The sequence below is a fragment of the Ciconia boyciana genome, chromosome 4 (assembly GCF_034638445.1).
Source record: "Ciconia boyciana chromosome 4, ASM3463844v1, whole genome shotgun sequence".
In the NCBI taxonomy this organism is placed as follows: domain Eukaryota; kingdom Metazoa; phylum Chordata; class Aves; order Ciconiiformes; family Ciconiidae; genus Ciconia; species Ciconia boyciana.
The window spans coordinates 23,575,847-23,706,893 of NC_132937.1; the positions used below are offsets into that span (position 1 = coordinate 23,575,847).

The 131,047-nt window shown below is 56.9% G+C and overlaps 6 protein-coding genes and 1 long non-coding RNA gene across 24 annotated transcripts; 2 read left to right on the forward strand and 5 right to left on the reverse strand.

Moving 5' to 3' along the window:
• Positions 1-2,953: 2,953 nt before the first annotated feature.
• On the forward strand, positions 2,954-19,060 carry DNAJB5 (DnaJ heat shock protein family (Hsp40) member B5). 3 transcript variants are annotated; one of them, XM_072860195.1, is made up of 4 exons: positions 2,954-2,991; positions 9,700-9,944; positions 12,066-12,664; positions 17,051-19,060. In XM_072860195.1, exons 2-4 carry the CDS (start codon positions 9,734-9,736, stop codon positions 17,282-17,284), a joined length of 1,044 nt encoding a protein of 347 aa, XP_072716296.1. In that variant the 5' UTR covers positions 2,954-2,991; positions 9,700-9,733; the 3' UTR covers positions 17,285-19,060. The 3 variants fall into 3 exon arrangements, with proteins under 3 accessions (XP_072716296.1, XP_072716294.1, XP_072716295.1); XM_072860193.1 differs by lacking the exon at positions 2,954-2,991 and adding an exon at positions 5,280-5,405; XM_072860194.1 differs by lacking the exon at positions 2,954-2,991 and adding an exon at positions 7,193-7,291.
• A 3,592-nt stretch (positions 19,061-22,652) lies between these two features.
• Positions 22,653-44,399, reverse strand: VCP (valosin containing protein). Its single transcript, XM_072859582.1, has 17 exons — positions 44,241-44,399; positions 39,117-39,228; positions 38,537-38,709; positions 36,131-36,273; positions 35,059-35,189; positions 33,071-33,202; positions 32,560-32,662; positions 30,594-30,727; positions 30,203-30,338; positions 29,034-29,146; positions 28,215-28,379; positions 27,982-28,104; positions 26,664-26,876; positions 25,113-25,421; positions 24,038-24,193; positions 23,504-23,658; positions 22,653-23,104 (listed from the first exon to the last, which is right to left on the reverse strand). The coding sequence occupies exons 1-17, from the start codon at positions 44,255-44,257 to the stop codon at positions 22,999-23,001; spliced, it is 2,421 nt and encodes an 806-aa protein (XP_072715683.1). The 5' UTR covers positions 44,258-44,399; the 3' UTR covers positions 22,653-22,998.
• On the forward strand, positions 44,078-48,702 carry LOC140650809 (uncharacterized). The gene is made up of 3 exons (XR_012042172.1): positions 44,078-44,156; positions 46,454-46,633; positions 47,359-48,702. It is a non-coding gene; the product is annotated as an uncharacterized lncRNA (long non-coding RNA).
• FANCG (FA complementation group G) lies at positions 45,902-55,956 on the reverse strand. 3 transcript variants are annotated; one of them, XM_072859583.1, is made up of 14 exons: positions 55,823-55,956; positions 55,511-55,601; positions 54,645-54,776; positions 53,808-54,001; positions 52,960-53,113; positions 51,075-51,205; positions 50,545-50,691; positions 49,580-49,740; positions 49,272-49,338; positions 48,480-48,817; positions 48,262-48,317; positions 47,538-47,675; positions 46,524-46,656; positions 45,902-46,180 (listed from the first exon to the last, which is right to left on the reverse strand). In XM_072859583.1, exons 1-14 carry the CDS (start codon positions 55,907-55,909, stop codon positions 46,063-46,065), a joined length of 1,947 nt encoding a protein of 648 aa, XP_072715684.1. In that variant the 5' UTR covers positions 55,910-55,956; the 3' UTR covers positions 45,902-46,062. The 3 variants fall into 3 exon arrangements, with proteins under 3 accessions (XP_072715684.1, XP_072715685.1, XP_072715686.1); XM_072859584.1 differs by lacking the exon at positions 50,545-50,691; XM_072859585.1 differs by lacking the exons at positions 51,075-51,205; positions 52,960-53,113.
• Positions 55,957-56,183: 227 nt separating this feature from the next.
• PIGO (phosphatidylinositol glycan anchor biosynthesis class O) lies at positions 56,184-73,116 on the reverse strand. 3 transcript variants are annotated; one of them, XM_072859581.1, is made up of 12 exons: positions 72,978-73,116; positions 71,917-72,410; positions 70,400-70,543; positions 69,186-69,309; positions 68,015-68,174; positions 67,355-67,528; positions 63,176-64,748; positions 62,452-62,655; positions 61,940-62,142; positions 61,065-61,135; positions 60,350-60,466; positions 56,184-60,141 (listed from the first exon to the last, which is right to left on the reverse strand). In XM_072859581.1, exons 2-12 carry the CDS (start codon positions 72,407-72,409, stop codon positions 60,060-60,062), a joined length of 3,345 nt encoding a protein of 1,114 aa, XP_072715682.1. In that variant the 5' UTR covers position 72,410; positions 72,978-73,116; the 3' UTR covers positions 56,184-60,059. The 3 variants fall into 3 exon arrangements, with proteins under 3 accessions (XP_072715682.1, XP_072715681.1, XP_072715680.1); XM_072859580.1 differs by lacking the exon at positions 56,184-60,141 and having other exon boundaries at positions 60,158-60,466; XM_072859579.1 differs by lacking the exons at positions 56,184-60,141; positions 72,978-73,116 and adding an exon at positions 72,724-72,753 and having other exon boundaries at positions 60,158-60,466.
• Positions 73,117-73,188: 72 nt separating this feature from the next.
• Positions 73,189-78,318, reverse strand: STOML2 (stomatin like 2). The gene is made up of 10 exons (XM_072859600.1): positions 78,159-78,318; positions 77,097-77,249; positions 76,672-76,771; positions 75,938-75,996; positions 75,473-75,574; positions 75,051-75,185; positions 74,360-74,504; positions 73,949-74,028; positions 73,588-73,716; positions 73,189-73,474 (listed from the first exon to the last, which is right to left on the reverse strand). Exons 1-10 carry the CDS (start codon positions 78,207-78,209, stop codon positions 73,343-73,345), a joined length of 1,086 nt encoding a protein of 361 aa, XP_072715701.1. The 5' UTR covers positions 78,210-78,318; the 3' UTR covers positions 73,189-73,342.
• Positions 78,319-78,456: 138 nt separating this feature from the next.
• ATOSB (atos homolog B) lies at positions 78,457-120,512 on the reverse strand. Of its 12 annotated transcripts, none has more exons than XM_072859592.1 (14): positions 120,439-120,512; positions 115,007-115,103; positions 103,661-103,819; positions 97,360-97,505; positions 88,116-88,208; positions 87,750-87,956; positions 87,306-87,507; positions 84,286-85,540; positions 82,686-82,744; positions 82,313-82,409; positions 81,631-81,825; positions 81,173-81,241; positions 80,497-80,702; positions 78,457-80,181 (listed from the first exon to the last, which is right to left on the reverse strand). In XM_072859592.1, the coding sequence occupies exons 8-14, from the start codon at positions 85,357-85,359 to the stop codon at positions 80,028-80,030; spliced, it is 1,854 nt and encodes a 617-aa protein (XP_072715693.1). In that variant the 5' UTR covers positions 85,360-85,540; positions 87,306-87,507; positions 87,750-87,956; positions 88,116-88,208; positions 97,360-97,505; positions 103,661-103,819; positions 115,007-115,103; positions 120,439-120,512; the 3' UTR covers positions 78,457-80,027. The 12 variants fall into 12 exon arrangements, with proteins under 12 accessions (XP_072715693.1, XP_072715690.1, XP_072715691.1 ...); XM_072859589.1 differs by lacking the exon at positions 87,750-87,956 and adding an exon at positions 90,453-90,601; XM_072859590.1 differs by lacking the exons at positions 87,750-87,956; positions 97,360-97,505 and adding an exon at positions 90,453-90,601.
• Positions 120,513-131,047: the final 10,535 nt, after the last annotated feature.

Consider the following 131,047-nt stretch of genomic DNA (forward strand, 5'->3'; position numbering starts at 1 on the left):
ATTAAATCCAATTAAAAAAAAAACCAACCCAGGCACGGATTTTTTTTCTTGCAGCCCTTTCCTCATCCTGCAGCTCAGGGTGCTGGAAAAGGCAGGCGGCATCTCCACGAGGATGGGAAGAGGCAGGAAGGAGAGACAGCACCGAATGCGTGGGCGCTGCTCTCGCCGCGGAGAACAGAGTACGCAGCCCAGTGTCCTCAGATGCATCTCCCCAGCTCGCCCAGCCACAGCCGCCGGAGACTTCCCCACGCCGCGCCGAGCGGGGCAGCCCGAGGGGGCCGGGGGAGCACGGCAGCGAGGAGCCAGCGCTCTCCTGCCCCATCCGCTCGGCCGCGGGGAGACCCAGACCCAGCTTGGAGGAGGTGGCAGCGGGGGGAATGGTCTCCTCCGCAATGCCACGGTGCCCGCCGGGAACAGGCTTCGCAGCCGGCGCTTGGGCAGGAGCTTGCAGAGCTCGGTGGCCTCGTCCACTGCTCCGACCTTCAGACACCAAAGAATGACGCTTTAACAGAAAAACAGGCCGGGCTGCCGTCCCCCACCTCCCCATCCTCTCCGGGACAGAGACCCACAGCCAAAGCCTCGGGAAGAGCTGAAGCTCCAGGGGAACACACCGTGCTCCGCACTCCCGCAGCCGAGGATTTCCCACACCAGAAGCACCATCGCTGGGCTCACCGGCCCTCGGTGGATTTCTCTTTTCAGGAATTTGTTTAATCGCCTTTTGACCCCACATGAGTTTCTCACATCTCCCCTCCATCCCTCCACCCAGGGCCACCATTTCCACAGCTTAACCCCAAACTGGGGGGCCGCTGCCCCTTCCCGCACCGCTGCCCCGTCACGGGAACTCGAGCACCCTTCCCCGCTCACCTTCCCCCTGCCACGCTGCATCTTAGTATTCCCCGTCATGCCTCCCTCAGTCATCTCTTCCCCCAGATGGAGGAGAGCCAGTTTATGTAATTGTTCCTTCTATGGAAACGGCTTCGTACCTTTAATTATGCCTGCCACCCCTCCCCGCGCTTTCCCGGCGTGTCTTTAAAAGGGTGCGGATGCGTGGCAGGCAGACGGGCCGCGAAGGAGGAGCAGTTTTGGTTAAGACACCCAAACTGCGCCCCGGGAAGGCGGCCGTGCTCTGCCCCGGCCCCGCTCCCGCTCCCCCCCAGCCCTCGGCGGCAGAGGGGCCGCAGCCAGCCCCCGGGCCAAAGCCCTCGTTTGAGGGCAGGCAGGCTGCACACCAAGCAGATCATTTGTGAGCAGGCGGACGGCGATGAAAGGCCGATGAAAGGGAACAAAAAGCGTTCGCAGGGCCGGGACATCGGCGCGGCACGGGACGGGCCCCCCCGCCGGCAGTACACGGCCGGCCGAACACAGAGAGCGAACTAGACGGGGAATAGCAAGTGCTGGTTAATATCGGGGGACGCGGCCGCTGTGTGGGGAGCACAGCGACAGCCCCCGCTCGCCCGGCTCGGGGGGGATCCACGAACAGTTCAAGGGGGGCGGGGGGGGAAGGAGGAGCCCGGCTGGCTGCTCGCACCGTGCCCCAGAGAGCCAGGCCAGGAACGGACGGGAGACCGATGCTGTGACCAAACCGCAGGGCAGGGACAGGCGGTCAACCCAGAAGTTACCCCAAAACGCCCCGTTCAAACACCCGCGCCGTCCGGGGCAGCGCGCAGAGGTTACGGAAGCACGCTCTAACTGTGACAAACATGGCGTTAACAGCCGCAGCCGTCCGCATCACCGCTCAGCTTCACCCCCAGGACCAGCCGCTTCTCCGCCGGTCTCGGGACGGGGCTGCAGGCAGGACGCCGTCCCCAGAGGGACGATGGCCCCGCACCAGCGTGGCACCTCCACGGGGGCGAGAGATGGGCTCGTTCCTTGGGGCGGGCAGGCTTCCTAGGACAAAGCCCAGGGCGCCGGCTCAGACCGGAGCTCCTCCGGCCAGCAGCCGCCTCGCTCCAGGTCCAACCCTGGCCAGGACGCTGGAAAGATCAAGGCGGGGGAAGGCTCAGGCGGCGGAGCCCAAACCCACTGCCCTCGGAAGGGGACGCGTGACGGGGCTTTGCAGAGCGACGGCGCTGGAAGGCGTCGAGCTCCGCGTCCCTGCTGGCTGGCCACGGCTGCGGAGCTGGGACGCCCCGGGGCGAGCAGAGCAGCAGCTGTGTTAGGCACGGCCCCTGAGCCCGCACGGGGCCCGGCCTGGGGCAGCCGACGGCTTCTCCCTGATGAGAAAGCACCTGCCGGGGCCGAGCCCCGACGGGGAACCCCGGCTGCTGCAGCACCACGGGCCCCGCCGCCCCGGCCAGAGGCCCTCAGACCGCCCGGGGATGGCTCTGCTCCGTCCCCACGCCAAGCGGGGTCCCGCCCCGCCGCCGGCACCGGCACCGGCAGAGCTCCCGGCCGGCCCGCAGGGCCCTGCCCCGGGCAGGGGACAGCTCCGGGGCCTCCCTCCCCGGGGGCCGCTCCCGCCACCCCGGCCCCCCGCTCCAGGCCCTGCCCGGCCCGGAGCCCCCCCAGCACCGCCCCAGCCCTCCCCGCCGCCCCGGGCTCACGGGCCCCGGCGCCCGCGGCCCCCGCGTGGCGGCCGAGCCCGCGCCCCTCCCCCGCGGACGGGGGGTGGGGGAGGGGGAGGGCTGAGCGCGCCGCGGTGACGTCACAGCCTTCCAGAAGATTCCCCCCGGGATCCCGCCGCCACAAACGCGCGCCCGGCCAATGACAGCGCGCGGAGGGGGCGGTGCCGGCTTGAACTAGCCAATGGGAGGCGGAGGGAGGGAGGCGGGGCGAGGGCGGGCGGGCCTCGCCGTCACCCGCCCGCCTGGCCCCGCCTCGCCCCGCCTCCCCCGCAGGGAGAGCCAATGAGCGCGGCGCGGCGCGGCGACGGACACCCTGCCGGCCCAACGGGGCGGGGCGCGCGCGGGCGGGACTCCCCTGACGTGGCGGCCGGGGGGCGGGAGCGGGGGCGGCTCAGCGAGCGCGCGGCGCCCCGGGACAGCGCGAGCGGTGAGTGCCGGGGGCGGCGGCGGCCCTGTCCCACTGCGCTGCCCCACACCGCCGCCCCACAGACCCCCACGGCGCCGGTGCCGGCCTCCGGTGGGGACGGGGGCGCGGTCTCCCCGCCCCTGCGGTGACAGCGTGTCCCCGTGGGGCTGGGGGTCAGTGTCCCTGCCCCGTGGGACGACAGGGTGCCACTGTGGGGGTCAGTCCCCCTGCCCTGTGGGGTGACAGGGTGTGTCCGTGGGGCTGGGGGGTCAGTCCCCCTGCCCTGCGGGGCGACAGGGTGTGTCCGTGGGGCTGGGGGTCAATGTCCCTGCCCCGTGGGGCGACAGGGTGCCACTGTGGGGGTCAGTCCCCCTGCCCTGTGGGGCGACAGGGTGTGTCCGTGGGGCTGGGGGTCAATGTCCCTGCCCCGTGGGGCGACAGGGTGCCACTGTGGGGTCAGCCCCCCTGCCCTTGGGGTGACAGGGTATTGCTATGGGACTGTGGGGGTCAGTCCCCCTGCCCTTGGGGTGACAGGGTATTGCTATGGGGCTGTGGGGGTCAGTCCCCCTGCCCTTGGGGTGACAGGGTATTGCTATGGGGCTGTGGGGGTCAGTCCCCCTGCCCTGTGAGGTGACAGGTATTGCTATGGGGCTGTGGGGGCCAGTCCCCCTGCCCTCTGGGGTGACAGGGTATTGCTATGGGGCTGGGGGATCAGTCCCCCTGTCCTGTGGGGTGACAGGGTATCACTGTGGGGCTGTGGGGGTCAGTCCCCCTGTCCTGTGGGGTGACAGGGTGTTGCTGTGGGGCTGGAGGGTCAGTCCCTCTGCATCCATGGGGTGACAGGCTGTCCTAATGGGGGTTAAACCTCTGCCTTATGAAGTGACAGGGTGTCCCTGTGGGGCTGGAGGAATTGGCCCCTCTGTCCATGGCGTGACAGGGTTTCACTGTGGGGCTGGGAAGCGGAGGTTAACCCCTCTGCCCCTTCATGGGTGGGGAACGGAGGCTAGCCGCTAGCTCCATTGCCCCCGTGGGGTGACAGGGTGTCCCTGTGGGGCTGAAGGCGGGGGAGGAAGGGGTTGGTGCCTCTGCCCCCAGTGGGGTGACAGGGTTTCCTGGTGGGGCTGGGGGACAGCGTTAACTGCTCTGCCCTACTTAGTGATGGGGTGTCCCCATGGGTCTGAAGGGGCTGGGAGGAAGGAGTTAATCCCCCTGCCCCATAACAGTAACAGTGCATCCAAGTGGGGCTGGGAGGAAGGGGTTATCCCCCCTCCCCCCCCCCCATGGGGCTGTTGTACATCTCTGTGGGGCTGGAGAGGGTGGTGAGGTGAGGGTTAACCCCTTCCTCCCCTCCTGCTTTGGAGGGAATAATGTGTCCCGTTGGAGCTGTGTCGTGTGGGGCCAGGAAGGGGTTAAATATCCCCCCTGCCCCCCCGTTGGGGGCCCCAGTGTATCCCAGTGGGGCTGAACTGGGTGGTGAGGAAATGGGTGACCCCCCCCCAGGTAGCAGTAATGGGGGCGGAGGGGCCAGCGAGGAAGGGGTTAACCCCTGTCCCCAACCGAGGTGACAGTGTCCCTCCAGGAGGAAGGGGTTAACCCACTTCCCCCTTGGGGCAGACGGTGGGTCCCAGTGGGGCTGGAGGGGCGTCGAGGGGTCACCCCAGGCAGGGGCCAGCACCCCCGTGGGGCCGTGCAGTGGGGCACAGCGGGGAGGGGGGGTGCTTCACCCCATCCCCATGCCAGTGTGAGCACCCTGGTGGGGCTGGAAAGGGGGGACCCTACATGGGGAGACATTGGGGGCGGCTTGACCCCGTCCCCACACCAGTGTGAGCTCCCCAGTGGGGCTGGAAGGGGGACTCCTATATGGGGAGACGTGCTGGGGGGGCTTGACCCGTCCCCACGCGGGAGCCAGCACCCGATAGGGCTGGAAATGGGGGACCCTGTCTGGGGGGACGTTAAGCAGAGCGGGGCTTGGCCCCGTCCCCAGGCAGGAGGCAGCACCCCGCGAGCACGGGAGTGTGGGACCCTGCGTGGGGAGACATCGAGGGGGTCTCGCCTGCGTGGGGAGACATCGAGGGGGTCTCGCCCTGTCCCCACGGTCCCCACGCAGGAGGCAGCAGCCGGCGGGGCTGGCAGCGGGGGCCGTGCCGGCAGAGGCAGCGAGGGGAGGGTTAACCCCGTCCCCACGCAGGTGCCGGCACCCCAGTGGGGCTGTCGGTGGGGAGGGGGAGGCGGGCGGTGCGTGTGGGGGCCCGGGGAGGGGATGATTCATTGCGGGTAGTCATGACATTGCTGCCTGGTTGCCTGCGGCTGCCAGCCAGCACGGGCACGGGTGGCTCTGCCTGCCCCGGCGCGCAGACGTCCCCTCCGGCTCCCTGACCAGACCCGGGATACGCTGCCATGCCGGCCATCCTGCTCTTCTGGAGCCGCGCCGAGAGGTACGCACCCAGCCCGGCTACCCCCGGCTCACCCACCCCGCCGCTCGGTGCCCGGCGAGCCACCGGACCCCCAAACCCCTGGGGACGCAGCGTGCCGGGGCCGTCACCCGCCTGGCGTTTCGCTCGCCGAGGGTGGGATGCAGGATGCGGGAGCCGGCTGGTACGGCTGCCCAATTTCGGTGTGGGGCATCCGGAGAGGATGCTCTCCGTGGACCACGAGTGACGGTGACGGACGGGGGGGGGGGGACGCGGTGGCATTGGATTTCCTTGGCGCGCCTGAAGGTGACTTCTCAGAAGTAGGTTTGGCACCGCCGGCTCGGAGGAGGCACCGTCCCGGTGCCCCGCTGCGGCAGGGGAGCCCGGGTCGCTGGGTGGGAGCGCGGCAGTCGGACCCCTTCTGCTGGGGGACCGGTGCCGGTGCCCGGCACGGGGGATACAGGGACCCCCGAGCGTCCGAAGGGGAAAGCTGGGGAGGTGCAAATTGGTTTAACGTGACTTTTTTCCGCGTCGCCGCCGCCCTACTTTTCTCCCTCCCCGATTCGCCTGGCGGGTGCACAGCCCTGGGCGTCAGCAAAGTCGTTTTTGGGGAGGCCGGGGGGCTCCTGGCTGCGCTCCCGGCTCCTCGGCGGGGGCTGCGTGGGGGACGTGACGGTAACGGGGCGGCCGGGGGCCTTGCGGCAGCGGGGAGGGAGGATGCTGGAGCTGACGGCAGAAGTGTCTTAATCCGGCGGCTTAGCGAGAAAGCGTCAAGAAACCAATTAGAACGAAAATTACGGCTCAGCGAGTGCCTCCGTTGAAGGGTCCCCCCCACGCGCGGCTGGGAAGCGCACAAAGGACGGCAGCTCCCCGGCAGCTCCCCGGCAGCACCGCGTTGACGCCCGCTCGCCCGCCGCCGAAGCCCTTTCGGAGCCGTTCTGGGAGCGGAGGTCAGAGCCAACCGTGGCCGCCGGGCTGGCGAGGAGCTGCCTTTTTGGGGTGCCGGAGGAGCTGGAGGGGGAGGCTTCCCACCAGAGCATCCCTTGGTGGCGGCGGCATCCCCGGCACGAGCCGGCACCGTTCTCTCCGCCATCCTCCTGCCACCCTCCGGTGCTTCCCGGCCGGGCACACAGCACCTGCCGGCGCCTGCGGACAACGGCGATGTTTAAAATAAAACTAGAGCCTTTAAAAGTGACAGCTTGGACTCTGAATGTGTTCGTAAAGTTTCGGTAAGTGGGCTTCCGCATCCCAGCCTTGCGTCCTCGTTAAACCGTCGGTGCCTGTTCCCGGCGTCCCGCGGTGACCTCGCACCCCGGGATGGAAAAAAATAAAATATCTCCCCGGTGCCGCTGCCGGGGTGGGTTTGTTCCCTTAGATGACTGCCGAGCAGAGGGATTATGTCAAACGATCGCTATTCAGCTGGCGCGCTCATCCAGCGGTTGCACGGGCTGATGTCATGTGTGGGGCTGGAACAAAGATTTAATTTTTTATTTTTTTTTTGGTCGTTTTGGAGTGGTTGCAAGAGGAGGATGGAGGCCAGGTCTGGCTCAGCGGGGGCCGGGGGATGCTTGTGGTTTTTTCCAAGGCCGGGTGGCCGTGGCTTGTCTGAAGGCGCCCGGGGTGGGAGGGCGATGCAGGAATGGCCTTGCCCGCCCGAAACCCGCCCTGCAGTGCCTTCCCCCCCTCCCCGCTCCCGAGGGGGTTAAATGGGAAGGCAGGAGAGGATGACTGAGCAGAAGGGGGAGAGGAGCGGTGGCAAGGCACAGCTGATCCCCGGGAGGTGGGAGGGAGGGAGGGAGGCTCTGCGGGGACAGAGTCGTGTTTTACCATCATCGCGCATGTGAGTGTCGTCTCCGGAGCGTGCCTTAACCCACCGGGTCACCCACCGGCGGCTGGTCCTCACCGGCACGGTAAACCGCGGCACGGGGATGCGTTTCGGTACAGGAATTCCCCCCTCTCTGAGCCCAGCCGAGGAGGGGGTCCCCAGCCGGGAGAGCATCCCGGGTGGGCATCCCCACGCTGGCCAAAGACCCCTTGGCAGTCAAGACCAGAGATATTGCGGGGGGCGACAGCGTTTTGTGGGACGGGATGTATTTCCATGGGAAGCGCCGTGGGGTTTCGGCCGGGCGAGGGGGTCCCGGTGATGCTACCGGACTGGGCTGCGCGGGGTCGGAGCCGGGCACTGTGGTCCCTGGGGGGGACAACTGAAGGTTTGCCACCTCCGCGTCTCTCGAGCCGGGGTGCGACGGGGTTGCCTTCCATGCTGCCCGGCTTGCCGTCGCTGCGGGAGGGTTGTCATCATCCAGACAGGGGCCAAATCCTGGTCCAGGTCCTGGTGCCGCTCGTGGGGAACCCCTGCCCCACACCGGGGGCTGCCGTGGGGAAGGGAGGCGTTGGGGTGACCTTTTGCGGGGCGGATTGGCAGGTCATGTCTCACGTCGCTTGCCTGGGGTCTCCTGCAGCCCCCCGGGAGGGCAGATGGGGAGGCGGAGGTGGGCAGGGGGCAGAGCATCCCCCAACGCCGCGTGGGCTGGGTGCCGGCGGCAGCTCTGCGCGCAGGAGCTGGTACGGAAACGTGCTGGCATCCAGGAGCTGCCGCGGGAGACGCTGTCGGATGCTCTTTACGCCCCCAGGGACCTTCTCCCCCCTCTTCTGTGCCCCCCCCCGGGCTGCCTCGCGTGTCCGTGGGTGTCCCCATCTTCCCTTGCTGCGTCGGTCAGAGGTCCGTGCCTTGGGTGCCTTAGCCCCGCTCCCTGCCTACAGCAAAGGACCGGCTCTGTAGCTGGGGCAAAAAAGAGCAGAAGTTGGTGGTTTGAATCAAGGTGGCCCATTTCCAAGCCCCCGTAGCAGCCGCCCAGCTGCAGAGGGATTATTGCCTGAGGCAAGACCCGAGGCGAGCCTTGGATGCTTGGGATGGAGCCGGGGGCTCGGTGCAGGGCCGTGCATGTGCACCCCGGCATGCCCGGCCACCCTCATCTGAGCTGCTCCCGTTTGGGGGGGGTCTCTCCGTGACCTGCAGTGGGAGCTTATGGATAGAGCTTATGGGAACATCTGGCAACTTGTACGTTGGCGAAGGAAAGGGCCAAGGCTCACACCCCATGCAGAAATCCGTCTGCTGGAGGGGCACGATGGGCTGGGGCTGCCCAGGGGCATTGGGAGCAAGGATGGGGTGAAACCTGGACTGTAGCGGGGCGCAGGACATGAGCAGGAGGGCTTAACGGAGAGCAGGGGATCTGCTGGGGCAACACCGTAGCAAGCACCGAGCTGCGCTGTGCGAGGCTCGGGGCAAACGGGACTTGACTGTCGGATAACCGAAGGTCGAGAAGCAGCGGGAAGCGTCCTCGGAGGAGCCTGGGGCTTGCTCAGCCTCTGCCCAGAGGAGCTGCCCTCCCGGCCGCTCCGCCTGGTCCCTGGGTCTCTGCGTCTGCAGCAGCGTGACTGGGGGATGAACTAATCGCCCGTCCTTTTCCTCCCTTGGGTTACGGCCACCAGGTTTTCCATGCCTTAGTATAGGCATGGCCCCGGCCTCGGCCCCCGCGCGATGGAGGGAGCGAATTCTGGGTTTCTGGCTTGCTGCAAGATGTAGTCGAAGGCTCTTGGGGAGTGCAAGTCAGGCTAGAAAGCGGTTTGGTGTTGTTTTTTTTTTTTTAAACAAAAAAATTAAAAAGCCCTCCCACCACCACAAGATGTTTCTGTCTAACGGCTTCGTTCTCTCTTCGCTAAATACAAATTACGGCTCTGACACGCTGGAGGCGCTTATCTCTAGCTGAATGCCAATTGCTTTCGGGAACAAAATGTTTCAAGTTCCTTTAAGGTGAGGGTGGCAGCACGGTCCCTGCCGCCGCTTTCAGCCTCCAAAAACCTGCTGCCATCACCCCGACTCCCGTCCCAGGTCCCCGGCCGGGAGAGAGCCGGGGGGGGACAGGCACGGGCTGACAGCTACATTTAGACACGGCTCAGCCCTCCTGGCGCGGGGCGGGGGGGACGGGACGGGGACGTGGTCCCGGCCTGACGTTAGCAGTGGCATGGCCCCTATAATAACGCCGTGCCCCGGCTCGGGCTCTCCCTCTCCCCGTCAGCCTCAGACATGAGTCTCCCCATCCCCACCGTGGGGCTCGGGGGGGTAAAACTGGAGCCGGGGCACGTCCTGGCACCGGGGCTCTGACCTCCGGTGGGAAGCGTGGACTTGAGCCGGCTCTGGTGCTGCTGGCCGGTGGGACACGGGGAGCATCGGCTCCGTGATAAGTGCGTGCCCGTCCCGTCCCCGGCTGCCCCAGTGCGATATTAGCCTTACGGAGAGCTGTCTTTCTGCTTTCAGGAATAAATACTCGGCTCCCGGCAGCGTCGCCGTCATGGGGAAGGACTATTACAAGATTTTGGGCATCCAGTCTGGTGCCAACGAGGATGAAATCAAGAAAGCCTACCGGAAAATGGCCCTGAAGTATCACCCCGATAAGAATAAAGACCCCAACGCCGAAGAGAAGTTCAAGGAGATTGCGGAGGCTTACGACGTCCTGAGCGACCCCAAGAAACGAGCCGTTTACGACCAGTACGGGGAGGAAGGTAAGGGGATAAGCACTGCCTGCTCGGAGGCGGGGGTGCGGGGTCAAATAGTTTTTACAGGCGAGGGAGCGTTTTCACACAGAGTTGTCCCCGTGGTTCGTGCCTGCCCCCAAAACGGAGCTGGTAGCTGCCGAACTTCTGGGGGGGCGAAGGCTCCACGGGTGCCAGAAATCGCCTCTCATCCCGCTCCTCCCCAGGCTGCTCCGCTTCTCCAACCCACCACCCTGCTTCCCGGGATGGCCAGGCTCTCCCTGCCCTCCACCCCAAAACCCCAGCAGCCGGCTGAGACGATGGAAGTGGTAGGAGCTCACCTCCTGGGTCACACCTGGGGTAATTCGTTAGCAACCCTTTAATTGACCTAAATATCCCAGCGGAGGAGTATTGCTTTTGCCCACATTCCCCCCGCATTTGGGCGCTGGTCCCGCTGTCCTGCCTGGTACAGGCTGACCTACAGGATTCGAAGCTTTTCCCAATTTAAGTAATAGGTCCGTGTTTTGAAACCCAGCGGTTGCTGTTGGCTGGTGGTTGGCACGGAGGAGGAGGAGGAGGAGGAGAGCCGCTCCACCGCAGGCAGCCTTATTAGTCGAAGATGGAAGAGCGCAACCCCATTCGAGGAGAGCACCGAATAGCATCTGCATTAATCAGCCCAGGGCTTGGGTGCTTAAAAGAGCAGGAGGTCTGGCAGGAACAGGCTGCTGGGTGGAAGAGGCAGCCCTTCTCGTGGGGCCAGCGGGCAGGTGCATCCCCTAACGAGCCACCGGCAGAATTAACTGGTGGTGGGTTAATTCTCGACCCGTTAGTTATGTCCGGGCTGATGGACGCACCGAGGCAGGGTGGTGTGCTGTGGTGTAAAATGAGAAGAGGCTGTCTCAAGCGGGAAACCAGCCTTTCCCCGCAGGCACCCGAAATCAGACCCCCCCCTCGGGCTGGCGTCACGGCGTTAAAGGTGAACCCTCTGGCTGTACGGTCTGGTAGGGATGGGGGCTCGCCGGCATGTGGCGAAATCACCCCCTCGTCGCAGCGGGACGGGGGGTCCCGGCAAAGCCAAACTCCGTCGGACCAGTTACGGTCTGTGGTCCCCCACACCTTTCGTTTCCCATCAGATGCCTTTTTTTGGAGCAACGTATCTGGGGGATCGGCATGTCAAGGGGTTTCTGGGTCCCGCACGCCGGAGTGAGCGCGGTGAGGCGAAAGCCCCCCACCCACACAAAGTATTAACTTCATCGATCAGAACGGACCCCCAGACTTGCCCGCTCTGTGCTCGTCCCCCTCCTGTGTCCCGCTGCGAGAGGCTGGCACAAAGGACAGCCGTCAGAAATAGCCCTTCACTGTCACTGGTGTGTCCTGAAAATAGTCCTTGAGCTAGGCTCGGCTTAACCCTTCCTGGCCCCTCCTGGTCAAAAATAGCCTTGCAGAGCGCGTGTGACCTCTCTGGGGGGCCGCTTGTCGTGTGCCTTGGCTGCTCGGGACTTCGGGGGTGTTGGAGTGACGTAAGGCTCGGCCTGGGACCTGGCAGGGGAGTTTCCCATGGGAACGGTTGCCAAAAGACCCAAACCTCGAGCTTACCTGGCATTCTGTGCAGTGCGTACACAGGCAGAGCTGTGTGCCGACCTGGAGGTCTGCTGACCCCCACGTGCTCTGCCACCCCGAGTCACAGCCGCTCGCTGAGCTCAAAGCCTGTTCTCACCTGCTGGGCGTGATGCTCCTGGACCGCGGCCGTCGGTGCAGCCCCAGGGACAGGGCTATTTGGGCAGAAGGGAGCCTGCCCATGGGGAAACACGGAGATGGGCTGGTCAGGACATGTTTTAAATGAAAAGGCCTGGGTGGAGAGAACCAAAGAAGCGCTTCAGTAGGGGTAGCGGGGACAAAGCTTGAAGAGCTTTTGAGATGGAGCTTGCTGGGTGTAGGGGCAGGACTGTGTGTCATGGGTTGAGGTGGTGCCTTCCTGGTCCATGCTCTCTGCAGGTGGCTGGGCTGGAGAGGGTGACCTGCACGCCCAGGAGATGCTGGAAGGGCTGCCTGGAGCCAGCAGAGACCACGCTCCCGCCTGGAAAGTGCTGTCCCAGCACGGCGTCCACTGGCGGCCAGCGTTCATGTCTCATCTTCCCCCTTCTCTTCCAGGTCTCAAAACTGGAGGTGGCTCTTCAGGTGGCTCAGGGAACACTTTCCACTACACCTTCCATGGAGACCCCCACGCCACCTTCGCGTCCTTCTTTGGAGGCTCCAACCCTTTCGACATCTTCTTCGCTAGCAGCCGCTCCCGGATGTTCAATGGCTTTGACCAGGAAGACATGGATATCGATGACGATGATGACCCTTTCAGTGCCTTCGGCCGGTTTGGCTTCAACGGCATTAACGGGGTTCACCGGCGGCACCAAGAGTCCCTGCACACGCGGAGGAAGGTCCAAGACCCACCCGTCATCCATGAGCTCAAGGTGTCCCTGGAAGAGATCTACCACGGCTCCACCAAGAGGATGAAGATCACCCGCAGAAGGCTCAACGCTGATGGCCGGACCATGCGGACTGAGGACAAGATCCTAAACATTGTCATCAAACGGGGTTGGAAGGAGGGAACCAAAATCACATTCCCCAAAGAAGGGGATGCCACCCCGGACAACATCCCTGCCGACATTGTCTTCATCCTCAAGGACAAGCCTCACTCGCACTTCAAGAGGGACGGGACAAACGTGGTCTACACGGCAAACATCAGTCTTAAAGAGGTGGGTATGGGTGGGAAATCCCGTGGGGTGGGAGGTGGCTCTGGGTCGTGGCATGTCCAAGATGGGAGTCAGACCTTGTCCTGCGCCGATGAGGAAGGACCATGAGAGACATGAGCAAAGACCTCTGCAGAGAGGAGCACAGAGGCCAACTCGTGCTTGGTTTTGGAGATGCTCAGCCTCCGTGCCAGTTGTAGGACACGGGTGCTGTGGTCCCTGCTGAACGCACCTTGCTTCTTGAGCCAATACAGGTGGTATTTACCCATTTTCTCTCTTCCCCATATGTCTTGTCCTTCTATTTTAGCATAGGGTATTCGCATGTGGAAGAGAGCCCAGATCCTCCGTAGGAACAAGGGGAAACCCCAGTTTGCTGGCATGAGTCTGGTCTCTGCTTGTTCTTGTAGCCAAGCCCGCTGTGGCTTAGGTACTGTCCGGGACAGCGCCGGGTGCTTCTCCCCACGGACAAAGAGCAGGGTCACACGGAGAAGGGTGATACCTCGCCCTCGCCGAGCAATGCTTTGGCTGCTTTCCTTGGTTCTGGCTTGCCTAGATGAAGAACCAAATAAATGAAATATTCAGATGGTGAGCAGAACCCAGCACATCCAGGCTGCCAGTCCTGGAGGTCGCAGCGGGGCTGGATGCTTCAGAGGCAGCAAGCTGCGCGAAGGTGGGAGAGGAAGGGGAGATTACCCCAGTACAAGCTGTGCCGTTTGCCGCCGCTGCTGTATAACTGCCTTTTAATAACTCCCAGCTGGCAGCTGCATTTAACATTGAGGTTTTTGGCAGCTGCCATTTGCTGTTCCTTTCAGACTGTAGACGCTGTCTGTCTTCTTAATGAGCTGATCTTTTTTTTCCTGAAGACAGATTTATGTTCTCAAATGCATTTAATAGAAATAAGCTCAATGGGCCAGACCTGAGGTAGGGAAACGTGAGCTCATTAGTGTGCCAGCGAGTCGGGAGAGCTTTGCGATGGCTCTGCGTCCCAGCTGGGGCTGTGACCGGGTGTACGGGGGCAAGGGGCAGCCACGTGGGTCAGGCGGAGCCGGCTGCTCCTGGAGCAAACTCAGCTCAAGTTAACCTGCAGACTCAGGAGTTTAATTTCCTTCGCAGTGCAAAGTGAAGAGGTTTGTTCCTGCTGTGGTTGGCTCCCCTGGCTGCTCCAGAAATACTTGGGAGAGGCTGCCTTATTTATGGAGCCATGCATGCCATATCTCAGATGTTTCCTTCTGTGCATTCCCTTATCTGTAAAATTAACGCCAAGCTGGCTGTGCCGATGTCCAGACCACGTTAGCCCAAGTTCACACGTTGCTCAGGCTGGAGGACTCTCACCTGGAGTTGCCCTTTGAGCAGCGAGTGGAGAAACCTGCTCCGGCCCCACATGCTGTTGCACCAGAAGTGCTGGTGCTGGGTGCCTCTGGTCTGCGTGAGCAAGGCACGCGTGCTGGCATTTGGTTTGCACGATGCAGTCACAAAGGGGAAAACTGCTGGTTCGGGCAAATTCCTCGTCTCTTTGAGCTGGAATTTCTGGTCTCTGTCCTCCCCCATTGCGAACTCAACATGCTGGGCATCCTCGGGGAGCTGCCAGCCTGGCTGCCATCCCCAGCCTGCTGCTTGCCAGGGCAGGGTGATACTTTGCTGCTTTTATCTATCTTCCATGAGAAGAAGTACCTTAAGTGCTCTGGAGCACGAGCAGATGCCGGGAGCTCCCTGACTCCATATGCCACCGCCTCAGCATGTGACGGAGCACAACCTCTTCATCACCCGTGCCTACAGCGGTAGCCTTGGGTGCTCTCCTTGCCCCCTTCCTCCTTGCGCGGCTGCCTTTTTTAGCCTGAGCTTCCGTCTTTTCCGCTGCCACGAGGGCAGCACAGCACAGTGCCAGCAGCAGGTAGAGCTGGCAGGCGGTGGGTGCCGAGCCAGAGACCCCTCGCCAGCACCTTGCTGCCAAGGCACCTGGTGCTCGGGCTGGGGGCACTCAGGAGAGCTTCCTCCTCCTCCTCCTCCTCCTCCTCCATCCCACAGACCCCTCCGCAGAGCAACCCGGGGAGGCGATGCCCTCCCAGCCCTCGTGTCCTGGCCCCACTGGGTGCCACATCCCGCCGGCCAGGGCGGTGCGGGGTGTTTGCCACCCGGCTGCTGCGGAAGCCGGAGGTGTATGAGGGCTTCCCCAGGGACTCGTGGGCTGCGGGGAAGTGTCCCTTCCTAAAATTACAGGCGCGCGTCGCAGTGGGAGGCCGAGGGAGGGAGGATTGACACCGCTCCACCAGCAGCTGCCTCTCCTGGGAGGCAGATCTTCAGGCAGCGCTGCCGGCAGGGGCTTGTGCCCGCCCGGCTGCCTGCCTAACGCCTGCCCTCGGCAGCCGCCCGCTTCCCAGCCTTTACCTGGCGTCACCTTCCTCGAAGCATCCCGTGCGTCAGCGCCCGGCTGAGACGCGACCGGTGGCGACGTCCCCCCCCGCGGCTTTGCTGCGAGCGATGGAGGACCCAACGCTGACCTAGATAAAGCTCAGCTCTCACAGCACAGCGCTCAGCTATCACACCCAGGGTGATTTCATCCCTAGGGATAAACCGAGCCTCTTTCTAGGATGCGGGGCAGCTCCCGCGGTTACTGGTGTTACTTCAGCAACCGGTTTCCCAAATGCCAATGAAGTTGAGCGAGAAAAATGAAAAACAGGGACATACGGCGGGGAGCGATTGCCTCGGATTCTTGCATCTTGGCTCTAGGAAGGAAACATTAAGATCCCGTCTGCCTTCGCTGGTACCGCCTGCTCCTGCTCGCATCCCTCTGCTTACCCTGTCCACGTGCTCCCATAGGCAGTTCCTGTTCTCTTTCCCATTTTGTGGCTGGAGATGTCCTTTCCCCGGCACACGTGGACCGTGCACCCCTCCACGGCGCGTGGCAGTGGGCACCAGCGAGCAGGAGGGCTCCGGCATCCTTGGGCAAGCGTGGGGCAGAAATGCATTGGTGGGGGGAGATCGTCCTTCAGTTCCCCCCCCACCTGCTGGAGATCCAGCCCAGCACCCGCTGCTCCCATGGAGCTGGCGATGGGCATCCTCCTGCAGGCAGAAAAGCTCATCCCTGGAGGACACCCTTCCCAGGAGGAGACCCTGTGCGGAGGAGCTGTGGAAGGAGATGGCCCCATCTCTCCTGTTCTCCGCTCACCGGAGCCCCCCAGCCAGCTCTGGCACAGGTCCCTCCACGATCGCCCTGGTGCAAAGCCCTGGCTCAGCCACAGAAGCCACAGATGTCGGCCATGAGCCAGTGGCCAGCATGAGAAGAAGAGATGTTTCTCCTGGTGCCTGTTGCTGCTCTGCCACCGGAGGCTTTTCCTGGGGAGGGGAATGCAGAACGTCACCCCATCTACCCCAGAAACAGCAATTGCATCTTCCTCCCCTCCCTTTGCAGGGTGTTTTGGGAGGGGTGGGACCCCCAGGACCCGGCTTGGAGGGGTGGACCTGTGCCAGCCCCCCACCTGGAAGCTCGAGGCTGTACCCCAGCAAACCCCCCCCGTCTTCCAGAAGCATCGCTCCGCAGTCCTCTCCCTCAGCCCTTGCTGAAAGCCTGGAGACGATCCTGCCCACGTGTACGCCAGAGCTGTCTGAGTTATTTAAGGACACAAGGATTTTCTTGCTGCATTCCCGCATCACGTGGCTTGCTAATGCAGGCTGGCTTGTGGCTGCTGCGGCACCCACCGCCCCGGCCGCTGCCGGCTGCTGCCAGGGGCTGGGGTACAACGGGGTGGCACCCACAAAACCGGCCCTTGGCTTTGTAATGAGGACTGGCGACGGGGACCAGTCCCTCCGTGACCCCGGCTTCTAGGAAAGCTCGGTGCCGTGTGGCGGCTGCTCGGCCGTCCCACGCCGGTGTAACCTTTTGGGGGCTGTCGGGGGGGGACACGGGACGCGGGACGTGCTATAGATAACCCCCAGCGCCGGGCAGAGCTGCTGGGCTCCGGAGGGTGACAGCTGATGGACCGCGGCGGCATCCGATGATCTCAGCTGGATTTTCGGCTGCCTGAGGCTGGGAAGGGGCTAAATTTAGCCTGTCCTGTTGCTGCGAGTGGCCGGGTGCTTGCTGGTGGTGCCTCCTGGGGAGCCCAGGAGGAGGGGAGGGGGTGTCCTTCCCCCCGTGAGGCTGGGGCACCCCTCGCCTGGGGCACCCCTCGCCTGCACGGGTCCTGCAGCCCCGTTCGTGGTGGTTAGACTGGGCTGGCACCAGCAGAGACCTGGGCTCGCACTGGTGAGCATCAGCCGATGCTCTTGGGCATCGTCCGAACAGAGCTGGGCGGTTTGGCCCAGGGAGCAGCGGGTGGGGGGACGGAGCGTGGCTGTCGGGATGCTTTGGGGTGTCAGCCCCATCTGACGGTGTGTCCCCTCTTCTCCCCCCAGGCCTTGTGCGGCTGCACCGTGAACATTCCCACCATCGACGGGCGGGTGATCCCGCTGCCCTGCAACGACATCATCAAGCCGGGGACAGTGAAGAGACTGCGCGGGGAGGGGCTGCCCTTCCCCAAGGCCCCCAGCCAGCGAGGAGACTTGATCGTGGAATTCAAAATCCGCTTCCCGGACAGAATAGCTCCCCAGACGAGACAGATCCTCAAGCAGCACCTCCCGTGCTCCTAGAGCCCGGGAACTCTCCTCCAAGCAGCAATACTCCAAACGCACGTGCCGCAGCACTCGGCCCGCACGGAGCAGAGGTGCCACAGCACTTTCAAATGCAAAAAAAAAACCCCTCGCACCCCTTTCCTTCCCCCAAAATCCCTCCCAACCTACCCCCGTCCATCCCTCTCCCCACCCATCCCTCTTGGCCCATTTTTCTACTCCGGCAGCGGGGAGGCTCCTGCCCATCACAGCTCTCCCGGCTGCCAGACTTTTTATTTTTTCCCCAGAGGTCCAGCTTTTCTGCCTCGCACAAGCGAGCGGCGTGGGCCCTTTGCCCGGGGAGGTGCATCACGTTGTGGGGTTTTGTACGTCACCTGCTTTTCAGGCCACTTTTCCCACAAGAGGCTGGACTTGCCGGGGTCCGGCGCAGTGTAAATAGGACTCCGCAGGATCTGGCATCCCCGCTGTTAGTTTTTCTCTTCCCCTCTTTGATACTTGCTGCTGTTTGGGGTCCCGGCTGTACCGCGGTGCCGATCGTTCCCGCCCGCGGTGGCCTTTCCAACCCCTCCGTAGCCGGACTGTTTCTCACCTGGGACCACGGTACCGAGTCCGACCGTGGTCCGCTCTCCTGTGCCAAGCCTACAACCGAGCCTTGGCTGTGCCAAATGACGGAGCACATGGGGATGGTCCTGTCAGCCTCCTGCCCCTGCCCGGGGCTGTCCCCGGTGCCGTGGGCAGCCCCTGCCTGCACCCGCTGCCCGCAGAGCCCCAGCCAGCAGGAGGAAGGGGGGAAGCCCAGGGTGGAGCTTTCTTGTTCAGATGTGTTGAGTTTGCATTGCTGCTTTTTTTTTTTAATACATATATATAGAGCTCATTAGATAAACTCTGTAAGGGTTTTTCTCTGCCCATTTTGGGGTTCCTGGCGTGGTGCACCCTGACTTTTTTTTGGGGGGGGAATGGTTCAGCCACACGAACATCAAGCCCGTCACAGGGGGGTGTGTGTGTGTAGCACAAGTCTGGGTGCAAAAGCAGAGCCAAGCGTGAGCAGAGCTGTGGGGTTTCACTAGCGTTTGAGTTCAACCTTAGGGTTTTTCATAAGAAGAGAGGCGCGTGTATATATTTTTCTACAGGGACGATTCATTCAGGAGGTATTTCTGGGCGTCGGGGTGGAGCTGGGAGGCGCATGAGGCAGTCTGCTTGGTGGCTTTGTTTTCAAATGCTGTATTTTTTTAAAACCTTTGGATTTCCATCAGGAGAATTTTTATATTTCTTACCTTTCTCGGCCCACTCTGCCTCGTGCCAGTTTTATTTCCCGGGAAAGGGCTCCTACAGAGCGGGAGGCGCGTTCGACCTGGCTTTGTACAGCTCCTCTTCTACCACAGCACCGCCGAGAAAACCCCTGCCAAAATACACCCCCCGCCCCGGGAATCCTTTTTTTTTTTTAAAGAGAAATCACTGACTTGAAACGAGGGGTCTTTTGGGGCGGGGGGCGAGCGCAGGGCATCCGTCGGGGCTGGGTGTATAGCTGTACAGTGTATCATACAGGGGGAGGAGAGCCATTAGGCACTGCTTAATTAATTGCCCGGTTTGGCCGGCAAGGGGATGCTGCCGGTTCCCTCCCCTGGTCCCTGTGGAGTTTGATGTAGAGAAACCTGATGGACACCGCGAGCGAGAAGACAGGCCAGCGCGCAGATGCAAGCTGCTTTGTTTTTCTCGGTTTCAATGAGACCCGAATGTTTTATAGTGGGTTTTTTTGTAATTTTTTTCCTTTTTTTTTTTCTTTTTTTAAATGTCAGTATTGAGAGAAAAAAGAAATAAAGTATTTTAAAAAAATATACTTCCTCGGGGTGAGTTGTGGTGGGAGATGCTGGGCTGTGCTCGCGCAGGCAGCGGGAACGGGGCTCTGTGCCAGGGTCGTGCCCACCTGGCCGGGTGCCTGGGACCTTCAAGGCCGGTAGGGAAGGGAGTAAGCGGCCTGGCGCCCAGGAACCTTGAGGCTGGTCGGGAGGGGACGAAGAAATCTGTTTGGTTTGTCTACTTGGTGCACAGGGCCTTCAGGGCCTGATAACGAGGGGATGGGAACGAATACGTGACCTGCTCGGTCACAGAAAATGGCTGCTCGCCTCATAAAATGGCATTAGTTGTGCTGACCGCATTGCTAGGGGTCGGGAGCAGCGGTTACCGGTCAGGGGCTCTGTGTCCCCTCGGGGCTCCCGGGACACGGCAGACCGGGAGTGGGGCTGGCCGAGGTGGGGCTGCGGGCGCTGGGTGCTGCGGCTGGGGATGGGACAGCAAAGGAGGCTCCTTGCTGGGGGCTGGAGGGAGGCTGGTGCCCGGCTCTTCTCGGAGGGGCCCTGGCGCAGGGCGAGAGGCTGTGGCACAAGTTGCACCCAGGGGAAATCCTGCTGGTAGCCAGAAAGTTTGCCCAAAAATTCTGAGCAGGAGCAGCACACCAAAGCAGGTGATGAGAGTGAAACCCATGGTCGTTGTTCCTTGGGAGGGGCCTGGGCAGAGGCTGCCGAGCCCCACATGGGGGCCGTGGCTCATTGCCCCCACCGGCGAGAGCTCGAGGCCGTGAAATTACCCTGCAACAAGGAACCCTGAAGCCCACACAGCAGACGGGGCTGGAAGCAGCTGTTGGGCTGGGCAGACTCTGGGGGCAGAGCCGGCACAGCCCCCTGGCCATGGGGGCCGACAGTGCTGCCAGGGATGCCCATGGGGCAGGGGATGCCCTTGGAGCAGGAACCCCCATGGGGAAGGGATGCCATGGGGCAGGAGATGTCAGTAGGGAGGGCACATCCATGGGGCAGGGGATGCCGGTGGAGGAGGGATGCCTGCGGCGGGGGGGGGATGCTCTCGGGGCAGGGATAGCCATGGGGAGTGGACGCTCATGGGACAGGGGATGCCCAAGGTGGGGGGATGGCCCTGGGGCCAGGGATGGCCATGGGGCCGGGATGCCCACAGGGCACCCGTGCCTGGCCCAGAGGGATGCGGGACCGGCTGAGCGTGGCCGCTGCCTGCCCTCTGCTGGCAGAGCCCCTGCTGGGCCCGGAGAGGTTGGGGGGCTGCAGGGGGGCCCCAATCCCTTGGGTCAGGGACCAGCCTCTCACCCCGATGCCTTGGCCGGGGAGGGGTCCCGCATCCTGCACCCACCGTGGCTGGGCTGCAGCCCCTACAAGGTCGCACGGCCTCGGTGGGACCAGGCTGTAGGGCTGGGGCAGGGGGGACGTGGCTCTGGGGCCACGCGGGGAACCCCGGGGGGGGCACAGGGAGATGCCGACCATGGTGGCGATGAAAGGGCTGCCCTCAGCTGCCCCCCTCGCTAATCCCACATCATCCAGGGCCAGCCCTGGCTGCCAGCACCTTCCTCCCCCCAGCAACTTTGGGGGTGCCCAGTGCCCCCAGCAGGGAGCTGGGCAGGGGAGGAGGGTGCTGGGGGAAGGTTCTGGCCCCTGCAGCTACCAGGGGTCTCTGCTGCGGGGGTGGCCCCTGGGAAGGGACATAGGCTGGGGCCAAGCCCAGTCTCTGGTGCCAACTGCTCTCCTGGGGCTGCTGTGGGTTCACGGGGATGGGGGGGGCCTACCCAAGCTCCCCAGCTGCTGCAAGTGCTGATTTGGGGGACACCCTCAGCCCCCCAGCAGGTTTACACTGCTCCGGGGCAGGGGCAGATGCTCTCAGAGCTCCCACAGTTGCTGTCCCCACCAGGAGCCATGTCCCACAGGTGTCAAGGAAAGAAAGATGAGGTTTTGCAGCCCTCCTGCTGGATTTAATCAGCATTTGCAGTTAGGACAGGCAGCAGGGAAGGCTTGGGCTCCTGGGACCCCACCATCCCATGCCCTGCTTGCCCCGGCCTCCACAGCAGACAGAGGTGCCAGGATGGATCTTCTCCCAGCGCTGGCTGGGTGGTGACGGTTCCAAACTGTCAGGGAGGGGAAGGCTTTTGGGAGAGCCCTGGAGAGCTCCTGGAGCGGGTGGGGAGCAGCCCTTTCGCCCTTCCCAGGTGGCTGAAAGCAGCTGGTTCCCCCCCGGGAACAGAAAGCAAAGCCAGAGTCTGTGTCCCTGCAGAGCAGGGGGGAGAAGTGGGGGCAGGGAAGCAGCACTGGAGCAGAAGTTTCCAGGTGCCAGTTAACCCCGAAAAGGGCAGGTGAGGGGCAGGGGGAGCACCAGCCCTCCCTTCCTCCCACCAGCGTCCCCCCAGGAGCGAGCAGCAGCGCTTTCGCCAACAGAGGTGGCATGAGGACAGGGCAAGAGCGCTGAAGTAGGACAGAGCACTGAGCTGCTCCCCTCCCCGGGGGCCGACGTGGCCTCCTACCCCAGCAGGAGGCTGTGCTATTTAAAAAACACAGCGTTCCCAATTTCAGTGCATTTTCCCCACTGCTACACACAAGCCCCCTCTCATGGATACTCCCTGCCGTTTTGAGACTCCCCTCTCCCCTTAAATCTCCCTGGTTTGATGGAGCCCAAGATCTGCCAGGCTCTGGGGCAGAAGCTCCCACCACCCGGGCCCCGGCTCAGCCCCAAAGGCCTGGGGCACCCTTCTGCCACACAATCTGCACTTAACCCTCTTTGCAGAAACCCTCAGTTCCTGCACACCCCTAAAAGCCAACAGGTCGTGGCCGATCTGCGTGTCCTCCAGCCATCGCCTCAAACCTGCTCACCCCTTGGGCTCAGGGCTCCAGCCTCCTGCCTGGCTGCGGTGTGCAGGATGGGACCAGGCCCAGGGCCTCTCTCACATAAAACACAAACAAGTACAGCAGTAGCACATTTTTCAGTTCAGAGAAGGGAAAATAAGCCAGGGAGCAAGGCAGCAAGCTAGCAGAAGCAGAAAGGAAAGACAAAGAACCGTGAACAGAACCCAGCTACTGAATACGGGGCACAATACAGGGCAGGCTGGCACCAAGAGCCAAGACCACTGTCAGAAGCCCAAGGGGACGCATAAAATGTTGTGCTGAAGCTCCCCTCTTCCCTAACCATAGCGGGGTCACGCTGCACCACAAACCCCAGAGACAGCCCAAGAGCCCCCTCGTGCCTGCCTTCAGGCAGGGCTGGCGAGACAGACAGTGCTGGAGAAGTCCTTCGCTGCCGAGGAGCCGAAGCAGCAGGAGACCCGACAGCTCATGGCTAGCATCGGAGAAGCAATACCAGATACCTGCTGCCAGGCTCTTACACTCGGTGCTTCCTGCCGAGCCAGGGCAGAGGAGGCACTGCCAAACCAATTTATTCCGTTAACGTGAGCTAAGAGGTGCTAAGAAGGAAGAGCAACCCCGTACACAGCAGGGAAGCGCACATCCAGATGGACTCCACCAGAGCGAGGAGTGCTCGGACAGCACCCGAGACACGGGTTTACAGACCACGCCAGCACCACACAAAGGAACCACCGGGGCCTGGCTAGAGTTTTGTGGGATTTTTATTAATTTTTTTTAATATTTTTTTAAAATTTTTTTTAATACAGGCTACCGTTGTACCCTTTGCTAAAGCTGCTGATTCTGCCACATAAACTAGAATGGAAATTTCTCAGAAATTAAGTTGTTTCCCCTCCTTGTTAATTCGTTGTCTGCCTCCCAACTGAACACCGGTCTGGGTTTGCGTTTGCAGAAGACATTCCCTGTACAAAGTCTGACGTGCAGCTACACTGTTCTGACTGAGGAATGAAGAAGACAAGAGTCCACTGAACATTGGATTTTTCCCTGTACAACGTGGCCTGATTTGGAGTTTGGTCCACCAAGGACAGCGAGTTAACCGTAGAGATCATCGTCATTGTCTTCACTGTACACGTTGCCGCCGCTGCCACCTCCTGTGCCTTGGCTCGGACCGGCGCCGCCCTGGTTACCCGACGGGAACCTGCATGCAGCGGCGCAGAAGGGGAGAGAAGAGACGCTGTTCAAAAGCCTCCTCACAGCTCAACACCATCCCCTCCCTCCACACCAGCACCCCGGTGCCAAGTAGGACAGGCAGGAGAAATGGGATGACGCCTTAGGGCAGGTCACGTGAAAGGCTCACATGGCTGCTGCTTGTGTTAAAGGAAAAGGGCTGATGGACTTCAGGAGCGCTAACGGAGCAGCTACAACCAACCTGCAGCACAGCCTACACCCGCCACGCTGTGTACTGGCTGCTGTATGTGCTGGGGAGAATGGGAAAGCGCGGTGGCAGAGGGGTTTGTTAACCAGAATCCATCAGAAAGCTGCCTCGGTGCTCTGCTCTGGGGCTGGCTGAGCCACGCTGCCCACTCCCCACGGTTACCTGAAGCTGCCAAAGCCACGGCTCTGCTGTAGAGTCTGTGCAAACATCTCGTATTTCCTGATGTCGTTGTCACTGACAGAGCGGCGAGCAAAGCGCATGGCCTCCTCAAAGTGATCCCTGCGTATCTCGGGAACCGGGTCGTCCTCTTCCACTTCCTGCAGCGGGACAGAGGGCCCAGGTGAGCTGCATGCCCGAGCTCCGCGGCCCAACGGCCACCCACAGCCTCCCTCCAGGCCAGGATGCTCCAACACCTGCCAAGGCAGAGGCTGGAGAGGGACACCACGGCAGACCGTGAGCCAGGGCTGCAGCAGGGACCTTCTGAGCAATGCTGACAACGAGGCGCCCCAGGAGGGCCTCGCCCCCCGCAAGATGAAAACAAAGCGCTCCAGCTCCGTGCCCTGTGCCGAAAGGATTACATCCGAGTTCCCTCGTCCCCATCCAAGGATTACAGAGAGGAACACGTCACACCTCACCCACGGGGAGGGGCGGGCTGCCCTTCTCACAAGCGCGGAAAGCTCAGAGTGCCCCACTCACCATGGCGGAAGGGTTGGTCTGCCTCTCGCGCTCTCGCCTGATCTCACTCTCGATGGACTCGCGGATGGCCAGTTTGCAGGCACGCTGGCAAATTTCTGTCAGGTCAGCCCCCGAAAAGCCATTGGTCATCTTAGCTAGGAAATCCAGGTCAACATCCTAGCAAAGAAAAAAAAAAAAAAAAAAAAAAGAGGCTTCTCCTTAGCACCTTACAACCTCAGGTGACAGAGAGGTGTCTTCAGATCCCATGGTACCAAGGTGCTGCCTTAACCTTGTCCAATTTTGAAAAGACCAGCTGTTAAGGTTCTTGTTTCTGGGAAAAGTTAACCACACATGAAGGCAGACCACGCTCCCCACACACCCACCAAGAATCCACAAAGTGGCTGTAAATGCCTCTGCACTTGTGGATTTAGGGTATGATTTGCTCAGGTCTCGGCATTAGGAGTCAAACAAAACACTGTCAGACTGGAGATGGGGTACCAGCAGACCAAGACAACCGACCTCCTCCTCCTTCCCCCTAGCTGAGGGGGTAGTACTGCAACCTCCTTTGAAGCTTTCCTTTCCAACAGCACCTAAAAAGGTAAGCTTGGCATAAAAAGCCTTGAGCTCTCACTTGACATCTGCATTTCTCTGATTAATTATCAGTTGCATTATTGCCTGCTCCCCAGGCAAGGGACATAGCTCTTGCCTATGACAGAGCTCAGCAACAATTAACTGCAATGCTTCCTCTTCAATTTCCATTTCCCACCCCCGTGTTCTACATTTACTTTTCTTTCAGAGCACAAGAATCTTTTCCATCTTGCCATAACAGGCTTTCCTGTTCCCGCACCGTGGGCAGAACTTCACTACGTGACAAAGACCTGCTGTGCTTACACACCGACACCTAGCTTCGTTGATACCTAGCCTCAGAGTTCAAGCCTCCCCCTACCTCTTCATTTCCATCCTTCAGGGACTGAAGGTTTCCCAGCTCTGTACCGTGTGGAGCAGTCACCAGCCCTCTGCTCTGTCCCCAGCTTGTGAGGAGCACGTGCAGCACACAGCAAACCCAAGTCAGATGCAGTCAGGGCACAGATCCTACCTTGGCAACTGGTGATTTCCTCAGGTTGGCCTTAAGAATAGCAACCCGGGACTTCTCGTCAGGCAGGGGGATGTAGATGAGCTGATCCAGGCGGCCAGGGCGCAAGATGGCTGGGTCAATGATGTCTGGCCTGTTGGTGGCACCGATGATGAAGACGTTCTTCTTGGTGGACATGCCGTCCATCTCTGTCAGGATCTGGTTGATGACGCGGTCTGCAGCACCACCACCATCGCCGATATTCCCACCTCGAGCCTTTGCGATGGAGTCCAGCTCATCAAAGAAGAGCACACAAGGGGCTGCTTGGCGGGCCTGCAAAAAGCAAACGGGAACAATCAATCCATGTTAATAACACCTGGCAAGGGTGCTGATTTCACACTAAGCCTACACTACCATTAAAGCAGCTCGGAGGAATACCAGAGCACCGCTGCTGCAAGGAGAGCTTGGAGGGAGCTGTGCCAGAAGTGTCTCCTGCCACACAAACCCTCAATTAAATTCTCCTGAACAAGAAGCTGAATTTCCCCAAAGCTGGGAGCATTGTGAATCAGGCAGAAGGGTGGTAACTCCAACGCCTATAGGGAAAGCTGGAGCCAATCTGCCTGGACTAGAACTCTCCCTGCAAGATCTGGGGATGTCAACTGGTTATTCAGGCACTCAAGTATCCATAGGCAAGATATACCCAATGGAAGGGGGAAATCCTATCATTGTCTTCAGCTACCTAATGCGTAGTTATAGGGAAAAGGGAGGCAGATCTTTCTTTGAGGCATGCAGTGAAAGCATGAAAGACCACAGGCACAAATGGCTGCAAAAAAAGTTAGAAATAAGGAAAAAAAATTTCTTAACAATGAGAGAGCTCAAACACTCGCACACCGGCCCAGAGAGGTCAGGGATTCTCCACCCTTGGCACACGTTCAGAACAGGAGGCACTGAGCAACCTGATCGAATTTCCAGGTGATTTCCCTGCTCTGGACAAACAGCTGGACTAGACGGCCTCTGAGGTCCCCTCCCAACCTAAATTCTTCTCTCTCACTCTCCTTCCAACTTTGTTCTATCAGCACCTTCCTTGACCACAGGAGCGAGGATTCCCGGGATAATCCATGCAGACAACTTCTGGGACAGGAGGCGACATTATCTATGGGGCAAGTGGGCAGTAGGAGTGAGCTCCTTTCTAAGCCATGTGTATTGCAGGACAAGAACCCACAGGATATTTTGAAAATCTGTAGATGGTGATGGCTGATGAGGTGTCAAGGTAAGCTTTCAGGGATGTGGAGGATACCTACGCCATCCTGACGCTACCCTCACTGCTAAGGCACTGCGGCATTTATCATCCTGTAACAACAGATGCAAATTGCAGCCAGAGAAAACAGTTTAAATAGCTGTTGCTGAAGAGGATTAATTCCCTAACATCAGGAAAGCAGCCCCTCCTCTCAGTGCAAGTGGGGGAAACACAAAAAAGACAAACAAGAACCAGGCCAGTAAGACAGACGTAGCGGAGACAAAGTCCTGGGGCTACCTCAGCACAAACATAGCACAGGGAGTAGAAGAGACACTGACCTTGTCGAAGATCTCACGCACGTTGGCTTCAGACTCGCCAAACCACATAGTGAGCAACTCCGGCCCCTTGATGGAAATGAAGTTTGCCTGGCATTCGTTGGCAATGGCTTTGGCCAGCAGCGTCTTACCACAACCCGGTGGCCCGTAGAACAAAACCCCTTTCGATGGGGTCATACCAAATTTGAGGAACTTGTCTGGATGCTCCACAGGATACTGAAGAAGAACAAAACAAACAAACAAAAACCTCTCATGATGAGCGAGAACAGGCCTGTACCTCAGAATCACAGAATGGTTTGGGTAGGAAGGGGCCTTCAAAGATCATCTAGTCCAACCTCCCTGCCATGGGCAGGGACATCTTTCTCCAGGTCAGTTTTGTTTCTCCTCCTACCAGAAACACTACTTGAGATTTGTGGTGCATTAAACACAAGATCCTGCCTGCTCAGTGCCACTGGAGTTTTTAAATGCGCACTGGTTTGAAAAGCACCACGGCTAAATTGGAAAGCTGCCTTCAACAACCTATTTACCTCTAAGAACTAAGTACCAGTTCAGGTAGTTTTCCAGCACGCTTAACCCCAAGTTCACTCTGCCCTGCAGAAACAAAAGGGAACAGCTCATTATCTAACCTATTCGCTCTGCCCTCCAGAGACAGGCAAGGTGTCTGATGTGAGCATTTATCCTCAGCAACGAGGTCAAAGATAGGTGATGATTTTAACATCAGAAAATTAGACTGAAAATTAGATTCTTTTACTCACAGACAGGATGTTCCTACAGTGCCAACAGAAAGCAGGAACGTATCAAACCCAAACCATCCCAATGCAGCCACCAGGAGTTTCCACAGACCATTCATGATCTTTTGTCCCAGCCTTTCCCTCCGTAGAAGGCTTCACGATTACTTCTCACCTGTCCCTGTGCTAACACTAATGGAAAGCCCTTGGGAAGCTCTCTATATGACAATCTTCATCCACTTTCTGGCATATAAAGCCAGCATGTATTAGGATTCTCAGCAGTGGTCCCACTGCTGGTCTCCACTTCAGAGAAGCAGAACTGCTGCTGTTTCTGCATGTAGCACAACACCCACCCAAGATGACACTGTAGACTCAGCTAAAGAAAGCTTGATGCTGCTTCCCAGCACCTTCCTCTCCAAGGTCACTAAGATGGAACAGCATGGTATTTTTAGTCCATCACAAGCAAATACCATAAAAACCTCTGCATTTACCCTGTTCATAGCCCAAACGGGAATCTGAAGAAGTTCTGGATATTATTACTATTACAATTATTTTTCAAGCTGACTAGGCAAAAATCTGTTGGAAACCCTTACCTGTACAAGCTCCTGGAGTTCTCTCTTTACATCTTCTAGACCACCAATATCTTCCCAGGTAACCTGTGGCACCTCCACCACAGTCTCCCGAAGAGCAGAAGGATTGCTCTGGCTCAGAGCCCACTATTGTTAGAAGAAACGGCATTCTATGAATTCTAACACATTACGTTCACTTGCTTCAGATAAGCAATTAGACATTGCATCCAAAAGAAAGAGAGGCACTCCTGCATTACCCTGAAGTCATCCATGGTCACAGCCAGCGAGTTCATCACTTCAGCATCGATGGTTTCATCTTCTAGGTCTATGAGATCCATCTTCTTTCTGATAGCCTGAAGAGCAGCTTCTGAGCAAAGAGCAGCCAAGTCAGCACCAACATGGCCATGGGTCTCGTTTGCCACCTGAAAGCAGAGCACTGACTATGACTCACAGGGATACAAGCAAGCGCTCTGCACGGGCAATGCATGCTCTGGTCACTCACTGGGAGGTGCAACAAAACTCTGGATGACAGGAATATCAGTGCTTTGCTGCCGATTCAAGACAAGTGCTACCACATATTTAACAGGCAAAGACACTGCTGTTTCACCTCCTACTTGAGATTAAAGCTGCAAGTGGAATTCAGACGCTGTGCAGAAAGATAACCCTGAGGACTGCAGCTCTTCGTTCAGGACAGAGATTACAGGAACCATCCAGTTTACACATGGTGTCCAGTATCACCACAATGCTCACCCAGCTCTCAGAGAGCTGTTTCAGGCTCACTTTACTTTTAAAGAGAATGCCTCAGCAAACAAACCCAGAGGGACAGTGGCGAGGCACCTCCAGACTGGACTGATACACACTTGTTTCACTTAGCCATGCCATTCTTAACTAGTGAGTGAGAATTTTTGGTCACTGGTAAACTAGTCAGAAGGAAGCCCACATTCACCCGGCTTCATGCTGTCCTAAATCAGCCACTACATTTATGCAATCAAGACTTAACAACTCTTCCACTACAAAACAGAGCATCAGGAACATATGTCTGCAGAGACAAGCCTTCCTAATAGCATGCTACTCACCTGTTCCAGATCCACATCATCAGCCAGTTTCATATTTTTCGTGTGGATCTGCAGGATCTCCAGGCGCCCAGTGGCATCCGGGATACCAATATCTACCTCTCTGTCAAAACGACCTGGGGAGTACAAAACATATGTTGAGCTGCTGATTCTGCAAACTAGAGGAGCTGCAGTTGCTGTCTTCCTCTGACTGAACAACATGATGACAAGCCACAAACACATACAGTTTCAGAAAATGCCAGAGCTTTGGGTTTCCCTGCAGCATCTATCAGCACAGTAGTAGAGTCAGATCAGAGAAGGAGGAAAGGCTTTAGCCATCTAGGAAAAGTGAGACTACTGTATTAACTAGAGTTTAAGATTATATGACACAGAGGACTGCTGGTTTAGTAACTTTTTCTGAGCCTCATTTTTAGGAAAATACGCTTCCCTGAACCAACATACCATGAGACGTTTTTGTTTATTTCTACCTTTGTGTCCTCATCACAAGAGTCCACAAATACTGAGGGATTTAATTTTTCAGAACTTTCACAGCGGTACCCAGTGGTGAAAAACATGAACCGCCCCAATATCTGGAGGGGCAGGAAACCTAGGTATTACTACCATATTAACTAAGGTATGTACACCTATCATTTTCCTGTAGCCATAGCTGTGCATTCAAACGGCTCACTACACGTGTAAGAGGCTGTTTTCCCCTGCACACTTGACTGGTTTGCTATTACAGACTTTACCAACTGGTCATACACCAGACATTCATTCACAATGCAAAGTTTCAAAAACCTGAATCTCAGGAAATACTGGACTTCTCATCAATAAAAGAAAGAGAAATCAGACAATTCAGAGCCTTCTGCAACCTAAGGCATGAACATTCCCTTAAGCATTTACTTCTCCAGTGTGTCCTGAAATAGCTTCACCTAACAGAGGCCAGCAGACTTTTCCACTTCGAAGTATTTTTTTATTTCTACAAGTTCTAACCTAATACGGCACAGAAAATGATACCAAAGACTGGAAGCCTAGAAATGAATTTCAAACAAGCAGCTGGAGACAAGTCAATAGTTTATGTAAGACACAGAAGATGTTTAGTATTAATTTCTGCTCAGTCCTTCCAAGGCCCCTGAAGCATAGCCTGTAACAGAGTATGTGATGCACAAGAGAGAGACTGCAGTCATGGTTACCGAATCGCCTGAGTGCTGGGTCAATGCTGTTAGGTCTGTTGGTAGCTGCCATAACGATCACGTGTGCTCTCTGTTTAAGTCCATCCATAAGAGTCAACAGCTGAGACACTATGCGACGTTCCACCTCTCCATGTGTCTATGGAGAGAGAAAGCAGTGGTTACACCAAAAGCTCTACAACACAGCACAGGAGCTAGTACTGCACCAGAGTGGACAAATATGACAGCCACGAGCTGTTAAGAAACACCAGGAACTACACCTGATTCTTCTCAGGTCCAGCTGAAACCAGGCGTTAAGTTAAATACTGCTTTACCGTGCAGTCAAAATGCAGAGATTCACGCCAGCTGCTACCAAAAAGGACATATTTCTTTGCCTCCTACAGGCTTTCTTTACCTTCTCTCTCTTAGGAGCAATGGCATCCAGTTCATCAATGAAGATGATGGCAGGAGCGTTCTTCTCTGCTTCTTCAAAGGCTTTCCTCAGGTTGCTCTCAGACTCACCAGCCAGCTTGCTCATGATCTCAGGACCTGAAAAATAGCGGCACTGTGGCACCCAGAAGAGAGGCAGCTAGCCCCAAGGCATGCAGCTGAATTTTTTTAGTACAACATTTACATAGGACAATCTGTATTTCAAGCCAAAGCAAATACTATCAACCGAGTTCACTAAATTTGCAGCTGAACTGACAAGAAGAGCATGCAGAACTACTTTCTATCATTATTCTGGTATTTTCAGTTTACTCTAACAGAATGCAGTGCTAGTCAATGAGCTACCTTTAGCTGCCTCTTTCCCTACCCTATTTCACACTTGGTGAGCTTCTCTGTAATGTGCCACCACACACTGTTAATGCCAGTCCTAGCTTGCAAGAGAACCAATCAAATTATATGGTGATGACTTATCAGGGTAGGGAAGGAAAAAGCTCTCAGATACTGAAACTGCCTTTAGCTTACATTACACAGGTATACATTTACCTCTGGCAAGATCCTATAAATGAATTTTAAAAACCCAACAAAACAAAACCAAAAAACCAAAAACCCAGACCCCATCTCCTCGCAAAAAATAAATAAAAAAAATTAAAATGTGTAAGCACAGCAGTCCCAGAAGGAAGGACAGCATTCCCCTGAAATCTCCTACAATTGCTGAACACTAGTGCAGGCTTGCAGATTTATTCTGTTTTTACAGATTTTTCCATCACAGTGATGGGAGTGGTAATGAAGAGAAAATATGCTTCTAAAAGATCCAAGAAAAAGAAACCTGACCCTCAGGAGTGCAAAGCTGCTAGCTGACTGAAGCGCGCCAGCTGCAGAGCCACTGGTGCGGGCAGGCACTAAGAGTGTTTCGTTACAGGTAACTCACCAGTTCATACCAGCTCTGTCTACAACATTGCCTGCAGCTCCAGGCTTGGGGCCAGCAGACAGAGAACGAATCACTAACTGACAATGTTATTTTTATTATGCAATAGAAGTACAAGTGTCTAAAGAAACGGCTGGCTCATTAGCATGCAGTGACAGCTTCCACACACTTTAGGAAGTATATGACAGGGGCGACATATGGCTAAAACCAGCCCGTTTACATCTGATATCTTGAAATACAAAGCAAGGCACTTCCCTACTGCTGGTCACTGCTATGCTGTGCTATACACTCCTTTGCTATCACCTTCATGGGTCTATGTGATTGAAACCAGGAAAGAAAAGCAGCAATCCTTAAGTTAAAATGTTCAGTTATTCCAGCACTGACTGTAAAATGGGACAGAAAAGCAGGGGGCAAAATTCCGAATTTGGCTCTTACTGGACATAAACCAGTATCCATCTCAACTGCTACAGGTGAGACTTATCAACAGGAGGTTCTGTCACTGGTAGCTAAGTAAGTCTCAAGGTACTCATTATAGCTTTCAAGAAAGTTCCTCCCAATTAATGTTATGTGAAACAAAACAAGTCTTGTGCTTTACTTGAGGGGAAAGAGAAATCCACAGCAGACCAGCTTCCTCTCTGAATGGAACATGGCGGCAGCAACAGAAGCAAGTGTCCTGCACCCATATACTTAGAATGATCTCAGCACTTCACTCCCAGCTCTGCCCTCACCAACATAAATGAACACCCAGACAGACAGATTCCAAGTCCCTGTGTCGCAAAGCTGTCTTCCAACCACCTTGCTACAACACAATCAAGCTTAAGGGAAGTGCCACTACAGATGCTCCCACACTAATGGCCTCCAAGTGTCTCCAGAGGCACGCCTGAAAGTGGAAAGGATGGATGTCAGGGAGACAACATAGCCCTACAAGCCTTGTTAACACCATTCATTACCATAAGATGGATGAATAAGCACACAGCAGATCTGGGGCCAAAGCAGCCACAAAACTTACCGTTGATCAGGAAGAAAAAAGCCCCCGTTTCATTGGCCACCGCTCGGGCAATCAGTGTTTTACCAGTGCCAGGAGGACCGTACAGCAGGATCCCACGTGGAGGCTGAGGACAAAGGCAAGGGGCTTAGGTGGTGAGCTAGTAGCTGAATGCCTAGGTAGCTTCACAGTGAAATTGTAAGCATTTGATAAAGCCAGTCTGAAATTGTGATGCAAACTCATGCAACAGCTGTCATCCCAGCATTGCTATCAACACCTTTACTGCTTTGCATGACACACAAACAAAAACCCTGCCAGTAACTGACAATGCCGATTCAAAGCATCACTCTGCTTTACAAGTTGCCAGTACTTCAATCTCTGTCCAGAACACATAAGGAAATACTTTCCTAATACCAGCATTAAAAAACACTCCACAAATTACTTTCTCCCCCGCCGATGTCTCATAAACCTCTGACATCAAGAGCCATCCACAAGGGCAAGCCCACTCACCCACCTGGTGCACGCAGGGACTTACCTTCACCCCTATGGCCTTGAAGAGCGCAGGGTGTCGGAGGGGAAGTTCCACCATCTCTTTGATTTGAGCCAGCTGCTTCCGGCAGCCACCAATGTCATCATAGCCCACTTCATTCAGTGATTCCTCTTCATCCTATCCAGAAGAAAATATATTAAACATCTGAGTGAAAACAATAGTTCAACAACCCCTCCCAGTCTACAGGAGCCAGGAATCCAGGTTTTTGCTCATAGCCATTTCTTTGCTGCCTTGAGATTCTCACTTGCAAATGTTCCTGGTGTCTTCTACAATCGTTTCCCAGATCGTTTCTCTACAATCATTTCCCAATCGTTCTTCTGCAATCATTTCCCAATCGTTTCTCTGTCTTCCCAGACATACAAAGGGAATTGCCTGTACGTACCCAGACCTCACTGAAGCCCACCCTCTTGAATGACAGCCTCTACTGCCAGGACCCCTACAGACTCTAGTGCAAAACAAGCTCTGCGACCCTCTGATGTGGCTAACAAAGATAGCAATAGACAATGAAGCCCAGTATAAAATATACTTATTCCTTAAGCTGTAAGTGATATCCCTAACTACTGGACATACTCTAGCCATCATACAGTTCTCAGGTGTAGTGTTGTCTTTTGGGATCAGCTCAAATTAACAGAGAATGTTAAGATCCAGATACGCGGATAAGATCAACTGTAACCAACTCTTCCAATATAGCTCTACAGCATCCATTAATTTGGGTGTCCAAATCTCTAGTGGCCTTAGTTATCTAACATTAGGCCACACTACAATAATAAAATAACACAGCCTGGGATCTCAGAGGGGCTCAGTCCGAGCCCCACAAACGGGAACTACTGCCTCAAGCAGGTCACTCAGGGTCTGGCCCTATCAGCCACTGAAGGTCTCCAGGTTTGGAGATTCCTGTCCTCTCTGGACCCTGCTCCAGGGTTGGGGGAAACCTTTTTCCTAGTACCTACTGGGAATTTCCCTTGATCCTAGTATCTACTGGGAATTTCCCTTGAATTCCCTTGATTTCCCTTATGCCACAGCCTCTAGTCCTGTCCCTGGGCACAGCTCTCAGAAGAACCTGGTCATCTACCCCTTCCCATCAGGCAGTTGCAAGTAAGCCTGCCCCTTTGCCTTCCCTTTTCCAGGCTGCATCATCCCATTCTCCCTGCCTCTCCTCATTCATTCCGACCCCCAGCTCCAGCTCCTCATCGCTTTGGTGCCGTTGGCTGAACTTGCTCCTATCTGTCTCTGCTGTGTCCTGAAGAGCCCAAACTGCACTCATGGGGGGCCCAGATGCAGTCTCACAAGTGTCACATAGAGGTGAGTCTTTCAGAAGCCAGCTAACTACAAACCAGCACTCATCCTGATTTGCAGGTAGGAAAAAGGCACTTACTTTATGAAGTACGCAATCACCTTAGCTCATTTCTCTGAGATTTCCTACATAACAGTAAGGTGGCCAAGACCTGACAGACAAGCCACTCAGGCTGCCTCAACCTCAGGACACTCAAGGCTAGACACCTGAAGGGACTGGGGAAATTTTTTTTTTTTTAAAATAGTCAACCATTTTGGAATTTCAAATTTCTCACTGGAAAAGCAGTAACTGTTTTCTTTTCACATGGCATGATATTTAGCAACATTGTAAGCTCTCCCTGCCATGGATCAAGGGAACTTTGGAATTAAAATGTGCATCTAAGTCCAGCATTAGATATCTGGAAGCACATGCAAAACCAGCTGCTGCCAAAGTATGGCATCTCGTCAGCAAACCTACGCACTGGTGCTATCTCAGCATACGAGGAAGGACACTGGAAGTACATTTCTCTGACTACCTTCAGGAGCAGCTCACCCCCTGAAACCAGAGTTTCTAACCGTTACATTTAATACACAAAATGCCAAAACAGGAACTGCAAACACTGCTGCTCTCAAGCACTGTCACAGAAACAGATTTCGGACAGAGGGGATTCAGTAGAACAATGTGGCAGGATTCTGCTCACCTCTCGTTTGATGGGCTCTCCTTCACAATGGATCACTGTGTCTGGAGCCACTATGCAGTACGGACTTGGATCTGTCTCCACCACTTTGAACTCCACTGCACGCATGCCTCCACGCACCAAGAAGATGTCACCTATAAAACCCCACACTTCAGTAGCCTGCTGCAACCCACGTCTGCAACATGTCGACCCTTGTATTACCAGCAGCCCCAGAGGACAAGGAAGGGTTACATAGGCACACACTACTGGCATTTGTAACACTGCTCTGCATTTTAAACTCCAGAGCTGCATGTACTGTGACTACCTGAGCACCATTTAGATCCGCAGCAGTTAAATTTCTCAGATTTCATCCAGTAACAAACAGCAAACAAACCCAGCAAACAATAGAAAAGAATACTCTGCCTAAATACAAAACACAAAGGCAAGGAATCACATTTCTTTTCCATTCAGTTTCAATTTAACATTTCTAAAACAGGCAAAAAGCCCTAACAATAAAAATTAATTTTGAAGTTGTTATAACTAGTTGTTACTAGCTATAACTGGTTGTTTCCAGAAGTAGAGTAATATATAATACCACACTATGACTCCTGGCTAAACTGGGCTACAGAAGACGGATAACTTCAACTTGTGTTTGTAGCGTATTAGGATCTATTTGTTCCAGCAGAACTGCTGTTAGCACAACTCCAAGTGTGCATTTGGTTTTCTATGCACTCTCCCAGTTATTAAGTTACTTCGAAGAAGTGAATTTAGTCAGAGTCCCAACCAATTGATTAATATGCAGGCAACTCCCCAATTCCATCAACTGGTAGCAACTTAGTTTAATGAGATTTTCTCCTCAGTTCTACCTGAGCCTTTTCTAATGCTCTCCCATCTCATGTAGCAAAAAAACCCAGGAGAACTATCAAGCTGCTCTGCCAGCCAGCAGCAGCAATCACCCTTTCCTCTGAAGATTAGGAAAAATTAAACCCGCACCAGCAAAATCTCACTCTGCAGATGTCCATCTAATGCTTCACAGAGATCTGTCCAAACTTCTAGAAATCCTCTTTACTCCCTCTTCAATAACAGGCACTATTACCTTTCCTGATGGGTCTGTATGCTTCCAGGAAGTACGGCTTGAGATAGACCTCAAACAGATTCCCTGTGATCCCTTCTACTGTGTCATCAATCGGCAGCACATGGATACGTTTGCCATATTTCACGTCTGGGCAAGGCTGGATGCTGCAACAGAAGAAACTCCAGTTAGCCACATCATGCTGCACTCATGCCTGAGTCTGGAAAAGGCAGTGATGCCCCTTCCCAGGCCAGTAGCAATGCCAGAAAGGACCCTCCAAAACCCTGGTGAGACTTCCCACCTGAATAAGAACATTTCAATGCTGACAAGGCAAAAACCATGCCCATCAAGAGCTAGCCTTCACGACACATGCTTTCCTTCATCCTCTCAGCCCTATCCAAGGCTGCTGGGGAGTTTAATACTTTCTTCCCATCCCCCTGCTCCTCCATAGCCCCCCTCACCATCCCCAAGGCACATTCAAAAGTTACTAATGCAGCCTAAAGACCTGTCAGAGTCATGAGCTAACTTTTGTTTCAACAACAAGCTACTGCTGAACCAGCTGCAAGGGAAAGGGAGCTGGGGGAAGCTCTTTTTCCTTCCTCTCTCTAACTTCATACAGAGACCAGAGCCCCTGTTGCTGACAATCCTGATTCTGAGCAAAGGCTCTCACAGTACCAACCAGGGGTCACCACCTTGCAGCCAGGTGTCCGTCAGTCCCACTTTGTGGAGGCTGACATTGAGTTTAAAGTCTGAAGGCCCCTTCCCCCTTTTTAAATAAACACTACAGTTATTATCTCACAGTGCAAGACAACAGCCTACTGTAGTGATAGCTCAGAGCATCACACTGTGGCAAAAAGCTCAAACTGGCTTTGCCACCTAAGAAAAGCCTAAGTGGAACTGCAGCTGAGCATGCAACTTTTCATAGGTGACTTTTGTTAGAGACTCTTAACACATTATTTTACCACATGCTTTACAGCAGAAAGGGTAAAGGAAAAGACAGACTGCCCCAGAAGGAACACAGTTGACAGACCACAAGCAGGAAGTGATTAGCGCATGAATCTGGATTTTGGCAGAAACCAGGCCACAGAAAGTGACACAATAAACAGTTAGATATCAGCAAGAAAAACTTTAAGGGAAAGAGGGGTGAAAATTCTCTGACCCTTGCAACAAAGCTAAGGCAATCGGTAACGGATTTGGAAGGCTGACAACCACTATGGACACAGTGCTGACAGAGAATGGGAGAGCACAGGCTGAACTGTCACACTAGAAATGACTCCAACAGTAACCTTACATTGGGTTAAAGTAAGGATTCATCTTTATTTTAAATCCACAGACTGGCACAAAGCACTGTTCAGTTCCAACTACAGTGGTGTTTAAAACTTGCATTTTCTAGTGGCAGAGAAAAGGGTGGAACAGCCTCATTCCTCTCCTCTACAAAGTTTGTATGAAACACATTTTGTATTTAAAGACTATTCCATATATCACCCCAGAAGTCTAGTTTCAGGAACCAGGCTCCAATTTTCACAGAACACGCAGGATATTCCAGATTAGGAAGATGCTCAGGAGGAAGTGCTGTCAGCCCTCCCATATTTAAACCTGCAAGTTAGCACTTTTATGTTTAAGAAATAATTGCACATTTTTCCCCCCACTCCTACCACAGAATGGAACCCATCTCCCATAAGGTGAGATGTATACTTCAATGCCTGCCCAATACTGCAAGCATTGCACAACAAAATCCCTGCAACACTTTCTAAGCGTTCCTAATTTTAAAGTTATTTTTATAACAAAAATCAGAATATAAACATCCCTTGGGGATTTTTAATCTTGCTATTTGACTGCTTCATGTTTTTGTCACTCATTTCTAGCAAGTTTTAACTTCTGTTTGCCATAGGGCAGCTCAGATACTATGAGATCAATTACAATGTTGCTTAATGCCTTCCACAGTTAACACTGTAGACATTAAAAATTTAGACAAGAAAAATTTGCGAGTTCACGTGACAACGTAAATTTGGGAAGATGACTGTGACAGCAGTGGGACAACTGAACCACTCAATTTAATGACAGGACATGGGCTCGTAAAGGTCCTGAAAGGACTTCAAGAATCTTTAGCATCATTTTTAAATCTGAATATGTGTACAGCCAGAAACACATGCAAAAGTAAACAGAGATCCCCGATGTAAGCCACACGCTTGAAAACACTTCTGTGATCTCCTCTGGAAGACCTAAGAATACCTCCTGCAGATCCTCTCTCTGCTACTGGCTCCATCAATTCAGAGCCAGACCACAGATTAATAAATAAAATAATAAAATAAATAAAAGGTTAATAAATAAAATTATTTTATAACCAGCACACAGGTTAATAAATAAAATAATAAATAAAATTATTTAGGCAACCCAGGGATATGCAACAGTTAGAAAACGAGTCCTCACCTGATCACATCACCCAGGCGCACTCTCAGGTTGTTGCGGACAACCCTATTCATGCGAATCTTCTCATCTGAGCAGGTATCATCTGATAGAACAATGCAGACCGCTTCTCTCCTCTTCTTTCCTTTTAGCAGAACAGTGTCTCCTCTGAACAGCTGCAATTCGTCCATTTTTGCCTGTGAACAGTAACAGCATTAGAACAAGCTTTTGACAAAACAAGAACTCAAGCATTTGAAGGAGAGTTACTTGACTTTGGAGAATTATATCTTCGATATCTTCGATATAATTCTTCAAAGTGATATACTAAATCCACAAGGACAGTGGCTCCCACTACGCTGGGCAAGAGCTAATCCTGAAGCCAGACTAAGGGCACAAACTCAACTGAATTCTACAAATTGAGAATAAAAATGCATTTTATCATGGAAGAGTGTAAGAAAACAAGGCAAGACAGCCCTCCCTCACTCACAACAGCTGCAGCTTCTGACACAAATACTTGGAGTCATGTTGCGAAGTTACATTTCAAGTTAATAGCAACAGCTTGCAAATTACCAGATTAAACGCTTTGCTTTTATAGATGACGCACCTGGGACAGTGACACAACGCTGTTGTCTTCATTGATGGCTTCATCAACAATTAACCGATTGGGCCTGTTCTTCTGCTTCAGAATAGCAGTCGACAAGTCATCCGCTTTAGAACTGGCAAAGAAAACAGAAGTTATGAGGCTGAGTGATACTGCTCCCCCCTTTCCAGCCACCCCCCTGTTTTCATCTCCATTTTCTACAGGTTTCTTCATTGTCTTGTCTTTTAGAAACTATACTTGTTTGTAGGACAAAGGAGAACATTTTTCCCAGGCAGCAGATGCAGGACTTCAAAGCACAATGTTTTCTGTCAGTAAATATAACTACTCTACTAGCCTCAAATGGAAATAGCTATGAAAAGAAGTGGTCTGTGAGATGTTGCTGACTGTAAGATGTTTTGCCTAAAAGAATTAGTGAGACTCATCTGAAATCACATGTAACCACTGCCACCGAAACAAAAGTTCAAGTCTATGTGGTGTCAAATGCCAGATAAATAGAGGAATTAAAGGACAATGCTGCAGCTCCCCTGACAGGAAGAGCTGTAAGAGTTTAGCCTGTTGCGGTCTGTTAGTTAAACCTAGCAGGCCAGGAGAAATATTAAAGTGCTCATGAAAAATGGGGCTTTGTTTTTAGGATATAAGCACCTTTCTAGGATACATGCACCCTTCCATAATACCTTCACAGGGGTCACTGCAGCTCTAGCCCACTACACCACAAGAAATATGACAGATAATTTGTTCGCCTTGACAAAATGGAGCAAATCAGACAGCAAAGAAATGGAAGAAAGCAGATTAAGTAACGTCCTTCAAACTCTAATACAGCAAGTAATTCACTCTGTGAAAGAAGTACGAATTTGAACCAACCGATTCCCGAGGAGCTCTTGGAAGCTGCACCTCAGCCAGCCACAACAGCGGCAGACTGTTGTAACTTCCCTTGGTGGGCGCCTGACTACTTTCCCGAAGTACTCCAGATGTGCCAGTGTCTAAGGTAGGAACATAAAACTTTGCACAGTTTCGTTTGATTCTGACAAAGAAAAGAAAATAAAGTCTTCATTTATCCTAAGCAAGCGGAAAGCACCGGCAAAGAGTAGGAAGCTTTGTGGACAATGGCGTTGGCCGTACACTTTGGCTCCATTTCACTCTTTCAGGGACAAAATAACCAGAATAAATGAAACCTTGAGTGGACGTTGCAGAGCAAGCAGCTACACAGCACGAACACAGACCACGATAGCAGTGTGTCACTTGGCACTCTCACTGCATTTTTAGAAGTACATCAGAGAGGGGTGACATACCTACAGCGTGATGTTACCCAAAGTCCCCCCACCCCTCAAGACAGAGGTTTTTCCAAGACAGACTATCCGGTATTGGTTCCTGCGTCTGATACTTAAAAGGGGAAACAATACCAAGCAAGCCTATGAGGGCAGCCAGCCTGGTTCCAAGAGGTTTTAAAGCTTCGCATAAGGCCTGGTAGCATAGGAAACATGCTGGAAATGAGACACAACATTATTTTAAGTGAACAAAAGGAGGAGTTGTAAAACATGTCTTTCGTGGACTGCCAGCACTGGGAAAATCGTGTTTTCCTCTCTTCATTGAAGAGTGCGAGAGGTAAGACATTGACATCCATCCCTTTCAATGACCATGTGAGATATTAACAGATCCATTCTCTGAACTCAAAAAGACACAAGAAAGGCTGCTTGGTACATGCTGGAAGGAGCTCATTAATTCCATCTTCAGCCTAAAATGTGGTCTTGGTAGAGTCCTGAAAGGTCTGGGATTTCCAGGAAAACTGAGAGAGCAATAAGAAAACTGAAACAATACATTGTCAGGCCAGAGAGGATCTTGTGGTTAAAAGAGTGGATAAAAACAACAACCTACTTGTAAGGACCTTGCCTCAGCATTAGTTCCTGGACACTGGAGATTAATTTAGCAGGTAGATTTTAAAACTTGAGCTCAGGGACACCAGTAAGAAACAATACTCCTATTTAGCTTGTTCAAAGTGTGAATGTAACTCATACCCCTCTGCACACGGGATGTGGATCCAAAGGCCTTTGATAAGAAACGGCTGCCAGACTTTGCGTACATAAACTACATATCACTGAAATGGAGCGCCTGTACCTCGGGATGCAGAGACTGCCGCGCAGCCTAAAAAACAGTCTGAGACAAAAGATAAAAATAAATGGAAGAGGAACTGGGCAGCAAGTGGAAGCTTTTGGACCACAATTGTCAATAAACCAAAAGCTGTATAAATCTGGAAAGAAAGTTCAGATATCTCCCAACACACAGCAATGCTGAAGAGCACAGCAAGAGGTCCACTTGGTTCTGCTCAACATGAGAAAAAAGTTTTAATACTGAAGAACTGACTCTACAGTTTCCTAAGTAAGAAGGGGGGCTGGCTCAATGTTGTCAGTACATTACTGCACTTAAAGCAATTGAAAAGCTTGGAGGCATTAAAAATGCAATAAAGGTCTCCAAGAAACAGCATGCAGGCATCTAAATGTATGGTCTAAAAGCTTCAGTTATCTGACCTGGCAGTTCTGAAGACAAAGGAATAAAGGTGTTACGAAATTACATGTCAGCTACACAGGCAAGTGATGTTATTTCTCCTACAGACAAGGGTAAGGACTTTGAGAGACAAGCACTACCCATCTTCCAGTAGCGATTTAGAATACTATCATCACCATTTGACCTCATTGCATCTCTCCTGGGGGTTTCTCGTGCTGTAACTGAGATGACATAACAAAATATGTCCGTGCACCTCAACCACGCTCAGACAATCCTTACATCCGTGCATCAGAGAGCCCGAACTGAAAGCTCCAAGCAGGAAAGCCTAAGGCATGGGTTGAGGCCCTCTCCTGCCAACTTTCCTACGCGTGCTGGTAAACTTCACCGAAGGGTAGGACAGACAGGTAACCCAGGTAATTTTTAAAGCTCCTCAGTCAGTTTCCTGCCAGAGAGAGCCTGGTGCAAATCCTCTAGATCATCTCCCCTACTCACCCCTTCTGTCAGCTCCCTCACACATTTTCCCTCTTGCTCCCTTCTTTCACTGACTCAACAAAGAGATAAACTGAACATAAAACATAGCTTTAGAGCTGTTTTGGAATTAAAAGGAAATTCAAAGCCTGCATGAAGCCTGCCCCTAGACAGAGGCCGGAAGTGAGGACATAATCCCCAGCACAGCTAATGGCTAAACTTGCATACAAAAAGCACAAGACACCAATAAAATTGAAGCAAATACGTACCAGCCCTACAGACCAAAATAACAGGTTCCCGGTTCCCATCCTTAGCCCCTTTTCCCTCTCAGTAAAGCAGTCCAACAGCCTCATTTGACACAGGGAAGGAGTGGGGAGAGGACTTTTTAGAACTTACATCACTGCATTGTTTCTCTGTGTATCAGAGCTCCCCTCATTCAGCATGTGATAACACCCAGAGGCTACGCATTATGGTGGATGGTATGAAGAGTGAGAGCAGGAAGTCATTACCAATTAGTGATTATTCTGAAAACGACTACCAACCTCCAAAGCTCCACTTAAACTAAGGAAATAAGTTGTTCCTGCAAGTCTGTGCTAAAAATATAGTGCTAAAAAGGCACTGACTCAAACTGATTCCAGCTGCAGTAATGAAAGCAAAACCAGTCATGCCTTCTGTATGCTGGTGTGCATGAGGTTACTTTTTATCAGTAACCTCATGAACTCGCTTCCGGATAAACCTGTCAGCGGTTTCTTACCATCCTGAACATCCCTGTTACAGACTGAACTGGGAGGTATTAAAAAATATACATATATATCCATAAAACATTTTATCCGTTGAAGCAAACGAGTGAGGTATCTGATAACTACAGCCACCTACTGGAACAGCTCATAACAACCCAGCAGTGAGTTCATACCTGTGCTCAAGATGCCAAGTTCTCAAACATTGTTTCAGAGAGGTAGGCACACAAATATGAGAATCCCTTCAGAAACCACCCTCTCTTAGCTCTTGCAATGCCACTCACTGTGCTAAGGCTCAATTCAGCAAGATGGCTGCCAGCAGCACTGACCCAAAAATGGCAACTAAAAAGTAACTGTTTTCCAGTTGCGGAGTAACTTTTGTCAATTCTTATGCGGTGAGAAGAACTTCGCTAAAGTAGAAATTTCTTTTTAAAGACACTGTTCACCTTGCTCAGCTGCAAAATACACCTCTGAGACCGTCACTTCCACCACAAGCTCTACCAGGGACACTGAGTTCTTGGCACACCTTGCTGGAACTGGCTCAGTAGGACCAAGCAGGTCTAAATTTCAGGAGTTGCAAAAGAAAGGGAGAACATAAACAACGGACACTAAAGGGATTGAAAGTGCCTCTGGCAAAGCCAAAAAGTCACTTCAAGTGTTCTTGGATCTGGGAAATTTCTCTTCAGGTTCTATTTTTACTCCTCTCAAGGGGCAATGAAGTGGCCTGCGCACGTGGGCTGGGAGCCGAGACCACTATTACTCAAGTCGTTTTTGAGGAGCACGAAAGATGATCCTCAGCCTGGAACTGAAAACAGAGTGAGGCAAGGCACCGGCGACGAAAATACCGCCGATTGCCTCAGCTGCCACAGAGGCCAGCCCAGCACAACATGTCTGCCTCTGCTAATGCCAAGTCACTTGCCAGCCCCGGCCCGAGGGCCGCTGCGGGGAGGAGGCCGGGACATGCCTCCCCCCTTCGCTGCCCCGCCAGCCGCTCCGGGGCCTGGAAGACAAAGCCCTCCCTGGCTGAGGCCTAGCCCAGGCGGGACAGCCCGGGCCGCGCCGGGGCACGGCAGGCAGGCGGCCCCGGGCGGGGGCACGGCCAGGGCCCAGCGAGAAGCCCAGCCCGGCCAGGCCTCGGCCCCCCCCCCATGACTCGACACTTCCCGGGGAGGCCCGGCCGGGGGTGGGGGGGGGGAAAGGCGGCGCGCGGGGAGCGGCCCATCCCCCTCCCGGCACCGCCTCCTCCTCCTCAGGGCCTGCATGACACAGCGGGATCGGGGGACGGATCGGGCCCGCCGCCGGGCCCGGTCCGGGCCGCGCCGCACCGCGCTGAGGCGAAGTAAGGCGCGCTAGGCCGGGCCGGGCCCAGCGCCGCCGCGGCAGGGCCTAGGCCGCGGCCTGCCGGCGAGCGGCCCACACTTACTCGGATCCCGAGGCCATGGCGCTGGGGGGGGAAGGGGCGAGGGGAGGTGGGCGGCGGCGGCTCCTCAGGGCGGGCGGCGGCGGCGGGCGGCGGGTCTCGGGCAGGCTGGCGGCGGCGGCGGGTCGGGGCGCTTCGCGCTGACTGAACCTCAGAGCCGACTCATCGGAAGGGGGAGCTCCGCCCCGCGCCGCCTCGCCTGCCTAGCAACAGCGTGCGCTGACCAATCGGAAATTCCGCCCGGCCAGCGCCTCAGCCAATGGGAAGGGCGGGAGCAGGGAGGACGAGGAAAGAAAAAGAACGGGCGCTCTCGCCCCTCCGCCCCGCCCCTCTCCTTTTCCCTCCCCAATCGCCACGAGCCAAGCGCTGCACCCGCCAGCCAATCGCAGCGCCGCCCCTGCCGCGGCAGTTCTACCGAGCAACACGGGCCGGGCAGCCAATGGCAAAAATCCACCAATGGGAAAATCCGGGCGGGAAGCCCCGCCCCGGCGGCCATCCGCGTTAGCCTCGCCTCGCGATTGGCTAGTGCCCGGGCAAAGGGAAACGGGCGGCAGGCTCGCAGCCACTCAGGAGGGGCGGGAGGCGGGTGCTCGGGGGCTGCGCGCGTGCGCTGAGCGCGCCGGGTCTCAGCCGGCCGGGCCGGGAGCGGCCCCGCGGCTGCACGGCAAAGGCCTCGCCTCCCCCGGGTGAAGGGGAGTGCGGCAGCCCGGCCCTTCCCCTCCGCCCAAAGCCGCCCGCGTACCTTCCTCCCGGTTTATTTATGGTTTGGGCCGGTTTTGTTTGCCCGGGTTGATTTTTTTGGCAGGGCCGGACCGGACGACCCGCTGCCCCCCGGGCCCCGGTTCCCAGTCCGTTTGGGCACTCGCATCCCCACGCCCCCCGCCTGGGCGGCGTTTCCTTGGGGCCAGAGACGCCGCGGGAGCCAAGCGGCATGGCGCTTGGCGTGGGAAGGGGGTGTCCAAGGTACTCCCTCCGCAGGAACGGGGGCGAAGCCCGCTCCCAGCCCCTCTCGGCCCCTCCGGTGTTCAGCAGCCTCACGCTTCTCCTGAGCTTTGTCCCAACTCACCCTTTGCCTGGCTGCTCCCAGCCCTTTCTTCCCTCTCATGGGAGGCTCGGGTGATGCCGCCGCGGCACCTTTCCCGCCCAAAATGACCTACACCAAACACTGGGCAGGAGCAGGTGCTCCTTCATCCCCGCTCACTGTCATGGAGGGGCCCAGAGCCTCGCAGTGCGGTTGGCACAGGATCCCCGCGGACACACAGGCACAGATCCGGACCCTGCCACCGTCCCTGGCTGGTGCAGCGCGGTGGAATTCAGACCTCAGAGCTGCATGCTTCAGCCAAAACCACTTATCTGAGCTCCAAACCGCACTGACCCAGTAAAAAGCCAGAGCACAAAGCAGAGGTAGGACAGCCGATCTGACAACCCTCTGCTTTGGTCTGGCTCTCACCAGCTCCCTGGAGCAGGAAGCACAGAGCTGGCCCTGCCGCCTACAGCGGCGCAGACGATGAGGATGTCTCTGCCCTCGATCTCCCGTGCACCCGGGGCATAGCCCACGGGCTCACAGCAGCTCTAGGCAGCATCAAGGCCACGACTGCAAAGGTTTGCTCTGGAAAAAGGGCACAGTAAAACTTAAACTAAAGAGAGCGCAGTAAAACTTAAATAGAGCCCAGGCTTTTATAAGAAAAGATCTATTCTGTTTCAGTCCTTTGAGAATCCAGCTTTAGCCAAGAGTAATTCCGAGTCTTGGAGGAGCGCTTAAAGGCCTCGTGCCAGCCTGGTGCGGGGAGACTTCAGCAGGGTGGGGACGGGGAGACTGACCAGGTTAGCTTGAGGAGTCCCAGCTTGTGGTCCTGAGGTAATCCTGTATGCTTCTGGCAAGAGATTCACTGTGTGGGAACGTCGCCTGCTTCAGACACGAAGCCAGGTACAAAGGGAAGGGCCTGAAAGAGAAGGGAGCATGGCAGCAGCAAGGACTGCAGCATTCCCTTGCCGTGGTCTGACTAAGTTCACTCCCCGTGCACTGCGCGGAGCCCCTGGCTCTGTCCCCAGCCTCTGCCCTCCCATTTTGCTCCGTGTCAGCTCTCTTGTGCCCTGGGGAGTCCCTGCAGAGCCACAGCCCGTGCTCTCTCAGAGCAGACGTGGAGGGAAGCTCCTCAGACACATCTAAGCTGTGGGTGCAGGCTAGCAGGAGCTGAACTAACCTGCCCACACAGCTTGAAACATGGGCTGTGCTGCTGGAGCTCTTGCGTGGCCGGCTGAGATCCCACCCATCCCTCTACACACCTTCCCTGCCCTTCCTGACGCCCATCCTCGCCAGACGGTCTCTGGGAGAACTTCTGCCAGTGAGCTGCCGCCTCCTGCTTTCGGTTCAGTTTCCACAGGGCCTGTACCAGGTAGGAAGCAGCAGCTGGGTCACCTGCAAGTCACGAAGGGGGATTCAGCCCTTAGCAGGGGAGGAGCAGGTCCTCAGCGCTGCTGTGGGTTGCAGGGTGTTGCAAAAGCAGCTTAGAAGCCAGATGAGGGAGCTGAGCGTGAGGAGAGGTGGTATAATGGGGAGGTGTCTGTCCCGGCTGTGTCACAGGCCCTAATTAACCCTGGGGCTGGCAGCCAAGGCAGATGGCATCAGCCCTGCGGCACAGCCAGCCACGCCTCTGTTTGGACACAAGTTGGGGTTTTTCTTGCAGGCAGGTCTGCACCCCCAAAGGGAGGGAGACTAGGTCAGGACTGGGACCAGCAGGTTTGGCAGATCCTGGCAAAGCTCACACCCCTGCAGCGTGTCAGCACAGCTGGAGCGCTGAACAGGGTCACCCCTGGGAGTGGCACTAGCCATGCCTCGGCTGTGCTCGGGACATGCACAGCTCCCCGCTCTGCTTCCCTCTCCCCAGACAGGCCTCTGTACTCAGCCTCTGGACTGCCAGGCATGGACATGCTGTTTCCCAGGATGAAGCGAGAGTCCAGCTGTTGTCCTGGGAAAGCAGACCCTCTCTGGGAGAAAGCTGGCTGTACCAGGCTGGGGTTTGGGCAGGAAGAGGAGAAATTTCTAAGCTGTCTCAGGGCACAGGCTGTGGGCAGGGTTCTGATATACTCCTCTGACAATAGTTTTGGTCTGTTTCTGCAGGGCAGTGAGCTGACCAGGCCCCAGAGAAGCATCTCAAGTACATAACATCGCTAGTAGCCCTACTGTAGTCCTCGATATCCGAATAAGCGTGGTCAAAAGCATAAGACCTTTCTGCTGAAGACAGCAAAGCAGCCCAGGACAAATTTGTGGAAATCCCCTCACCAAAATGAGCCTCTTACCTGGTGAGATCTGCAAACCGTGCTGGAAATCCAACAAGGCTTCCTTGTGCCTCCCCAGCTCCAGGAACTGTGCACCTCTCCCGATGAGAGAGAGCAACCTGATCTTCTGGAGGACCTCTACTTCTGGCAGGAGACTCTCTGGCATGGAAAGGCACGTGGACCTGGAGATGTCATCCTCCAGACATTCCCTCCCTTGTCCCAGCAGGCTGAGCCAGGTTAGCAGTCAGGACAGGCTGAACATTTACTTGGGTTGCTCAACTTCCAGCTTCCCAGACCCGCCGTGGCAGAGCTCAGTCTCTCTGCCAGGCTAGGAGAGGCCAGGAGGCGGCAGAGGGTGAGAGCGAAGAATGCCAAGAGCTTGGTACGCTACATTGCTATGGTGAACAGTGACCTTGGCAGCAGCCTGGCCTGTGGCTGCCCATCTGCGCAACTGGTTACAGATCTCTTCCCTGAAATCGGGATTTGAGAAGCTTCCTGGTTCACAACCCATTTAACTGTCACCTAGACAGCAGGGAAGGAGGCAGAGCCAAGGCCAAACCTTGCTCCAACCAAGCCAGTCCTTTCAGAAGCTCCAGCGTGGCACAGAGCTCAGCACACTGGGACAAACACCTCCTGCCAGAGGTGACGCTGGGCCTGGCACCTTGCTCCTGTACCCACCGCTGCCAAGCACGCAGATCCCAACCCAGCCTGGCCCCACACAGGTCCCAGCTGTGCAGTGTCCTACCTGTCGGTTCAACGCCAGACCCGTAAAGCTGGACTCGCAAGAGATTGCTGAGGCACCTGCGGGTGGGAGGACAGAGGAGCTTCGGTACCAGTCCCGGGGCTGGAAAATCAGCTGCAAGTTGTCAGGCCAGCCCCCACGCCACGCTGCGCCCTGTTCTGTCCCGCACCAGCCATTGCTGCCAGCTGGGGAGGCCCCTTCTCCCAGTGAGGCTCTATCACCTGCTGAATTGCGTTACAGCCTCCTTGCTCTCGCCCAGCTTAGCCCACGCCCAGCCCTGGTGCAGGTATCCAGCTGCTCTCCAGGCAAGACAGCACCAACTCTCCTTCTTCTGGGACAGGAGTCCACCCGCCAGCCCTGCCCCTGGCAATGGGCACTGCGGCTGCTCCAGCCTCTCCTCCACTCGTAACATCCAGGGGATCAGGTCAGTCGTCCGGCTGATGACCTCCTCGCACACGGTTATGGCATCCTGGTGCCTCCCGGCCTGCTCCAAGGCAGATGCTGCTTCCAGGAACACCTCCGGGATCCTGGGCAGAGCTGAGCCACCGTCTAGGGGCACCTGGGGAGCAAGAGTGGTGGCAGTGCTCAGACGCGGAACTGCAGAGCACCCAGCCAAGCAGAATGACCCCGTGCTTAGTGGGAACCCGCAACTGCTACCCAGCAAAGCTCAGACCCACTCCCACAGACACTGAAGCCTGTCGGAGGAGGCAGAAGTTGTGAAGCACTAACAGCTCAGCAGAGTCAAGGTGGCAAATCCCTACTCTTGAAGTAAAGGACATCCAAAACCAGGCCGACAGCTGCTCCCAACTGGGAAGGGGAAGCTGTTTCTCCATATAGACCACTTGCCACTGCTATGGTGTGAATCCAGAGGCAGATGTGCCACAGGTCAGAGGTGCCAGCCTCCACCTTGTTTCCTTCACATCTCAAACTAGACACCTGGGCCCAGGCCTTGGGGTGGGGATGCAGACCTCATCTACCAAGTCACCAAGGGAGCTCTTCACCAAGATACCTGCCTGCTGCTGCAGCCCCTCCTGAAGCAGAGCCAGAAAATCCAGGTAATGTTCCACTGCATCAGCCACCCTGCAACAAGGACAAGACGTGGTGGAAGGAGCAGGGGGACCCCAAGAAGTCCCAGCAGCCAGGTGGAACCTGGATCGCCAGCCCACGGGCTCTCCCGGCACTGCACTTGCTCTGGCCATGATACGCATGCTTTGAGCAGACCTACCACAGCAGTACTGAACTGGGCAATTTCCAGGAGCACAGAGAAAACTGCAGAGCCCAAAAAAGCAGCATGTTGCAAGCAGACCAGAGGTGCTGTTACCTCCCGTCCTGGAGACACCGCTGTGCCAGCAGGTACTTCACTTCAGAGGGGTGGCGATGGCGAAGGAGAGAAGCTAGTATTGGTGGGTGGACAAGGAGCTCTGTTCGGATTAGGAAATATGGACTAGACGAAGCAGCTGCTGGAGGGTTTTTTCCCAGAGCCTGTGAAACAGGAACAGAAAATATGGTCAACACAATGCTGGTCAAGTCCCAAGCAGCTGCAATGACTTGCCGCTTCTGGCATCTGGATGTGCACCCGGACGAGTGGAAGCGCTGCACTTCATAAGCACAGCCACTTCCAGGAAGAGCAATCAGGATCACACAGGCACAGGCAGACTTCTGCTCTCCAGGCAAGCATCAGAACATGTGCAACATCACCCAGATCACCTCAGGTTTTCAGTTCAAGGTGCTCTGAGGTGCCTGGAACACCATCTCCCATTGCAGCCACAGACCTAGTTAGACCAGATCTTAGGCCATTTGTAATGAGAGAGATCCCTCTCCACAGCTGTGTTTGTATCTTATGAATTTCAAACAGCTGAAGAGCTAACTCTTTGTCTACCACTGTGACCTGCTCCTCCCAGGCAGACGGAGGTTCCTATGGCTAATGCACACATGGCCCCCTAGCCGCAATCTGCCTTTTAAAGGCCTCTCTACTATTAGAGACTTTATTAAGAGACTGATAGTTTCTGACATGGGAGTGTCAAAAACTCTTCTCCCAGGCAACCAAGAACATGAACTGGGACCCAAAGGTCCTGCCACATCCAACAGCCAGGTGCTGAGCAGGAATTTTGGACCTCACTGGGCTCCTTCCTACCCACCGCTGAAGGCAGCACCATGGCTGGATCCTGTAGTCTACTTTGGGGACCCCTCCAGGGTCAAACAGGCCCCCAGAAGGCAGAAGCCTGCTTGAAGCTCTGTGCAGGCTCTGCTGGGCAAAAATCAACCCAGAACAGGAAGCAGACATACCTCATACAGCAGAGCCAGGGCCTGCAGCTCCGCCTCAGTCTCCCCCAGCTCATGGTACAGTGCTGCCACATGGGACAGGGCAGGAAGGCACTGGAAGTCTACCTGGAGGGCCTGTTTCAGGTGCTGAAGGGCTGTCTGAGGCTTGCCCTAGTTAGATGGGAAGAGGTGCAAGTTGCAAGGACATCTTGCTGACATCTTTACTGTTGGGTGGCATCCAGATCCCTGCTCTGCTTCCCCAGCGATGCCCACTAAGCAAGGGCAGCACTTAAGCCAAAGGCAGCCCTCCTCAGGCTGGTTTTTGAGCTTCTCTCTCTGCAGCAACCCTTTGCACTCAGACAAAATCCCTGCCTGGATTCTGCAGCTCTCCAAGGAAGCTGGGGCCACAAGGGCAGCTTCTGCTCAAGACCTCGCCTTCCTGCAGCAGCCTAGGACCATGCAGAGGCAGCGTGGACATCAGCCTGAGCCTCCCCACCCCGCTCGAGGCTGCATTTCGCCTCTCTGCTCTGACAGGGAAGAGGCCTGGCCATTACCATTCGCTGAGCGCAGCAGCCAAGGCAGGTGTAGATCTGAGCCAGGACCCTCTTGGAGCAGAATCCTCCCGCAGCCTCCTGAAGGAGGGAGAGGGCGGTGGGGAAGTTCCCAGCCTCCAGCTCCTGCAGCCCTAGGACAGACCCAACATCTCAGCTCTGTGGCTCCCCTTCCCACCCGGTCCCCAAACAAGCGTACGTGCCCTTGTCTTCCCAGTGCCATAGGGACCTGCCTGATCCCCTCCGCACCCAGCATGCACAGCAGGATGGTGCCAAGCTGCCGTCTTTGGTTTGATGATGTTGCAAGAGAACAAGACACTCGATGGAAACATCTAGCAGAAATAATAGCAGCTTCCACACCCAGATACCAAGATGCCTGCCTTGGCCCAGAACAAGGGCAGAGGTAGGTGCACGGCAGGTCCACCTGCGCATTCTTCCCCAGCAACAGCCGTGAGGATGGGGAAGCACACGCAGAATCTCAGGAAGACTTTTTCCAGCACATCTGGGCCATTTCCCAGCAGGATGCTTTGTGATATTAATTAATGAATATTTATCGCAAATGCTATTTGCTTTTCTTTCAATCCTCATTTCAAGCTTCCCTCTGAGGCTGCTGTCACATGCCTACCTCACACTCACATCTGCCACCTCCCTGCTGGGAGTGCTATCGCTACCCTAAAGGCTTTTGAGAGGTCCATGGGCAGGAGCTCCTGCCCTCCCTCCTTGTAGGAAGACCCTGCATCAGACTGAGCACAGTGAGGAAGCACTGGCTGCCCCTGGAGCTCCTGGAGCTGTCAAGACAGTGAGCAAGGGAAAACCATGAGTGGGACTGTCCTGGTTTCAGCTGAGATAGAGTTAATTTTCTTTATAGTGGCTGGTATGTGGCTATGTTTTGGATTTGTGCTGAAAACAGTGTTGATAACACACTGATGTTTTAGTTGTTGCTGCACTGGTCAAGGACTTTTCATGTTCCCGTGCTCTTCCAGGTGCAGAAGAAGCTGGGAGGGGACACAGCCGGGATAGTTGATCCAAACTGACCAAAGGGCTATTCCATACCATATGACGTCATGCTCAGTATATAAAGCTGGGTAAGAAGAAGGAAGGGGGGGACATTCAGAGTGATGGCGTTTGTCTTCCCAAGTAACCGTTATGCATGATGGAGCCCTGCTTTCCTGGGGATGGCTGAACACCTGCCTGCCCATGGGAAGGAGTGAATGAATTCCTTGCTTTGCTTTGCTTGTGTGCGCAGCTTTTGCTTTACCTATTAAACTGTCTTTATGTCAACCCACGAGTTTTCTCATGAGTTTTCTCTTCTGATTCTCTGCCCCATCCCACCGGGGGGGGGACACTGAGCGAGCGGCTGCGTGGTGCTTAGTTGCCGGCTAGGGCTAAGCCACGACAGGGACAGAACGCAGCAGTCAGATGAGATCAATCACCTGCTGTGACACCAGGCTACAAAGCTGCACAACAGCTTTGCGTGGCTCCCGCAGCACCATAATCCGACGAAAACAATGTGCTTGCAACAAGGCAAGTGCCAGAAGACAGACAGAAGAAAGGAAAATCCTCATAAGTCCCCTGCCAGCCTTCCACTTTATACAAGATCACTGTGGGGCCCGGACACCTACCTAAAGCCACAGACAGGCAGAGGAACCTTTTAACAGTGCAGAGAAAGGCTTAGCTGGGGAAAAAGCAGAGAAGCTTTTTGAATACCGAACAGCAAAGTTGAGACCCAGAGGCTCAGCTCAGGCCCTCTTCCAAAGGAACAGCCCAGAAAACCCCAAGGGCCGGTTTGCTTGGGAAGAGAAACCAGGACAAGGGCAGGGACAGGGCATCCTGGGACAGGAGAGCAGTGGGAGGCTGTGCTGGCACGAATAACCTCCTCCACACAAACCTTGCAGAAAGGCTGCTGCGGTGCAGAGGATCTCTTTCAAGTCCTCGGTGCTCTGTACAAGGGGAAGGGAGGCCCCCTCAGCAGGTACTTGCCATGCCTTGAGCAGGGAGAGGAGTTCGTTCTGCCCCTCACTGCAGCAAGCCCTTTCCACGTCCTGTGAATACAGAGAGGAGAGCAGGGAATGCTAAAGGGAAGCAGGAAACACTGATCCCAGGGCACAGGGAAACAGAGGTCCCACCAAACCCTTTGACAGTGCTCTCTGTGCTGGGGAGCAATGCCCTACCACTCCCTCACTTCAACTACAACCCCCTTGCTGCAGCGATTCCTGCCTGGCCCAGGGCAGCACCTCCCCACCTCAGAGCAAGGTGCACCTTGAGGGGCTCCCGGCAAGGAAGATCCAAGTCCTGTTGGCGGGCGTTCAAAAAGGCGGGACCCCCTCAGCAGCCTCACAATCAGCAGGGAAGGTTCCTCTGCATCCCACTGCTCGCAGCTTGCTCCCTACCACAGGCTGCAAGTCCACCTGCAGCCCCCTTCCAGCCTGCCCAAGTCTCCTGTCTCACACCTTGAGGTCCACAGCCCCGACAGGCAGGATATATTCTGAGACTCATTAATGCACCATTAGGCTATGCTGGGATGCCAGGGAGAGGATTACTCATGCTGACTAGGCAACACTGATGGGTTCAGGTCTCCAAATGCCACAGCAACATTTTGCAGAGTGGGTGCTTATGACAAACACAGTATTTATGCCAGCTCTGCCTCCTTTAACAAACCCATGAGTATTTATATCTGCACAGATACTCCGGTGCAGGTAAGCGGGAGCTGCGCAGCATCCGCCTGTGCCCAGTTACCTCAGCGTTGCTCAGGAGCCGGAAGAGTCCAGTGGTGCTTCCCAGGCGGCTGCCTGCCAGCCACCAGGCTGCTTGCAGGGCCCCCAGTCTGTGCAAAGGTGCCTGCAGCTCCTCCACAGTCACCTCCCGCAGCACCTTCTGCCACAGCTCCTCAGTGCTGAGATCCTGCCCACAAGCCCCACAAGCCTCCAGAACTGAAAAAACACACAAAAAAACCCCAGCCATGAGACAACAGGTCAGTGCCCTGTAGCAGACACCCTCCCAAGAGGGAGAGAAAGCCTCAAGCAAGCACGGGCTCCTCGTACTGAGGGAAGGAATGGGGTTACAGGGCTGGCCCGGCCTCAGTGGCATGGAAACCAAGCTCTCGGACAGTGGAGTTAACAGTGGCACACTCAGGAGACAACACACGGTTCAGAGCTACAACTCCAGCTCTGCTGAGTCCTCCTGAGGTTGCTTGCCCCTGGGCAAGCAAGTGCCAACACTGCAGATGCCCCTCTGACCTGCAGCCTCTTTCAGTGAGTTTCTTTGAAGCCAGCACACCATAATTAAAGAAAACACTCATTTTCTACTGTCACTAAGACTTTGCTGGAGACTTGGCACCTTACGCCTTGAAAACTCTCTTCTCCCTTAAGACCTCTGGCCCATCCCTGCAGGCAGCAGCAGGCAGACAGGCAGCTGCACATTGTCCCTGGCCACAAGCCGCCCCCCCTCCTGCCCTTCCTGGCAGAGCCAGGCTTCCCTGCTCACCGCCTCCGGCCAGTCACCGCACATCTCCAAAGCACAGGGAACAATCTCCTTGCCTGTAGCAGCCCCTGTACAGAGAATGGATCTCCTTACCCCTGAGGAGCCCCGCACGTATTCCTTCTGATTCTCCTTCAATGGCTGAGTCAGATGCTCCCACAGTAAAAAGCAGGGAGTTGTAGAGGACGGTAAGCTCCAGAGGCAGGGTGGGGAAGGCAGCCGGCAGCCCTGTGATCACAGCCAACCCAACAAGAAATTGAGCCAGCTAGGAAAAACCCAATAACCATCCACGCTAAGGTGTCGTCACCCGGCTTTGTGACAACAGAAGTGTCCTGGCAAGTATTTTTTTGGTTGTTGCGGTGTGATTTAACAGCTTGGGAACTGCAGTACCTAGAGATACAGCAGGTGTCACCTCTCCAGGTGCTGACACTGCTTTAGACATCCATTCCCTGCTATCCAGGTGCTGCAGTCCGCCAGTGCTGAGACCTTCCAGGTCTCCCAAGAGAGCATCAGTAGCCTACCCTCTTCCCGTACACATCCACCCTTTTGCACAGGTGTCCCACGCTGTATCTCTTTCCCTCTCCCTCGCATCAGGCTTCCTCTACACCACAGCTGTGGCAGGGAGCCCCTTCCCCAGCTTCCCAGGACAAAGGCTGCCTCATTTTTTCCAGAAACCCCAGAGCTCTGCCCACATCCCCCAGCAAGATTAAGTAGAGGTTGGGGCTGGGCCTTAATCCCTTTGCAGGCCCAGTTCGGCTTAGGGCAGCGGGGAACGTTTTGGCCCCCTCCCTTCAGAAGTTTGTTTCCAGCACTGGGATACCGGAGCTGCAGCCCGGTAAACACCAGTGCCCGGGAACCAGTGCTTCCACGCCCCCGCGCTTCGGATCCGAGACGGCAGCGGGAGGGAGGGTGAAGGCAAGGCACGGGGCAGGCCGACCCCAGCCGACGGGGCCGCCACTCACCCCGCATCCTCAGGAGCAGCTCCCCGAAGCCGCCTCGCTGCCGTCGCACCTCCCGCGCCGCCGCTCCGCCGGGCCCCGAGCGCTGCGCCGCCTGCAAGGGAGACACTCACCCGCCGGCCTGGCGACGGGGCCGGCCCAGGCCGCGGCACCCCCTCCCCTCCCCTCCCGCCCCGCGGCCGACGGGCAGGCTGCGGCCTAGCCCCCAGCCGGCGTCGTTCCCGTGGCAACCGGCACCGGAGGCAGCGCGGCCGCGGAAAGGGCGGCCCCGCGGCTCAGGGAACGGGGAGAAGGGGGAGAGGGGACCCGCCGCACCCGCCAGCGGCCGGCCAGGGCCTGGCTCTGGGCAGCCCATGCCCGCAGACAGCCCGGCTCCGGGGCCGCCCCGCGCCGCCGCTTCATGGCCGCCGCCGCCACCCGCCCGCGCGCGCCGCTCTCTTCCCGCCTTCCCGTTGATTGGCCGGCGCCCGCTGCGCCGCCGCCGCGATTGGCGGGCGGGACAGAGCGGAAGCGACGCTCGGCGGCGGCCCAGGAAGACCAAACCTCCGCACTAGGCGAAGCCGCCGCCGCCGCCGCCGGCGGGGAGACCCAGGGCGGGGACCGGGGGGGGGGGGGCAGTGTCCCGCGTCCCGCACCGAGGGCGCGAAGGAGGAGACGACCACCGCCCGCCTTGGGTCTCACGGTTTTATTTGCAGACATGTTTCACAGCCGCCCGGAGCCCCGCGCCACCCTCAGATGGCAAATCTCCACCACCACCGATTAATTAATGAGTCATTTAATAACGAGGCGGCCCCTCCCCGGCTGCCTCCCGCACGCTCGGTGCGGCGCAGCCCCGGCGAGGTGGGTCAGCGGTAGCCCAGCGCTGCAAGCGGAGGCAGCGGCCCCGAGGACAGCAGTGGTCCAGAGGCGAAGGTGTCGGGGGAATGAGTGCTGCCAACGTGCCTGGTTTTGGGGGTTTTTTGAGGGAAAAAAGGCTCTACTTCCTATCAGAGACTCAAGCGTCACTTCCACCTTCCCGGTGTAGCTGCTGAATGGGAACAAAAGCGTTAACGGCCAGATATGTAGAGATACCCAGGAAAGCATAGCACCACGCTGCACGCAGAGCTCCCAAATTGCTTTCCAGAACTGGGTCCATCCCCTTTTTTTTTTTTCCCAAACGGCGTATTGAGGCACAGAGAGGTTAATAACAAAACATAAAACAACTTGCTCCAAGCCACACGGCGAGTCGATTGGGAGCTCGGGGGAGAGGGCAGCGCTCCCCAGCCCTGCTCCCCGCACGCCGGCACCGTTGCTTCTCGAGGGGAAGGGGAGACACGCACGCCGAGAACGTGACCGTGCCCTGGCGTAAATAAGCGCCCGAAGCACTGAGGGAAGAACAGACAGAGACGGGATGGAGAAACCGGCGTGGGAACTGAGATACACGGAGCCCAGCAGCCAGCCCCACGGATCAGGGCAGGGAGATGCTCCCAACAGCCACAACCTTTCGCCGTGGTGGCAGCTTTCGGTCGCCATTTTCCAGGAGGCACAAATGAGACACAATTCCACCCGTGCCAGGACCACGGCACACTGTCTTGCTGCCGGCCTGAGCCAGGGAAGTTTCCCAGCGGAGCTCTCCCCTGCCCAGAGGGACAGGGTGCTGGGCAGGAGCTCTGCCAAGGAGCACACACACAACGCTTGCAAAAGCCCAAAGCGCAGCACCTTTGTGGAGTGCAGGATGGAAATAGCTCTGCTGAGCATGCCGAGGATGACACGTCCCCTGTCACACTCAGCCAAGGGACGCAGGGACCAGAAACAAACCGCTTGGAATTACTGCTCCAGGAGAGACCCAGCAGGCTCCAGTGACAACCTCAGCAGGGGGATGTAGGACAGAGCCTGCTCCCCAGCACGCCAGGTTTCCCAAAGAGCCTTGGTTTGGACCAGCAGGCACCTTCCTTGGGGTTTTAAATTGGCAAACACAGCCACGTCTGCTCTAGCATCAGCGGCATGTCCTGCTTCCAAGGTCGCCAAGCCTTGAACCAAGATTAGCTCCCATCCCTGGCACACTCAGAAGAACGGCAGCCAAACAATCAGCTTGAGGGCAGCTGGGGAAGGCTGACAAAGACTAAAAAAGTCGATGAAAGAAAGCAAGAGCATCTCCAGCCCTCGGAAAACTCGTCTTCTTGAATCTGAATTCTTTGGTGTAGTAGCCAGTCTGCCTTGGCCAAGCAACTAGCACTCCTTGGCATCTCTGCAATAACAAGGATGTACTTGCAGCTTTGTTACTCCAAGTTTTGTTTAGTCTCCAGTGAGATAAGTGTGCGTGTTTTCACGGTGCTGCAGCTCTGCTGTCCCCCCTGTTCTGCCCTGGCCCGTGAGCCTACAGCCCCAGCAGGAAGGCAGAGGGGCGATACGGAGGGGTGGGGAGAGGATGCCCAAGCGCCGTCTAAGTGCTCCAACCATGAACAACGGGCACAGGAAGGCTCAGCAGCATTACGGTGACTGTTTAAGAGGAACTAGTCCCAGAGATGGGAGAAAAGGAAGTCCAGGGGCCTGGGTGGCAGCTGCAGGGATGTCAGGGGCCAGTTCTACGGCATTAGTGACCATAAGGATTTCTGCCAGCACTAATACATTCAGGCAGCAAGCTCCTGACCAGGCTACAAGACCTATTTGGGCTCCAGCCTTGGGGCTTAGGCAACGTGTGTTACCTACACTAACCTCACATTAGAAGAAAATCCACTGGGTAGCTGCTACCTCCATCCCTTTCTTCCTCTCCTCACCGATGCACCCCTCACCCATCAGCATGGCCCCCTCAGCACCAAGAACCGTATGGCCACCAAGGGGTTACAGTATACAGCAAACAACCTATTTTTAAGGGTGGGACTGCTTAAGCCCATCTAATTGTGGGCTGATGCATTCCTGCCCCCTCCAGCTTCCCCCGCTGCATGCTGCTACCCCTTGCCTTGCACTAGCACTGGTGTGCGTGTATCCAGCTGGTGAGGGAGTCACGCCAACTACAAATCAGTCCCTGGTTGTGTCGGGTGAAATTAAGCAGGACAAGCCCACAGGGAAGGGGAGATGCGAGGCTGAGGTGGGAGAGCAGAGCCAGCAGGTCAGGAGGAGGACAGGCAATGCAAACGCAAAATTAGAGCAGTTTAAGCCTCCCTGGAATTCCACCCTAACACCTGAGCAAGCATTTTGCAGGGGTAAAATAAAAAACTAAACCTGCTCTCAAGAGCCGTTTTCCACAGTGACTGGGCACTTGGGCATAACGGCAAGAACTGAAATGATGAGAGAGGTGATGAGACACTTTCCCCAGGACTCTCCAGGGCAGAGGAGAGAAAGAGCTTGGAATTACACTAGGCGTCTGCAGTAAGGAACTCCAACAGGGGCAGTCATGGTGCGTGAGTTAAAAAACAAAGGGGATCAGAGCAAAAATCAGCCCAGAAATCCCAGGCAAGCAGTCCTCATCTCTTTACAGAGGGGAAAGAGTCAAAAGGTTTCATAGCACCAAGTAATGCCACACAGTGGTTCAGAGCAGTACAGAATCCCAGCCCCCATCGAAACTGCAGGGGAATGTAGCTGGGATGTGGCCAGGCACCATGGTCACCTCTGCCCATAAAGAAAGAAATATGATGTCTCCTGACTGCGAGCAGTCAAGGACGGGTTTGGGGTAGCTCACTTGTGGCATGAAGTCCCACGCAGAACACCGAGGTCAAGAGGGAGAAAAGCACCAAATATGGGATCACAGATGCCATCAGCCACAGTGCCTGGGGACCCTTCAAGGTGACATAAGCCCCAGCACATACACAGACACCAGTGAGTTAAGCCACCTCCCAGAAGAGTTGTCGCCTGCTCAGGGCTTTCAAGCAGCTCTTCCCAGGCACCAGAGCTCACACCAAGGCCACTCCTGCAGTTGGGATGGCTGCTCCAGACTCCCCCTTCCTCCTGACCAGATCCAATATAGGGATGAGCCAATGCTCTGTCACTACATCCTGCTGCATCTCAACCATTCACAATCAACAGCCGGCATCTGGCAGCACACACTCAGGAAGAGATCAGGAGCCTTGGCTGCTACAGCCCAGCCCGAGGGCACACAGACAGGCTGAGATCCTCAGTGGAGAGTTTCTTGGTCATGGACACAGTTCTCCTGTGCCCACCGCCCACAACAAGCTAATCCTGCTTCAGGCTGTACGAGGCAGCCCAGAGTGCTCTCCGCTGCCCTTGGCAGGGCTGAGGAAGACCAGGAAAATGGGAGGGTAGGGCAAGAGGGGCCACACTACAGAGCAACCAACTGACTTTACAGAGGAGCAGCTGCCACCGAGGCCCCAGGAGCCACCTGTAGGCCTAACCACGTGCGCTTTGATTCCAGAGTGAAAACTGAGCATGCAAAGAGAAGTGGTGGCTGCAGGACCGTCCCTCTCCTCTCTCCCTGCCCTCCCCTCCTCAGCAGGCCCCTTCCTGTGAGGCAAGGTGACACCTTGCCAGCCACTGAAGTCAACCAGCTGCACAGCGGGGACAGTTGTCAGGAAAGTAGCAGCAAGACCCCCGGTTGATGTTTCTCCAGAGGAGCACTTCAGCACTCTTGCTTCTTGGGCTCCTGTGGCAGACTCCTCCCGCTGCCAACAGACGCCCAGCGAAAGCTCTGACCTCCACTGCTGAGAAACACCATCGCAATGAGGGGGAACAGTTGGCTCCGGTCCTTTTGTGCAGCGCTGAGGCAGGGAGCTGGGGATAATCCCTGACTGCTGTCGGCAGGCACTCATTGCTGGTGGCTTGTGTAACCCTCCCAGCACCAGCGCGCCAGGGAGACAACCACAGACTCGGCCGACGAGCAGGTCAGGTTCCCCACGTCTCCAACGCTACCTGAGCTGAAGCTGGCTGAACCAGGTGCTGACAGCACAGTCCACTCGCATCACCAGGGAGATCCCCAGCAGGAGGCAGATGCTGCTCACCACGAAGCCCAGTGACTCGAAGAGGAACCTGCAGGCACAACAGACGCAGTAAGGATATCACAGCCAGCATGCCTGCAAAGACAGGCTGCTGCCCTCACTCCCAGCAGACTGATTTTCCAGAAGCGAGAGGCTGGTAGCACCCCAGATCCTAAAACCTGAATTCCATTTGCTCCCATGCAGTTGCTGCCTGCAACCTGGAAGCCAAGCACGCCCTCTGGTTTATAGCCGTTCAGGACACCCCCCAGCTGGGATTTTGAATCCCACAGAGGCCAAGGCCACCCCACACTCCTACTACCCCAAAGGTTTGCTAGTTTGCCATTTCTGGGTTTACCATTTCTGGTCTGGTATCCCTACCTTTGGCTCTCTGCCCTGAATATTCTTAGCTTCCAGGTGGGCTCTGTGTGTCCTCAGAAATCAAGATAAGGAGAAATTTGTATGCTCTAGCTCAAGTCCAGTTCTGAACTTGAAGCAGAAATTAGTTAAGGACATTCCTACAGCCTCTACCAGGTAAGAAGTCATACAAGATTGATCACGCCGTCTTTTCCATCATTACTGTCTATGAAGTCTAGACAAGATGTCAGGCATATGAGCCCTAACTCAGCATCAGAGCAACTCCTGGGACTTACTTTGGGGCAAAGACCTTCCAGACCATGAGGTGCCTCCTGAGGATCATAGCTGCACAAACACAGGCCAGAAGCTGTGGGGGAGATCAGGAAAAACAAGTTACAAGTGACTCTGGAGAGACCTCCTGGGCACTAGGTTCACCATCTGAAGGTAGTACTGAACTGCACACACCTGAGAGGCCGGTAGAGTGCACACCAGAAATAAGCATCCCAAAAAGGATTCCCTTCCATTGTGTCCTCAAGTCAGGAAACGCAAACAGCTTGGGGTACATGCAGGCCCTCCTGGGGCCAGGCTGGGACAGCACAGAGGATGGCTCAAACTGTGGCTAACCTGATCTAATATTTCACCTGAGAAGGGCACTCCCACTCTCCTGCTCCAGGGCCTGCCCCCTCCCTTGCACGGTCTCTGGTCTGACCACACAGGAGAATGATTTGAAGAGCTAAACCCCGGAAAGCTATTAACTTCTTCCATGGGATTAGATTTCTGATGTTTAGCTCCCTACATCACCACAGCACAGGATCAGATGAAAACCAGAGCTGGTGCAAAACAGACAGGCATGGTCAGGAAGAGGGGGAGCAGGATTACAACCCTGCAGTTTCTGAACAGACGTTGCCACTCTAGGCAGACGGGTATGAAAAGCAGCCTAATCCGTACTGCTGCTTCCATGCTGGAGCCCTTCCCAAAGCACAGAGCAAATGGCACGGCTGAGAAGAGGACCTGTGCAGCTCCTCTTCCACCTGCAACCAGACATAACACCCCTTGGCCTGTCTGTGCCCTGGCTGACCCCTTTCTCTCATCAGAGTGCCCCATGGTTCTCACAGCAACCCATTTTCCTCTTGGACAGCCTTCTCCACAGCCATCCCGCCTCTGCCCATACCTGCGTCCCAAGGACAAAGAGGTACTTCAGCCCCAGCTGCAGCAGAGCAGTGGAGAACTTCTCTGGGGACTCCCGCAGCCTCATCTCCATCATGTGCTCCTCCACCTCCTGCAGCTCCTCCCGGGGCTCCTTCTTGGGCTTCCTCTTCTGCGAGCTGGGCATCTCACACACAAAGGGCCAAAGCAGGAGCAGAGGGCAGCCGACTACCTCAAGGACAAAGGCACATGAAGTTACTGGAGCCCAGGAGGTGGGGAGCAATCTAGGCCCTGCCATCATGCCCTGGACGTGCAGGATGCGTATACCCCCGCTCCAGTTTGCTGGTCAGGCACAACTGCATGGAGGCTGCAGGCCACGGGCAGCTCTGTGGCCCCAGAAGGGGACAGCGAGGATGCTGCTCTTCAGCTGGTGCCGGAGCCTTCATCGCCTCGTGCTCAGCCTGCAGGCCTCCAGACAAGGCAAAGCAGCGAGCCATGTCTGCTCACGCTCAACAGCCCAGGAAGAAATTGATTTACCTGCAAAGAGGATATGGGAGGCAAAGGTGTTGGCGCCCACCAGGACAGCAGGCAGGAGGTTCGTGCTGTGGTCAAGGTGGAAGCCCACAAAGGCTGCGTTCCAGTGGATGGCCGGGAAGATGGGCTGGTGGCCTGTGGAATAGAAGAACTGGGAAGCAGCAAGGAGCCAGGAGATGACTGCATACCAGGGCACCGAAAAAGGCTCTGAGAGATTTGGGGGGGGGAGAGAGAGAGAGAGAGAGAGATATCAGCATCGAGGAACAAGACAGATCCATGGTCAAAAAAAGCCTATTTGGTTTTCTTCCAGGTTCCCTTTCCATGCTCTCTCTTCTGACAGACAGAAACCAGTCAGGCTCACACCAGAGGACACGGCAAGGGGCGAGGCATTCCCTCTGCTGCCCACCCTGCTACTGGACTCTGTCAGCAGCAGTGGGGTTCAGTGGCTGCTCGCACCCTGAGGAGAAGAGATGGGTGTAGAGCCCTCTTCCCTGGCACAAGGGACTCCTCCTCCTCCCATGTTGCATCCCTGCTGCACGCATCTCTCTTCTATTAGAGGATTTAAGCAGCCCTAAAAAAGCTAGGAGGATCCTCTGAGGATCACTGCACCACCATTCCCCAACAGCAGAGACTGGGCTCTGCATCTCCCACTAGAAATAAGACAAGGTTGCTGCACATAAGACCCAGGTCACACATCCAGAGGATGGTCTACTGAGCCCTGACTCACCAGCATCTCCAGCAAGGCCTCTGGCACGCGTGTAGATGTGCAGCAGCATGAAGGCCTCCAGGAAGAGGAGCAGGAAGGCGAGACTCAGCCGCTCACTGTGCAGAAGCATCAAGAGGAAGCCTAGCAGAGTGAGTGCTATGACCAGGGCTGCTGAGTACACACTGCCCAGCCCGTACGCTGCGACGGTGGCCTTGCAGCTGCCCCGCTCCAGGCGGCTCTTCTGAGACTCCTGCATCCTCTTGTAGATCTGAGGGATGACGTGGAGGAAGTCGACTTCAGAGCTGGGAACCCCCAGGTAAGGAGTGACAATGGATCCTGATGACTCCCGCGTGTCCTTTGCGAACACTGTCATGGGATTGCACAGCAGGAGCAGCAGCCCCATGGACGCTAGTCCGTAGACAGCCCACGGAAAGGCAACAACTGCCACCTGCACAAGCTCCTGCAGCTTGCCGAGAGAGTCGTCAGCGCTGGAGGCAACGGCCCAGTAGCAGGCAATGCAGAGGACCACCAGTGGGAAACCCCAGCGCACAAAGAGCACGAGGGGGTCCGAGCTGTTCAGGTTTCCGTAGTGTCGCAGCCAGCTCCGCACTGCATAGACCAGCCCAGACAGCAAGGCCACGCACAGGAGGTAGAAGAGGTTCTTGGCCTGTGTGTTTCTCAGGCTGGCAAGGGGGGAAAGGAAAAGAGAGGGCCGGCACTGAGGGATTTCTTCACGGCACTGGTGGAAGAAACCGGAGAGGCGCACGCAGACCAGGAGCATGGCCACGAGGCACAGCAGGTACCAGATCTCTCTCCGGTAAGAAGAAAAGCCAAGGAGCTGCTGCTTGGGGCCTTCTGGCACAGTCAGACGACCGTCCCAGTGGAGCTTCCCCACTAGCAACATCACCAGCGAGGCCAGCAGGAACGGGGCCACCCGGGCCTCAGCCACCACAAAACTATCAGAGAACATAGCTCCGCAGCGGAAGAGGAGAATGCCCATGGGGAAGGCCAGCCTCAGCCACGCTCGCAGCCTCTGCCTCAGGCCAACACTGGCCAAGGGTGGCTGACTGCCCGCCAAACGAGCTCGCTTGGGATGCCGGCCCCACCAGTGCCAGAAAAAACCCAGCTGAGAAGCTGCGGCTGCCCATGACAACACCAGGAGGAGATCCAGCCCCTCCTGGGTGAACGCACGGGCCAGCCCAAGCAGAACAGCCACCGCCAAGCCCCAAAGCAGTGGGTACAGGAGGCAGCTGCGATAGAAAGAGTCCGATGCTGCGGCCAGCTCTGAGGCCACGTAGCAGAGCAAGCAGGAAGCAGCGATGAGGGTGCAGCCTCCCACCATACGCAGGGGATGGAAGCGGGCCCAGGACTGGGCACACACAGCCCGTGCCTCCCGCAGGTAGAGCTGGAAGCGACCGATGAGGCTTCCCAGCCTGGACTCCAGCTCCGGAGGCAACAATGTCGCTCCCTGCACCTGGGCCAAGAGCCGAGTGTGCTCCTCCACAGCGCTGGAGAAGAGCTCCTGCAGGCGCTGGAGCTGCTCTGCTGGCAGGTCCTGAGCCACCAGCGAGTAGGAGTGCAGGAAGCGGTCCACCTACAGGAGAGGGGACACAGCATCAGACAGCAACACTGGGACCACTGGGAACGGGATTCACTGCCATCTTCCTCACTCAGCCCCTTCAGAATGGAAACAGCCCCAGTCTGCCAACCCCTGCCAGGACACACCTGCCCCCAGCCACATCACGCAGGGCTGGTCACCCAAATTCAGGATATGACTGGCAGGAAACACAATCCTTCTGCCAAAGTGACATCCCTCTCAAGTGACATAGCCATCCCAACAGCCACACTGACTCCTCTCAGTTCTTCACCTGCAGGTGCACCTCTGCTAACACTGTGCATCACTGAGGGCTTTTATGCAGAGTCTTTGGTAACAATAAGGCAAACTTCCCCCAGAACTTCGAGTCATTACTAGCTATTGATCTGCACCTGCTGTCAACTTTTACATTGTTTGCCCGAGGACAGACATCAAATTAAAGAGCTTATAGTGGATCAAATCAAACTGCTCCCTCTTCTTCAATATAGGCACATTAACCCACTGTACCACAGGCTAAGGAGAGTTCATTCTGCTTCTTACTTCAAGAGGACAGAAGCAGAGGCAGCTATGATCCCAAAGTCATAAAAAAAGTCTTACAAGGGCATTACCAGAGCAGGGCGCCCATACAAACATACAAACATCCAGCTGCTCAGCAGCGCAGATCTGCTCAAGCCCTGAAACACACCGATACCTTCACATGCCTTCCAGTTGCCTCAGCGTGCAGGCAGAATCAGCCCGCCCCGGCCCATGAACAGCAAACACACGCACCAGCTCTCTCCCAGGCCTGCACGACCTCCCTGGTATGCAAAAGCTTCTTCAACACCAACGTGATCGAGCCAGAAACCTCCTCAGACAAATGAGTGCAAACATTTAAGCAGGCAGCACTGGATAACGCTAATTCCTAATAGATTATGATGATCGAGATCCTCAGTGACTAATGGACAGTAATGTACACCATCATCTTTAAATGACAAAGCACTCTGCTGCTCTATAAACACACAGCAGAGAGGCTGAACATTTTTGCCTTCCCATCAGCAGTCGTATCCTCTCCAGCTCCTCGCTGACTTGCACCAATGGTCTCCAACTGCCACATCACAGGTTGCTACCAGGCAATTGGGCCCAAAACAGGGCCTGGTCTGGTTTGGCTTAGAATCACAGAATCATAGAATTGTTTAGGTTGGAAAAGACCTTTAAGATCATCAAGTCCAACCATTAACCTAACACTGCCAAGTCCACCACTAAACCATGTCCCTAAGCACCACATCCACACGTCTTTTAAATACCTCCAGGGATCGGGACTCCACCACTTCCCTGGGCAGCCGCTTCCAATGCTTGACAACTCTTTCGGTGAAGACATTTTTCCTAATATCCAATCTAAACCTCCCCTGGTGCAACTTGTGGCCATTTCCTCTTATCCTATCGCTTGTTACTTGGGAGAAGAGACCGACCCCCACCTCTCTACAACCTCCTTTCAGGTAGTTGTAGAGAGCGATAAGGTCTCCCCTCAGCCTCCTTTTCTCCAGGCTAAACAACCCCAGCTCCCTCAGCCGCTCCTCATCAGACTTGTGCTCCAGACCCTTCACCAGCTTCGTTGCCCTTCTCTGGACACGCTCCAGCCCCTCAATGTCTCTCTTGTAGTGAGGGGCCCAAAAGTGAACACAGTATTCGAGGTGCGGCCTCACCAGTGCCGAGTACAGGGGGACGATCACTGCCCTAGTCCTGCTGGCCACAATTCTTCCTTGAGAACCCCAGGGCACAGTAGGGAGCTGGCCGGGGGCTGGAGGAGTTATTCTTGTGCTCCTAGCAATCCACGGGTCCCTCAAAGGCAGGGCAGCACTTAGCTAAGAAACATGCCTTGTAAAACGTGCAGCAAATCTGGTTCTGCGGCACGCCAAGAGCCTGAACAGACAGCTCTTATGTCTTCCGTAGAGGCTCTGGCTTGCCCTGGCACATGGCCTGCTCCATTGCCTGGGCTTCTTTTACGCCTAGTGTAGTCACTTTCATTCAAATTTTGTCACTCAGCTGTTGGGGTTCTGTATTTCGTTATGCTTGGTGTAAACTGTTCCTTCTCTATGCCACTTTACTGTCACCTGTTACACGCTGTTTCTTTTATTTAGTCCTTCGTTACTGTTTTCGTTCTGTCACTGATCTAGAATAGCTTTTTAGCTAACACTGTTTCTCCTTCAAAACTGAAGCAGCATCAAAACATCCATTTGTACTCTTGAATCTCTGTTAAAAAAATTTGCCCCTAGTCATCTTCAGCCTTGAGGAACCAGCCTCCCCACCAGCCTCCCCAATAGCCAAATCCACCTCTGACCATCTGGGACCAACCCTCATCCTGAAGTGAATGCCACCTTCCCGCCCAGTATTTTCCACACCACAACACTCACCACCAAGCACTAAACAGGTATCTCACTTCTCTTTTGGGAAAATGGTGCCGCCTTTTACTGGAGCAAACACTGCAAGGACGTAACTCGTCAAAATAAATTCCCCACGAAGATAACACCATGTCACCGTCCCGCCTCCACCAAACACAAGAGGCACGTGCTTAAAAACCCATTCCTTCTCCTCTCTAGTTCAATGGGGAGGCCTACCATAGGCCATACCTGCTTGGCGTTGATGTGATAGACCGAGAGCTGCTGCAAGGCTGCAGACACAGCGTCGCCTTCCCCGGAGAACAGCTCAGCCATCACCTCCCCGATGTTACTGTAGGGGATGGGCACACCCAGCAGCAGGGCCACTGTGGGTACCAGGTTCACCTGGGGAACAGCTTCAGGCTCCTGGAGAGACAGGGGAGGAATCAGAAATTTGGAAAGAACACAGTAACGCCAAGTGGCTTTTCACTCAGGCTAGAGGATGGTGGGGAAGACATCCCTGTTCAGAGGGGAATCTGGGGAAGCCAGGAGGGGGGAAAACACAGGGGAAGGCAGAGGTGCAGCTCAGCTCTCCCTGAGTGCCCTGTGGAGGGGAGGATGCCTGCTGGGCGCTGCAGGTCCTTGGCTCTGGCCCTGCTTGTCTAACAGCTCACCTGGCCCCACTCAGACACCCCTCACAGCTGGAGGGGCCTGAACACGGGTCCCAAACACTTCTGTTACCTGCATCCTGTGTCAGCTTTTCCACTCTTCTCTTGGGAAAGGTGACAGACTCCCCACCCCTCTCAATCTGAACAATCCCAATCGAACCATTACTTTCTGTAACCCCAGGATGCAGTTTTTGCCTCAGATGCCACCTCAGGCAGTAGCAGCTAAGGATCAGCTTCTTCTCACCTCTGGAGGGCCAGTGCCAAAGAGGGGTGTTTTGCTGTAAACAAACAGCGCTGCATTCACTTCCTTCTCGCTGTCGCCGCCATGGTCTCCAGTCTCTGTCATGCCGTGGTCCCCAGCCACCAGAAGAAGGGTGTCATTCCCCAGGTGATCCACCAAGGACCTGCCACCGAGATAAGGAAGGTCAACCCCTACCTGGGCAGGGTCCCAGGTAGCACAGGTGGGAGAGGACATGTCCCCACCAAGCCTGCCAGCACAACAAAGGTGAAGCCCACAAAAGGATCTGAGCAACACTAAGTGCTGATGCAGAGCTTTAACAACTGAGCCAGAGACCAGGGCAACGGATGCTTTAAAACCAAACTGAAAATTGAGAGCCCTGAGACAGAGTGGACTGATCTTGCTTAGCTCCCCAGTGAACAGTGGCTGGTTCCTCAGTGCCTTCACGGATCCTGACAAAACGCAATTCAGAAGGAAGGTTCCCCACAGGAACAAATTTTAGGCTGCTTCTGTTTGGGTCTTGTATATTGTATCATTTTGTGTGAGCAATCTTCTACTTTTAAGGAAAAAAGAGGGGATTTGTCCCTGAAAGATGCAGTAGGTATGACACGATATATACTGCACTCTCAGATGCAGCAGGGTAAGTTATCCACTCCTTCCAGCAGCAAAAGTTAAAGCAGTCCTAAGAGTCAAAAGCCGCAGCATTTTGGGCTGAGGCACGGCTGTGTGATCAGGATTTCTGGATCTCATTCTGCCCTCTGACACAAAGGTGCGACTCACGGGCCTGCGCTGTAAATGCAGCATTCCCCAGCCAGGGTTCTCCAAGTGCTCCTCAAACATTAGCCAAACCTCAGTGTGACAATCTGCATTTTAAAGACAGGGAGACTGAAGCTCAGCTGTACTCCAGCTGCATCATCACCTGGCTGAGAACCAAGGCGCCAAGACCTGAAGACAGCCTTACCTCTGAAAGCAAACCTCTCGTGAACATGTGTCTACACAACTGAGACTGCCCCATAGCTGGGGTTTCAGCTGCTGCTGGCCAAAGCTGTTCTCCGTGATAACAGGCACAGTAAGCACTCCCTGTTGCCCTCTGCATCTGTAAATGCCTTGTGAAGATCCCACCAGCCTGGCTGAAGGAAAAGGCCAGCTGGCAACCCCCCACCGCCGCACGGATCACCTGAGCATCTCATTCATCTGGGTGAGCTTCTTAGCCATTTCAGGATGGTCAGGTCCGTGTTTGTGCCCACAGTGGTCCACGCCGAGGAAGTGAGCAATCAGCACGTCCCATTCACCACTGTCCACTGCAGAACAAGAGCAGCCTTATCACACACTAGCCCAGGATTCAGGCACGGGCTCTATGCGTGGATCCTCCTGCCAGAGCTTTCTGGTTGCCTCTGGAAACTGCCGTTTCTTCCCCTCCTGCCATCATTACTCCCAGTTCTCAAGCAGATTTTAACAGAGGCACACTCTTGGTCTGCAGGTGCCTGGGTGCAATGCTGCAGGGAGCTCAAGCATCTATGGTTTTTGTTCACCACCCCTCAGGAGAGGAATGGCCCAATGTCACCCAAGTCATCTTGAAATACCCTTAACTCAAGTTGCCATAAATGGAGCTAAAGCACGGGGATGCTCAGGAAAAGAACTCAGAACTCCAGTCCTTCCCCGGAGGTGTTTCAGGTCAGACTCATCAACGTGCCCCTCTGCATCCCACCCAGGACGTGGGCACGGCACACCAACGCTGTCCCTAGCTAGGAAGTTACCCTGGCCTCTCCCCGCTGCTTCAGGGTCTCGGCACATGAAAACCAACATATTTGGAGTTAAATGATGAACTGCAGCTCTCCCACAAGACACAAGGACTTCCCTGTGAAAGGCCACTGCACCCTTGGTTCACTTAGATTCACACGCAGATAAAGCACAGAGCATTCCCCTGGGTCTTAGGACCTCAGGGAGGAGTCTGAAATCACCTAAAATTCACAAATCCATCTCATATTTCACCTTCTTCCCAAGACCAGCAGCCACTGATACTCTGCTGAGAGCAGTGCTGTGCCCCAGCCTCCTGGCTGCACTGCTGGGTATTTCCTAGAGCACTGTGCACCTGCCCGGGCAGCCACATGCCAAATGTAAGCTCCTCCTCCTGCTCCATCCTGGCAGTGTATTTCTAGGACAGATGTAGAAGTCTTACCTCGTCTCATCAAGCTACACTCTTCTTTTTAGAGCAACAGTTTACAGGCCCCAAAAGCTGGCTTATCTGTGGAAATCCAGCTAGAGCACTGTAATCCCCGGGCAGCAGCATGTGACTGCCCGGTGCCACTTCCTAACATGACCTCAAACTTGCAGTAGGACCCCCTGCATAACGTAAAGGGTTAACCAGGCCCTGGGGGAAGAGCTGCTTACCAGTTGGATAGAGATGCTGCAGGATCCCATCGTCTACAGTGTGAAGATCCTTCACGTTAAAAGAAGGGAAGAAATACGAGCGGAAAAACTTCTTCGGGAAGAGTCCTTCCCAAGTGTCATCACCCATGAAGACCACTCTCCTTCCTGAGGCAGCAAGAAAGGAATTAATGAGAGCAGGGAGCCCACCCGAGTGATGCTGTTACCCGCACTAGTGCAAAGAGCCTGGGCAGATCAAGGTCAGGGTCTGGAGCGCTGGCTCCTCTCCAACCCACACTCAAAAGCGACCTAAAATTAAAATGACCATCTGGATGTAAATGAGTTTGAATACAGAGAGCGACCAGCCCTGTTTCTAAGCCTACAAGTGCCCCACACACCAAATCCACCTGCACAACCTCATTGCTTATCGTTGACCTGTGACACGTCACCCCAGCAGAAAGACCCATGGGTTGAACAGGCCAGGCAGCAGGCAGGCACACACCCGTACTACCGCAGCGCTTAGGAAGGTGCAGCACGGAGCAGACAAACCCTCACCCAAGGCCTGCACCCCTACTGTAAAACACAAGGCAGTAGATAACTGCTTGACAGGGCCTGAGTAGAAGCTGTGAGTCCTATGCTCCGGCTTTAAACACAACAGGAGTGGGTTTTCATGCGTGGAAAAGAGAAGGCAAGGCCACTGACACTTCCCACTGCCCTCACTCTGCTTGCCCTGTCTGCCACCAGCCAGCCCTCCGTGTTTCCGCAGAGCCTCTCCAGCCTGGGAGCGAGAAACTTTTCCTCCGAGGCTGCTGCCCTGGCACAGGATCTACCAGCATTTTTTCGCCTCAGATGATTTACTGCGTTTGCCCACCTTGCTCACGTACAGGGGAGCAGACAACCCACTCATGTTGCCTCATCCCAGGCACCGGTATTTGTGCCACTCTGAGCCCTGGAAGGAAATCTCTCTGGGTAACACAGGACTGTGTCCTGTCCCCTTTTCTCTACTCCATCGTCCCACCCTAACAAGCCCTTTACAGCTGCACTAAGCACACCCCAGCAGCATGTGATGCGGTCACTGCCTAACGGCCGCAGGCACCTGGCCCAGCAGGCTTGCTGCCCAAGTGACACCCCCACAGCACACCTGGCACCACCTCCTCCCTCGCCGTGCGTCTCACCTGAACGCAAACACGACATGACTGACTGCTCTTGCCTTCGTACAGCCAGTCCTGGTGGTGACCTTGTGACAGTCACCGTCAGTACAGCCACTTTCACCCGCTTTCTTGTCATCTTTGAAGGGGATGAAGATGAAGCCAGGGTCCCAGCTACTTCTCACTCCCAGTACAAGATAGAGAAACCCTGCCTGCATGACAGCTCTGCCTGAGACAACCGTCATCTGAGTAGGGCAAAAGAATTAGCTGACAGGGTGGAGGTGTTGTAAGCAGTTCCCTTCCCAGCAAGAGGAAAATAAAGGTCCTGCGTGAGCGCTGACCAGCAGTTTGCACAGTCCCTGTCCCAGTGGGACACATCCCCTGCCCACCTACCATTCTGCACCAGCTGCGCCAGCAGATTGTCCTCCTGGATCGCGTAGGTAGCGAAGTTGCTGCCCACGTCGATGAAAGTGGGCAGCGAGCCGGTCGTGAGGCCCTTGATGCGCTGCATGGTGGCAGTGGGGGGATCGGCTCGGAAGCGGTAGAGGCGGGCATGGCGGGGCTGGGAGGTTGTGAGGTGGTGCAGGAAACTCAGCTTGTTCTCGTAGGGCAGCGGGCTGGCCTTGGCTGGGTTGAAGCGGGCAAACTCGAAATGGAGAGCATCGATGATGACAAGCACGGCCTTGGAAAAGCGCTGGGGCGCCCAACAGGAGCCCGGCGGGAGGCTCTGCCGCTCCCAGGGTGGCGGCACGAGTGGGTCTGCGCAGGAACTGCTGCTGGCGAGCTCAATCCGGGTGAGCAGAAAGCCGCTCATGAAGAGCCCGATGCCAGCGAAGAAGAGGAAGCAGACCCAAGCCAGGAAGAGCAGCACCGGCCACCGCTGCATCCTAGGGGGAAGGACAGGCAGGCTCAGCCCCCCGCGGCCCCACCTGGGCCAGGTACCACCCCCGGCCGCCGCCGCACCCCCACACCCGCCGGTCCCCCGGTGCTCCCCGCCGCTGCCCTGACGAGACTCCTACCCGGCCCCAGCCCGCGCCCTGGCAGCCGCCCTGCGCCCAGCACCGCCCCGCTCCCCCTCCGACCCCAGCCACCGCGCAGCACCCCGACCCCCGGGCCGCCACCTCACCGCCCAGCCGCCCCCCGGACCCCCCGCCCGCCCCCCAGCACCTCAGCTCCCCTCAGCCCCCCGGCCCGCCCGACCTGCGGCCGCCGGAGCCGACCCCGACCCCGCCCCCCGGAAGCGCCGCGTCGGCCGCCCGCGAACGGTGGGGGCGACAGCGCCCCCTGGCGGCTGGGAGGTGCCGGGCTCCCTCGGCGCGGGGAGACCCCCGGGCACCTCCGGCTCGACCGAGACGTTGCTTTAATTAACTAATTAATCCATCTCCAGAGGCGTTCCCCCCTCCTTGCGGGGCGCGGTATGAGGAGCACGCTATAGAGGAGCCGCCGTCACGCACCGTAGGGGTAGCTACCGGGAGGGCAAGGGGAGGATGACAGCAGTTCACGTCCCTGGACAGCGTCCCGTTCTCCCCCCCAGAACGGGGGTCCCCCGGCTCCTCTTGGGGATCACGGCGTGTCCGTGGGAGCTCCTGGCAGGAGTCTGCTTAGGAGGGATGGTCCCCACTTGGTGGAGTCACGGGTCAAGCTCCCGAGGGCCACGGGACATGCTCCAGCAGCACTGGTACCATTTATTACATGATTTAAATCCAATTACAAAATAAGGACCAAAGGAAGAAGAGCGCCTGACCGGGGTGGGAGGCAGGACAGGACTGCCAGCAGCCCGGCAGGCCCCGGGCGAGGGTGCGGGATCCTTCCGGCCCTGCTAGCTGGAGCTGGCCTCTCCTGCCTTCAGCACCTCCGTGGGGGGAGGCTGGGGGTCCTCGCAGGCTGGGGGCATCTCGTCCTGGGGCTTCACGGCTTGCGGCTTGGTCAGCGTGGTGTAGATGCCCAGGGCCTGGAGGGAACGAGAGAGCCATGGGGGAGGAGGAGAGGAGAGGGCCAGGCCCGGCCGGGCTGCCACCTTCACCTCCCCTGGGCAAGAGCCGGGGTCCCTCCGACCACACTGACCTGTGCGACCATGTTGGTGACATCGCCGGTGTTGGCGGGCAACAGGAGGGTGTTGGAGTCTTTGGCAAGCTTGGAGAAGGCGCTCACGTACTGCTCTGCCACAGAGAGAGAGGCGGCGGCGCTGCCGTGCTGGGGAGAGAGCGACGAGGCTCAGCAGCGAGTCAGGTACCACCAAGAGCTCATCCGTGCCCCTTCCCCCAGCCCGCCCCGGCTGGCCACGGCCCCCAAGACGGCAAAACTCCTCACTCGCTGCTGCTGAGGACGCCGGGCAGCGTCCAAGAGAAAGCCAGGTGCCACCCCAGCCGTGGTTTCACCTCCCCCAGCGCCAAAGGGGTGGCTGCCCCAAGGAGCCGTCGCTCACCTGCTGCGCCAGAGCAGCTGCCAGCAACTGAATTGCCTCCGCCTTGGCCCTGGCCTTGACCAGCATGGCGTTGGCTTCTCCTGCAACGAACCACAGCAGAACGTGCATCAGAACCGCGACAAAGGGCTCGCGAGGAGTGAATCAAGACAGTATTTCAAGGAGCGAATCAAGACAATTTCACGCATGCAAAGCCTCCTCTTCCCCAAGAGCAGCATGGCGATGCTCCTGCCACACACTTCCTGCTGCCCCAGGCTGTGAGGCAGCAACACCAGCTGGAGCAGGGAAGGGCCCCAGCAGGGAAGGATCAGCGTGGCTGAGGAAGCCTGGCCCACAGACAGTGATGCAGTCTCTCCCTCAGTGCAGAGGGCTACAGCTCCCCCAGGCCCTCCATGTTCTAGACCAAGGCACTACCAGCAGCTTTGTTGATTTGTTCGGCCTTCTCAGCTTCTGACGCCAGGATCTGGGCCTGCTTCCGCCCCTCAGCCACGTTGATAGCTGATTCCCGAGTCCCCTCCGACTCCAGCACCGTGGCCCGCTTCCGTCGCTCTGCCTCCACCTGCAAACACAGGTCAGATGCCAGCCTGCCACGGCTGCGCTGGGGAAATCCCATCTGTGGGACAAGCGCAACGAGGACATGCTCCTACGTCCCGCTTGGGCAAGCATGGCTTAGCAGAGGATGAGAACACAGCTACCAAACACCAAGCGATCCCCGGTGAGGGCTGGTTCTGCTCCTCACACTGCTCAGCCCGCCCCAGCCCGGCCCACACCTAACCGGACAGTCGCTTCCCCCTCCTCCCCTTCCAGTCCGGAGATCTGGCACCCAGCTTTTCTCAAGAGGAGACCTTTAGCTCCGGGATTTGCTTCCGACAGAGCCCAGTCAGGATTTTAAAGGGAGCTGGCAGGGCTTGCATGTACCAGTCAGAGGCCACCGACACCGAAATAAGGACAGGAATTATTTATTCGATAGCTGTACATTTTCAGCCAAAGGGCTTCCCTCACCACAGGAGGGGCCAGTGCTGCCAGATCTGGATGGAGAACAACAGTGTGGTGTGGAAAGGGAGACCTCCCTCTTGTTCCAGACCGCCCGCCCAGAGAACCAAACCTGCATCTGCATGGATTCCTTCACGCGCGGGGGCACGTGGATGTCCTTGATCTCATAGCGCAGGCACCGGATGCCCCAGCAGTCTGAAGCCTGGTTGATGGCATCCACGATGTTGGCGTTGAGGGATTCCCGCTCCTGGGAGGCACAAAAGAAACAGCAGAGAGCAAAGAAGAGGCGCTTAGTACGAGACGGGTCGGGGAGGAAACAGACACCCCTCCTCACGGGCCAAGGCCAGCCCAAAAAAAAAAACCAAACCGAAACAAGACCCATCTCTACACATTCACTAATAGGTCAAGTGAAACAGAGGCCAGAAGCCCTCTAAGCAGAGGGCGTGTTGCTGTTAAGCTATCAGCCTGGCCGCGCAGACTGCTCCAAGGTTTCGAGAGATGCTGGCAGCTCCGTGATCCACCTCCCCGGCTCACCCGGAAGACTCTGTCGAGGGAGAGTTTGCCAAGTTCAGATCTCATGGTGGTCTGGGCCAGCTGGGTCACTGCATACTCAGGATCTTCCACCCCATAGCTGGCCTGGAGAGAAGAAGCAAAAAACAGAGTCGATGGCAGCGCCAAGAGAAACGCCAAACAAGGCAGGGTGGGCAAACACAGAGATGAGAAACCTGCCACAGACACCCCTGACAAAGAAAAGCGGAATCCAGAGCCTCGGGAGGGATCGGGACACTCAGCCCACCCGCCTCGCAGGGCGCAGCAAGCTGGGCCGAGGCTGAAGCGCACGTCGCGGGGAGAAGGGAGCCAGCAGAGCCAGGCGAGCGGTGCCCGAGGGGCTGCCACGGCGGCCGGCTGAGCAGCGCGGCACACGCAGACCGTGCTGGGCGCAGCCACAGAGGTTACAAGTCTGACTCAGGCCGAGTGTCGGCGCAGGAGGGACGGTACCTTGTAGGGGTCCATAACCCGCAGATAGAGCACACCGTCAATCTGCAGGGTGACATTATCTGCCAGGAGAGAACAACACATCCTGTTTACTGAAGCAGCAAAGACAAAATATGGCAACCCCTCCTCCCCCGACAGAACTAGGAGAGCTGGGCAGGGTCATCCCTTTCCTTCCTGGTGTCAGCAGCGCAGCAGGGAAGAGGGATTGGCTGAAATGGATCTCCCTATCTAAAAGGCTTTGTAAAAAGGACCTTGACATTCCCTAGAAAACACTACATTTTGATGTCTTAATACACAAGAAGTCTCAGGTTTCCAGACCAAAACATTTCACACTGTAGTTATCTTCATAAATAAAGATTTAAGGGGAAAAAAAAACAAAACCCAAAGATCTTAATACTAGAGTTGTAACAGACCTGTCCATTAACCTGATCTGAAATCTTTTTTACAGAAACGCAGAGGAGATTTTTTTGTGGTTCAACACAGGAAACCATCTGAAAAATGGACTCCTGCCCAGGTGCGTGCAACCCAGCAAGAAGGGGCAGCCGCTGCCCCGAGAGGGCAGACGGGACCTCCTGGGCTTCTCCCGCTCACAGCGCCAGGAGTATGGCCAAGCCTGGGACCCCAGGGACAGGGCTGAGTGCAGGAGCTCGGGACATTTCGCCTCCTCCCCGCACTGTCCCTTGCTCACCCCAGACACAGGGGAAGGAGACGGGCAGGACACAGAAGCTGTTCCTTACCTAGGGTGACAGCTGACTGCTCTGGGACGTTAATGACGATTTCTTTGAGACTCTGCACATAACGAATCCGATCCAGGAGAGGGATGAGGAAGTTCAAACCCTGGGAAAAGGGCGGGATTAGATGGCTGAGCCCTCTAACGTGGGGTTTTCCCCCCAGAGAGCTCAGTCAGACTAGGGAGAGCTGTGCAAACAAAGCCCAAGTATGCAGATGCTGCAGGCAGAGCAAACGTGGTTTACACGTGGGGTAATTTAGGTTTCTCAGTGCTTTTAACACCCCACCAAGAGAAATTAGTCTACAGGCAGTGAAAAGGGCTGCAGTCTGGAAGAATAAGCACACCGCTTCCCAAATCCTCGTGCAAAGGACGCGCCTCGCTACCGCTTTAGGAACCTGCTGAATCCAGAAGGGGAGAAAAGCAGCTCCTTACAGGCTCGAGGATTCGGTGGAACTTGCCCATCCTCTCCACCACCCAAGCCTCCTGCTGCGGCACAAAGAGCACCCCAATATTCACAGGCAGGCCAGAGTTCAAGCGGTACGGTGCCGGGGCCAGCCACGGTGAACGCTTCAGCTGCTGGGAGCGCTGGAGAAAGGGAAAGGAACGGGATGGAGACTGGCTGCTGGCACCTCGGAGCCCAGCACCATCCCTGCTCTCCCATCTGGAATCTGCTCACAGCCCCGATACACCAGGGCAGGAAACAGCTCTGACACCCCAAACAAGCCCATGCTGTGAGGGGACATGGGCTCTCCCTGCAGGGCTGCAGGTGTAGGGGGGCTCAGCCCCATGCTGGAGCTTTCTGCATGTCTCTCCTTCCCTCACATCCTCACTGGGGGGAAGGAATAAAGCCTCTCTGACACCGTAAGGGAAAGGAAGGTGTGTGTGGGTCTCTTCTGCCCCACTCAGCCCCCGGTAACCTGGTCAGACTCCCTCCTCCCACCGCTCTTCCTCACCTCAGTCCCAGGCCACCCCCCTTGAACAGCCTGTCCCTCCCCAGCTGTGGCAGCCTCCTGGGCCCCCCCAAGGACCTGTTCCCCCGGGCACTCCCTCGCCTTCACAGCCCCTCACTGCCACAGCTCTCCTCACCACCTCCCATGCCCAGCTCCCCCCAGCCTCCTCACTAACCCCCACGCCGCCCTGCGCCTCAACCCAACCCCCCAAATCCATTTCTCCTTACACCCATTTACCCCCAGCTCCCTCCAGCCCCACTCCTCTCAGTTCACCTCACCGCTCCCCACAGCCGGTTTCGCCCCACTAGCACCCCCAGCCCCCCATATCCATTTGCCCTCAGGCCTCCTCTGCACCCCCGCACCCCAATACCCCTATCCCTGCCCAGCTGCCCCCAGCCGAGCCCCCGCGACCCCAGCACCTCCCCAGCGCCCCGACACCAGCACCCTCCGCCCCGCTCCCCTAAGCCCGGCCCCCTCAGCACCCCCTACCCCGGGCACCGCGAGTCCGGCCCCCCGAAGCCCCCCCATTACCCCGCGGCCCCACCTGCAGCAGGCCGAGGCCGGGCCCGGCCCGGCGCCCCGCCCGCGCCAGCATCGCGCCGCCGCCGCCGCCTCCTCCGCTCCCTCGCCGCCCCGGAAGGACCCGCGGGAGGCCCCGCCCCTTCCGGGTGCGTCGACCGGGGAGGCCCGTCCCGCCGCAGCGGCCGCTACCCCTGGTTCCGCCCGCCCCCGGGAGCCGCGGGGACCGCGCTCGGTGTCCAAACGGGCGTTTATTAAATTAGGAACAAAGACGAGAGGTGCCGGTACGGCCTCCCCGCCCCCGCTGCGACCGGCACCCGGGGCAACCCCAGTGTCCTGGGGGGGGCGGGGGAGGGGAAGTGGGACCCCGGGACGCGGTGCCGCGCGGGGAGCAGGCCCCCGGTGCGTGGGGGGGAGCAGGCCCCCGGTCCCCCAGCCCGGCAGGGCCGGAGCCGCTCGGCCGCCCGCGGGCAGGGGAGAGCAGGACCGCTCCCCCCGGTGCGGCGAAGGCCCGTCCTGGCCTGTCCCCGCGCCCCAGCTCTGCCGGCCGGGGCGAGCGACGCGAGGACGGGGCGGGCTCCGGTCACAGCCACGGCCGCCCCGGGGAGCGCCCGCCCCAGCGAGCTCACAGCCCTGACGGTGCGGGGACTGCGCCCGCTTCCTCCGCCTTACGGAGGGGCTGGGGCTCCCCGCGGCCTGGGCAGAGGCCCCCGGGCACGGGGCACGCAGGCGGGCGGGCTCCCTGCCCGCTCGTTTCTCCCTCGCCCCTCTCCGACCCGCACGGGCGGGCACGGCCCCAGATGGCCCCAGAGCCCCTCGCGAAAGGTCCAGCCCGACTCCCGCTTGATGTCCTCTGCGGCTTCCCCTCTTCCCAGCGACTAAGCCGGGGCTCCCGCCCAGCCTCCAGCCCCTGCCCGGAGCCGCCGCCCGGGAGGGACTCAGATTCACCCCGCAGATGCTGCGAGGCTCTGATTTTTTAGCGATCTCCACCTCCCCTCTGATCCACAGCAATCCACAGCAGACGTGAGCGCCGGAGGCTCCTGCCGGGAGGGCTGTCCCCATGCTCCTGCAGAGAGCCCCAGGTCCCCATCCGTGTGACAGCCACGGCTCTTCGCCCCAGGATCCATGGCTATGACTGCTTCCCTGCCAGCCACAGACTTCTTGGGGTCCGGCTTGCCCTAAAGGGGTCGGAGGACAGGTCCAGGCCTCCCCAGGCTGCCTGAAGTGGGGCTGGCCCCACAGAGCTGGTGCCTAGCAAGTCTCGGCCTCTCCCGGGGCTTTTAACACAGCCCCAGCCTGGGAGCTGCACCCTGGCCCAGAGGTGCGTCACCCTCTCTTCCACAGGCCAAGGTGTCCCCGTCCCCAGTCACCCTCGCAGTCCCCACAGCCCTGCCCTCACCTGGGCAGCCCCGCGCTGCCGGGGGCCTCATCCAGCACCGACAGGGTGGGAGGAAGAACAGCACAGCACCTCTGATCCTCTGCACAAGCCTCCTCTGCGCTCCCAGCAACAATAAATACTAATAAATACAAACTCTTCTGCACGTTCTGCTCCCAGCCCCGGGATCAGCGTGGGCAGCCTCACCCGGAGTCCCCGGCCCAACTCTTCACTTCCCCCCCCCGCCCAGCTACAGCCAAGTCTCCAAGCTGGGAGCAGCGCTGGCAGAAGGCTTGGGCATGTCCCTGGAGTGCCGGGGCTGCTCCCCAGCCCCTGCCCCTCCTGGTGAAGCCCCTCGGTGATCCCAGCCCTGCTGCAGGGCACGGGCACGGTGTCTGTGCTGCTCAGGAGGACGGGGGCGCGCGGGGAGGGCGATACTTCAAGGCAGTGCTTGCTTGCTGGCCCTTTACTCATCTCTCCCCAAAGTGCTGGGCTGGAGGCCCTGGGGGATGGAGAAGGTCAGGCCCGGGGTGAGTAGCAGGGGTTCCTCGGCATCTCTGTGAAGGATTTCAGTTCGTAGGGGATCCCCGAATCAACCTCGATCGACTTGCGGGAGAAAAGCAGCCGGATGTCATCGTGAAGGTAGATCTTCCCCGACTTGGAGCTGTGAAACCTGAGTGGAGACAAGAGCAGGGTGGAGGGGCCTCAGGCTCCCAGGCAAGGGCAGGACAGCCTCGGTGGGGACACAACCCCCTCACCAAGGTGGCCACGCTCCGGCTGCCTTCAGAGGGACAGAGACCACTGGCTTTGGGCAGGATGGCAGCTCCAAGCTCCCCAAAAGAGCAGCCGGTCCCTGCTCCTCCCCAGGGCGAGGGGGTCAGGCTGCCATCCCCCTGCTCTGGCCTGCAGGTTTGGGGAGACAGACACACGGGAGAGGAGCGCAGGGGTGACCCTGGTGCAGGCGTCCATCCCTCCCGGCGTGCCCTACCTTAGGTGCATCAGGTAGCAGAGGACCCTGCGAGGTGGGCTGGAGCCCGGTGGGTCTCTGGGGGCCACAGTGGCCCCTTCCTCCTCCCCCACGGGCACCAGGAAGATGCGATGGCGTAGGAAGGTCATGTGGTTGGCCGGCATGTCCTGGAAGTCGTATGTCACCAAGAACATCTTCACCACAGTCTTGTTGGGGTTAAATAAGGTCTGGGGGCAGAGGGGTATGGGGTGAGACTGGGAAGGGCACAGGAATGCATCTGCAGGACAGGGCTGGGGCATCTGGGGCCAGCACCAGCAGGCCCAAGGGTCCAGAAAGCCCCACACCAGCCCCAAAGGGCTTAGCCTGAGGCCCACAGGTCAGTCCTTTCCACCCACCTCCGCTCCCGTGCTCCTATCCCATCCCCGCTGCATGTACGTGCTCTCCTGCCGAGACCCCGTGCCTCCCCACCAACCTCTTCCTTCCCTGCATCTCCCATCACCTTGTCTCCCTGCCAGCACCCCGGGGACCCTGTGCTCGCCTCCTCTGTGCTGTCTTGGTGGCCACGTACCCGCTCTGCACCAGCTTTCTGGCTGCTGCCCCGCCAAACAATGTAATGGAGCGTATCCGCACCGGGGGGCAACCAGAGCCCACCAAGCCTCCTCCCCGTGGTGCTGCCAGAGGCCAGGGGACAACTCACCACTTGGATTGTTCCAGCTTTGGGGACACTGTAACCCTTCTTTCCCAAGGCCTCCAAGTCAATCACTCCCTGGGGCAAAAGAAAGAGCACGTGAGAGAGGGAGAAAGCCCATGGAGAGCCCAGCTGGGAGCCGGCACAGAGCCGAGAACCCCCCTCGCCAGGAATGCCTGGCACAAGGCGGCAAGAAGATGCCCAGCTCAGTCCCTCTCCAAACCCGGGGATGAACAAGCAGCAACACAGAGGTGACAGCAAAGCAACAGCCATGAGATGGCTGGGCAGCAGCCTGCCTGTTTACACGACTGCAAGGGTTCCCTCTTCTTTCCCTCTTTGCTTTTTTGGTTAAAACTGCTCTCCTGGCACAGCTAGTGGTCTCCTCAGGTAGGTGGTTGCTCGAGCCGTGCTCTCTGGAGAGGGGCAGCCCCCAGGATGTGCGGTGCCTGGGTACAGCCCCCACTCACCTCCCCCATGGTCCCAGCCCTCCCTCGTCCGCGTACCAGGAAAGGCGAGGGCGCGCTGTGTTCGGAGATGTCGAAGTAGGTGACGTCAACGGGCAGGGTGGCGTGCTGGGGGCAGTAGGAGCCGCTGGCACCGATCTCTGCCGTGAACCCCTCGATCCTCCCCGACGGCGCAAAGCGCCCTTTCAGGATGGACTCCTGAGAGAGGAGGGAAGCATTAGGGACCTTCAAACACCAGTCTTGCCCCTCGCCTCGAAGCTGCAGGTGAGATCAGCTCCATCCCCACTGCAACCATGTTTCTGCTTTCCCTCGCGTGTCTCCTGGCTTTCCGGGGAGCACCCGTGAGGGGCCCTGGCTGCTAGCTCCGAGACAGACCCATCCTGAATTGGTGGGCTAAATCCATCCGTCTAACACAGACAAGCAGCGAGAGTGCCTCGGCTCAGCCCTGCAGCAGCCATCTCAGCAGGGTCCAGGGTCCTGGCACATCACCTGAGGATCTGCTTGCCGAGACATCCTGCTGGTGGATGGTGGCTGTGTGACACAGCCGCTGCACACCAGGCCCTTGGGGACAATCAGCCCAGCCCCACGCTGGGGATCCTGTCAGGTTCAGCCTCTCACATCCAACGCCAGCCCAGCCTGGAGCCCCCAGGACCCACCTCCCTCCCTGGCAGCTGGGCACCGTTACCTCAAAGTTGCCCAGCAGAGCATGGCTGACGGTGGTGGTGGCCCAGGGCGCTGCGGAGGACCTGGTACCTCTCCGGAGGCTGCTCCGGAGATGTCGCCTTTGAGAGAGAAGAGAAGACTGGCGTCGGACTGGAGACCACGCAGCCCTGGCCAGGTTTCCCTGCCCCTTTCTTTGGTGGAGGTTGAACCCGCTTTCCTACCCACCAGGGGCAGAAGAAACCTCCCTCCGCCCCACAGGCTGGGGTCTTGTGGAGGGGAGACACCTGGGGCAGGGAAGGGACCCAACCTGACCCTCCTACAGGGCTGTGGGGTGCTGGGGTGGCTGGGCACCCCGAGCCCCCACGTCCATCCTGCGGGGCTGCCGGGACACTCACGATTTGAGGCGCAGCCCACTCTTCAGCCTCCTCCCGACTGCAGTGCAATCTGCAGAGCTCTGGAAAGGACACAAAATAGAGAACCATGTTAGGGCAGCATCCAGGGACTGCGCACTCCCAGGAGGTGCCATCGCCCCTTGCTCTGTCCCACAAGGGTCCCAGCAGATCGGAGAGGCTCCCATCCATGGGGAGCGACCAGCGGCCTCTGCAGGGGCAGCCAGCAGGGCAGCATGGGGGCTGTGGTGTCTGGTGGAGATGTAGGGCTACCCAAACCCCAAAGTGGCTCTGCTGGGGATGAGGGTGTTGGTACCCAAGCTGCGGGTGCAGCACACAACTCCCACCTTGCAAAGCAGGTCTCAGGACCAGCCCCAGTGACAAGACACCCCCAGACACAGCCATGCACCAACACCCCCTTGCACCTCCCAGGGAAGGGTAACGCGTACGATGAAGCTCCCCGGCCAGCCCAGGAAAAGTCCCATCCCCTGGTGATTCATGCAAAGTCCTCAGAAGCGCTGCCGGGCAGAGGGGCATACTGCCCGCCCCTGCCCACGGCCAGGCTCCTACAGCTGTAGGGTGGGGGGTCAAAACCAGGGCCACACTGCAGCCTCCTTTTAAAGACGTCCCCTTTTCAGGGGTTTTCCCTTCTGGAAGCCACACAAAGGGCAGCACAACACAAAGGGATGATGGAGCTGGCTGGCATGACCGGGCGGGAAAACCCAGGGAAGCTGCTGGAGGGCTTCACTCTGCAAGGGCAGTGCTGGGGGCAGCCAGGCTGGGGGACAGTCACCAAAAAGGGCACGTGGGCAGGGATGGAGCTGTGCCCCACAGACGGTGTGTCCTGGCTCCAAGCAGCAAGAAGCCAGGGCAGCCCTGCCGTCGGTCCCTGCACCACGGGATGCCCCATGGAAAGAGAGGAGAGTGCCAGCTCTGGTGTGAGCCTGCTGCAGCCTCAGCTGGCAGTACATGGTGAAGGTGGGGAGCTGGCCCGGAGGGGCTGGTAAGCAGGGAGGAATCGCAGGCAGCTCCTGAGCTGCCAGGGTAGTTGCAAACCTCCGGAGTCTGCTCCATTTCTGAGTTTGTGGCACCCTGGGGACATGCCACGGGCATCCCAGAATAGCAGAAAAGCCAGTGGCATCTCTGCACACAGCACTGGGGCTCCCAATCCCTGGCCAATCCCCGCCACCAAACCCTTTCCCTGATGGATATCACAGCCAGAGACTCAAGCCATCCCACCCGCCTGCCTTCCTCCTCGTCAGAAGACAACCACTCTTTCCAAGCCTGCCAGTAAGTCTGGATTAATGTGAAGCTGTCAGACACTGAGTGTGGCCCCACGCCACATGTCCAACTCTCGCCGTCACAGGGACGTCATGTCCTGTCTGAGCAAGGCTCTCCAGGCTAAAAAGCTGGTTGCAAGCAGAGGATCCAGTGACTAAAGGTGCCAAGAGTCGGTGACAGCCTATAGACCGTGTGTCCCAGGACTGCTGTGGCACTGGGACAGGACAGGGTGCTGTGCCACGATGGACCACATTGCCTAGAGGACAGCCCTCCGCTCCAGGTGTCCCCGGGTCATGCCCTGCCTCCCCCCGCGAGTGATGCTCACCTTGGCCGTGGGAAGCAGGTGATTCCAGAACGGGGCCCCCTTGGCATCGGTGCTGCGACAGGCCGTGGGCACCAGATGGCACGGCAGGACCCTCTTCCTTGCCGGCGGGGACAGGCTCTCATCCTCAGAGCAGGAGTCGGCCACAACCTCACCAGCAGGCAACAGCTTCCTTTTGGCTGGGCAGCTGCTGCCGCTGAGCTGGCTGCTCCCGCAGGGTGTCTTCTCCAGGGAGCTCAGGTTGCTGGGCTGGGGGCTGAGCACTGTCTGTGGAGCTGGGGGCTCCTTGCACCCATTGGCCACCACTGGCCATTCCTCTTCTCTGCTAGCCCTGCTTCTGTGAGCTGGGTTGCTCCCTGGCTTCTCTCTCTTCCCACCAGAGTCCAACCGGGCTGTTTGTGCAATATTGTGCAAATCAAGGTGAAGTAAGTTGTGGCCACTTGCCCGCTCCCCATTCTCCCCATGGTCTGTGGGCTGATCCCCCGATGAGACAGAGCAACCGTCTCTTGTGTGCAAAGTACTGCAAGCAATGTGCTGGGGCCAGGAGGAGGAGACATCCTGCGACTTGTCCTCTCTGCTGGCCTTGGGGCTGTGGCTAGGGCTGCCCTCACACCGGTGCTCCACCACCCGCAGCCCGCTGTGGGAGAAGTGCTGGGCAGAGCCGCACAGGGATAGCTCCTCCACCAGCAGACCGTCCTCAAAGGTATCGTCACCGTCCAGGGAAGCCTGCCCAGGGCCCCCGTCGCGCTTGCCGTCCACCCCCCCGCCACCCCAGTGAGTTCGTTTGGGATCTCTGCCCCCCTCTGGAGTTCGCTGCTCAGGGTAACCCCTCTTGACAGACGGCCGACTGCCTGCCCGCTGCTCCGTGCTCTCAGAGGAGCTGGAGAGATGGGAGAAGATGGAGACCTGGTAAACCTTCTGGCGCTTGATCTCTGTCTCATTGTAGCCCATGAGGATGCCACGGTGGGTGCAGCGCTGTGAGGAAGGCTCCAAGGGTGCCTCTCCACTGGGCCGGGACAGGCTGGGGTCTGTGCCGCGCTCCGGGGGCAGGGACGTCTCCGTGTGGATGTGCCGCATGGAGCCTTACTTGCCTGGACTCCGAGCGGAGCTGGAGTCAGAACAGCCCATGCAGCAGCAGGAGGGGGACCGTAAAGTGCCACAGGTCAGGGTGTGAGGGCAGGGGGTGGGAGTTGGACCCCCACCTCGCTCAGGACGTCCAGGTGAGCCCTCCGCTATGGGGTGCACTGCAGCGCAGCATCTGAAAAGAGAGATCAGGAGGACAGAGATCAGCCCAGGATTGCCGTCCTCATCTGGGCTTTTGGCCGCAAGAGACCTGCGGGGATGCGGGCAGCTCTGCCATACAGCCCCACTCGGACCTCCCCCTCCAGGGACGGGAAGAGGAACCAGGCTGGTGTGGCTCTCCGGGGAACCCTGCGGTATCACGCACGTGCAGGATCAGCACTTCCTTCCTGCCCTGGACATGGAGAGGAGTCTCCAGCCAGGCTGGAGGCTACTGGGGACAAGTCTGGACGAGTGGGGAGAAGGGGGCCTGTCCTCTGCCAGGGACTTGATGTGCTTGCACTGTTCTGGAGCGCAGGAGTCAGGCAGGTCAGACCAGTCCCAGGGGCTCAGGCCTGTAATCACCCCTTTGGGCAACAGCAACAAGATCTCCCAGTGCTCGCCAAGAAGACCTGCCCCGGCCACATGCACTGGATAAGGCAGGGCTAGTGCCCTATGCTACCAGCCCCATGGCAGGGACATAAACCTGGCTGGGCAGCCTGGGGAAACCTGACCTAACATCACAGCTCTGCCGGCTTGGACCAGAGACCTCCGCCACCTCAATTAGCAGCGGGGTGGTACCAGGGGCTGCAGAGCCCACCATGGGCTCCTGCACCATCCACCCACCCCTGCCTGCCCTGAGGGCCTGACCTCCTCCATGCTGCATGGTGCCTCACTTTTGATTTTCAGCCCAGTTTCAGAGCTGTGAGAATCCTCGCCACCAGTTTTTCTGACATGATGAATACCGAAATGGTTGCAAGAGCTGAGGAGACGCAGAAAAAGTCACCGGCAGGCTGAGGAACTCCAGAGCCTTACAAACTGCCTGCCCATTGCCTGTCCCCACAGCTCTGCCTGCTCTTGTGGAGCAAAGGCTTAGGGGCAGGCGTGCAATAGGGGAACTGGCTCTCCAAGTGGGTCGAGGCTATCTGGAGAGCGAGGCTGCATGTGGTATTTTGACCCCCACCATGATGGGGATGGGAAAGTGGCAGGGCAGGGCGGTTGAGCCCAGGGATTTTGTTTAAAAGGAGTGATGAAAGGTACAACCATGCACCAGCACATGCTGGGGGCTGACCAGCTGGAAAGCAGCTTTGCAGAGAAGACACTGGGATCCTGGTGCACACCCAAGTTGAGCATGAGCCAGCAATGTGCCCTTGCCACAAAGAAGGCCAACAGTATCCTGGGCTGCATTAGGCACAGTATTGTCAGCAGGTTGAGGGAGGTGATCCTTCCTCTCTGCTCAGCACTGGCGAGGCCACACCTGAGAGAGTGCAGCAAAGGGCCACTAAGATAATTACGGGACTGGAGCATCTCTGCTATGAGGAAAGGCTGGGAGAGCTAGGACTGTTCAGCCTGCAGAAGAGAAGGCTCAGGGGGATCTTATCAATGTATACCTGAAGGGAGGGTGCAAGGAAGATGGAGCCAGGCTCTTTTCAGCGGTGCCCAGCAACAGGACCAGAGGCAATGGGCACAAACTGGAACACAGGAGGTTCTGTCTGAACATCAGGAAATGCTTTTTTTACTGTGAGGGTGACCAAGCACTGGAGCAGGTTACCTAGAGAGGTTGTGGAGTCTCCATCCTTGGAGATATTCAAAAGCCACCTGGACACAGTCCTGGGCAATGGCTCTAGGTGGCCCTGCTTGAGCAGAGGGGTTGGACCAGATGACCTCCAGAGGTCCCTGCCAACCTCAACCCCTCTGTGTAACCCGCCACGCTGCAGCCTGTACTGGCTGCCCCCCACACTCACCCCTCTGCAGCAGAACCCCGCTTTGCTCCAGATTAACTTCCCTGTCCCGCAGCGGGCGGTCGTTGGCACAACTAGCTGAAGACACTTGCCAGCCAGGCACCCCCCAGAAGCGGCGTGGCTGCCGTGGAATGGCTCCCACCATCACGGTGTGCCTCCAAACCTCTGCACTGTCCTCTCCAGCTCTTCAGTCTGCACAGCGGCTCTGAGGGGAAGAAAAAGGGGACACGCAGGGCTGGAGTGATTCTGATACTTTCCAGGAGAAGGGCATTAGGGTACTGCCTGCCTGCGGGGTCACACAGGCAGAGAAGGCAGCATTTGAGGCTCAGCCCCTCCCAACCTCCCAAACCCAAAGGCCACATACATCTTGGCCATCTCAGGCAGTGCTATCACCTTGATTTCCATTTAAACCACAAATACTTTAAGCTAAGCTGTGAACGCTCATACCTGGCTCATATTTTACATCCCTTTTGCATGTGTTCCTGTATGAAAACCTGTGCGTATGAACAGATCCCTGCTTCTTTCTGCTGACCATTTCATGTCTTGCTTTCCAAGATACTGCAGATCACCAGCAACCTCTGTCCCTCCAGCTAACTGCTGGTGTCATGTCCACCTCCTGCCCCTTTCACCCACAGCACAGGACACTTTCTGACCCTACAGATAAGGAGAAGAGCTTGCAATTGTTTTCTTCCAGTAAGAGATGCCTGTCAGGGAAGGCAGAAACCAGGAGCCTGGCAGCCCTGAGCCATGATGGCCTCCCACCAGCTTCCCCCAGTGCAAAGACAGCAGTCCTTTCATGTGCACAGCACTCACCTGCTCAGATGTGCCCCTGATGCACGACAGAGATTTGCAGATGCAACACAGCTCCCCTACGGTCATAATCCACTGGCACCGCAGCCTTGATGCCTGAAGGGGGCAAGGAGGAGAGTCAGCCTGGGCAGCAGCTCATGGTGCAACACCTTCAGAGTGGGCAGGAGCCCTTGAGCACCTCCACCCTCGCCCGTCTGTGGCAGGGCCAGCCCGTAAGCTTTGCTGGCCCAGGAACCCCCGAGTGAAGGAGGAAACGCCGCCCATCCCTGGGGACCATGCCCTCCCCACCGCCCTCCCCATGCAGCCCTCGGCTGGGGGCTCACTGCAGCGGCTGTCCAGAGGGAATTTGCCGTCTGTCCCACTGGGCATCCCGCCCATGAGCACTGTTCTGAATCTGGAAAGAGCAGGGCCAGGCAGATGAACAAAATCCCTGAAGGGATGCTCAAGAGGCACCAAACACCCACGTGCACCTCCTTTCTGGCACCCTGGTCTGGCAAGTTCTGCATCCCATCATCTTGCAGGTGGGAAGTCAGCTTCAGCAGGTCACTCGCTGTGCTCGCTGCCTGACCTCGCCTGCCCCATGAAACAGGTTGTTCTTTCATTCCATTTCCAGTAAGATTTGTAATTAACAGGCAGTCATGGCCAATCCCTGAGAGCTGGCCAGCCCAAAAGTCACCACCAGCAGTGCTGGGGAAGAGCACTGCCAGCAACACAGGCATAATAGATCAGCTCCCAGGAGCACTTGCAGCAGGGCAAATCAACACCGTAGCATAACAAACCTCTGGTCCAAAACCTCAACAAAAGCTCTTTGTAAAGATCAGCTCCTCCTAGCACCCCACACAGGGCCTGCACCAAGGCAGGTAGAAAAGCAAGTGAATGGCTGCAGCTGTAGGCGGACGCCGAGGTGGTAACGTGCTGTGCTCTGCCTGCCTGGAAGGTTGCTGCTTCCCTCCTCCATCCCTGGGGAAGATTGTACCACAACTTGTGTGGCAGAGTCAACCGCTGGGAAGCAAAATCAGCAACCGGTGGCAAGAGTCAGCATGGTGCAGTGGGAGAAAGCCACATCCTTCCTGCGCCTGTCCGTACTGGGACAAATACACAGTTTCACCTGCATCCTTTCTCCTTCCCACGTCCCTCTGCAGTCACAGCCCTTTGCTCCCCAGCGGCAGCTGCCTTTCGGGGCAATGGGTCCATCAGGAGAAGCTGACATGCTGACACCACAAATCCATCCCAGCTGAGACCTCAATGCCAGTCACCAGGTGATGCCAGCACCAGCCAGTAGTGCACACACCTAGCACAAGGGGCTGCACCATGTTTTGCCAGCCCAGATACTGTTTCCCGAAACATCATGGTAGGAAATGACAGGATTCCCCAGCCCGCCCCAAAAGTGTCTCCAAATACACCGTGGGACCTCCTTGTACATCGTCCCAGAGGGCTGCCCGGCAGCCTGGGATGGGGAGCAGCTGGAACACAGCGCTGCTCCTCACCCTCCTGCAAGGCACTGTGGTCAGGGGAGGTTCCCATCCCCTTTCCCCTAGCCTTTGGGGTTTCTCTTGGCTGTGTGTAGCTCTGCCTCCCAGGGCAGCTCCTCCCCGCTGAGAGCCCAGCTAGCTCGCAGCAGGGCTCAGCCTCTGACAGCACCCAGCCCACCGCCCTGCTAGAGAGCCAGAGAGCAATGCAGGGACCAGGGACTCCTGCACCCTAAGGAGGGACAGGGAGACAGCACCTAGTCACATCTCCCTCTCCTCCTCTTGAGCCAGGCATCTCCAAAGCCCTACTTCTGGCCAGCTGGATGGGAAGGTCCAGGTCCTCACCAGCTCAGCTGAGCAGCAGAGGTACCATCCCCTGGATGCAGCACCATGTGGGGCTCCACGTGCCTAAGCCAAGAGTTTGGCCCCTCCTAAGCCCAAGTGATGGTGATTTTGCTGGTGTTTCAGCCTGTGCTGATGCTCTGACTCTAAGATAGGACTTAAAGGGCTTTGCCTGTTGGGGGAAGCCCAGCAAGAGCTCCTCCTGCTCTCTGCCCTGTTCCTGCCAAGCTCCCAGCCCCCCCTGATGCTCAGAGGACAGGAGGGGGCCTGTGCTTTTGCCAGGGTCTCCCAGCACCTGGGCCCAGAGGCACAGCTTTCTGCTCTTCCTCCAGCCCGGTGATGCCTGGGGAAGGGCACTAGGCTTCAACAGCCACGAAATACCTGGTGCCAAAGGACCTGCAGGGAGGGAATGTCTCCCAGACATTGAGGCAGAGACACTGTGTTCCCTGGGGACACCGAGCCACCAGACCCTGATGTGGGATGACACAGCCAGACCTGGGCGGGGGGGGGGGTCAGGAACTTGGCTTACCTGACGGTTTCATTCCTATTAGTACATCCAGGGGGGACCCAGGATTAACAGACCGTGGTCTCAGCCTGGTGGCAACAAAGCAGGATGGTGGGTGAGGAAGGGTCCCTGGCTGGGCGATGCAGCAGCTGTACCACATGCCGGGCTGCAGCCTGCAAAAGGACCTGTTGCTGTTTAACTGTACTGTACCAGCCAGAAAGGAAGCGGGACACATGCGGGGGCAGCTCTGCCAGCCAGGGGGGTATTTGTCGTAGGGCAGGACTGGCAGAGCCCTTGGGAAGGGGAGCCTGTCAGGGCTGGAAGCACATCACTGGTGCAAGGAAGAAAGCAAGAGCTGTGCCCAAAGGGGCCATGCTCACCCAGTGGGGATCCATGTGGCTTCCCAGAGCAGCACTGCCAGCCAGTCAAGGGGACACACGGCCAGTGGACAAGAGGCTTTGGTCTGGGCATTGCTGCCTGGGGCAGAACGCCATGCCCGGGGGCTGGCAGGGCCAAGAGGGATCCTTGCACCATTTAGACCACAAAAAACCCAAACCAACCCCAAACAGGCTTTTGCTGCCTTCCTCCCTCCTGCTCCCTCTCCTAAGGAGACCTTCGCACCTCACTGGAGGTGATGCAGCCAGAAGAGAGAGGGGCTGCCATTACAAGAGGGCAAATAATCATCCTCGGTACAAGCAGAGCACAAGGCAAGAGAAGAGGCAACAGAAACTGCTGGAAACAGACTACCTGAAGGATAAGTTGCAGCTCCATCGGTCCTATCTGAACCCAAGGAGAAGGAAGGAAATCTACCAGTGGAAGTGCAAATGCAGAAGCTCCCTGGCACAGGATAAGAGCAGAGCTCGAGAAGCGCCAGCAGGCAGAAAGTTTCCAGCACAACCCTGAAGGATGGCAGCACCATCAGCAATGCTGCCACCAGAGAAGGGTCTCTCCACAGCCTGACAGATCAGGCATATCACGGTCAGGAGGGAGGCAGAGGCATGGGGCTGGGGACCACCTCCAGCACTGTCCATAGGAGAGGTGGCAATCCTGGAGAGATGATGTTTAGAGAGATGCTAGAGGAGCAAACTGCTCCTGAAAGGAAAGACCACCGGCGTGGATGTGGCTCTTGCACTCCCCTGGGATTCAGGTTGGGGAGGAAGGAGCTCACATTTGGTGGAAACAAGAGAGGGAGGGACGGAGGGAGCATCCCTGCCCCTCTGCAGAGGCAAGTGCTGCTCTCGGGGGTCCTCAAGAGGCCTCCTGCTGTGCCAGATTTATGCAGCCGCAGAGCCTCCCTCAGTGCTGGCCCCTGTGCAGATGACAGGGAGGAAGCCCGAGCCCAGAGGGGAAGGATGGGGCAAGAGGCAGTGCCCATGTCAGGAGTGCAAGCTCCTAGAAACCACCAGAGACAGCTTCTACAGAGACAGACCCGCCATCTCCCTCTGCCCCGCAGCACCTGTGATCCTGAGGTGCTGCTGCTGCCCTTCCTCCCATCCCGCAGGAGGGGACACTGACGGGGTGCAGAAGCCCCTGGGACAGAGCAGCCCTCTCCGCAGGGCACCCTGCTGGGGCTCCAGGCTGCAGCGGGCTCCTGAGGGGCTGAGGTCTGCCCAGCAATGTGCAGTGCCTCCCCAGCCCGACCCATGCACAGGTGCCGCAGGGACTGAGCCCTTCCGCTTGGCCGAGCCAGGATAACACAATGAAACCTCTCCCGGGAGCTCGGGGAGCTGGAGCAGAGCTCCTGGCCCGGGGGCTTACCCCTGCTCCCTCTGATACCCCACGTCTTGGCATGGATCACCTCTGCACACCTTGCCCGGGTGCCTCACGTGCAGGCAGCGATGCTGACAATAGCCTGCAGCTGGGAAGGGGGGCTCGCAGGGTCTGCAGACAGATCCTAGTATGCAATGGCCACCTGTGTACGGCTTTCCCCCACGTCCAACCCCCCGCGCCCCGACAGCCTCCCCTCCATGCACGGCTGCCCCTCTCCCCGGGAAAGCACAGTCAAAGAACGAAAAGCAGCTTAAAATTCAGCAGGACAATCAGGCAGCTCTCCAAAGCCGGCAGCACCCCCTGCCCACCCAGCACCAGCAGGCTCAAACCTCAGCGATACAGCCCATGGCCGCCCAGCTCCAGCGTTCGACCGGGAGCCCAGGAAACCTGCAGCAGGCAGGGCAGGGAAATCCCATGCAGCAGCCGCTCACGGGGAGGACAGCCCAGGTTGAGGACAGACCTTTGTCTCTGCCTGCCTGTCTCGCTCGCTTGCTGCTGGAGGAGGAAGAGGGGGGCGGTGGGGGACAGCGAGCAAAGATAACACCCCTAGGAGGGATGTCACAGCCACGTTAATCACTTGGAATTCCAGCCAGCGCAGACCCGGGTGCCGCAAATATGGGCAGCAAATGGAGATGCTCAAAGCTCTGAAATAATTGGATCCTTTCACAAGAGCCGAGCCCAGAATCCAGCACAGGAATTCAGTCCCCGCTGGAAGTCGAGAGATCAAATACACGGAGAAGCAGGCGCAGCACAAGCAATCCTCAGCCGCTGCCGTATCCGGCTCCGCAGCCCCTGGCGCTGCTCTAATCTCAGGTGCCTTCGCAGCAGGAGCGAGGGTGAGGGAGGACCGCAGCGGAGAGCCCGAGCCCCCAGCAGAGCCGAGCTGAGGACCGGCCCCTTCCCATCCAACTTACTCCACTTGTGGCAAGGTGCAGAAACGCTGCCAATGCGAAAGAGGGTTTTGCGGAGGAAACCAGCGGCCTCGAAGCCCTGCTCGACCGGAGGAACAGCCCACGGAAAGGAGACCTCCGAAGCTGCCAGCCAGCCTCCGCAGCCCCGCGAGGGAGATGCCTGGCCCGGCAGGCTTGCCAGCCCACATCACGTTCCCGGCGAGACGCACACACGGCACATGTAGCCTCCTGCTCGGCGCCTCAACGGCAATGAAAAGGCACGGAGGCTTCTGCCAGAAAACAAAGAGGCAGCGGCAGAGCTGGGGGTGGGGAAAACTCTCCGCTGCCCAAGAGGATCCCTGCAGAGGCAGCAGGATGCTGCTGGGCTCCACCGTGGCTACTCACCCCCGCGAGCCTGAGGTGGTACCCACTTGCCCAGTGCAGGGAGTCCGGAGGGTGGGCCAGCCCCCGCTCCCCTCCCCGAGGCAGCGCCGGGTGGGAAGTGCTGGAGGACGCAAGCCAGGCCCAGGACAACAGCTGGCCGCAAGGGGAAAATTCCTCCGGGCTGGCTCCGCTTCATAAAAAGCTGCGTCTTTTCACCTCGGGGTAGCTGCCGCACGCCACTGCTCCCAGGGGGAAGGCGCAGCTGGCACCGCGCCTGCAAGCTTTGCCACCAGGGCAATCCGCGGAGCCCAACGGCGTTGACCTTGCAGCGGCATGGTGGTCTCGGCAGTCACCCCGGGGCAACAAAGCAAACACCTGCAATGCAAGCAAGCCCCTGGCCACCCAGGCACAGAGACATGTTGGCCAGCTCCCTTCCAGTCCTCCTGTCCCTCTCTGGGGGTGGTGGCCTGAGGGACGGGGATCTCGGCCACTGCATGACCACACAGACCGGCTGCTCCACTCCAGACCTCGGTGCCAACTGCAACCAATGGAAAAATTTTCCACCATCAGTGATTACAAAGTCACATGCCTGTGCAGCCAGTTACAGGATGGCCATGAGAAGGCAAATGGGTCCTAGCAGAGGGGCAGGGACCACTTCTGCTCTGCGCTTGCATGACGCCTGGCATCTCCAGCCGTGACAAGGGCACCGATGCGCTGCCGTGTTTCAAGTTCAATAAGGACATTTGTCCCAGGGAGGCAGCCCCCTGGTCCAAGCAGGACTAGACCCTCACCATAGTAAGTGATGCACAAACATTAGCATTAACAATCGTCTTTATCTGATGTCCCAAGAGGAAGAATGATGCCCTGGGGTTGGTGCCTGCATCAGAAGCCCTGGGAACCCTATCCTGACGCATTTAACTCAACCCCAATGGAAAGGCAATTGCTTAGTGGTAAACCCCATCCCGTCAGCTCCCTGTCCCGTGCTGTGCACCGTGGGAAGCGTGACTTATCTGTGTGGCACGAACAGCCCAGCCCACTCTCCATCACTACGAGCAGGGCACAGAAACATGATCCCCTGACCGGGGGCCCCGCGGTGGGCTGATGCTTTGTGAGCTGGAGAAGACAGCACAGCAATCAGTGGGTGACAGGACCCCTCTTGCTCCCACCTCTACTGTCTCCTCTCTTCTCCCTCTGGCCACCCCCGCATACAGCCACAGCCATCCACAGCCCCACCTTCCCTCCTTACCGAGCCAGCTCCTTCTGTACCCTGATCCCCTGTAGCAGTGTGACTGCCTGATCCCGGATGCACAATCCTTCACCTTCCCCACATCCTTCACGTGGCAGCTGGGCTCTGCATCCCCATAAGTGTGCTCCTCTTCACTCCCACCCCAACCCCGTCCTCCTCCACCACCAGATGCTGCTATGTTTACACACACCCCCATGCATATCCCCAATGTCCCCAGCTCTTTACCCGTGCTCTGTTGCCTCCTGATCGCTGCAGCTCGTACAATAACTTAGAATGATAGAATTGTTTAGGTTGGAAAAGACCTTTAAGATCAAGTCCAACCATTAACCTAGCACTGCCAAGTCCATCACTAAACCATGTCCCTCAGCACCACATTTACACGTCTTTTAAATACCTCCAGGGATGGGGACTCCACCACTTCCCTGGGCAGCCTGTTCCAATGCTTGACAACGCTTTCAGTGAAGAAATTTTTCCTAATATCCAAATTAAACCTCCCCTGGCACCAACTTGAGGCCATTTCCTCTTGTCCTATCACTTGTTACTTGGGAGAAGAGACCGACCCCCACCTCTCTACGACCTCCTTTCAGGTAGTTGTAGAGAGCGATAAGGTCTCCCCTCAGCCTCCTTTTCTCCAGGCTAAACAACCCCAGCTCCCTCAGCCGCTCCTCATCAGACTTGTGCTCCAGACCCTTCACCAGCTTCGTTGCCCTTCTCTGGACACGCTCCAGCCCCTCAATGTCTCTCTTGTAGTGAGGGGCCCAAAACTGAACACAGTATTCGAGGTGTGGCCCCACGAGTGCTGAGTACAGGGGACGATCACTGCCCTAGTCCTGCTGGCCACACTATTTCTGATACAAGCCAGGATGCCGTTGGCTTTCTTGGCCACCTGGGCACACTGCTGGCTCATATTCAGCCGGCTGTCAACCAACACCCCCAGGTCCTTTTCCACCGGGCAGCTTTCCAGCCACTCTGCCCCAAGCCTGTAGCGTTGCATGGGGTTGCTGTGACCCAAGTGCAGGACCTGGCACTTGGCCTTGTTGAACCTCACAGAATTGGGCTCGGCCCATCGATCCAGCCTGTCCAGATCCCTCTGCAGAGCCTTCCTACCCTCAAGCAGATCAACACTCCTGCACAACTTGGTGTTGTCTGCAAACTTACTGGGGGTGCACTCGATCCCCTCGTCCAGATCATTGACAGAGACATTAAACAGAACTGGCCCCAGCACAGAGCCCTGGGGAACACCACTTGTGACCGGCTGCCAACTGGATTTAACTCCATTCACCACCACTCTTTGGGCCCGGCCATCCAGACAGTTCTTTACCCAGCGAAGTGTACGCTCGTCCAAGCCATGAGCAGCCAGTTTCTCCAGGAGAATGCTGTGGGAAGCAGTGTCAAAGGCTTTACTGAAGTCTAGGTAGACAACATCCACAGCCTTTCCCTCATCCACTAGGCGGGTCACCTTGTCATAGAAGGAGATCAGGTTGGTCAAGCAGGACCTGCCTTTCATAAACCCATGCTGACTGGGCCTGATCACCTGGTTGTCCTGTACGTGTCGAGTGATGGCACTCAAGAGGATCTGCTCCATAATCTCCCCCAGCACCGAGGTCAGGCTGACAGGCCTGTAGTTCCCCGAATCCTCCTTCCAACCCTTCTTGTAGATGGGTATCACATTTGCTAACCTCCAGTCAGCTGGGACCTCCCCGGTGAGCCAGGACTGCTGGTAAAGGATTGGAAGTGGCTTGGTGAGCACTTCCACCAGCTCCCTCAGTACCCTTGGGTGGATCCCATCCGGCCCCAGAGACACGTGTGTGTCTAAGTGGTGTAGCAGGTCACTCACCATTTCCCCTTGGGTTATGGGGCTTCATTCTGCTCCCCGTCCCTGTCCTCCAGCTCAGGGGGCTGGGTACCCAGAGAACAACTGGTCGTACTATTAAAGACTGAGGCAAAGAAGGCATGAAGTACCTCAGCCTTTCCCTCATTCTTTGTCATTACGTTTCCCCCCGCATCCAATAAAGGATGGAAATTCTCCCTTAGCTCTCCTCTTGTTCCTAATGTATTTATAGAAACTTACACCAGTCTCCCCCCATCCCCAGCTGCCACACACCTACAGCCCTGCCAGCCCGAGCCTCCTTGCACACACCCCACTAATGAGTCCCCAACAGCCATCAGGGAAAGCCCCAGCAACATCACCCTTCCCTACCTCCCCGAATGGTCACCAGGGCACTGCAGAGCAGCAGAGAAGGTCCCGGGGATGCTGCGTTACCCTGAGCAGCTCATGACACAAGCATCAAAGAACAGGCGTGGGAAGATGGAGCAGCCGAAGTGCCTGCAGTGGTGAGGGCCACAAGGATTGTGCATGCAGCATTTACCCCATGGGAACTGCCCGTCACCACCGCAACCCCTCTTGCGATACACTTCCTTTTACCGTAAGAGCCGTCCAAGGGAGGTGCTTGGGCACAAGCGCTCAGGCCTCCCACTCGCTCGCTGTTACCAAGCTGCAGCCTGCAGATAAGGCTGCAGCAGCTGTGGGGACATTCAGCATCTTTTCCACTCCCTGTGCTAGACATCTACGTGGTACGGGGGGAGGAGATAACACACACACACACACACACACATGGCCATGCACACCCACCCAACTCACCCCTTTCCAGCAGCGATTTAGAAAGTCTCACGTCTAGCGCAGGCCAGAGCAGTGACACGGTCTGTGCAGGGATTCAGGCCGTAAGGGTGAGGCTTTGTCCATCTTTGATTGTAGAAAGCTGGACACATCCAGCTTCCCAGCTTCCCCTGCAGGGAAGGAGGATTTCCACCATGAATTCAATGTCCTGTGCCTTGTCAGGCAAAAGGAAAGTCTCTCGTCCCCATAAGACTGAAGGTGAAAGAGAAACACCCTGCTGGCATTAGGAAAAGGGTGTCACAGCTGTCACCTAAACACACTGTTGCCCATAATGGAGGCAAGCACAAGAGTGTACAAGCCCCTTTGAAGGGAAATGAGAGGGTAGGAGGGACTGGCATGTCCGACTGCAGGCATACCCATAGGCAGGGCAGCGGGCGGCACAGCCCAGATCCTATTTCACCCTGTGAAACTGGCAAACTTCCTGGTCCACGCACCCCAAACCACCCGCAGCATCCCACCAACAGCAGAGCCCTCTGCCTGGTGCATCCATCACCCCCTCCGCAGGGGCCGGGCTCCTGCAGGGCTGGCAGGGCTCCCAGCAATGCCCACGGCCGGGGATGCCCCCGGGATGGAAGGGGAAATCCACCTGGCACCTGGATCTTGCATGGAGATGGAGGAAGCCAAGGCTCAAGTACTGCTTTACATCAGGAGGAGGCTGGAGAGGACCTGCCCTCGGGGCTATCTGGCAGGTGCAGCTTGCAGGGACTACACGGCACTGGGGCACCGACATATCAGCATCCTCCGTCTTCACAGAAGCGATAGTGAACAGGGACGGGCTCAAGACGCAGCTGCGTCCCAAGGCAACCCTCCTGCATGGCACAGGAGCCCCCATGTCAGTCCCTGCAAGATGTAAAGGCCCCTGTGCAAACTCTGCTTCCTGCCACTGTTGCAGCTCTGTGTTTTGCTGCGCTGCTTCTGCAGGAACACACAAAGCTCAGAGACCTCAGAAACCAGCTTAGTTATGGCAACTGGGGTCAAAACACACTCAACCTTGGTGGCTGCTGGGGACACAGCCGTGCTGCTGGGGACACAGATGTCCCCCGAGACCTGACCCTCGTAGGGAGACACAGCCCACAAGAGACCCAAGAGCTCTCCATGGACTACCAGGAACCAGCTTGTCCCCAGCCACGCAGTGATTTACCCATGCAGCTGGGAATGAACCCCAGGGGCCTCTTGGCTCAGACCACCGGACCCTGCTGCTCTCGATGCGTGCAGGTGTTGTAACAGGGATATCCAAGCAATGCAAGAGTGCCCAGAGCAGTATTGAATAACGAGTGGGCTGCCAAGGAAGGGAGAGCAAAAAGGGCTCTGAGCAAGATGGCAGCCCACCATCAACGAGCCCAAGGGAAAGGCTGAGAGGAACAATTTGAGAAGGGATCTGGGGACAAACACAGGCTCATGGGAATGTCCTAGACTTTGAAAACCCAAATAAAAGCATCTGGGGAGCCTGGACATCCTCCCAGCCTCTGCCAGACAGGCAGACGTAGCTACCGCTGCAGGTCAGCTTTGCCCAGATGCCATGGCTACTTGAAGCCCCCTTTGCTCTAGTTCATTACTCTTGCAGATGGGATGGGGCAAACACTAAACACCCTTTGAGCACTTACACATCAGACACAGGCTTCTGCAGCATCAGGCACCAGGGTCAAAGCTCGGACATACAATAAATTGCAGAGCAAAGTTGTTTCTGAAGACGAGGCTGATAAGGCTGCCAGCAGCCAGCCTTGCAGAAGGACAGGATCAGGAAGGGAGCAGCCATGAGAATAAAAGGCTGGCAAAGAAACAGAAAATACTGGGAGCAAGTAATTCTTTCCAGACAGTCCTTCGGGCTCATCTCGGCCTCCATCTGCTCTCTATCTGCTTGGGATGGTCAGGCAGCTGGAGCCTTTAAAAAGGGTACTGGTGACTTCCCCCACAATTGCCACTGTCTCTGGGACAGGCACCATGGGGAAGATAAACCTGGAGCCCTTCCAGCTGGAGGGCTGGGGGCCAGCGTCCTCCCCAGCCTCCCAATAACGTCAGCACCGCCCTACATATCACAGCTCTGCACTGCCCATAGAGCAGGGTGGATGGTTTATTGTCCTGTGCTTTACTGCCAACGAGCTTTTTGTGCTCGTGCAGGGAGGGAATAATGTAGACCTCTGGAGAGATGGCTAAGATAGGTGGGGGCAAAGCAATGAGCTAGGCAATGCTGCTAAGGCAGTGCCTCCATTGCCGGCACTGCTAACACCAAATGGACGAGATGAACCAAGCCAGGAGAAGGGGATGGACAGAACAACCCCTTGATCCCTCCATTTGCCTACAAGCCCGTCAGTGCAACAGGCCATGAGCTGCTACATTACCAAGTGCCCCAGGAGCTGAAGAACTGGGGAACAATGATGGCGGGAAGGGACCTCAGGGCATTTCGGTCCAATCCTGCTCACAGCAGGGCCAATGTTGAGCAGGTTGCTCAGGGCTTGCCCCTGCCAAGGGCTGAAGGTCTCCAAATGTGGAGACTGCCCCCCCTTCTCTGGGCCCTGCTCCAGAGTCTAACCACCCCTGTGGGGAAATATTTTGCCTAATATCTAATTGGAATGTCCCTTGTGTGCTGTTGCTTCTCATCCTGTCCCTGGGCACTTCCCAGGAGAGCCCAGCTTCAGCTTCTCTCCAAAGCCGCAGTGGCCAGCAGCAGTGAGAGCCCCCTTTGCTGCCTTCCCTTTCCCAGGCTGCACAAACCCACCGCTCCCAGCCTCTGCCCCCGATGTGCTGCAGCACAGCAGCAGCCCCACGGCAGGGCCAGAGCTCCAGGGCATCTCTGGAGAGTGCTGGAGCCTGTTAGTCTCCATCATGCCCAGCCAAGGGTGCCACCAGGGAGGACAAGAGGTACCTGCGGCCAGCCCCGAGCAGCAGACACCTGCACACCTTGTTGAAAAAAAGAGACTCACCTCAACACTGAGACCAGCGGGGGTTGTTTTCATTCAAGTATTTGATCCTTGCTCTGGGTGGAAGCGATACCAAGTACCTATGTCAGTGCCTGCTGCAACACACCTAGGCTATCCTGAGCCGGGAGTCCCAAGTACCTGCTCCAAGAAGTTTGGCCCTAAATACAGAGAGCTTTGGCTTCACCGCTGTGGCACCGATAGCAGGCCTACCTCCGTCACACCCATGGGGGACCTGCCCTCAGGAGCGATGAGCAAGACCACCAGGAGTCAAACTCAGCAGAGACCATCTGGGCTGGATGGAGACTCAACAGCCCAGAGCAGGTCCCTGGATGAGGGAAGCAGCCACCCATGACCCCCCCAACACCCCCCAGGGTCTGCAGCAGAGCCCAGGTCACACAAGGGATTTCGCAGCCAACAACCAACCATGCCCCTGATCTGCAGCGCATCGTCCCCATCCCAGCTCTCCCTTCGATCCAGTTCACTCAATCCAGAGCTATCTGTTTACCCCTCTCTGCCCCAGCAGGGATCATACATTTTGCCATCCTCTCCCCGCTCTCCCAGAGCGGATGGGAAGGTTACTGGGCAGGACCCGACCAGAACAGAGACCTGCTCAGCTTGCCCAGGGCTGCCTGTATGGGGACGGGGATCCACCCCGTGCACCGCGGGCTGGGATACCTGGTCACCGCACTGCTCCCTTGCGGTGCTCCTCTTTGGTCCCTCCTGGCAAAGCCTCAGCACCGAGGATGCCCCAGGCCACTCCGTGACAGGAACGTACCCACGGCTGGAGGAAACGTAGGCAGAGCAGAGGTTCCGCACATGGCTGAGCCAGATCCCGGCCCATTCCCAAGCCACAGGCACTGCCTCCACCTGCTAAGCCCTGCGGCTTTCCCAGCTCTCCTCCAGCACCCTCACCCCATTGCCCGGGGGACCTGGCATGGGCTGCCAGGCCCTTGGGCTCCCTTAAAGCCCAGCCCTGGGAGAGCACCTGCCCTCTGCTCGCCGCTGACTCATTCCCCTGTGATTCACCCCCTCCTCCGGCCTGACTCACCCATTTCTGCCACAGCCTTGTGCACACACGCGCATGTGTGTGAGTGTGCGTGTGTGCAACCCAGCCGCAGTTGTCGGGGCAATGCCACAAACTCTGCGAGGCAGCAAACTGGGCATGGAGCCTGGTCAGGCTGTGCCAGAGCCCTCGCCTCCCGCAGCACCCAGCGGCAGGAGGGGCAGAGATGACGCCGCTGGCTCAAGTCCACGGCGGGGAGACGGGGCAGAAAGGCAGGCCGGGAGTGCTGCCATGTGCCGGTGCTGCAGAGATAAGGAGCGATGCTGGGGGAGGGCTTCCTCCAGGCTCCGAGGCTGCCTTCCAGGCAAACCCATTCGCTTTATCAGTCCTCCAGCAGCCTGACCCTCGCCGCTGGCTGTGGGAGGGTTACCTGGCGGTGCCGCAGCTCAGATCCACAGGCAAGCGGTCTACCAACTAACCTGCTTTTGGGTATAGCCAAACATGCCTCCCCAGGCTGTGCCTATTCCCAGTCTGATTCTCCAGGGTGGAGAGCTTTCTGGGAGCCAGAAAGGGATTTCTTCTATGCATGGCTACGGTCACTCAGCATCAGCTAGTGCCACTGCCCAGGCAAGGCCCACAGGCTTGGCCAGTTCCTGAATCTGGACGGTACAAGCCACGCACATGATGCTACGTATACGTGTCTGCTGCAGGCTGCTTCTCTGACTAGCAATTCCCCTAATGCTAGGGGCTGAAGCTCAAACAGGCTTTGCCCCACATCCTTTCCCTTCATCTTTCCCCCAGCATTACCCCTTCCCAGGGCTCTCCAGCTAACCTCAGCCTCCTTCTCGGAGCAGGGCAGAGCAGACAGAGGCAACAAGAGGAAGACCGCACACCGCAGCCGTGCCGGAGCCCAGTGAGAGCTGTGGCACACGCATCCCAGGCGGCGAGCGGCTCTGCATACCAGAGCACATCCATCTGCGTCAAGGAGTGCACGAGAGCGCCGGCGCGCGCGTAAGACGCCGGTCTGTGCAGCACACCCGGTCGCGGACCTGCGCCTCTGCCTGTCGTAGCTGGAGGATCCATTTCCCATTGAGTACAGGAGAAAATTACTGGGATCAGAGACAGGCTCTTCTCTCACCCTTTCTGCTCCACATCCCACGGGTCAGAGTCACGCTGACAAGGGGCTCTGGTCCCTTCCACCCGGGACCACTTGGCCAGCTGCAGCATTTTGACTACAGCCGCATGCAGGTTACTCAGGACAAGCCTTGCTGGTGCTGCAATAGGATAAGTCGGTCCAGCATCACGTCTCCAGCAGGGTCACACAGTCCAGCTGGGTCAGGAGACCCTGCCACCCGGGAATTAAGCCCAGACTAGACCATCCTTTGGCCAGGGAGGGAGTGACAATGTTCGGGGCTGGGATATCACGTATTTAATAGGGAGAAAGAACGATTTTCTGCCAAAGCTCAGGACTGTATGTCAGAGCTGCTGGTTCTCCCTGGATTTTTACACTCCTGATCCTCACCATGTACGCACAGAGCCTTTCTCCCTTCTCAGGGCAAAGAAAACCAAGTTTTCTTTGCCGCACGGGGTCCCATGGGCACCTGCAGCTTGCCCTGCACGCCACCCCTCCTCTCATCAGGATGCTCCAGTTCCCGGGGTCTCTTCTAGGGAGGCAGGGTGGGCGATCCATAGTGCTCAATGCATCTCATCAGTGAGATCAGAGGCAGAGCCAACACCGTGGTCACGGTGTCACTGAGGGCACAGCACTGGGCAAGCACCTGAACGAAACTCAGCAGCCACCAGCAGGACAGGCCCAGCAATTTAAATGCACGTGCTTAAACTAGCCTGTCACCGCTGAAAAGATGGGCTTCCCTACAAGCTCTGGGAGCCCCCGAGAGAGCAGCCATAACCTACATGAGCTCTTAGACAAGAACGGCTCCCTGCCGTAGTCCTCAGGCAAAGGGGAAGCCGAGGGATGTGCCCTACAGCAGTTAGAGCAGCCAGGGACTGCTCCGATCTCAGCCAGACTGTAACGATTTCCTGCCAGCCCCCCATTTGTGACTAACAGAGGGCTAACACCCCATCTGCAACACCTCCCTCCAGCCAGGCTGGGGAGAAGAGCAGTGATGAGATAGCCAAGCTGCTCTTGCTTCTGACGTCTCTCCCACACCAAGGGGATCCCTTGCAACTGCCTTGTGTTCCCCTTCTGCAGCCCAGGTGGCTAAGAAGAGTGGTAGAGCATCCCTCCAAAGTACAGTGACAAAACCTTGCTGCCTTCAAATAGCACGTTTCAGGCCAGCAAGCTGGAAACTTTCAGCAGAGGAGTACCAGTTAATTCACCCACCTTTATGTCCATGGCATGCTTCTGCAGCACAGGTGATGCCAGAGGGCAGGATGAGAAGAGAGGATTTTGGGCAACGAAGGTGGAGAAGTTCAGGCTTTCTCAGTGTGGATGCTAAGCAGCAAGAAGTACATGAAGTTGTTGCTTCTGCTGAAACGGTTCCTGGTTAACAAGGACAGACACACAGAGCACGACTCTGAGAACAGGCCATCTACCAAGGTGAACAGAGGATGTTACCATTTCCGAAAGCCCCGAACCAAGCCTTTCATTTCTGGGTTCTCCTTCTCACAGAAGCTCTGTGCTCCCTGCAGTTCTCCCTTTGTGGTGCTTGAAAAAGTAGAGCAGCCTCCAGGCTGCTAACTTAGATGGTGCTGCAGTGACCCTCATGGAGTATTCCCTGGGACCAGCTTTCACCTCCTAGACAGAGCCCAATGAAGCGTCAGCCCTTTGTTCCAAAAATCACATCCAACGTTATCTGATCCAACATAAAGACCAGATGTGGAACTTCTTTAAATGAAAGCTTAGGTGGGGGAGCATACCTGTGCGAGGGGATGGAGCTGAATGGCCAAGTGCCTGCTAGCCCAGCCTGAAAGTTTTAAGGACTAAACCACCTTTTCTGGTTGGTAACACAAATCCAAGTTTGCTAAAATTGGAAAGCCCACCGTGTGGTTCGCCACCAGTGCTCACCCTTCCTGCAAGCTGGAAACCCCTATTGTCTCGGCAGCCCTGATCAGCCCCCCGCCCTTGGCAAGGGGATGCTCTCTTTTACTCAGCACATCCTGCAGCCCTCCGTACACATCCTGGGTGGGCTGGCCAGCTGGCTCACACCGCCTGAACTTCAGGATGGAAACTAGCTGTGTCCTCTTTCCACCTTGCTGTGGGAAGGGAAACAGAGATTTCTGCCATCCATCCCTTCCCTAGCTCTTTTTGCTGGCCCCTCTGGTGCTCTGCCCTACAGGGCACCCTGAGCAGACAACATTAAGGCTAGGAAAGCAGCTAGACTTGGGCTTTCCTGCTTAACTACACATGAAAAATCCAGTTTTAGCCCAGGCAGGCATTTAAAAGCCAACTTCCCTCTTCTGTCAAGGCAAAATGTGCCTGCAGGCACCCGGGACTGTCTCTTCTGCATTTTGGAGAGATCCTGCCTTGCAGGCGTTGCCTTTTACCCTCTGCAGCCTTCACCAGTTCAGAGCATGTTGGAGAGGCCCAAGCGCTGGCTACACCAGTGATGCTGCAAATTCAGGTGCCATGCGTGGGAGCAGCTGCAAATGCAATACTGGGGGGGGGGGGAACAGACAAAACCAAACCACCCAAAAATCCCAGGGCAGAAGGCCTGCACAAACCCTACAGTCCTGGCCTCCTGGCTCCCAGCCTTGTGTTCAACGCTCATTCATCTCAGGATACAGTTCCAGTTTTCACTGTGGTCTTAAAGCTCCCCATGAAGTTGCTCTCACTGACCTTCACAATTTCTTTTCTCTCTGCCCCCACTTCCAGCAGGGACTCCAACTGCTGCTGCCTCCCAGCAAAAGGGTCTCCATGACCTTTGTAATTCAACACACTGGGAAAGGCTCAATCCATCCTCTCTATTCCTAGCCCAACACAGACCTTAAAAGCCCTCTTTGTTCCTGCTACAAACCCTACCCCACAGCCGTGGGTTAACCCTTAGGGCACTGCCTCAAATAAAGAGTGCTTCACAGAAGCGAGGCAGGTTGCAGTGTCTGTGGGAAGCTGGACCTACCCTCCACCTGCGGAAGAGCTGTGCTGACAATCTGCTGGTGGCTTGCAGGACACATCGGATGCACACAACAGGGTGGGGGGGAGATGTCTCTGACCGTCCTCATCGTCAGTACAAACTCCTACCAAGATGTGCACGTGGGGACCCTGTGGAGTCCCACACTGCTGCAGCGACATGGGCGTGGGTTAGGCTTGCAACTCTTTATAGTCTCCTGGTTTTGCTCTGCCTGCCCTCAGTTCAGCAGGTTTATTACAAAACACTCTCCACGCAGGCAGATTTGGGGCTGCAAGGAAGGAATAGGGGTGAGGAAGGAAGTAGGTGGGACCGGGCACTCCCCTTGTCACTCCTCTGCTCCTGCCCCTTGGTACAGCCATTGCTCCATGCCCAGGTGCAAAGCAGAGACAGCGAGGGACGTCATTATCTCCTCAGCCTGCACGTAGGCAAGAGCGCAGTGACAGCACTCCTGATTCCTGCCTTGTCTGAGATAAGCTCAGACCCACATCCCGAGCAGCAGCCCATAAATCACACGTTGGAAGAAGCAGTGCCGTGGGACTATCCGTAATCATATGCCCTGCACATGGGAATGCAGAGGGGATGGAAGGTGAAGCCAGCCCTCCCTTCCCTGGCACAGGAGAAAGCAGTATGGAGCAAGGGCTGCTTTGCAGCACCAAAAAATGCCAGCCCCACAGCATGCCGAAACACCAGCTCCATGGTAGACAGAGCAGGCTTGCACCGCTGCACCCCAAAACACCACCTCTGCAGCCAGGATGGGGTAAGGCCACCTTGCAGCACCCCAAAATGCCATTTCCTACCAGCTGCTGTAACTTCCCCTCTACCCCTTTCTGGTTGTGCTCCACCCCTCCCTGCTCCCCAGGCCACAGGGAAACTGAGTCACAGTGTGCTGTCCCTGCCACGAGGAAGGAGAGCGGGTGGGCAGCCCCTAGCACTGGGCACAATGTGAGGAGTAGGGCGAGAGTGGTACTGACACCTCTGAAAACCCCAGCGATGGGGAGAGATAAAGATACCCCCATGTCCTGTGCTAAGCAGCTCTCCGAATTACAAGTCTCTGTTCCCACCTCTCCTGAAGCAGAAGTCGGCCCGACTCTGCTGCTAGCCTTATGGACTGCACCCAGCTCTGCTGGGCTTCATCTGGCTGTGCAGACTGAGCCACACGCTCTCTGGCACCAGAGGGGACAGGGACATGCAGGGCTCTGCACTGGATGCACATAACTTAGCATAGCCCAGAAAAGAAAGGTAATGCCACGTAGGAACAAAAAACAAACAACCAAACAAACAAAGACCCAGATATAGCATTATAAACCAGAAGAGTGCCCTGGCTCCCAAAAAGCTGGTAGCAGACTAGACGTTTCCTTGAGAGTAGAACATTGCATTCTTTACTTTGAAAGATTCATGCATTTGAGCAAAGACTTGGATTCTCCAGTCCAGCTCTAGGAGCTGATGGGTTTCCAGGTACTGTCCTCAGCCTCTCTGTTTTCACCACACGCCTCCAAAAACCCTTTGGGGCCCTGCTCACCAGTTAAGCCTTCCCAGGGCCAGGTCCCGTCTGCAGCCCTTGCTCTAGCTGAGCACAGCAGTGCTCACCCACACCAGCATCCTTTAAAATCCCTGCGTCTGGTGCAGTAGCAAATCACCACCCATCTACCTTGCAGGCAGAGAAGCTAAAGGTAAAGATTTGTTCATTCAGGCTCCAGGTCAGACATCTCTCTAATGTTATTAAAGTTATGGTTTCTTTACAGCATTTCTCAAGATCTCAGTGGGGTTAAGAGCCCAGCATTGTCCAGTTCAACTGGGCCACCAAATGGGAAGGCAGAGCTCAAGCTGCAGAAAATGCACAGCTATTATGCACTGCCCATCTGCAAATCTCCTGGCATCTTTCCCCAGGCTCCCGTCTCTTGGTTGTCTCGCTCTGCCTTCCTGGGGGCTCTCTGAAAACACACCCTTTCTCCCCTCCCTGGGCAAGTGTGTTCAGGTGGTACTTGCTGCTGTTGTCATGCAAAGCATAACATAATTGCCAATATCCTTGTCCCAGCTCTATATCCCAGGACAACATAACAGTAGATTAAACTCATTATCCCCTATCACTTTATGGCACAGTCTTTTCATTTCTCTGTTAACACACATCTGAGACGTATCGAGTTTCAGGCAGGCTCACTCCAAAGGAAATTCCCCGTTCCTTCCTTACAAGGAGTTGCACAAGCAATACCTTTTCTTTTTGGTAGCAAAAAAAGCCCAAACCAAGCCACCACCGCCACCAAAAAAAAAAAAACCCAACCAAAAAAACCAAAAAACACTCAAAAAAACCCACTTGGAGGTTCACTTAAGGACAGAATTTGACTTTTCTTTCCAGACCACCACTTTGCTCAGACCTTTCTCAGGCTCTGGAGGGCAACATTCTCACTTCTGCTCACACTGGTGCAGCTCCATCAGAGCATTTGGAGTGCTGTAGTAAGAAAGCTTTCAAGGGTAAGATGCCTTTTCCTTCCCAAAAGCTACCAGCACATGAACACAGGCATTTCCTGGTAAACTGCTCCTCCTTGCTTCCAGCCTCTGCTACAGGGCTGGCCTCTGATAGCAGCCTTCCTCCGGAAGCTCCACTGCGTTTTGCTCAGTTACTCTTAACAGTATGATATTGTAGGGAAACTGAATTAAACAGAGCTGTAATCTATAATAAATCATTCCTACTGAGCTGCCAGGGAGATAGCTGCACAGGAGAAAGAAAGGAGCTATAAGTCTGTTTCCTCAACAAATCTAGGCCATGAAACAGCCCGATGGTTACAGGGAACAGGCACAGCAGCAAGAGGAGCACTTCCAGGGTGGCAGATTGATGCCACCGATTGTTGTGTTCTCTTTATCCAGGTTTATCACATAGCCAGGACAGACCATTGCAAATACCTTAAGATCCGAGACTGTCAGCCCAGGGAAGAGGTCAGCAGCCCAGCCCCAGACAAAAAGCCTGAGAATATTCTAGTTCCTCAAAACTGCTCATATTTTTAGCTGCTGCTGCTCCTAGAAGATGAATTGAAAGCAAAGCTCAGACCCACTATTTGATGCCATAACTGCTTTATTTTCCTGGCAGCCACAGCAGAGAGGACCTTGAGAATTACCCTCTTCGTACACCACTGGCCCAGCTATGCTAATCTCATCAGTAGTGCAAACACTGGTATAGAAAGGACTGGAGTGACTGTGCTAACCTGTCTACACTATGCTCCCTCTGCACAGCTACAGCACTGCAGACTGGCAGCAAGAGAACCCCAGTGCGCAGAGTCCAGGCGTTTTCCCCAGCTCTGAGTTGAGCAAAGAGTTGGCTCTTGCAAACTATTCTTTATGCATCTTCCAGACAGGGCAACCTGTACAGTACTGCTGGGCTCGACTATCTTCTCACAATTTAGGGAATGCAGGTAGAAACACCCACCGAGTCAAATTTCCTCTTGGCCCCAACGATCCATCATCTCTCTGCTGAAATCCCCAGCACTCTTTCTGCAGCAGCAGCATTAAGGTTGCTGCTGATGTCCAAAAGGACACTGGCCATCTTTTCAGAGTGACACTGCTCAGGACGGTGTCCCCGTCTGACTACTAGCAGGTATGCACGTCCCGGACTTGCCTAAGGCAATGGCAGCAGCAGAGCGCAGCAGCACGTAACCCACACAGTACTTTCCGAACTTCATCGCTGCAGCTCAGCCAGGAGGAAATCTCTCTTGGCTGCCTCTCCCCAAATGCTTATTCCAGCACTGCCTGTCTTAACTCCTCCCCAAATCAGGAGCTGAGTATGTGACCCCACTGCCTTTGGGCTTTTCTGATCCTTTGTGCTGTGCTTAAAAACGTGTAGTGTGAACAGGCAAGACAGAAAAAGAGGGAGCAGCACTTTCAAAGATGACATGGTTATAACTCATCAGGTCACAGCGCCCAGGAGCTCGAGTCTCGGGCTAGGATCTTGGCATGCGAGGCACTGTACAAATGGCAAGAGAGAAAACACCCTCTGCCCTAGAAACTGGCAATTCACACCCGAACACACACGCATAACCCAGAGCCTTAGCTGCTGGGCTCTGCATCCATTCCATGATATTTCATAGCACATCTTGGGGCCTCAGTCTGGAGGAAAGATCAGAAACAATGGGCTGTGAAAGTGGAGTCAGAGAGAACAACAGTTTGGCTCAATGGATTCTGACCATGCTCTGCCATTCTCCGCACCTGTAATATATTGTAACACCAATTCTCGCACCAAGTGCTGAAGGTCACATACACACACGAAGAGCAGCACTAGAGCTGCTGATCTGAAATTGCCTTCAGTGTCAGGTACCAGCGTTCCAGCTTCCTCCGTGTGAAGGAAGCTCCAGCTGCCAGTGTGGAGAAAGCTGTTCCCCTCTGAAAAGGGAAGGAGCCTGTCGGAAGGAAGCGCACCGCTGTCTGCCGCAAGCAGCTTTCCCAGAGGCTCCGTGTTCCAGCTTCCTCTTCCTTGTTTGCTCTCTCTTGGGAACACCAGGGTCTGGAGTCCAGGGGACATTTTACAAACAAGTCTAGCCTATTTGGGAGTTCCAAGATGACTGGAACTGTGGCACTGGACAGCGTTGGGCAGTCTATAGAGATCTTATAGTCACCCTAAATCAGAGATGGGCACTATGGCAGATTGGATATGGTGAAATGGTTTTCAGGGGAATTTCTGAGGCTTTGTACCCTGGTTCAGAGCTGGAAGGAGTGGTCACAGATCAGGCTAGGATCGTGACATTTGTGAGTGCAGGGCCATTTGGGCAGCTCACAGACAGGCATCCTTTCCCCTTCAGTTTTGCCTGAACATCCTAGTCCCAGACAAACTCTGGCCACAGGCACTACAGCAGTGTGTGCCACCCCACGGCAACCCCACACATCTGATCTGAGCATCCTCTGAAGGTGGGGCCGGCTCCTTCCCCTCTCGTTCTGGGCTGGGCGCAGAGCTGCAGGCAGGGCACTGTACCTCACTGCAACCACTGACCTTTGAGAGGTGTAACAAGAGAGGTTTACAGCTCACACAGACATCCATGTTGAGACCGGCAAGCTGTGCTTGCTGCCAGCCAGTCCCTTCCCCCTGGCTCGCATCCAGGGCTTTAGGCACATCATGGATGACAGGTCAGGTCTCAGTCACGCTTACATTATGGCCAGGCTGGAGCTGGCTTCCTGACCTGTTCTCTCTGTGCAGCAAGGGGCACGATGTCCCTTGCTTCCTTCAGCAGCAGGAGCCAGCTCTCTACCAGCATCTGGCAAGGGGTCTGCCCAAAGGCAGCTTCAGAAATGTTTAACCCCTCCTTTAGCTACCTCACAGGATGGTCTCAGACTGTATCAGAGGGCTCACTAGAGAGCCTGCTCTCCATCAGGGTACAGATACACTGAAGCAAGGCAAACCGGCTGTGTGAGGTAGATGGCACGGTACAGGGCCAGGTATCTTTGGAAGATGCAGGCATGGCTGGAGCCACTTACATTGATTAACTGAGGACGAGCAAGGCCAGCAGAATGACTTGCTTTCCTCCATGGTTCAATGAGAGGGCTCAGGAGACTGGTTTCTTTCTGGCTGGGCCTGCTCTGCAACTCAAGGCTTCAAACAGAACAGGTCTGCAAACAGGAGCTGCCTGCCCGTTCCCCAGCGAGGCGTGAAAGAGGCGAGACGATGGACAAAACACCCCTGGCCACCCACCCTGAGGCTGCTGCCCGAGGGGAATGGCGCCGGATGCCAGATTGCCATGCGGGAGCCCAGCGGTGCCGAGCCCTGGGACGGGGCTGCACTGAGGGCTGCGGCAGGCTGCACGCTTGCCCTGGCTGCTCCTCCACCGCGCTGCAGTGCAGCGATGCTGCCAGCGGCGAGTTGCCATAGCAATCCCCCCAAGCATGCCCCCCTGCCTCCCTCCTTTGTCTCTGCTCCCCCAAGCCTTGCCGTCCCCTCCCTGCTACCCCACACATAAAACCTGCTGCACAAGACCCAAAAGCCTCAGCATGCTCCTAAAGGGCTGTTCCTCACCCCGAGGAAGGAAGGGGGGCAGAGGGGGAAGCCCACCCCACAAGCCGTCATCCCCAGCCGTTTCCTGGGCAAGGTGCCTACTCTGGACCCGGGCTTATCACACCCCACCGTGCTCGGTCCCGAGGTGCGACACCGGAGAGCCAGGCAGCCAGACCTGGGGCACAGAGGCCTCTCTAGCTGCACCCCATGTCGTGCTGTGGCAGGCAGGGATACTTCAGCATCACCATCTGTCCCACGCTGCCTGCTCCACGGTGGTGACACGCAGCCCCTGCCCAGCCCAGCCCAACAGGGCTGCCTGCAGGTCAGAAAGCCCCATGAGCTCTTCCTAACTTGTGGCAGCACCAGGTTTGATGGAAATGGGGGTCCCAGACGCTTCTTGCTGCAGCCTGGTAGGCATCTCCTAAGTCTCTGCTCTCCAGTCCCAGCCCATTTCCACTTCAGGCAGGTCTGTTCTGCTGCACTGAACCTTGCTGTGGCTTGAACCGGAGACAGGATCCTGCTTCACTTCCTGTCCTAAAAACTGTTGTCTACTGTTGCTACGTGCTACTGAACAGTTACCCAACCTGGCATGTAAGCAGAGCTCCTCTCCCTTTCACCTCTCCCAGATGGGCAGAAGCTGCAAGGGGAAAACAAAGGACCCTGCTGAACCACACTCAGGTGTGATATCTGCCAGTATCTTTCAATGGATGACTTAATAGAATAGATAAAAAAGAACTTCTAAAAGCTCTGTTTCCCTCCCCATTCTGTCCTTCCCCAGATCTGGCAGGGCCCACCACAACTGGTTACATCACTTGAGGGTTATAGCAGAAGCTAGCGAAGCCTCAGTCCTGATCCAGGATGAGTGACAGAGCTCAGGAGACAGTGCAACTTCCTTCTGATACCATCAACCATGTCTTACACAGGCTAAAAATAAAGATGGGCCAAAACTGCAGAGCCACATCTTGCCTCAACAGGAGACTTAGCAAAGCTCAGCACTGCTGAAAAATCACCTGAGCAGATGGAAACCAAAAAGTGTAGAGAGGCCAGAAGTCTTAGGTGTACAAACAAAGGAGAGGCTGGGAAGCCTCACCCTGTGCTGGGCTGGAGGATGGAGCTGGCAAATGCCAAGCAGCCATCCAGCCGTACAGAGAGGGCCAGAGCCGGGCTCTCGTCTCACTTGGCTGCGGGTTTTGGAGTATTTCCAGACCCAGAGGCTTCGCAGAAGACTGCTTTCTGCACCACCTGCACCCACCTGAGACAACAGGAACTGATTGCTGCAAACAGGAGGGATGCTGCATTTTTGGCAGGGAAAAGCTGGAAAGCCACAGCCTGCTTCCCACCACGCAATGCGTGGGCACCCACAAAGCAAGGTCCAAAGGGTGCTTGGCACTAGGGCTAAAAAAAGGGGTCACATCTGATATGGCTTAGACACTTTGGGTAAGTGAGGAATTCAAAGTTCTTCCTAATCCCTGGGACACTATGCCCCAGCAAAACCTTTGCACATGAGGATACGGGACTCTCACATAGCTCTTAGCAGGGAGCCGCAGGATCGCACACAAATAGGAGCTTAGAGGGACACTGGCAATGTTCGGAGGCCTAAAATTAGCCTCAGCAGATGATCCTCTGCTCCATTCTTGGGAGCAGCGAGAACCGAACAAGGATCCAGCTGTCCCAACGCTCCCATGAACAGGATCTTTGAATGCCCGACCTACTTGCAACAGAGATGGTAGGGCAAAGAGGGGATTCCTCACATAACTCCAGTGCCAGTACTCACGAGGACCCCAGGGCCCCATCTCTGAAGGGGGGAAGCATTTTCTTGGGGTTTCCAGTGGAAAGAAGACCTACTCCTAGATCAGCTGGTCGGACCAAGGGGCAATGGCAGCCCACACACACTAAGAGCAGGCTGAAGGACATTAGGCTGACCACTTTCTCTTGAAGATATAACCTCCACTTTGCCCAGTCTTTTGAGTTTGCCAGCAAAGCATTCCATCCCATTCCCGACAGAGGCACTGCAAGTCTGTCCAAGGGTCTGCAAGCTGTATTGGCTTCCAGATTACTGCCAGCTGCACTGAACTGAGCTAACATGGTTAATTCAGCCTGCATATAGGTTCACTAATATCACCTGGGTTAGGCGATATCCAAGCCAGAGAGAAGAGGTTCATGCTATGACCAAGTAATGGGAGAAGCTGCTGCATTACACATATAGGGGAGATTTGCTGTCCTTGGAGGTATCAAGCTATTTGGTCAGCGGGGGTGGAGGGCAGAGGGGGAAGAAAAGTGGATCCAACACGGTGAGCCTTGTGTTAAAATGCCTCTTGTCAAACAGCTGGGGAGCCCTGAGAGGATGCTGTGAGCTTGGTGGACTGGGATGTGCAGGCAGCTCCAGCAGAACCGAGGGCAAACCTCTTCTCTGGTCTTAGCCACATAACACATTTATTTTCCATCTCTAAGAGAGACATAAGATCCCAGCACGGAGCAGGTATTTGTGATTGCCACAACTCAGCTGGATAAAGGGGCTGCTCTGCTGTCACCATGTTGTTTGGTTGGGAGTCTGCAGCACACAGCACTGACATGAGCAAAGGACTTTTTCCTTCTTTCCTCTTAACTTCCCAGGTAAATCTACCCCTGCCTCACTCACTGTGGGTACCACTTCAGCATCAGGCTGAAGGACGAGATGGCCTGAGGCCCAGTTTCCAGCTGTCTCTGGACCGGCCCCAAGCTTCCCTGGCAGACACATCAGAGCGCGCCACACAGCCTGGGCAGCAACATGTCCTGAACAGCAGCTTCCCCATATAACCTCTCCTGGCCAAACTGTACCCAAGGTCTGGGGTGAGAGAAGGGCTCAGCCTGCCCCCCCGCAGGCACGTTGCTGATGAGGGTTCCCTTCCCGGTGGGAGCACATTGCGCAGGTGGGGCGAGCACTGCTGGATCCCAGGCAGGCACACAAGCATCCAGGCACAGGGATGGGGCAGGAAGCCCACAGCCATCTCAGCCTGCTCCAGGCTGGTTACCTCGGAGCAGCAGGGGCCTAACCTTCACATTTCTTGACAGTGGCAATACAAAGACTACCAGTCCTCCTGAAACACTTCACTGTTACTCTAAGCCTCATACACCATGGTCAAGGGCCTCCTCAAGCTACAAAATCCTGGGGAAATGCAGGCAGAGCTCACCCGCTTCTGATAAAAAGCAGGATCACGTCTGCCACGAGCTCTGGGTGAAGTCTCAGCTCTGTCTGTTCAGGTGAAGGACAGCAAGCAGCAGAGACCAGCAGCTGGGAAACGCTCCCATTCAATACTGCTGGTACGGAGAAGGACAAGTGCAGCGAGCAGCAGACTGCAAGCTCCCAAGGGCTTAAAACACACCACCCTTGAGCTCCCGACAACGGTGTGCAGGGTTCAACAGTCTTAACAGCACTGGTTGTACACATCCAGGCTGCCTTCACCACATTGCCAGCCAGGTGGGAGGCAGGAGCACCCAGCAAGCCTGAGCTGTGGGAGCACCTCACCTGGGTGACACCTACTCTACAGAGATGTCCCTGCGGGCCAAGGGGAGGAGAGCATGGGGTTCCCCTGCTTCTTCACACAGGCCTGGTGAAGGAAGAGAAACCAGTGATGATTGAACGGGTGCTAACCTTGGTTTAGGGCTGAAGCAGATGGGAAAGGCAGCTCTCAGCTGTAAGCACCCTCAGCGTGGTCTTGGGGTTGCTTGTTCCGGCTGTCTTTGGTCATCTGTAAAGACAAGTGCACAGACACACGTTCAGCTCAGCTGGGAAATACCCTGCCCATGCAAGAAGACCTTCCGAACATCGGGTGGGCAGTAATTGCTCATCCAAGCCAAGCGAGTTAGTGGCCTATGCACAGAAATTACAGACCCCCCGCACCCCAGCACCTCAAAGATCCCGCCATATCTTTTACCAGTGCTGAGGCCGCCCCTCCAGCTGCAGCCCTGACTCCCTCCTGGGATTCCAGTTATCACCCCCGTTCCCTGCATAACCCCGGGTGGGTGCACAGTTGGTTCCCTAGAGAGAGCTGCTAAGGTCACTGCCACCGTCCCCATTCCCTGGATTTCAGTGGGAAGAAAAGTCCTTTCTGTGCCCTTGGCTTTGTTCTTCTCCACCAGCTGTACACTGCTCTACCACACAGGCTTTGCCAGTACTCGAGTGGGTGCGCTGGCATACGGTTTATCTGCAAGAGCAGGCTCTGGCTGTGGTCCCCACAGGCCACCCACTAAACCCCACAGGGACACGAAGCCAGGGCAGGGAGGGCCAAACTCTGCTGCGGGGAGACACCACTCCCAACAACCCAAACAGACCAAGCCAAATCCAACACTGCAGCGTTTCCCAGGCTACAGCGAAGGGGGAAAATGACAACTGCTTAATAGAAATCTCCAAGAGGCCTGCCAACACCGTCACAAAGACGTTGTTTAAGACTCCTCCCCGGGCTGCCAGTGCTGTAATTACAGACTACTGGAGATCGCACTGTGTGGGGGCTAGGTCCTCATGCCCAGTAGGTCCTGAAAACTGGGACAACATCAGCCTCCCCAAAAACGGGTCTGACATTCCGCTGGTCACAGGCATGATGAGCAAAAGCTGTGTAGGGGCGGTCCCTGCTCCCCAGCCTGCCCTCCCAGCCTCCCCAGCCTACCACCCTGCGGTACCACCGGCAGCGGAACCCAGCTCCGACCAGAGCCGCAGCAGCAGCGAGCAGAGCACTGCGGGCAGCCGCTCTGCCAGTCCCCCAGAAGCACAGCCTTTAAATCGTGATGTGGGGAGGCACCCCCACAGTAGCTTACTGGTGCGCCGGTCCTTAAAACAGTCATGAAGGCACCCAGAAAGTTTGTGCTTAATGTCACCTGCACCTACACAGCTAGCAGGTCAACCTGCACCAGTGTCCCAGGAGAGGTCCCACCTGGAAGCTGTACCAGCTAGTCACCAGGGCTATGCTTCCGGAGAGCTTTCAAGGAGAACAAGCCCCAGTAAGTGTAGCATGTGTGTATGTAAATAGACATAAATTTAAAACCCTTCACCAATTCCCTGCTCTACCACACTGTCTTTCAGAGAAGGCTCAAAATGCTCCAAGCCTGAGCAGTGACAAGAATTGCTTTGGACATGGCTGAAGTACTGCCACCCACTTACTGCTGTAGCACAGGATGCGATGGCGATGCATCCGACAGGGATGGGTTGAAAACATTCCCCAGGAAGAATGCAACTACCCCAAATGGACTGAGGCCAGGAGATCTGGATTATCACCTCAGCTCTTGCATAAAGGGCTTTGCATCTTTGTTCACTTCCAACAAGAAGAATCACAGGGTTGACATCAGCCCTGGCCTGGGACATGGATTTGTTACTAAAAAGCACTTCCAGCTGAATCACTAACTGCACTTCTTACAGTACACAGGACTCCTTTGAAGGCTTCCCATCTACGTATTGTTCTCCCATCACGCTGCTTAGCTGGGGGGTTGTCCAGGCCACAACACAGGCAAGTATGACTGCAAACCACCGGTCAGTCCTGAAAAAGCTCTCTGAAAGGCAGAGCATGTGAGCTCAGCTGCTCTTCATTCAGGATTCACAACCAGCTGAGGACACTGACAGAAACGGGGAAAATATGTTAATTGGCAGCTGGGCATTCACAAGGCTAAGCAAGCCAGACTATGAAAGAGAGGGGCAAAGGCAAAGGGAGGATGAGTATTTGCAAGGACACTTCCCAGACAAAGAAATTAATTTCTAAAGCAACCCTCAAACTTTGCGAGACCAAGTTCTCTAGGGGTTATATTCACCTGTCTCACTTGCTCACGAGCAAAAGCAAAATGGAAAAACAAAGGAAGAGAGCTGGTCAGAAAACAGACTCCAGGGAGCAGAGCTGCCAGGTGCTGCAGACAGAAGGAAGGACCAGAAACACGCGATGGCGTTACCAGGATGCAGGGACCCACGCAACCCACTGGAGGAAGGCAGTCCCTGGGAGTGATGTGCGGTGGAGAGGCATCAGGCAAAACCCTCCCACAGAAGACTCTCACTGCCAAGTAACCCACAACGACACCCTCCACAAGCCATCTGTTAGTGTACGAATATCTCCCTTCAGGATTTCTCCCGCATTACCCTTCACACCTGTCCTGCTTCAAACCTGACTTATTAATTCCTCCAGACATGGAAGCCTCCAATAATTTGATTACAGCTACACTGATATAGTGCTGAGGACACACTTTTCTAACCAATATGGCTTCACTTTTTCCTTTCACATCTGTGGTGGCATACCTATGAATGACATGCTTCCTTGTTCTGCATCCAGGAGGTGTCCTGGCCCCCAGGCACTGTACATTTCCACACAGCACATGATGGTGCCTACCAAATCTAGCAGGGGACAAGTGTGGGCAGGCCCAGAGCAGCAGAGGCAGGTAAAGGACTCAGGAAGAGTCAAGAGTCATTGACTTTCAAGAGTCAGATCAATAACTATCCCCTTGAACCACTCTCAGACTCAGAAGCAGCGAGGAATGTCCGGGCACCTCTGGCCTCTGCTACTCAGCACGGCCACGCAGAAACATGCCAAGGCAAGCAGTTGGTAGCACGCAGCAAGGAGGAAGACCAGAGGCACAGATGTGCTTCTCTGCCCTCAGAGGTCCCTTGAACTCAGGGAGTTAACTTCTTTTCCTCCTCCTGCTCTGCATGCTCAGAAGAGCTGAAACTGCTGCGGGAACAGGGGCTGGGAAAGCTCAGCACCACAGCAGAGGGAGGGTGTGCGGACTGGGTGCTTCATCGGCCTTGGACAAAGCCGCCAGGAGTGAAACAGCAACCCTACCAGTAAAATTAAAATGACAAGTTATTCCCTAAAGTCCATTTCTGGAGAGAGGGCAGACGTGAAGAACAGAGCATTGAGAGCTGCTCTGCCCCAAAGCCACTGCAGGGTGACCTGCCACCAGCTTTCCTTCTGGCAGTGGGCAAGAAACCTCTCACACGGGGAACAGAAACAAGGCATGTGGCAGAGCTGAAACGGCCCCAGCCCTGCCCCACTTGCAGGCTGGACCTCAGTCCACAAGCCCAGCTCCCCAAGGACCGCAGCTCTATGGCTGGGGCGACAGGAGGGCTCTGCTGTCCCCACACATCCTGCCCACCCCAGGGTCCATGGGAAGGGACGCGTTTGGGCCCCACGAGAGTCAGCAGGAGCCTGGCAAAACGTTACAGGAGCTGCCAGGAGGGTGCAGATCCCAGCCTGCCACGATGCCCAAAGGGGCTGCTGGGCTGCGCAGAGGGAGCTGCATGCTGGGACATGTAGTCCCTACCAGGTCCCCACTGCTCACCCACGCCAAGACCCACACGATGTGAATTGTTGCTGTGAAATAAGGCGGTGACGAGGCTTTACAGGATGACTTAATTCTCCCGGTCCTTAACCCCTTTCTAAAGCAGAGCCCAGCCAAAAGTAACTCTAGTACTGTCACATTGGGAGTCTTGTCCTGTTTCACCTGCCAGACCTTGTTCACCTTCTGCATGTGTTACCAAGTTTGCCCAGACCCTCCTCTGCGTCAGGGTTCAATCCTGCTACACTCCCCACAAGGTCCCAACTTCCCCTCTTTGCTAAGGCTAACGGAGACAATTCAGGCAGAGGAGGACAGGTCCGTAAGCAGATCTTTGCTTGTGTGATGCTTTTTAAAAAGGCACTGAGTGGAAGTGACTTTTAAAATACCCTAAGACACAGCACAGCATTCCTCTACCATACACTTTCCACAGCAGCAGCGAACTCCACGCTCCTTCCTCAAAAAATAAAAGCAAGCTGGAAACCCTGGAGATAAGTCTGTGCCCCTCGTACACATCACCAGACAGGTCACGTTCACAGGTGGGTTGTGAGCAAGCCCACAGCCCCAGCTCCCATCACGCAGCCATCCCCTCTGCCTCCCCTAACGCACAGCAGCTTTCTAAACATAATGTCTGGGACTGCCAAGAGTATGCTGCGCACCGCCCGTGTGGTTTCTGTAGAAATCGAGTGCCTTGGCTACAGCAAAATGCCTGAAAACCCCACCAGGTCTCTAGCTGCTGATTTTGGTGGGTAAACGACCCCCACGATGGGTCCTTCCGCCCGTGGTGGCTGTCACCAGAGGGCAGCAGGCCTCTCGCCACGGATGCTGGGGTTCACATCCGCTCCAGCGCTGTTTTCGCAGCCCCACGCCGAAGGCTGTGATCTGCCCACGGGGCAGGTGCCAGCCAAGCAGGCGCTGGATGAGCCGCGTCTCCCGCTCCCTGCCCCGGTGGGCTGCGTGGCCGGGCCACGGCGGCACGGCCCCACTGCCACGGATCCCTCGGGCACGGGTGTCCAGGGGGGACAAGGACAGCCAGCGAGTCCCAGCCGGTTTGAGCCGATGCCCCGGAGGAGGAGGAGGCCCCATCCTGTCCGCAGAGCCGTGGACGGGCTGTCCCTGCCCGTGTCACGCCGCAGAGGACGTGGCCTTGGCGGGCGAGACCAGGGGACAGCACAGCCTCCCTGAGCTGCCGGGAGCCTTGCTGCCAGGCTAGGAGCCAGGACAGGGGGCAACCCCCAGCAGCAGCCCGGCTCACAGCCCCGCCGTGTCCCCCCAGACCTGCCTCTGCCAGACCTTCCCTCCACAGCCCCCCCGAGCCCACAGCCCCCCCGGGCACCGACCCCCGGCAGAGGGGGGGGCACAGCGTCCCTGCCACAGCCGCCCCCCCCAAGCCGCTCTGCGGTCACCCCGCCGCCTGCCGCAGGCTGCCCCCCGCACCCCCTGCCACAGCCCCCGGCCCCGGCCCCCCGCCGGTCCCAGCACTCCCGGCTACAGCCCCCGGTCACCGGCCCCCTGTCGACAGCCCCCGCCGCTACCCTGTCGCGGTCCCCTCCCCGGCCGTGGCGCCCGCAGCTCTCCCTCGCCCCCCCGGCCAGGGCCCCCCACTCCCAGCGTCCCCCCCCCCCCCCCCGAACCTTCTGGAACCGGGGGGATGGGGGGGGGAGCGGCGGGGACGGGGCGCATTGACCCCTCCGGCGCCGGACAGGCGGCCCGCCCCCCCCGGGGCGGGGTCTGCTCCGCGGCCCTCGGCCCTGCCCGCCGCGGCCCCGCCGGACCCACCAGCGCCCCCTCCGCTGCCGCTGCCGCCGCCGCCGCGGCCCCGACTGCTGCGCGGCTCCGTCCGCTCCTTCCGGGTGCCGGCGGGGACACGCCCCCCGTGCCCGCCTCCCCCGCGCTGATTGGTCCGCTGGGCGGGGCACGGCGCGGGGCGAGGCGAGCGGTGGGGCCGCGCGGCCAATGGGCGGGCGGAGAAGGGGTGAGGCACCGCGCCGAGGTCCCGCCCTCGCTCCGCCCCCTCCACGTGCGGGTGTGTGATGACAGCGGGGAAGGGGCGGTCCCAGGCGAAGCGGCTCCTCATTGGCCGCCGGCGGCAGGGGCGGGGCCTGACTCCGCGCCGGGGTGGGGGGGCTGCCATCGCCCTGACCCTTCGCCTCTGCCCCGGGCCAGGCTGACCTTTAACCTCTGACCTGACCCCGGCCCCACGGGCGCGACGTGTCCCGGCCCCACGGGCACCCCTCCGGCCCCACGGGCGCGGCGTGTCCCACCCCACGGACACGGCCGCCCCCGCCCCACGGGCACAGCATGTCTCAGCCCCACGGGCACCCCTCCGGCCCCACGGGCGCGGCGTGTCCCACCCCACGGACACACCCACGGGCACGGTATGTTCCAGCCTCAGACACCCTCCCCTCAGCCCCATGCGTGCAGCGTGTCCCAGCCTCACAGACACGCCCCCCCCCCCGGCCCCACGGGCATGGCCTCCCCCAGGTGGCACCTCCGGGCTGTCCCCCACCCCACAGACATGTCCCAGGTGGGACCACCCGGGTGTCCCCCACTCCCCGGGTGGTGCCGGTGGCCCACGGGCCCAGCCTGTCGGCCACCCGTGCAGCCGGGCTGGGAAATGGCACTGCCGGAGCCGGCCGTGGGTGCAGGACCCGCGGGGGCAGCTGCCCCAGGACGTGGCTGCTCAGAAATACTTCAGCACCCACCCAGCAGCCGTGGGGCACCGGGGCTCGCTCTGCCACCCGCCGGTGGGGCCCGGGCAGGACCCACTGCCCCGAGGGGCAGCAGCCCGGAGCTCACCAGCCTGACCACGGGCCATCCGGGTCAGGGAAGAGGCACCTCGACTTCAGCAATTTTGAGTGAAACTTGGTAAAAACCAGCCCCCCAGCCGACTCACCTCGCTCCTCAGCGAGCTGCAGCTGCAACACCGCTCTAAAAATAGCAGGGACCGGTACTGTCAAATGATAAATATAACCAAGATCTCGTCTTCTGAGAGTGCTAGCCTGCAGAGAGCTGGATGCGAACCGGCCGCCGAGCCCCAGTGCCCCCCTCGCCTTGCTGCCAGTCCGGGGGCATTATTTTTGGAGGCTCCGTCATGGACAAAGCCGTGCCGTGTGCTCTCCGGGAATAGCCGTGTGCAGGGGGGCAGCAGGACGGCCGGTCCTTTCACCCCCCTGCCCTCCACGTGCTTTTCTGCGGGGAGAAGTGGCAGCTCAATGTGCTGCTAGGCGGCCATGGAGCAGCTGCCGACACGGGACCTCGTCTCCTCCTGGGGCCTCAGCCTGTTGCCGTAGGAGATTTCTTGCTTAATATCCCCTGGCTGGTCCCAGTTTCAGGCTGTGGGCCATTAAAGGGTACTTAATATACGGAGCATTTTAATTTCTGAGCGTGACGACGGGAACACATGATCCTCCGGTGCTCCTGGTGGTTTAGGAGCCGCTGCCTCAAACTGCACGTGTGCAGGTGCCGGTTTCAGGAGGAAGAGCCCGGGAGGCTCAGCTCCCCCGTGCCCCTGCTCATCCCTCACAGCACGGGTTTCCTACACCCTCCCAGGGCAATATTTAGCTTTCCTGCTCTTTGGCCCCGTGTGTCAGCTCTGCTGAGCTGGCAAGAAGCTCTGGTGTCCAACCAGGATGGGAGCAGAGGCCGTGGAAACCAGAGATGGGCTGGAAATGGGTCGGTCCCCATCGCACAGCCACTTGTACGGGCTGCATTTTCCAGCTTAAACTGGCTGAAATGAGTTCAGGGTTAACAAATGGTTAATGAACCATTATTGGCCTGAACGGGAACTGAACTGGAACAACTTCAGTCGCAGCTGAACCCGCCGTAGAGCTGAATCCAAAAGATTTGCTGGTTCAGCTCCTCGGCTGTGGCGAAATATGGGCTCTTTTGTCCTTGACAAGAATAATACATTTCTGTTTATTGTGTGGGCAGCGAAGGATTAATAATATCCCAAGTTATTTACCTCCTGGTTTTGAGTGCTGAGGGTTTGTGAGCGATGTCCCTGCTGAGCACACTGTCCCTTAGCAACCTCCCCTGATTTTTAAAACACAGTCTCGTTCCAGAAACAGGTTTAAGGAGCAGGACGGAAAAGCTCCTTTCAACAGGCTGGGTGGGGTGAGGGTGCTCCCGCTCCTCCTGGGCGCAGGGCAGGACCTCCACCATGGCCGTTTGATGGGGAACAGTAACGCAGGCAGAAGACGGAGGTGGTTCAGAGAGCGTCTGGAAAACCTCCAGAGGCTTGGAGGGGATGGGGATGGGGGGAAAGTTACTGCACGAGCCGGACTGCTGCCTTGCAGAGGGACAGCCCGCCCAGGGCTTGCCAGGAGTGGGCTTCTTCCACTCCCTGCCAACCCTGGGGACCTGCAAAGGACTTTACAAGAGTCGGGTGAAGGCAAGCAGGGAGGTTTAAACACATGAAGCAGGGCTCTGCACCATGGCTGGCCACCTTCCAGAGGCTCGCCTGCCGGGAGGGCCAGGAGGAGGGTGTTTCCCCAGGAAGATGAGGTGTCCCGGGCAGTGCGCGGTGGAACGACGTCCTTCCGCGATGAGCTCTGCTGCCTGCGGGGCTTCCCCTTGAAGGGTGCACTGGCGAGGTGACTGGGTGCCACTGAGTTCATCGCTGGGTTAGTTCCCTCCCGGAGCTGCCAGCGCTGCCCCGACCGGCAGGCCCATGGGCTGGGACCGCTCAGCCTGTTTGCCAGGCTGGCTGTTCCTGCCGGAAAGGCTGTCGGGTGCCGAGCTCCAGCAGGCTGAGGAGCTGACACCAGCAAGGCTCCTGCTGCAGTTTTAATTTAATTTAATAGTTTTCATCACGGAAGGGTGACGTCCCCATGCACATGCTCGTTTTGTGGGTGTGGGCGGGTTTCGCAATCGCAAAAGCACCTTCGAAAAGTAAGCACATCATCTCCCAAAGCTGATGGGGCAAGATGTGCCTCCAGAGGGGGGATGCCACCCCCCGCATTGCCCACACGCTGCCTGCGCCGGCAGGCTGGCCCATGCTATGCACGCCCGATCCAAGTCCGTGTAGGGAAAGCAATAAAGGACCCGAGTGCAGAAACGAGCCCGGAAAGACCTGGAGCCCTGCCAGGGAGAGACTGCAGGGAATTTTAAAAGGCCCTTGGAGGAAGCCGGTGGGAATCCGCTGTCACGTTGTTCGGGGGCCCCTGGCAAGCCGTGCCGGGCTGGCGGGGTGCAGAGCGGCGGCAGGGCTGGACCGGGCACCCCGCGGTGACTCATGGCCTCATCCCAGCTGGCAGAGGAGACGGAGAAAGCCCAAGGGGCAGGCGTGCGAGAGGAGTGTTGGGTGCCACTTCCCCTCTTAATGGCGTGCCGTGCAGGCATCTCTTCATCAGGCTGCCGCAAAAGGGCTTTGGCTTTTCTCTTTCTTGCAGCCTCAGCCCTCCGCATGCTGCGGAGAGACCTTGGCTCCTGCAGCGTTGCCTCCCAGGGTTTTCACACTTATCATCCTCCCCGCAGTTAGCAATGGAGGAGAGTGAGGCCAAACCCTGCCTCTCTTTCCCCACGGCTGTCTCAAGGGGATGCACCCCGGTGCCCCACGGTGCCGTGCCAGAGCCAGGGGACGTCCCAAGGGGAGCGTGGGCTGGCGCCACAGGACTTTCCCCTGCTAGAACCTGTTCCCAGCAACGTGCTTGGTTTACCTGTTCGACCGAAACAGCTGTAAAACTGGAGATATGAATCACGCTCGGAGAGTTTCCTGCTGGAGGAGCCCTCCGCCTCTCAGGGGTAGGGGTGGCTTTCCCTGCCGGCACTGTGGCAATCCCTCCCTGCGTGGCTTGGAGTGGGGCTCGCAGTCACAACTCAGCCAAAGTCACTGCCCCGGTGGCCACTGATGCCCCGTCCCAAACTGGGGGTGTTTGCTGAGATTCAGAGCCCTGCTGAGAAAGGGAGGGGGGTGACAGCACTGCTGAGGAAAGCTGGGTCTGATACCACTTTAATGAGCAGTGGTGGTAGGGTCGGGCTGGGCTGCTCTCTTCTCCCCAAACCCCACGCAACCCTCATAGCTTGTGTTGCCTCTCTCCCATCAGCTGTCTCCCGGCACCTTGCAGAGGACGGCAGCATTGTGACCACCATGGGACCACGGGGGGGACTTAGGCACCGAGGAGCAAAAAGGGACCTTGCAGGCTACGCAGCTGGGTGCAGGTCATTAATTCAGTGCTTTAGCCAGCACACTTCACTGCTGCTTTGTGTCTGAGGGGCTTCCCAGAGCCAAACAGGGGTCTGGGCAACACTCAAGAGGTCCATCCTGGAGCTGCTGGCAGATGGTATAACGAGGGGTGAGGGCTGCAGGTTGGCAGGCTGAGGATGCTCAGCAGGAAGAGTTTTGGCAAGGGAGATGTGCAGCCCCAGGCAGGTACCCAGAGGAGGGATCTCCAGGCCTGGGGGTTTGCAGCACAAAGCCACAGCAGATCTGATGGCGTGTTGGTTACATCCTGCTCTGAGCAAGAGGTCAGCTGGGGATGTCCCTGCCTGTCCCTGCCAGCAGTGCTCGGGGGGTGCCCCGCTGCCACCCCATACCCGGTGCTGGAACAACACCTGGGGAAGGTACGTGCCTGCTCTGCACCAGGGACACAATCCCCACTCACCCCTCGCTGTTGGACACGCAAACTTTCCCCTGCTGCCACTTCAGCCCTTGGGGTCACCCATTGCCACAGCCAATTTGACTTCACTTAACAGCCCTCTGCTCTGACCCGCAGCTGGGGATCTGGGGGACGGGCTGTGGCTTTAGGATGGCACCAGGGGTGGGCTCTAGAGGGGATGCCACCGGTCCGGGCGGGTCTGGGGAGAGATGTGCCATGCCCCAGCGTTGGGCATGGAAATGGGTCCCTGAGCTTCTCCTGCTGCAGCTTCCCTGCAGAAATGTTTCCTTTCCTTTGTGCCTGCCTTGGAAAAAAAAACAAAAAAAAGGGAGGAACTGATAAACTCCATTTACCCACCCAGATAGCATCGGCCCCAAGCAGCCAGCCTGCGTGGGCTGTGCTGGGGCTGGTGCGTGCCAGGGCTGCCCGGAGCCACGCAGTGACGTCTCGGCCTTGCTGCTGCCTCCCTGGCCGTGCCGGCAGCCTTTGCCGATGCCAAGCGTGCGAGCCAGGGCCGATAGCAGAAGGCGAAGGTCCCCTTGGCGTCACCTTGGAGCGGTGGTGGAGGCTAGGGCCACCCAGAAATGCCTCCCACCCCTGCAGGCTGCCCCGGGGCCCAAGGCTGCCCACTCACTGCGTGTACCTGCCTGCACCTAAATTTTGTCATTTCTCCCTGGCCGTGCTCGGTGTTCGGAGCTGAGCCCTTCCACCGAGCTCTGCGACTCGGAGCACTCCCAGGGATCCCGCACCCCACGCCTGGGGTGCTGCACTCCCTCCTCCAGCATTTCCCGGAGGACACGGCTGCTGGGCGGCAGGGCTGAGCTTTGCACAGATAAAGGATTTTTGAACCCCGGGCTGTGGGTGAAGACCGCCCCAGGGCTGTGCTGCGTGGAGGGACAGCAAAGCCCCTTCCCCGCTGCCTGCTGCCGGAGAGGTGCTGAGCTCTGTGGGGTTCGTCTGGAAACTGAGGTCTGGGGGTATATCCCCATTCCGGTCACTGAAAATTTGGGGTGATGGAAAAATCCCTTCCCGTGCCTGGCTTGGTCAGTGGATGCTGCCTGTTGGCACAAGGTGGCAGCCCAGCCCAGCTTATTTTTAGCAGGGCCATGACCGGCACCTTTTGGGGGGAGCTGGGCCCTGCCATGACCTGCCAGGGTGGCCCCTGTCCCCGCAGACTTGGGGTGCGCGTCCTCCACAGGGTGCTGCCCTCGCCCTGCCGCGGACCGGCGTTACGGCAGGGGCAAGCCCTGCTGCAGGACTGTCTCGTCCCACTCGGGGGGTTGCGGGATGCGTGAATCTTTTTGATTCCCCGGGGATTTGTGCACCGACAAAGGCCGATCTCTGCTCGGCAGAGCCGCAGGCCGGTAGAGTCACGACAATGACTCAGAGGAACAGTCAGACTAAAACTTTATTAACTAGCGAACTACAAACTTAACGAACTAGCAAGCTCAGCGAACGAACAGAGGCAATTTGGCAATGGAGCTATTTTCCGGGCAACCCGTCACAATTCATCCAAAACTCATATGCCCAGATATATGTATAGTGGAAGAGCAGAGGAAAAGAGAAGTGAGAAAAGGAAGAGAGGAGGATAAAGAAAAGGAAAGGTATCACCACCCTTGGATCCCGCGATGACGGCGACAGACGTGGCAATCCTCCGGTGACGGGCGCGCGCCGTTCCCTGGGGAGGGTGTCTCTTTATACTCAATCCCTGCCTCAGGTCCCACCCCTGGAGGACTTATGTTGTTCTGGTCCTCAAAGGTTTGCAGGCGCTGGGGGGGGGGGGTGGTTGCGAGGAGTTTCATTCCAAGTTTTGGGTGCTTGCAGGCCCATTCCTTAGATGAAACTCTGTGTGACCTCTGGCCATAGGTGGTAACTGTGCATCCTCCGACGCGCTCTTCTCATCCCGTGCTAGCCGCCTTGCTGCACCTTATCTCGCTGCAATGCTTGAGACAGTACCTCTTTCAGTGTCTCACAAGACAATGCCTCTTTTAGTCTCTCCTCCGAAAAGCTCTCCCCATCCCATGACTTGCCATCGCCATGCAAATCGCGCCTCATCTCTCCACAGGGTTTGAGACATTAACTCTTTTAGTCTCTCACAAGGAGGCAGCCCCACCGGGCACTTGGGTCAGTTGGCCAAACTGGCCATGGTGGCACAAATCGGAGCCTGTCCCCTGCCAGCACCGGGAAGCCTTGCGGAGGATTCCAGCAGGTCGGTGCAAGACCCAGGCAAGTGCCTGTCTCGTATCAGATCTGACACGTCCTCGGAGGAGGGCTGCGGCAGCAGCCAGGCAAAGCCCGGGGCTTGCACCCATACAGCCCGTCCTCTGGAGGAGGGAGGGCCCCTGGGCACTGAGCTCTCTCTGCTCAGATGCGTGGCAGTGAGGCCCCCAAGGCATGGGGCAGCCCTGCCCGTGGGCACCCATGGAGTGCACCTCAGCTGTCCTGGCTCTGCTGCACCTTCCCTCTGCGAGGGGATGTGGGGACACGGGACATGCCGGTGGGCTCCAGTCCAGCAGCTCCTGGGCTAGAGAGGGCTCGGGGTGAGGCCACACCAGGTACATGGTTGCTACCAGACCCTTCTTTCAGGGCCTTTCTGAGCAAGAAGGAGCAATGCAAGAATGAGGGAAATGAGCCAGCAAAGCAATGGGGAATGATGGGCTCTTCTCTGCCCTTGTGGGGAGCAGGGACACCCTGGGGTCTGCAATAACCAGCCCAAGGTGGGGGTGTGAGGATGCATTAAAAGCGCTCGCAGGCTTCTCACCCTGATGTGGCCGTGCACCTCCAGCAAAGGGATGGAGGGAGGTGTTTTTACAAAGTCATGATGCTGTGGGGACTCTGGTTCTTTGGCACCTGGTTTCATTTCTTGGGGTTCACCATATTCCCATGTCCTGCTGTTTCCCTCTGCCTGTTGCAGATCGGAGGCTGGTTTGTGCCTGAGATTCCCTATGGATATGTTCAATGAGACAACCATGAGGAGGCATGGCAGGCTCCCATTTCTTCCTTCCATCCATCTATGCATGCTCTGCAGGTGCATTTTTGTAAGAACAAGAAGAGCTGCGAAGCTCCTGCCATGGGATAATTCAGCAGATCTTCCTCATGGTGCCTGGCTCAGGCTTGGGGTTTACCCATGTCCCCCAAGCAGCCAAAGCTGCTGTGTGTGCCCGCATTGCTGGACCGGCTCCGTCTTGATGTGCGCCCTTTCCCATCTCCTGTTTGCTCATCTGTAATGGCAACACATGAGAACTCTGCTGATGTGACAGACCTTGTTAGAGGTCTTCACCAGCTAGCGTTTCCTTTGGATTTATAGTCGAATCTCATGCCAGACTTGTTTACCCCCTTGTTATTGCCATAACCTGGGCCTTGACTACCTAAGGCTGGGAGCTGGGCACCCCCCAACCTTTCCTGTCATTGCAGGACCCCGCTCTCTAGGCACTGCACCTTTGTCCTAAAACCAATTTTTTGGGGTAGGGACTGCTCCCACTTCTGTAGGAAACTCTGGCCGAAAGACATCTCACTGAACAGTTGATCTTCCCCTCTGTGCCTCATAAGCACAGCTGCATCTGCATCTACAGAGGAAAGCAGGTCGGAAGGAGCCCATGGAGCAGAGGGGCAGATCTGAAGCAGGGGCTGCGCTAGCTGCCAGCGTGCCTGTCGGCGTCCAGAAAAACCCTGTCTGAGCATCTGCCTGCGTACAACTGCTCTCCGTGCTCAGATATGCGAACTCATCCAGGACCACAGCACAGGCATCTCTGTGCTTGGAGGGTAGCAGGTAGCAGGGAAGACAAACCGTCCCATCCCAAACCACAGCTGCCCGTGTCCTGTCACCTCTGCAGGCACTGGGCTGGGACCCTCCCTCAGGTTTCAGTGTGCTACTTGCAGGCAGGACGGGAGCTGCCAGGTCTGGCTGTGCCACTGGTTTGCTGGCCACTGTGCCACTGGCCAGAGAAACGCCCACACTGGCTGGTATTTCTGTCTTAGCTTCTCCCACTCAAAGGGACGTTTGGGAATAAACCGCTCTCGCTGGGCCCTTGCAGCTCCCGGTGCCCAGCCCTGCCCCTCATGCCTGCCCTTCATTTCAGTGAACGCATTCAATCCCTCAGCAGGCTCTTGGGAGGACTGAGAATTAAACGATGCAAAAATCCCTGCCAGCTGCCCGCACGGGGCTCCCCGGATGAGCCTCGCCGGCTCTGCGCAGGCGAGTGCGCAAGCAAACGAGGTCACGGCCACGGGGCAGGCAGGAGCCTCGGCCCCCGCCTCCGAGAACCACGGCTGTCCCCGTCCCAGGGAAGCATCTGCCAGGGTGCAGATCCCCGGCACCGGGCTGGAGAGGCGTGAGGGTGGCTGGGGGCTGAGCAAAGCCCTCTCACCTGTGGGCTTTGCACTGTGCTGGTGGAGGATGCTGCAGCAATGCTGGCAGTGAGAGCAATGGATGGGAAGTGTTTTCGGGCTCTCTGCAGCAATTTCCAGCCCAGAAGATCTGCCTCTGTGTCTTCATGCTTAGATCCACAAAAAAAAAAAAAGCTCCACTAGCAAAGCTGGTTTGATTTTAGTTCAGAGGGGAAAAAAATACACCCCAAATGTGACCCAGTGCTGATAAATGCCACCTGCTGATGCGGCTTATGCCATTAAGTGAGTCCTTTGGCCACCATATCCATGCTGTGGAGGCAAAAGGGTACAAACAGGATAGCTTTCATCAGCAAAGCTCTCTGGTGTGAAAGCCCAAGGGCTAGGTCAGGAAGAGATCACAGCTATCTCATTTGGGGTGCAGGTGGCTGCGCTGCGGTGGGAGGCACTTGGCTACTTTTGGGGTACCCATCCCCAGGCTGTGCTATCTGAACATGTTCCACAGGGACGAGCTATTTCCAGAAGCTGGCTTCTCGCCCCAGCAGGCCTGGCTCTCGAGTTTTATCTCCACCAGCTGCAGCTGGAATAAACACACAGGGGGGCACAGGGGTGCATGGATCTCATATAAGTGCTGCTCTGCAGCCGCCCATCCACTTTGCTGCCGAATGGGTGAGGGAAGGAAAGAGGATAATATTCATGAATTAACGTTGCAGCCCTTTCCTCCTCCATTACTAATCCCCATTCAGATTTAATCAGGCAAAGAGTGTATTTCAGTCCTTGTGGTCTGAGTTATTGCAGCAACAACCTGCTCCAGAGGGGCTGTACCTCAGCGGCTGTTGTGCAAGCTCACAAGAAAAAGACAAGCCTGTCTCTGAGAGGTTGCAATCTGAAGCACAGCAGCAGGTAGAGACAACGCCAAGGGGCACTGAGGAAAAACAGTCAGCCAGCGTCGCACGGATCTGAGAATGCTAGCTGAGCCAACCAGTCAGCTCACATTTTGGGAGCATTGCAAGATGAGGGTGGAGGGATGCTGAAGACCTTAGAGATGAAGACAAGCGGACAGTGGAGAACTGGGAGAGCTGGATGACAAACGCAGCAGGTTCATGTGGTTTCTCTTTAGGACTGTGTCAGCCAGATGGGTCCAACATTTGGCTGGGAAAAGGGCCTTTGCTGCACAGTTGAGAATAGCTCTGATGGGAGCTTTGATGAGACTCCTTCCTGCAAGGGAGTGGGGAAAGATCAGAGATGTTCTGCTGAAAGGCTCTGCAAGACCTTGGTGTGGAGAGGGACCTGGTTTGAAGACGACATATTGGTTATGGCCTGAAAAACTGGCAGGGTAATCATTTTGTACCCCACGATGGAAGGACTTGATGAATGTGAAGAGCTTTGTTCTAGCCAAGTTGAACTTGAGGCCATGGGATGCATCTGTGAGGAGAAAATTGTGG

What these genes read in the sequence shown, in the direction of transcription:
- DNAJB5 (XM_072860193.1), top strand. Translation starts at nt 5,368, where the DNA reads ATGCCGGCCATCCTGCTCTTCTGGAGCCGCGCCGAGAG. An exon ending in TTCTGGAGCCGCGCCGAGAG is followed by an intron (nt 5,406 to 9,699) that starts GTACGCACCCAG and finishes TTCTGCTTTCAG; the next exon opens with GAATAAATACTCGGCTCCCG. An exon ending in CGACCAGTACGGGGAGGAAG is followed by an intron (nt 9,945 to 12,065) that starts GTAAGGGGATAA and finishes CTTCTCTTCCAG; the next exon opens with GTCTCAAAACTGGAGGTGGC.
- VCP (XM_072859582.1), bottom strand. An exon ending in TGACCATGGATGACTTCAGG is followed by an intron (nt 28,105 to 28,214) that starts GTAATGCAGGAG and finishes TTCTAACAATAG; the next exon opens with TGGGCTCTGAGCCAGAGCAA. An exon ending in AACTCCAGGAGCTTGTACAG is followed by an intron (nt 26,877 to 27,981) that starts GTAAGGGTTTCC and finishes GTTCTTCTTCAG; the next exon opens with TATCCTGTGGAGCATCCAGA.
- FANCG (XM_072859583.1), bottom strand. Translation starts at nt 55,909, where the DNA reads ATGAAGCGGCGGCGCGGGGCGGCCCCGGAGCCGGGCTGTCTGCGGGCA. An exon ending in CCCTGGCCGGCCGCTGGCGG is followed by an intron (nt 55,602 to 55,822) that starts GTGCGGCGGGTC and finishes TCTCCCTTGCAG; the next exon opens with GCGGCGCAGCGCTCGGGGCC. An exon ending in CGCAGCAGCCTTTCTGCAAG is followed by an intron (nt 51,206 to 52,959) that starts GTTTGTGTGGAG and finishes GGTCTGTCCTAG; the next exon opens with GGCTGCAGGAGCTGGAGGCT.
- PIGO (XM_072859581.1), bottom strand. Translation starts at nt 72,409, where the DNA reads ATGCAGCGGTGGCCGGTGCTGCTCTTCCTGGCTTGGGTCTGCTTCCTC. An exon ending in GGCGCAGCTGGTGCAGAATG is followed by an intron (nt 70,544 to 71,916) that starts GTAGGTGGGCAG and finishes TTGCTGCCTCAG; the next exon opens with GAAGGAGAGTGGTCTTCATG. An exon ending in CAGATGAATGAGATGCTCAG is followed by an intron (nt 68,175 to 69,185) that starts GTGATCCGTGCG and finishes TCTCGGTGGCAG; the next exon opens with GTCCTTGGTGGATCACCTGG.
- STOML2 (XM_072859600.1), bottom strand. Translation starts at nt 78,209, where the DNA reads ATGCTGGCGCGGGCGGGGCGCCGGGCCGGGCCCGGCCTCGGCCTGCTG. An exon ending in TCCACCGAATCCTCGAGCCT is followed by an intron (nt 76,772 to 77,096) that starts GTAAGGAGCTGC and finishes CCCTTTTCCCAG; the next exon opens with GGTTTGAACTTCCTCATCCC. An exon ending in CCCTCGACAGAGTCTTCCGG is followed by an intron (nt 75,186 to 75,472) that starts GTGAGCCGGGGA and finishes TGTGCCTCCCAG; the next exon opens with GAGCGGGAATCCCTCAACGC.
- ATOSB (XM_072859594.1), bottom strand. Translation starts at nt 85,359, where the DNA reads ATGCGGCACATCCACACGGAGACGTCCCTGCCCCCGGAGCGCGGCACA. An exon ending in ACCTGCTTCCCACGGCCAAG is followed by an intron (nt 82,745 to 84,285) that starts GTGAGCATCACT and finishes TGTCCTTTCCAG; the next exon opens with AGCTCTGCAGATTGCACTGC. An exon ending in CTCTGCTGGGCAACTTTGAG is followed by an intron (nt 81,826 to 82,312) that starts GTAACGGTGCCC and finishes CTCCTCTCTCAG; the next exon opens with GAGTCCATCCTGAAAGGGCG.